At 36.1% G+C, this 129,660-nt stretch overlaps 12 protein-coding genes and 5 pseudogenes across 12 annotated transcripts; 10 read left to right on the top strand and 7 right to left on the bottom strand.

Moving 5' to 3' along the window:
- The first annotated feature begins 7,881 nt into the window (after positions 1-7,881).
- Positions 7,882-9,403, top strand: LOC116107284 (protein DMR6-LIKE OXYGENASE 2-like). The gene is made up of 3 exons (XM_031393572.1): positions 7,882-8,452; positions 8,543-8,870; positions 8,951-9,403. Exons 1-3 carry the CDS (start codon positions 8,013-8,015, stop codon positions 9,203-9,205), a joined length of 1,023 nt encoding a protein of 340 aa, XP_031249432.1. The 5' UTR covers positions 7,882-8,012; the 3' UTR covers positions 9,206-9,403.
- Positions 9,404-9,966: 563 nt separating this feature from the next.
- Positions 9,967-11,519, bottom strand: LOC116107283 (protein DMR6-LIKE OXYGENASE 1-like). The gene is made up of 3 exons (XM_031393571.1): positions 11,035-11,519; positions 10,629-10,956; positions 9,967-10,545 (listed from the first exon to the last, which is right to left on the bottom strand). The coding sequence occupies exons 1-3, from the start codon at positions 11,496-11,498 to the stop codon at positions 10,285-10,287; spliced, it is 1,053 nt and encodes a 350-aa protein (XP_031249431.1). The 5' UTR covers positions 11,499-11,519; the 3' UTR covers positions 9,967-10,284.
- Positions 11,520-12,623: 1,104 nt separating this feature from the next.
- LOC116107282 lies at positions 12,624-14,718 on the top strand (annotated as a pseudogene).
- A 14,703-nt stretch (positions 14,719-29,421) lies between these two features.
- On the top strand, positions 29,422-31,253 carry LOC116107358 (annotated as a pseudogene).
- A 12,679-nt stretch (positions 31,254-43,932) lies between these two features.
- LOC116107357 (probable 2-oxoglutarate-dependent dioxygenase At5g05600) lies at positions 43,933-45,516 on the top strand. Its single transcript, XM_031393642.1, has 3 exons — positions 43,933-44,414; positions 44,694-45,021; positions 45,106-45,516. The coding sequence occupies exons 1-3, from the start codon at positions 43,951-43,953 to the stop codon at positions 45,400-45,402; spliced, it is 1,089 nt and encodes a 362-aa protein (XP_031249502.1). The 5' UTR covers positions 43,933-43,950; the 3' UTR covers positions 45,403-45,516.
- Positions 45,517-52,575: 7,059 nt separating this feature from the next.
- Positions 52,576-59,384, top strand: LOC116107318 (putative B3 domain-containing protein Os03g0621600). The gene is made up of 9 exons (XM_031393598.1): positions 52,576-52,739; positions 54,044-54,506; positions 54,599-54,673; positions 54,757-54,956; positions 55,047-55,312; positions 56,692-56,833; positions 57,920-58,547; positions 58,620-58,828; positions 58,924-59,384. The coding sequence occupies exons 1-9, from the start codon at positions 52,680-52,682 to the stop codon at positions 59,197-59,199; spliced, it is 2,319 nt and encodes a 772-aa protein (XP_031249458.1). The 5' UTR covers positions 52,576-52,679; the 3' UTR covers positions 59,200-59,384.
- Positions 59,385-61,064: 1,680 nt separating this feature from the next.
- Positions 61,065-63,031, top strand: LOC116107316 (B3 domain-containing transcription factor VRN1-like). The gene is made up of 3 exons (XM_031393597.1): positions 61,065-61,200; positions 62,070-62,675; positions 62,780-63,031. Exons 1-3 carry the CDS (start codon positions 61,117-61,119, stop codon positions 63,029-63,031), a joined length of 942 nt encoding a protein of 313 aa, XP_031249457.1. The 5' UTR covers positions 61,065-61,116.
- A 5,457-nt stretch (positions 63,032-68,488) lies between these two features.
- Positions 68,489-69,575, top strand: LOC116107315 (B3 domain-containing transcription factor VRN1-like). The gene is made up of 3 exons (XM_031393596.1): positions 68,489-68,602; positions 68,726-69,241; positions 69,333-69,575. The coding sequence occupies exons 1-3, from the start codon at positions 68,489-68,491 to the stop codon at positions 69,573-69,575; spliced, it is 873 nt and encodes a 290-aa protein (XP_031249456.1).
- Positions 69,576-70,668: 1,093 nt separating this feature from the next.
- On the top strand, positions 70,669-74,226 carry LOC116107314 (B3 domain-containing transcription factor VRN1-like). Its single transcript, XM_031393595.1, has 3 exons — positions 70,669-70,757; positions 72,969-73,394; positions 73,959-74,226. Exons 1-3 carry the CDS (start codon positions 70,669-70,671, stop codon positions 74,224-74,226), a joined length of 783 nt encoding a protein of 260 aa, XP_031249455.1.
- A 7,131-nt stretch (positions 74,227-81,357) lies between these two features.
- On the bottom strand, positions 81,358-84,893 carry LOC116107313 (annotated as a pseudogene).
- Positions 84,894-86,875: 1,982 nt separating this feature from the next.
- LOC116107312 (serine carboxypeptidase-like 18) lies at positions 86,876-90,817 on the bottom strand. The gene is made up of 14 exons (XM_031393594.1): positions 90,663-90,817; positions 90,279-90,415; positions 89,419-89,495; positions 89,189-89,311; positions 89,006-89,108; positions 88,883-88,920; positions 88,691-88,792; positions 88,494-88,580; positions 88,248-88,403; positions 88,088-88,159; positions 87,754-87,872; positions 87,444-87,557; positions 87,278-87,332; positions 86,876-87,140 (listed from the first exon to the last, which is right to left on the bottom strand). Exons 1-14 carry the CDS (start codon positions 90,815-90,817, stop codon positions 87,057-87,059), a joined length of 1,422 nt encoding a protein of 473 aa, XP_031249454.1. The 3' UTR covers positions 86,876-87,056.
- A 6,591-nt stretch (positions 90,818-97,408) lies between these two features.
- On the top strand, positions 97,409-97,984 carry LOC116107272. Its single transcript, XM_031393568.1, has one exon. The coding sequence runs from the start codon at positions 97,478-97,480 to the stop codon at positions 97,940-97,942; it is 465 nt and encodes a 154-aa protein (XP_031249428.1). The 5' UTR covers positions 97,409-97,477; the 3' UTR covers positions 97,943-97,984.
- A 5,441-nt stretch (positions 97,985-103,425) lies between these two features.
- LOC116107311 (transcription termination factor MTERF9, chloroplastic) lies at positions 103,426-104,583 on the bottom strand. Its single transcript, XM_031393593.1, has one exon. The coding sequence runs from the start codon at positions 104,581-104,583 to the stop codon at positions 103,426-103,428; it is 1,158 nt and encodes a 385-aa protein (XP_031249453.1).
- Positions 104,584-106,566: 1,983 nt separating this feature from the next.
- LOC116107334 (DEAD-box ATP-dependent RNA helicase 10) lies at positions 106,567-111,357 on the bottom strand. The gene is made up of 13 exons (XM_031393610.1): positions 111,051-111,357; positions 110,817-110,958; positions 110,641-110,710; positions 110,093-110,155; positions 109,739-109,813; positions 109,043-109,162; positions 108,581-108,622; positions 108,386-108,460; positions 107,580-107,726; positions 107,326-107,463; positions 107,071-107,182; positions 106,902-106,990; positions 106,567-106,740 (listed from the first exon to the last, which is right to left on the bottom strand). The coding sequence occupies exons 1-13, from the start codon at positions 111,184-111,186 to the stop codon at positions 106,627-106,629; spliced, it is 1,323 nt and encodes a 440-aa protein (XP_031249470.1). The 5' UTR covers positions 111,187-111,357; the 3' UTR covers positions 106,567-106,626.
- Positions 111,358-111,490: 133 nt separating this feature from the next.
- LOC116107292 (proteasome subunit alpha type-2-A) lies at positions 111,491-117,412 on the top strand. Its single transcript, XM_031393580.1, has 12 exons — positions 111,491-111,642; positions 111,754-111,812; positions 111,905-111,981; positions 112,100-112,164; positions 112,370-112,416; positions 113,157-113,232; positions 113,513-113,580; positions 113,901-113,970; positions 114,415-114,500; positions 114,957-115,019; positions 116,797-116,862; positions 117,061-117,412. Exons 2-12 carry the CDS (start codon positions 111,772-111,774, stop codon positions 117,107-117,109), a joined length of 708 nt encoding a protein of 235 aa, XP_031249440.1. The 5' UTR covers positions 111,491-111,642; positions 111,754-111,771; the 3' UTR covers positions 117,110-117,412.
- Positions 117,401-120,309, bottom strand: LOC116107310 (annotated as a pseudogene).
- A 1,083-nt stretch (positions 120,310-121,392) lies between these two features.
- LOC116107309 lies at positions 121,393-124,229 on the bottom strand (annotated as a pseudogene).
- Between the last annotated feature and the right edge of the window lie 5,431 nt (positions 124,230-129,660).

The raw sequence follows: 129,660 nt of genomic DNA, 5'->3' as shown, positions 1-129,660 counted from the left end.
GAATTCTTTCTCAAGGAAATGTGCATTTCTACTGATTGAAATTCTTTGATAAGTAGGAAGTAAAAATATATCCTAAACTTTCTTTAGGATATCCTATAAATCGACCTTTTTCAGATCTACATCCACTTGTCTGTTTTAATAATCTTAACAAGCTGGACAACCCCAGACCTTTAAATAGTTAAGACTAGGTGGTTGCCATACCACACTTCATTGTGTTTTCTGGACTGATTAGATGGTGCTCTATTTAAAATGCATGCTATTTGTAAGGCACCCCCACAAGTAAATCGGTAAGTCCTAAAAGTCTCATCGATCGCACCATATCCAATAAAGTACGATTTCTCCTTTCAGTACACCATGTGTTGTGGTGTAAAAGGAGGAGTTAATTGTGATTAATCCCATTTTCTTTTAGAATCTCGAATTCGTACTCAAGTATTCACCTCCACGATCTGATCGTAGAATTTTAATACTCTTTCCAGTTTGTTTCTCTACTTCATTCTTGAATTCTTTCCCTTTTCAAAAGATTCTGATTTGTATTTCATTAAATACAAATACCCGTACCTTGAATAATCATCAGTAAAGGTAATGAAGTAGTGAAAACCTCCTCTGGCCATTCATTAAATGATCCACTAACATCTGTATGTATTAATTCTAATAATTCTTTGGCCCTTTCCCCTTTACTTTTAGGTGATGTTGGTCATTTTTCCTTGAAGACAAGATTCACAGGTCGGATAAGGTTCTGAACCCAATGAACTTAAAAGTCCACTTCTCCTAACTGGTTTATTCTTCTGTCTCCTATATGACCTAATCTATGATGCCAAGTAATTTAGGATAATTCATTTCGAGTTCGTTTATTAGTAATGGAATTCTTATGCTATGCCCATTTAATTCTATACACTACAAACCATTTGTATTGATAGCTTTGCCAACAAGTTTATTTCCAAAATAAACTAAACATTCATTTCTTTTGAACTGTAATCTGTAACCATATTTACATAATATAGAAACAGAAATTAATTTCTAGTGGCTTTAGCAAATACAGGACATTGTACAAATCCAAAATGTGTCCTGATGAAGCCTTAAACTGCATGTTCCATGCTTCGGCAGCAACATTTGTTCCATTTGCCATTCTTAACATGACTTGATCTTTTGCTAGAGCAGAACTATTCTGCAGATCCTGCAAACAAACACAAATGTGTGAAGTAGCAGCTGAATCTAATATCCAGGTTGAATTATTTGAACTAACATTTATTCAAATTCAATGACATAGCATTGGGACATACCTCCCAGTCTTCACAATGCGAAGAGCTTTAGCCTTCTTAAGACTTTCTAGATAAGAGGACAATTCCTCTTCCAGTGCCCACTTTCTTTACACCAAAAGCATGGCCCTTTTCATTAAATTTATTGGCTTAGGAGAGCAGCCTTGTTCTTAAATCCTTTCCCTTGGGTTTTGTTCCCATTTCTTTTGGGATTTCATTGGCTTTTCTTCTTTGTCTTACTGGAAGAAGCCATACTTACAATCTCCTGCCTTTTGCCTTTCTTTCCTGATCATAAAACTGTTGAATCTCATTCAACAAATCAGGAAGTTTCCTCTCAATCCTATTGAGATGATATTATTGATGAAGGGTGTAAAACTTGGAGGTAGAGATTGGAAACCAAATCCTCCTGAGGGTATCCGGCATTTCAATTCTCATGGCATGTAATTGCCCCAGATGTTAATCATTTTCATGACATGTTCTTCTGGTGACACGCCTTCTTTCAACTTCATTCCAAATAAAGTTGAACTTAATTCATATTGCCTTATCCTCGAATTCTCACGATACAACTCTTGTAACGCGAGGTAAATTTCATTAGCATTTTTCATCTTTTCACACTTTCTCTGAAGCTCGTCACTCATCGATGCCAACATATAGAGCGAGCTTTAAGTTCATCTTCCTTCCATTTTTTATATTCATTATGCTCATCAGAAGGAGCATCAGAAGGAGAGGTTCAGGCAGGGGTGTTTCTAAAACATAGGCTACGTTTTCTGAATTCAATATTATTTTAGTTTCCTCAACCAATCTTTGAAATTACTACGGCCAACTAACTTGTTCTTATCATCCAGGATTTTCAACAGTAGATTATTCATCTTTCACTATTTTATATCTTATGAGAGATGCTGCAAGAAAATTAAAAACAAATTATGAGTGTTTTGTTATATATATCTTTTATTAAGCTAATCTAATTAGCTCCCACTATTTATCAATCCTATACTTCCCCGGATAAAGATTCGGAAATTTTGCTGGATTAAATTTTCTAATGGGGAATCAAATTCTTATCAATTTCATAAACCTCACATAGAAATCTGGTCTATTAAATTCAATAGTAGGAAACTATTTCCTTTTATATCACCATATAAGCTATGATTCATTTTCTTGCCTCTAGTTTCAGATACCTCCATAATAGAAATCTTGGTACCCTACACTAGTTAAATCCGACCCTTATGCTTTCTAAAATAGAATTCCTATTATACCCTCACATAATAGAAATCTTGGGTACAATGTGAATTTTTATCCAAGAACTAAGACAATCAATTCTAAGTCATAAATTAGCATCCCTCACATAATAAAATCTTGGGATCTCTAAGTTTAGGCAAAGAATTAATTGACTCATATGGAAGGCATAGACTTAATATTTTAATTAGGGAAGATTTAAAGTTTAGGTTTTAATTTTAGGTTAATGTTTTATATCTACCCTATACATATCCATAATATGTATCAACTAAATATAAAACAAAACCTCCAAACTACAAACCTAAAAGTAAATGTCATGCCATAAAATTAAGTTTCAACACTTCATATAATATTAAAACTTAACTATATACAATGGCATAATTATATGCATAAACATACAGACATATTGCATGCTTCAATATAGCATTACATGTTATGAAACATGACAAAATGCATTATGTTGATATAACACACATGTTATCTCATATATTTTATTTCAACATTGCCCATCATAAAGCAATTAAAAACAATTTATTAAACTTTAGGGTATAATGTAACATTTACATAAATAAGCAATTATTCAACCCTTATCTTATAAGACACGGCATTGAATCTATCAACACATAAGCTAACAATTAAACATGCTTATCTTATAAGACACATGTCATATTAATATACATTAATCTAATTAATCTTATCAAACACATAATTAACAATTAATTGTGTTCACACTACTTTTCCATATTTTTGGCACAAAGACAATTTTACCCTTAACTCTTTAAACAAATTATCTTAATACCCTTTATGTCCATTAATCACTATTTAACAAACACATATAACATAACAAATATGCCAATCAAGATCAAACAACCTTTTTGCACCTTACTAAAAATATGCAACTATTTCTCATATGAACAAAAACATCTCCATGTATCCATGAACATTTTAATCACTATTAAAACATTCATTTGAATTGTCTAAACAAGTATGCTCATTAATCAACAATTAATTAACAAACTTGTCATGGCCAAAATGTCACATAATCAAAATCATGTGAACAACATCAATTTTCATCAAAATTGACATAGTAGCATCCATACAATGTCCTAACCTCAAGATCTTATTCTTCAAGCCATAAATATTGAACAAGCAACATTTTAACCCAAAACTCATTTGGCCAACTTCAATCAAACACTAAAATTTGCATTAATATTGATTTTTGTGCCATAACCTTCATGTTCTCAAACAAAAGTCTAAGAATTAATTGAAATAAAAAAAAATTTCAAACACTAAGTCATGGCCGAATTTTGCTAGTCCACTAAAATGATTAAAAACATTTTTATGGCATATTAAGCATACATATGCATGATCTACAATTCTTACAAAGCAAGTTATCACAAAACTTCACAAATCAAATTTTGAAAAATTACAACTCACTTCATCATATGAACATGAATTTTTGGCCAAGTTTAGACAATAAGGATCATCCTGGCTCTGATACCATTTGAAAGATGGATCATGAAGAATCAAGCATATCATGCTATAAACAGTAGTCATAGTTTAAAAAAAAATTCAATCAAATTAAATAAGTAAGGTAGAACATGTTACCTTAAGTCCTTGCAACCTTGGAGACTCTTATTTCAAAAGAAATTACAAAAGAGTATCCACACCAAGGGAGAAGAGATTTGACCAAGAGGGAGATTTAGGTTCTAAGAGATTTTTTTTTTTTACCCAAAAATTGATATACATTTTCTTTATATAGAATCCTTGTAAACATTCAATAATTGTTTTGGACTTCCTTACACATTCCATAATTGTTATGAAGTTGTTAAACTTCTTTAATGATAACATTGGATTAACATTTAATCACAATTAACAATTTAACTCTTAAATTGTTTACATAACATTTAACCCTTAATTTGTTTGCAATTACACCCCTTGTAAATCCAATTTAATATAAAGAAAATGATTAATATAATACTTTATTACCTTTGGTAGGTGCTAGCCAACCTTGGTAATCAACTCTCTTTGGCTATTTCTTCATTCTCCTTAGTTTTTTAGTGTGACCCTCTAGGTTTACTGTGGCCTAGCCGTGGCCCATATCACAGACTATTTCGATTTGTTTTGTCATAACTCTTTATGAACAAAACTCCCACTGATTATGGTAGGCATCTAGCAATGCTCCATCCCCCTAAGTCACAATGAAGATATACTCCACGAACCTTTTACAATCATACATGTTGTATATCAAATCCTTCCGTTTTCTAATCCTAATTAAGAATGGATTCATGGATGTCAAAATCCTTATCTTAATTTTAATTCAATACTATGGAACGTGTCACCATGAAACAACCTTTCATGAAACATTTTATATACCCCGGCCGGAGATTTCCCTTTTCCAATGTATCTTGACATTTGTCTAGGACTTGATATCAATCTATACCAAGTCAACGGATCCCATCTTGACTATCACTTGTCCTCACACATAAACAACACATGGCCAAATCGGCTTATTAACACATGGCATGATTAGCCTCATGTTATACATCATATGAACCATATGCGTTTATGCAGAATCCAACCGTGATATCTCAGGTCTAGATTAAAAATACCCTAGTATATCTTATGAAAAATCATTGACTACATTTTAATGTCCATGTGATTATCATAAATGGCCATATTCAATAAACAGTTCACTAACCTATCCATGCTAATGCCCTAGGTATAACTTTTATAATCACCACACCAATACCATCACATGATATTCTACGGAGCATTCACATCCTACTATGTATATTATTGCCCAATTAATATTACCTATGTAGGGAATACTTTGATGATTTTGATCTTCTAAAGATTTGTATCATCCGGACATTTCACATGTAATACATATATATAAATGAAGCAATAAACCACATGTGAAATAAGAACACTTTCTTTTATTGATAAGATAAAATGTATATACAAACTATATACATTCACATATATATACAAAACATAATGCCTTGGAACCGATGACACATTGGTTCCTAGGGCATACACTAACAGCCACTGCATGGGATATCATTTTGTCGTGCTGATAAGTGGCTTGGGTGGTAAGTCGTTGCTCCTCACGAAGTAACTCCCCAAAACGATATCCAAAGATGGCACAAGATTGCGATTCATCAAATTAGAGCGAGTGGCTTCAAATTCAGTTGTAACTTCATTAAAAATTGATCTCGCTTGCTTTGCGCATGACTTTCCTGACATCTAGAGATAATCTTCTGGTACCTTGGCATAATAATGTCAGTAAATTCTCCCCAGAATTATTAAATCCAGAAAAATAATCCTAATGGAGAGATCACCCTGAGTATAACTAGCAATCTCGTACTCTAATTGAGACGTCGAGCATATTGTCTTGATTATGACTCTTTTTAAGTATTCCCACGTAGATTTTGCAGTCTTATATGACCTTAGATTAAGAACAATAATAGGATCCACTGATCCTAAAATCCATGTCATCACCCGAGCATCTTTGGTTTGCCACTGAGCTAGTTTAGAAACATCTTAGGAGCCTTATCACTCCTATCCATTGACCCCCATAACTCTTTCCCCATAACAAATAAACGAAATTGAAATTCCCAGGCAGAATAGTTCTTACCCATGAATTTCACTGCAATAAAATCAGAAGACATGATAGCCGAATTAAACACTAACAAAAAATAGCCAATAACCAGCCCAAGAATAATCCCAAACAGTATCAACCAAACAATTTCAGAAAAACAAACTAGAACGATACCTGGCCAAAAACTTCAACAATCGATACCCAAAAATATTGAATCCCCAAACCACCCCAGAAGAGATCGACCACCACCAAGGAACCACCACAAACTGCCGACAAACGCAACACACCACCAGAAACTGTCGACAACCTCAAAACCAAAGATGTGCCACCAAGAAAGCACACCCAGAATGCGTCGAAAAACTCCAAGAAGCACTCAGACAGTGACAAAAATACCAAGAAGTCCCAAAAACAACGCCAATAGCACCCAAGAGGAAGCCCAACATGACCAAGAACACCGAGAAGAAAAAAAAACAGAAAACCCATACAAGAAAGGTTTGTAACTTAGGAGCCTAGCTCTGATACCATGTCAATTGGATTCAATGTCCTCTTAGTGAGGATTTCTTCTCATTATATAGGCACAAATGTGCAATATACAAGGCTAAAATCAAGCCTGAATTACAGCCGAAAATCTGCCTAAATTACAGCCGAAAATCTGCCTAAATTACAGCCATGAAATCTGTTTATACCAAAACTATACATATTCTGACTAAATAAGGAAGTGTATATATGTACAACTGGTGAAAACCATTAAGGAAAGCGTATCATGGTGACAATTGGTAATTCTGATTCATTTAGAAAGATGATATCCAAGTTCGAGTCAAGAGGAACCTGCTCTCAGCCTCACAATGTGAGGTGAGTAAGAAATAAATTCAAGACTCACCTAATGGGGTGGTTAGAATAATATGTGATCATTGTAACTCTCGGAACCCATTAGAAGACTATTTAAGGTGGGTAGATCAATTCTCTGTATCTATAGAAGACAGTCAAAACTGCTTCTTTGATTGTTGTCCAGATAGGTGTTTTTTATCTCTTACTTCACTGTAATGGACATTTAAGTATTGCTTAGATCAACACAATTAGCCTATTATGGAATAGCTTTTGTCTGAAATTGAGGTGAAGCTCAACGTGTCTTTAAGTATGAGTAATGCTATGCTTACTTACCATCTTACTAACCATCTTATTATCCTTTGAAAATATAACGCATAGTAAAGGTACTATGTGTAATTTTAACAAAGGTAGTAAATCGATTAGTAAAACTCGTGAGTAAGCATAGTATTTCTGCTTTAAGTATATGAGTTTAATATAGCTTAACCTTTCAGCGCAAGTACGATGGTTGTCCTGGGCCCGACCTGTAACTGGGGACGTGGCTCTAAAACTATGCCCTGGCCCGTGCCCATGCCCGCAAACAGCAGGTAATGCTCTGCTTTTATGGATTAGGCCGGTGCAATTGTCATCTCTAACAATTAACCTAGTATGGAATTGCTTTTGTCTGAATTTGGGGTGAAGTTCAATGTGTCTTTTAAGTATATGAGTTTAATGTAGCTTAACCTTTCAGTGCAAGTGCTTTCCCAGGCTGTCTCTTTCCCTCACCTTCCATTAAAGTCTACATCAAACTAATAATATGGCATAATGCTCAATGGGCCCTTGGAGAAGAGTGTCAACGTGTCATCTCTTTATTCTCTGTCCCACAAATTTGTCCAGACTCTCACAAGAAATAGAAATGGCAGCATCATCAACACCTGCTGGCATTGAAAAATCAAGATTTCTTACGGAAATTTCCAAACTAACCCACCTAACTGTCAATTTTTAATCACCTTAAATGGTCCCGGTTCAATGTATTTTAAGTTGATACAAAGATCATCAAACACAGCCAATAGTTTCTTTTACCATCCATCACAGTGTCTACAGATTCTCCAACCATGGCTGAAGTTGATCCAGCCTTCATTCAACCAACCGAATTCCGACCAAAAGTCAAAGTCATTGAAGCCGATGAAATCCCGGTAATTGACCTGTCCGGTAACACCAATGATATTGTCTTGGAGATTGGCCAAGCGTGCAAGAAGTGGGGATTTTTTCAAGTCATCAATCATGGAGTGCCTTCGGAATTGCGCAAAAGAATGGAAAGGGTGGGCAAAGAATTCTTTGATCAACCAATGGAGGACAAGAAGCTGGTGAAGAGAGATGAAGTGAATCCTATGGGATACTATGATAGTGAACATACCAAAAATGTTAGGGACTGGAAGGAGGTGTTTGATTTATTGGTGAAAGATCCTTCCTTTGTGCCGGCTTCTCATGAGCCTGATGATGAAGAACTAAGGAAGTTGACAAACCAATGGCCGGAGTACCCTTCTGAATTTAGGTAAAACAACTCATCTTTCAAAGTACAAAACTGTTTTCTTGTTGCAAGAAATGAATTAAGAAATCTATTTTGCTTTCATTGTATTGGCAGGGACACATGCAAGGAATATGCAGGAGAGGTTGAAAAACTGGCTTACAAATTGTTGGAATTTATCTCCCTCAGCTTAGGCTTGCCTGCAAATTGTATGCATGGCTATTTTAAAGATCAAATCAGCTTTATGCGGCTTAATTACTATCCTCCTTGCCCTTCGCCTGATCTAGCTCTAGGTGTTGGTCCACACAAGGATGGAGGTGCATTAACTGTTCTTTCTCAGGATGATGTTGGTGGGCTTCAAATTAAGAGGAAATCAGATGGAGAGTGGATTCCTGTCAGACCAATCCCAGATGCCTTTATTATTAATCTTGGTGATGCTACTCAGGTACTTTTCATTAATTTTTCGAAGTTTTCATTTAAAGTCTAGTTGTTAAGGCTACATTGTGAGTGGTGATCTTTTTGCAGGTTTGGAGCAATGATATATATGAAAGTCCAGAGCACAGGGTGGTGGTGAACTCTACAAAGGGAAGGATATCTATTCCTTTCTTCTTCTTCCCTGCCCATTATGTTATGTTGAAGCCTTTTGAGGAGCTTGTAAATGAGCAAAATCCTGCCAGATACAGAGAATTCAACTGGGGCAAGTTTTTTGCTACTAGAAATCGCAGTGATTACAAGAAGCGAGATGTGGAAAACATTCAGATTCGCCATTTCCGGATTTAGGAGTAATCATGGCCAAGTGAGTTTGGCTAAATTTACTATCATAACTTGTATTAGCTTCATGTATATAATGCTTGCATATTGTTAATAAAATATATGCTTCTTAATCTGAGTAAGAGTTAAGAAGAATGTGATGAGTGGAGGCCTCATCTCCGTCATCTTTAGTCTTTACCTAGTAACATTGACACTGTTTAAAAACTTCTCACTTTTCACTGTCTTTCTTTCTTTAATTTCTGGTAAGAAAATTGACTCCCAGGATATGTAGAGGCAGAGATGCCACGAAGTTACTAAGGACAGAAATTGATAAAAAGTTGGATCATATTTTCCATGGATTGAACTTGAATTAGCCAAAAACCGCTAGCCTTTCGCGGCAACATTTCAAGAGAAGATGCCGGAGTTAGGCCTAACTCCTCACCCAACAAGGGTTTATTGAATGGGAGGATTACCCCCGTTGGTCAAACTCAATTCATCTGGCTGACTTTGATACCACTTGTTGGAGTTGGGTCCAACTCCTCACCTAACAAAGCCTTATTGAATGAGAGGATTATCCCCTCTTATAAACCAGATGACTTGAGCGTGCTTAGTCGATGTGTGATCTCCAACAGAAGATTTTATTTTTGTTACAAGCTTGCATCTAAACCAGTTACCATGTTAGGACTGCACAAAGTGCTAGCTAGGAAGAAGCTATGCTAGCAAGAAGGTTATCAGGACAACCCTAGCGAGAAGAAAGATCATCAAAGCAAAACTTGGTTCAAATACTTTCAATCTTTTTCCTTATATTTTTCTTGTTTATATCAACAGCCACACATAATGTAAAATCTTCATCTATAATAAATTTCTGAGACTAGAAAGAAATAGTCCATCTGGCACCTAAGGGCATACAAATCCAAGATTAAACAGGATAAATGGTCTGTACTCAGAGTAGGACAAGAAATATCCTTTATTTTGTTACACATGTAACATTACTACAATACTTGTATGCTCTTCTCCTCATGTATATCTACGCATGGCATCTGAAGGCCACAAATTATTTTTATTTTGCCAAGGATAGAGCTGCTTTTTAAGTTCTTTGACCATTCTGGTCACTCTGGAACTCTGAAGTGATGAACTTGGATGTTTTCCACATCAAGCTTCTTGAAATTACTTTGCATTCTGGTAGCTATAAACTTTCCCCAGTTGTATGCCCGATACTTGGCTGGATTTTTCTCGTTTATCAGCTCATCCAGGGGCTTTACCATGGTGTAATGCGCTGGATTGAAGAAGAATGCAATAGAAAACCTTTCCTTCTCTGTGTTAACTACTACTCTATGCTCCACACTCTCATAAATCTCATTGCTCCAAGCCTGCATGTTCAAACCTTTCCATTAATCACCAAATTCTGTATAATACTGATTCTTAATGCTGAACTTGTAAAAACCTTTTGTACCTGGAGAATGTCACCAACATTTATGATATAAGCATCCGGGGTGGGCTTCACACGAGTCCATTCTCCATCAGACTTGCGTTTCACTTCAAGTCCTCCAACATCATCCTGAGCCAGGATGGTCAGGGCACCAGAGTCCTTGTGTCGTCCAACTCCCAGAGCCAAATGAGGAACCGGGCAAGGAGGATAATGATTGAGTCTGATGACACCGGTTTGGTCTCTGTAAAAGTTACAGAAACTGTTTGCTGGCAAGCCGAGGCTCAGGGCAATAAGTTCCATCAATTTGTAAGCTAGTTTCTCTAAGTCTTTTGCATATTCTTCACAGGCCTCTCTGGTTCAGAATGTTCATCAAATATAACTAAAGAAAACAACATATACAAAATCTTTGTAGAGTTTGAAAAATAATTACCTAAATTCTGGAGGGTACTCAGGCAACCGATTAAACCACTCCACGACTTCCTTGTCATCAGGCTCAGAGGAAGCTGAGACTAACGTTGGATTCTGCACGCCGTAATCAAACAATTCTTTCCAGTCTCTAACGTTCTTGGTGTGTTCAGTATCATAGTAGCCCAAGGCGTTTGCTTCATCTCTCCTAACCTTCCTCTTCTCCTCCAACGGTTGAGCGAAAAACTTTCTTGATGCATTCTCAATCTTGTGGCGTTTCTCCAGGGGCACTCCATGGTTGATCACCTGGAAGAAACCCCAGTTCTTGCATGCATTGCGTATCTCCAAAACAAGGCCATCAATGTTGTGGTTATCAGGAGAGTTCAAAACTGATAGGTCAATTAAGGGTATGCCTTGGGCTTCAGGAACTGAAAGGTTAGGTCTGTGTTCCAGGGCTTGGATGAAAGATTGATCAACTTCTCCCGGCATGGTTTATAACTTTTATCTCCTGATAAATGAAATGACATTGATTGGAGATTTTGTGTATGGTGTCTTTTATAATGTAGAAGAGTTGGGCATGTAGGCTTTGAATGTGGACAAGTTTTAGAGTAATATTAGGAGGTAAATGTGGTACTGTTGGTGATGAAGTGTGTAGCAAAATTTGTTTTAGATAATTGTGACGCCAGTGCTTGCACTTGCATGGTTTGAAGTATTTTTTGTCAAATTTCGGATTCAACAAGGTATGTATTGTCAGTTCGGACTCAACAATCTCAATCTGTTTGTGCTGATGAAGGGGACGATGAGCCTGAATTTGGAAGTTATTTCCGGGACTTGCAGGTGTTAGACCGGGCTAGTGTTGACATTTTCTTGCATGGATTACTTGCCCCTGATTTCGGGATAAATCTGGGGTTGGAAATTGAGACTTACACGTATCTCAACTAATTTTTTACGGCCCTGAAGTGAATAATCGGGTAAATCCCCTCAGTGGTAACCTTTATTAGTGTCTAGAGGGACAGCTTACATATATCTCAACTAATCTCCTAAAGCTCTGAAATAAACGATCGAATAAATCCCTTCAATGATCATTATTATTAGTGTCTAGGAGGACTCGAACTCAAGAATTTATATTGTATATTTTTGTTTTTTTACCATCAGATCAGCCAGTAATGGTTCTATCTATACAAATGTTTCTAAATCATTCCCTCATCCTGTCCAATGAATTATTAAGATTCGTTTTCAATAGAATCTTGTGCATTAATTCCAGATTACCTTATTTGATAATTGTATTCTTAATTAATTTAAGGACACTGCTTTGGATAAAGACCAATTACTGCTGACCACCCAAGAGTGGTTGACGATGATATCTTAATCTTAGTAAATTTTTTTTGTCAAAATTAAACAGCTGATTATTCTTTATTTAATACTGCAATCATGCAAGCGCATACGTCACTTAATCACTTGATCTTCAATGGTGAACAGAAGCCCGGCCACCTGTTATGTAAAGACAAGTTTCTCTGTGATCAAGGTAAACGATAAGAGTAATCCTCCTTAATTTTCAAGATAAAATTTGGCCACTACCTACCACCTGCCCCAATAAGGTGTCCAGGTTCATTCCCGGTCTCTCTGACCAGAAATAAATAACGATCATTTATCACTATCAGAAGTCACAAGCCATCCGTTGCAGTCCGTGAACAAGCCACAAATCAATCACCATGGGAGAAGTTGATCCAGCTTTCATTCAAGCCCCTGAACACAGGCCTAAACTCTCAGTTATTGAAGCTCAAGGCATACCCTTGATTGATCTCTCAGTGTTGAACTCTTCTGACGACACCATTAATGACGATGCTCTTGTTGCGGAGATAGGCGATGCATGCAAGAAGTGGGGTTTCTTCCAGGTGATCAACCATGGAGTGCCCCTGGAAAAGCGCCAGAGAATAGAGGAAGCAGCCAGGAAATTTTTCGCCCAGCCCCTGGAGGAGAAGAGGAAAGTTCGGAGAGATGAGAAGCAGGTGATGGGGTACTATGATTCTGAGCTTACTAAGAATGTAAGAGATTGGAAAGAAGTGTTTGATTTAACTGTACAGGATCCAACCTTCATCCCAGCTTCGCCTGACCCTGATGATGAAGAAATAGATGAGTGGCATAATCAGTGGCCTGAGTATCCTCCCGAATTAAGGTAGTATTTATTTGCAAGTTTGTGAATTTTCTTTTTTGTTAGAAGTTGAATTTGTTTGGTATCTTCAATTTGCTTGGTTATGGTTGACATGATCACCTCCTTTCAGTTAGTTTTTAAAAGTGAGTTTAAAAAAAATCCATTTATCATTGTATAAGAGTCACGAATTTGCAGGGGGTAATGAGTTTGGATCTTGGCCTTACTCTTTGCGCCTTAGGCGAGTATTAAAAAGAGCGAACGACTTTTTTCCACAAAAGAAAGTATCAAGATACCAATTTTTTACTCAAAATTTATATTCTTTTAATACTTAAAATACATTTTACATTCTCAATTGATGTTCGGTGAGCTACCAGGAGATAGTGTGAGAGGGGTTCCGCAGAGTAGAGGCCGATGGATCGAATGGTAATGACTGATTGAATATTCATTGTCTGAAATCAACCGAAAATCAGCTAAGAATAGAGAAATTAGGTTTTGGGAGTAAGAGGAGTTTTATAAGGAGGAGATCGGAGTTCAAATGGTGGTGACGGAGATAACTTTTGCTACCACAATCGGTCATAATTGGCTTTGGGTAGTAATAGAATATAAACTTTGGGTGAAAAAGTGTTATTTTAAAACTTTTTAGGTGGAAAAGTGTCCTTAAGGCAAACCTGGGTGGGAAAAAGTCTTATGTATTAGTCACTTCATTTATGTGATCTAATAATGTTGTTTCGCCAGGAAGGCATTTGAAGAATATGTTAAAGAGACTGAGAAGCTAGCTTTCAAGCTGATGACTTTGATTGCTTTGAGTCTGGGGTTGCCTGGAAATAGATTCCAGGGCTTCTTCAAAGATCAAACCAGCCGCATTAGACTCAATCACTACCCGCCTTGCCCCGCCCCTCATCTAGCTCTTGGCGTTGGTCGACACAAGGACAGCGGGGCCTTAATAATCCTCGCTCAAGATGATGTTGGAGGACTTGAAGTGAAGAGAAAATCCGACGGCGAGTGGATTCGTGTCAAGCCCACCCCGGATGCTTATATCATAAACGTTGGTGATATAATTCAGGTTAAAACTACTTCTAATCAACTCAAACATAGATTAAATGTAAATACGCTTTGTTGAATTATGTAATCTGACAATGTGCTTGTGCAGGTGTGGAGCAATGAAGCTTATGAGAGCGTGGAGCACAGGGTAATGGTGAACTCAGAGAGGGAAAGATTTTCGATTCAATGTCTTAAACCCTGCACATTACACCAACGTGAAGCCCTTGGATGAGCTGATAAATGAGTTGAATCCTGCCAAATATAGAGCATACAATTGGGGAAAGTTTTTTGCAACTAGAAAGCTGAGTAATTTCAAAAAGCTCAACGTTGAGAACATTCAAATCGCTCATTTCAAGATACAGGTGATCAAACAAGCTAGAGGGAGGTCTCACTATCAATTAGGTTGATTTCTGTGCATGATTCCCAGCTGTAGATATAGCGAAATGTGCTCCAATAATGTCATATGTGAATGGCAATAATGGATTTGATGGAAATATCTTTCTGGATTTTTCTAATTAAATTATGAATGGCCCATCTACCATTTGAGCTATTCAAGACATTATGGAACAGCTACTCACATTATTTGCAAGAGTTAACTACATTCTGCCCTCCAAGTTTAATGAAAAAACTTTTTTTCTCTCCAATTTTGGGAAGCAAATCCCCCGGCGTTTCTAAGTTTGGTTTTGTCTCTTTTTTTTTTTTTTTTTTTTTTTTTTTTTTTTTTTTTTTTTTTTTTTTTTTTTTTTTGTGGCTAAGTAAGTAAATTGTATTAAAAAAGAAGAATTTACAAAGGCCTACAAAAAAGGGGGCTAACCTACATCAGGACATTCTCACGTAGGGTGCAAAAAAATAAACAAATGTCTAAGCTTAACGCTACAAAATTCTCTTGGGAGCCTATTTAGACCAACATGGGAGATAAAGCCCAAGAGAAAGAATCTAGCTAAGAAATCAACAACAAAACACCACCCTTAGGACAATCCCCTGGTTTTGGCTCCAAAAAACACATACAATGAGATACAAAGAAGACTCAAAGCAAAGAAAACAAAGAGAGTGAAGATACACTGCGGCAACGTCTTCACAATAACAACGGGCAAGTCAATAAGTCTCTCATTGAAAGAACAACATCTCACCCAATCACATGGTCATCAATAACGCCGGGAGTGGAATGAGTGTCTTTGAAGATGGTTCTAGGAAGTCCCCATGTATTAGCCAACTTCCTATTTTTATAGGAAGATTTAATATTGCTAAGGTCCATGGCTTTGTCTCTCACCATACTTTTGACAGTATTGATAATAGTGCGAGAATCCTTGGACTCTCCCCCAAAGATCCCACAATTTCGCTCCCTCCAAATTAGACCTGGCAAAATGGGTTGACACCCGTGGGTATGAGTAAAGGTTTTATAACCCGTCTTCATTCGACCCGTATCCGACCCTACCTGTTTTCAAAACGGTTAGGCCGAGTTCACCCGTGGGTACTCGTATTTAAAAAAAATTAAAAAAAAATTATTTTGAAAAAAAATGTAAATTAAAAATAATTATAGGATTAAATTAATGAATTATAGGGTTTCAAATTTCAATTAATCGAAACTTTCAAAAAGGAAAAAATAAATAAATTGAACTCTCTCATCTCACAACTCAAAGAGCCGCCACACACCACAACTCTCAAAGTATATCGCCATCACACCACGCACCAGACGCATGCCGGAGACAATTGCCGCTCTCTCATTGGTCATCTCTGTCACTCTCTAGTCCTTACACCTGTTGAGAGTAGCGCAAAAACAGTGTAAAGAAAATGGAAACTACAAAAAGCTAAAAATGGAATGACGCATTGTTGTATTTCTTTTCTGCATATTTTTGTATACAGTGCATGCAGATATTTATAGATAAAACAGATAAAAAAATAACAATAGCTGGCAAACATATAATAGATAAAGGAATAATAACAGCTGGCAAATATATAACAAATTGGACTTAACAAACGCAATAGAATGGCCTCATCGTCTTCACGTGACTACTGTGTTTTTATCAGGTGGAACCGAGGCTATTGTAGGTCCAATTGCATCCTCTAATCTGAACATCCCCCCGCAAGATGAAGAGTATATATTCAGTACTCCCATCTTGGACAAGAGTCGCGTGAGTGTTGGAGCATGCAGGGGCTTGGTAAAGAGATCAGCCAACTGCTCAGAAGAAGAAACGTGGGCAGTGGCAACATTCCCAGCCAGGACGTTGTCACGAACAAGATGGCAGTCCAACTCGATGTGCTTGGTGCGCTCGTGGAACACGGGGTTGGCAGCGATATGTATCGCGACTAAGTTGTCACAATATAAGGTGGCTGGATCAAAAATGGTAACACAAAGGTCTTTGAGAAAAAACCGAAGCCATGTGATTTCACACACGACAACCGCTATGGCCTTATATTTCGACTCGGCTGAGGATCATGAAACTGTGTTCTGCTTTTTCGATTTCCAGGCAATAAGAGACTTGCCAATAAACACACAAAAACCAGTTGTTGATCTCCTAGTGTCAAGACAATTTGCCCAGTTTGCATCAGAGTAGGTAGTGAGTTTCAATGAGGAGGTGGTAGGAAAAAATAAACCTTGGCCTGGGGTCCCTTTAAGATACCGAAGAACTTTGAGAAGGGCATTATAATGGGGTACTCGTGGGGTATCCAAGAACTGACTTAGAAGATTGACACTGTAACTGAGGTCAGGCTGTGTATTGGTCAAGTATAGGAGCTCGCCAACCAATTTTCGATACTGAGTAGGATCGTGAAACACCTCACCTTGGTCTTTCTGGAGTTTGATATTCAGTTCCATTGGCAAAGGGGAAGTTCGGGCAGCAAGTAAACCAGTCTCAGAAAGTATATCCAGGGTGTACTTGCGCTGACAAATTTGTATTCCATCCTTTGAGCGAGCTATTTCCATACCAAGAAAATATTTGAGTGAGCCCAGGTTCTTGATTCTGAATTTGGTGGACAAAAATTTCTTGACCTCATCGGTGGAAGTCTGATCTGAACTCATGACAATAATGTCATCTATGTAGACCAATAGAGCTGTGAAAGAAGAAGCCGTGTGTTTGATGAACAAACTATAGTCTGACTTAGACTGCACAAGGCCAAACTCAGCCAGCGAAGATGAAAGTTTTGTGTTCCACTGTCGTGATATCTGTCGAAGACCATAAATGATTTTTTTCAATTTACAGACTTGATTCTCTTTTGAGGAAGCTAGACCAGGAGGAAGTCGCATGTATAATTCTTCATCAAGGTCTCCATATAGAAATGCGTTATTAATGTCCAACTGCTGCAAATCCCATCCTTTTATGGCAGCTACAGCAAGTAAAGTGCGAATGGAAATCATCTTTGTAACAGGAGAAAAAGTGTCGTGAAAATCTGTTCCTTCACGTTGAGTGAAGGCCTTCGCCACCAAGCATGCTTTAGCACGTTCAACAGATCCGTCAGCTTTTAATTTGTAGCAAAAAATCCATTTGCAATCAATCGGTTTCTTGCCAGGAGGTAACTCAACGATGGATCATGTTTCATTAGTCTCTAAAGCAGTGAGTTCCTGCTCCATCGCCTCACACCAGATAGGGTCTTTGAGAGCTTGAATGTGTGACTTGGGTTTGGTATGGATAGAGATGGAAGTGGTAAATGCTCTAAATTTGTAACGAAAAATCCATTTGCAATCAATCGGTTTCTTGCCAGGAGGTAACTCAACGATGGACCAAGTTTCATTAGTCTCTAAAGCAGTGAGTTCCTGCTTCATCGCCTCACATTAGATAGGGTCTTTGAGAGCTTGAAGTATGGATGGAGATGGAAGTGGTAAATACTTTAAATGATAGAGATAAAAACTTGTAAGATATGACAGATGATAAAGGATATGGATTATGCAAACCTGTGCGAGACGGAGATCCAGTGGCTTCCAACTTGGAGTTCGACGTCAATGGAGACAATAATTTGAATGTGTAGTTAAAGATTTAGCTGAGAGCAAATTAAAGGAGAAGGTTGGCACACATAGCACATGCTTGAGAACGATATGATCAGAGAGATGAATATCACCCATATGTGTGGCCAATGTGGTGGTGCCATTTGGAAGTTTGATGGTGTGGGAAACAAAAGACACGTTATGCGTGAAAAAATGGGGGCTACAGATCATGTGATCTGTAGCTCCAGTATCAATTATCCAAGAGGAAAATGATTTTGTGAAAGTTTGTGATGTGTGTGTGAAATGGCAGGAATGAATACCAGAGACGGGTGAAATTTTGGTGGTTGAGGAATTGGAACATGCATGGTTTGTTGCAGAGGTAACTATTGGAGACTGAGAGGATTGGAGCAAGGCGATGAGCTGGTTGTACTGCTTTTGAGTAATAGATAGTCTATTGCCGATTCGTTCATGTTCAAGTGAAGATTGATTAGCGTAGGATTTAGATCTAGAGTTGTTTCTGTGACCTAGAGGAAAGCCATTCAGCTTGTAGCATTTATCTTTGGTATGGCTTGGTATGTTGTAGTGTGTGCATACGAGAAGATTGGGGTTGGCTTTGAAGCATCGTTCCGGTGAATGGCCTGAAATGTTGCAGTGGGAACAGAGTAATCGATCCTTGCGGGAGGAAGAATGACTTTGTTGGTTAGGTCCTTTTGTCGCCATTGCAATCAGAGCAGAAGGGGAGTGAAGTTGGCGTCGTCTTTCTTCCTGTTGGACAAGAGATAGAACACGATTCAGTGCTGGAAGAGGATCATAGAGGAGTATTTGGGTGCGAATAGCATCAAAGGTGTCATGTAATCCCATAATGAATTGCATAACCCTACTTCTGTGATTATATTCCATCAGGGTCTTGACTACGCCACATGAACATGCCGGCATTGGTTCATAAATCTCCAGTTCATCCCAGAAACTTTTCAATCGGTTGTAGTATTGGCTAACCGAATCATCATCCTGTGTAAGTGTCGAGATGGACTTGGTGAGTTGAAAAATTCTTGGAGCATTTTGAATCGAGAATCGCTCGCAAAGATCATTCCAAACATCCTCAGCAGTTTCGGCATGAGCAATGCTTTATCTATGTTCTAAGGCAACCGAATGTTGAATCCAAGCTATCACCATATCATTACATCGTTCCCAAGGTGCATACAAGGGATCTGCAGTTTTTGAGGGTTTAGGGATGGAGCCATCCACAAAACCCATTTTGTTTTTGATATTGAGAGCATGACGCATTGTTCTTGCCCAGACCACATAATTTTTAGTTGTAAGCAAATCTAGAACCAATAGAGAAGACGCGCCTTCACCAGGTTGGACAAAATAGGGGCTGGCAGGATTTTGTGGGTTGGTTTGGGAATTGGAAGGCATTGTGGGATCGTTGGTTTAAGAGCCGAAAGGTGTATCTGTCATAGCTCTGATACCATGTTGAGAGTAGCGCAAAAACAGTGTAAAGAAAATGGAAATTGCAAAAAGCTAAAAATGGAATGACGCATTATTGTATTTCTTTTCTGCATATTTTTGTATATAGTGCATGCAGATATTTATAGATAAAACAGACAAAAGAATAACAATAGCTGACAAACATATAACAGATAAAGGAATAATAACAGCGGGCAAATATATAACAAATTGGACTCAACAAATGCAACAAAATGGCCTCATCGTCTTCACGTGACTGCTGCGTTTTTATCAGGTGGAATCGAGGCTATTGTAAGTCCAATTGCATCCTCTAATCTTAACAACACCAGCTGCCATTGCTCTGATATCTCATCTCTATCACTCGATCTCGACTCACTCCCAACTCCAAGCGCACGACACCCTACAGCCAGCGCGCGACACCCAGCGTTGCCAGCGACGTAGCGACCAACATACAACCATTGCACGACTCAGCATTCAGCAACAACCAACATGTGTGTTTTTTAGTTTTTGTTTTAAAAGGAATGAATATTCTGAAGTTATGAAATGTTGAGATTTTTGTTTGTGGTTTGAAATATTGAGAAGTTGACTTGTTCTGTTGGTTGGGAGAAATGTTGAAATGTTGAGATTGAGAAGTGTTGAAATGTTTTGTTTTCCATTTATGATAGATGTTTATGGTTATGGTATATGGATCATACAATCATTTATGACAGTCGTGCTACATTGCGGATGGATTTGGAGGAATTGATTGATTTGCTTGGCTGGTGGTTTTTTTGGCATTTTTGGTTATTTGTTTTGGTCTGTTGCCACTGGTGTTGTTGGCTTGGGTCTATGGCTTGGTTTGGGGATGGCCACAGATGGAGGTGTTAGAGGGTTTGGCTGGGGCAATGGAGGCTTGGTGTTTTTTGGCTTTGCTTTGGCTTGTGAGTGTTGTGCTACTGGTTAGGGATTAGGTGTTGGTTTTTTTTGTTTATTGTTTTTTGGTTTGGTTTGCTGCTGGTTTATGTGTGTCTTTGCCCCTTTGGTTGATTTTTTTTTATGGGGATTGTATGCTGCTACTAGCTTGGTTGTCTGTTGTGCTGCAAATATGCTAAATTGTGTAGGTCAGCTGCTGATTCTTGTTCTATTGGCTTTGATGTTGTTGATTATGAGGTTGGCCTTGGGGTTTTTCTTCTTTTATTAGCGGGTTGGAGTAGGATTGGCAGCAAAGTGCTCAATAAATATCAAAGCTCACTTAAACCATATAATGCAAAATCTTTGTTATGCACTTGGACTTGGTTATATGAATATGAATGTAAAGGTAACATGTTGACTCAATATTTGATATTTCATATGTTTTATTACTTTCATTTATTAATATTTATAGTTGTTAATTGTAGATGATGATGAGATGGATCATGAGCTTCATGTGCCATTAACATTAACTAATGTGAGGAATGTGGAATCAAGAGACTCCACTCACACTGCCATCGGTCCATTGTGTTCGTGAAATCAACATTCAACATGAGCTGACTAATAATATTTTTAGTTGAAACAAATCCAAGTTAATATTATGTTTTTGTATTTGGAATATTGTGTTTGTATTTCTGTTTATGTGTTAGTGTTTATGACTTTATGTATTTGTTTTCTATATGCTTGTTGGTGAGAAATTAATTTGGTTGTGCACTTTTGGTGAATTGAATTGAATATGAAGTATTTGATCTTGGGGGTGTAACTGCAAAAAATTAAAATTGTATAAATTTTGGGGGTGTAACTGCAAACATTAAAAATTGGAGAGAGAATATATGGGTACCCGCGGGTTGACCCATACTCGTATAAGGTAGGGCACGGGTCCATTATTTTGGACTCGTATAAAATCAGTCCTTTTTGGCCTGTACCTGTTTTACCTGGCCCGTACCCACCCGTTTTGCCAGCTATACTGTAAACCCAATACACTGTAGCCCCTAGACAAAGCTTACCCAAGGTGACCTTTAGACTCTTACCTTTCCATTTCCTAGTCAAATGGGGGATGTAATCATGCCAAAGTCTAAGCACATAGTCAATTGAGGGCAGCAACCATAAGGATCTTACTCCAAATAGATTTAGAAAAGGGGCAATAAAAAAATAGGTGGTCAAGAGATTCCATACCCGAGTTACAAAAACAACAATGAGCATTAGTAATAACACCATACCTTATCAACTTGTCATTTGTAGGCAATCTCTTCTTAATAGCCATCCATAAGATCATAGACTACCTTGGAATAGCCACGCCAATCAACTTTTGCTCTTCTTCCTCTAATCTGCTCCCAAGCCGATTTGCTAGAGAAACCCCCCAAAGGTGAAGGTTGCCAACAAAGCTTGTCCTCAACACTAGAAGGTGTGAAATTCATGGAGTTTCTCATGTCAATAAGTGCCAAGAGTTTGCTCTTCTTCCTCTAATTGGCCACTTCCAATTACACCCATCAGTCACAACACTTACCTTAGCATCCTTAGCAATCCCTGTATCATAAATAATCCTATCCCCATAGGTGCAAACAAGGGGGCCCATCAATCAAAACACTCACCTTTGTTAGTGAAATGTAACTTTTGTTTTTAGAAAATAATATATTATCAATGTGAAATTACAAAAGTAGAGATATTTAAAATAATTTTTTCCATTTTTAAACTAAATTTAAATTCAAGTTCTTAAATAAAAATATTAAAAAATTAAAACTTGGATCAAGAGTGGCCGGCCAACCGCCAGTGGTGGTGGTCTGTTGCAACTTCCAGTGCTTGTCAAGAAACAATCAATTGTAACTGTTGTGAGGTGGCAATTGATTCTTGCCCACGTGGAAGTCAAAATAACACTTGGGCAGTCAAAGTTAATATGCTAAAAGCTAAGGGGCAATCCTGTCATATCCAGGTTTCAATAAATCTAATTCAAATTAGGTTTTGCTCATTTTCATTTCCTTTCAACTTTCTCTCTTGGTTAACAGAGAGAGAAAGGTTGTTACGAATTGCTGGATGTGCTGGAAATATGAGGAGCGTTGATGGAATCAACGGTCGTCGTAGGCCTTAGCTGGTTTATTCTTTCTGTTACCCTTTCTGTATAAATCTGTCCCTAATACTTTGGTTATTGTGTGTGATGTATGAGAGGTAAGGAGATTTGGGTTATTGCAGAGGGGTTTTGTGCACTATGTAAAGGGTGAGCGTATACCTCTGTAAGGTTCTCTATTCTCATAGTAAAATCTGCTTATTGCCCTGAAGAGTGGATGTAGGTAATCTGTAAAGATTACCGAACCACTATAAATCATTGTGCCTTTTATTTTTCAGTTGATTATCTGTTTATTCTTGTGATTTATCTTTTTTTTGGATGTTGTCTTGTTTGGCTCGTTTTTCGTTTTTGGTCTCTTTATTGCAACAAGTGGTATCAGAGCTAGGTTCTTATTATAGTACCTAGGGTCTTTTTCTAGGTTAAGAGATCTTTTGCGAATCTAAAGCATCTAGGCTTAGATCTGGTTCTCAGTTTACAGCTACAATTTTAGGGTTTCAATTTAGTCTCGGGTAATTGGGGTTGTTTTACTCTGGGCATCTGCGAGGGGTAAGGAACCTGGAAAATGTCTAAGTTTGAGGTGGAGAAATTCACAAGGGATAATGATTATGGATTGTGGAAGATGAAAATGAGGGCTATCTTAGTTAAGGATGGTTTGGCTGATACTTTAGAAGGTGAGGATAGTTTACCAGACTCCCTGTCTGAGAAGGAGAAGAAAAACCTTTTAGATAAAGCCTACAGTTCCTTAATTCTAGGTTTAGGGGATAAGGTCTTAAGGGAAGTAAAGAAAATGACCACACCAGCTGAAATTTGGGAAAAACTAGACTCTCTATACCTGTGAAAGTCCTCTCCTAATAGGTTAGTTTTAAAACAGAAACTGTTCAGTTTCAAAATGGATGAAAGCAAAATATTAGGAGAAAACATGAATGACTTTATGAAACTTGTACAGGATCTAGAAGGGCTTAGTGTTAAGGTTGAGGATGAAGATCAGGCAATGATCCTTATAAATTCACTCCCAAAAATCTTTTCTAATTTTGTGGACACCCTTAAGTATGGCAGACAAACCCTTAAATTAGATGAAGTAGTGGTAGCAATTACTACTAAGGATGCTGAATTTAAAAAGGCAGTTAAACTAGATGGTGAGGGGTTTTATGTAAGAGGAAGACCTGATAGGAAAGGCCACAAGAAGGCGAATTTCAAGGGTAGATCAAAGTCTAAGTCTAAGTTCACTAGGAAATGTTTTTACTGTCATAAGGAAGGTCATTTTAAGAGGGACTGTCCTGATAAGAAGAAAAAGTCAGGGGAAAAGGATGCTAGTGGAAGTGTAGATATAACTTCTGATGGTTATGAGAGTTCTGATGTGTTAGTAGTTTCTGAAAATGAAACTGACGTTGAATAGGTACTTGATTCTGGTTGTTCCTTCCACATGACTCCAAATAGGAGTTTTCTGTCAAACTTTAAGAAACTAGAGTCTGGAAAGGTGTTGATGGGAAATAATGCAGTTTGTAGAGTCTTAGGAATAGGAGATGTAAGGCTGAATTTGCATGATGGAAGCTCGAAATGGCTCACTGATGTTAGATACATACCAGAGCTAAAAAGAAACTTAGTTTCTCTCGGAAGTCTAGATTCTATTGGCTATAGTTATAAAGCTCAAGGTGGAGTCCTTAAAGTAACTAAAGGGTCCTTAGTTGTTATGAAGGGTGAGATGAGGATTGGGTTGTATATTCTAAATGGTTCAACCATCACTGGAACAACAGTAGTATCCTTATCTCAGAAGTCTAATAAGACAACTTTATGGCATAGGAGATTAGGGCATATTAGTGAAAAAGGGTTGGTTGAGCTGAGTAAGCAAATGGCTCTAGGAGGAGATAAAGTGGAGAAGTTGGCTTTCTGTGATCACTGCATTTATGGGAAGATGAACAAAATCAGATTTAGTGTGGGAAATCACTGTTCTAAGGCTATTTTAGACTATATCCATTCAGATGTATGGGGACCAACTAAATATCCATCCTTGGGAGGTTGTAGATGCTTCATTAGCATAATAGATGACTATTCTAGGAGGGTCTGGGTTTATTTCTTGAAAACTAAGGGAGAGGCCTTTAGGAAATTCAGAGATTGGAAAGTCATGATTGAAAACCAAATTGGGAAGAAAATTAGGAAACTTAGAACTGATAATGGTTTAGAATTCATAAATGAAGAGTTTGACAATCTGTGTAGGGAAAGTGGAATTCTAAGGCATAGGATAGTAAGGCACACACCCCAGCAAAATGGTTTAGCAGAAAGGATGAATAGGACCATTCTAGAAAAGGTTAGAAGCCTATTATCCTGTTCCAAGTTACCCACCAAGTTCTGGGCAGAGGCTGCCCACACTGCAGTTTACCTTATTAACAGAATACCCTCATCTGCCATTAGTTTAAGAACACCCATGGAAAATGGTTTGGGCATCCTGCAAACTATAGTAACATTAGGGTTTTTGGCTGCACTATTTTTGTTCATGAAAAAACAGATAAGTTACAACCTAGGGCTATTAAGTGTATTTTCTTAGGATATCCTGATGGCATTAAGGGTTATAAATGCTGGGATATTGGAGGGAAAAAGTGTATCATTAGCAGAAATGTCAAGTTTAATGAAGATGAGTTGGGTGGTTTGAGTCAGGAAGAGAGTAACAATGCAGATAGGACAGAGGTGTTCAATCTGGATCTAGGTGGAGATTGCCAAAGTCTGAACAATCCTATTTCAGACTCTGTTTCAGATTCCCATACCCAGGAGGAAGAACTTAGCTTAGGTGAAAATGGTGATAATGATGATGATGGTCTTGACTTACAAAATTATCAACTAGCTAGAGATAGGGAAAGAAGGGAAATTAGACCACCTAAGAGGTACTCACATGCTGACATGGTGGCATTTGCTCTTCAAATTGTTGAAGAGATTGATGATGAGCCTAAGATTGTTAAGGAAGCTATGATTAGTAAAGATTCTAGGAAATGGAAACTTGCCATGCAAGAAGAATATGAGTCTCTAATTAAAAATCAGACCTGGATACTAGTTAACAAACCTGAAGGCAGTAGGGTGATTAAGTGTAAATGGGTTTTCAAAAAGAAAGAGGGTATACTAGGGGTAGAAGCACCTAGGTTTAAAGCTAGGTTGGTAGCCAAAGGTTTCACGCAGGTTGAAGGAGTTGATTATAATGAAATTTTCTCACCAGTAGTGAGACATACCATTATCAGAATTCTCTTAGCTTTAGTAGCCCAGTTTGATTTAGAATTGGAGTAATTAGACATCAAAACTGCTTTCTTGAATGGTGATTTAGAAGAAAAAATCCTGATGGAGCAGCCTGAGTTGTTTGAAAAAGGGACTACAAACCAAGTTTGTTTGTTGAAAAAATCACTATATGGATTAAAACAGTCACCTAGGCAGTGGTACAGAAAATTTGATTGTTTTATGGTGAATGCGGGGTTTATTCGAAGTAGCTTTGATGGCTGCTTTTTATTTTAAATGTTTGTATGGTGAGTGCTACATTTACTTGGCTTTGTATGTGGATGATATGCTTGTAGCTTGTAAAGATCTTTTTGAAATTGCTAGGTTTAAGGAAGAGATGAGTAGACAATTTGAAATGAAAGACTTAGGGCAAGCTAAGAAAATCCTAGGAATGAATATTGAAAGGGATAGAAAAAATGGAAAACTGATCCTGTCACAAAAAGAATATGCTGGAAAAGTTATCAGGAAGTTTAACATGAGTAATGCCAAACCTGTCAAAACACCCTTAGGACAACACTTTAAACTCAGTTCAGTTCAATGCCCGAAAACAGAAGAAGAGAGGAAGGAAATGGATTGCATCCCGTATGCAAATGCAATAGGGAGCTTGATGTATTTGATGGTGTGTACTAGACCTGATTTAGCCTTCGCAGTTAGTTCTGTAAGTAGGTTTATGAGTAATCCTGGAAAGAATCATTGGGAAGCTGTTAAATGGGTGCTTAGGTATGTGAGGGGTACAATGACTACTGGTATTGTTTACAGTAGGGGACAAAATCAGGGTAACATCATTGTAGGATATGTGGATGCTGATTATGTAGGAAATGTTGACAATAGGAAGTCCATGACTGGTTTCTATTTTCTTTTATGGAATAATCTGGTTTCTTGGAAAGCTAATTTGCAGGCAATTGTCACTTTGTCAACTATGAAAGCAGAATACGTTGCCATTACAGAGGCTATCAAAGAAGCAATGTGGCTCAAGGGAATGCTTGAGGAAATGGGTTTGAACCAGCAGCAGGTTCCAATCAAGAGTGACAACCAAAGTGCAATTTTCTTGTGCAAAAATCAAGTGTTTCATGAGAGATCGAAACACATTGATGTCAGGTTGCATTTTATAAGGATTTTGATTGAAGATAAAGCCATCAAGGTGGAGAAAGTTCCTGGTTGTGAAAACCCAGCAAACATGTTCACCAAGTCTGTTGTTTTGGACAAGTTAAGGTTCTTTAAGAGCCTTCTACACATTGAAGAAAACTAGAAGGAATTCCAGGGCAGTAAGTGAAGGCAATGATCAAGTGCCAAGGTGGAGATTTGTTGTGAGGTGGCAATTGATTCTTGCCCACGTGGAAGTCAAAATAACACTTGGGCAGTCAAAGTTAATATGCTAAAAGCTAAGGGGCAATCCTGTCATATCCAGGTTTCAATAAACCTAATTCAAATTAGGTTTTGTTCATTTTCGTTTCCTTTCAACTTTCTCTCTTGGTTAACAGAGAGAGAAAGGTTGTTACGAATTGCTGGATGCACTGGAAATTTGATGAGCGTTGATGGAATCAACGATCGTGGTAGGCCTTAGCTGGTTTATTCTTTCTGTTACCCTTTCTGTATAAATCTGTCCCTAATACTTTGGTTATTGTGTGTGATGTATGAGAGGTGAGGAGATTTGGGTTATTGCAGATGGGTTTTGTGCACTGTGTAAAGGGTGAGCGTATACCTCTGTAAGGTTCTCTATTCTCATAGTAAAATCTGCTTATTGCCCTGAAGAGTGGATGTAGGTAATCTGTAAAGATTACCGAACCACTATAAATCATTGTGCCTTTTATTTTTCAGTTGATTATCTGTTTATTCTTGTGATTTATCTTTTTTTTGGATGTTGTCTTGTTTGGCTCGTTTTTCGTTTCTGGTCTCTTTATTGCAACAGTAACTTTATCAACAACCGAAGCCGAGTTCATATATGCAACTTCTTGTGCTTGTCAAGCTATTTGGTTTAGGAAAATTCTTGAAGAGCTGCATTTCAAGCAAAAGGGAGCCACCGCAATTTGTTGTGACAATAGTTCAACAATAAAGCTCTCCAAAAATCATGTTCTACATGGAAGAAGTAAACATGTAGATGTGAAGTTTCACTTCTTAAGGGGTCTCACGAAGGAAGGAGCTATTGATCTTGTCTGTTCTCTTATCTATTGCAGAAATGAAGATCAATTTTTTTTTTTTTTTTTTTAAATAATTGAGGTATGTGAGCACAATTAATAGTTGAGCCCATCTAATCCCGAGGGCCACAAAACACCCTACAAGCTCAATGGTAGGTACCTCTCTTGCATCTCAAAACAAAACCTCTACGTTTAGCTAACCTAAATGGCTAAAGGGGTTGTCATCCAACCACAAGGGGAAAGGAGAAGATCAAGTTGAAGATATTTTTACCAAAACCCTCAAGTTGCCTACATTTCATAAGCAAAGGAGTTTGCTTGGCGTTTGCACCTGATTAGTTCTTATTAAACTAAATGTTAGTAAAACTTTCAGTTTAAGGGAGGATTGTTGAACGAGTCAAAAATATTTGTTATTTGGTTTTTAATTGTCCTAGTTTTGGAGATTAGTTGTGTCTACGTAGCTTGTAGTTGCCTAAGTGGATAAGAGTAGTGGTAAAAAAGTTTGATTTTTTTTTTTTTTTTTTTTTTAATAACTAGTGGTATTGTTTGGGTTAATTTACGCGCATCTCAACTAATCCCTTGGGGCCTTGGAACTACTGGCCGTTTTTCTTTTTTAATAATTGACGATGTCCAGGCCAGCGTACGCATACCTCAACTAATCCCCTGGACCTTGAAACTACTGATTGGATAAGAGCGTCAGCTTATGCGTACCTCAACTAATCCTTTAAGACCTTGGAACTATCGGCCGAGTAAGAGTTTTAGTGGCTATCCCTATTAGTAATTAAGGAGGAAATCGAACTCAGGACCTCTTGAACAATACACCCAAGAATCCTTATTAAACCACTCGATCACCGGGGGTAGATGTTTGGTGGTTTGTTGCTATTTCTTTGGTTATTCCCGTTTGTGTATTGCCTATATAAAGGCTATAGAATAATGAAAATGAATATACAGCAAATTACTATTCACAGCAGCAGCTACTTCAGATTGTCTTCCTTGTTTTTGTTAGTTGTATTGTTCTTTATTCTGCAATTTTGTAACACTAGGAACCTGACGATGATATCTTAATCTTAATAATTTTTTTTTTTTTTTGCCAAAATTAAACAACTGATTGTTCTTTATTTTTATGACTGCAATTATGTAAGCGCTTACGTCACGTAAGCACTTGATCTTCAATAGTGAACAGAAGCCCGGCCACATGTTATGCAAAGGCAACAACAAATTTCAATTGTTTCTTTATAATCAGGGTAAACGATAAGAGTAATCCTTATATGGAAAATAATACAGCCACTGACAATAATGTATCGAATAACGTGATAAAATCCTGATCGTTGATTAATTTTAACTTAATATTAATCAATAGTTAAGATTTTGTTATGTCCACAAATTCAGTGCACTAACATCGATGATTATAGCATTACTCATCCTCGTACTTCACTAGATAAAATTTGGCCACTATCACCTGCCCCAATAATGGGACCAGGTTCATTCCCATTCTCACACCACAAATAAATAAGGATCATTTATCATCATCACCAATCACGAGCCACTAATCAATCGCCATGGGAGAAGTTGATCCAGCTTTCGTTCAAGCCCCTGAACACAGGCCTAAACTCTCAGTTATTGAAGCTCAAGGCATACCCTTGATTGATCTCTCAGTGTTGAGCTCTCCTGACGACACCTTTGACGATGCTCTTGTTGCGGAGATAGGCGATGCATGCAAGAAGTGGGGTTTCTTCCAGGTGACAATCATGGAGTGCCCCTGAAAAAGCGCAGAGGATAGAGGAAGCAGCCAGGAAATTTTTCGCTCAGCCCTTGGAGGAGAAGAGGAAAGTTCGGAGAGATGAGAAGAGGGTGGTGGGGTACTATGATACTGAGCATACTAAGAAGTAAGAGATTGGAAAGAAGTGTTGATTTAACTGTCACGGATCCAACCTTCATCCCAGCTCGCTTGACCCTGATGATGAAGAAATAGTGAGTGGCATAATCAGTGGCCTGAGTATCCTCCCGAATTAAGGTAATATTTATTTGCAAATTTGCAAATTTTGTTTTTAAAAGTTGAATTTGTCTCATCTATTCAAGTTGTGGTTATGGTTGGACACTTACCTCCTTCCAACTAGTTTTCAGAACTGAGTTAAAAAAAATCCATTCATTGTAGTATAAGAGGCACGCATTTGCAGGCGGTAATGGGTTTGGATCTCAGCCTTGTTCCATGGCTATCAAGCTGCGACAGTGGCTGGACACCCTCTTCCTTTAAACTAGGTTAGGAGCGAGTTCTACCCAATCTAAGCTAAGTATTAGTTACTCATTTATCTGATCTAATGATGTTGTTTCGCCAGGGAGGCATGTGAAGAATATGCTAAAGAGATGGAGAAGTTAGCTTTCAAGTTGATGACTCTGATGCTTTGAGTCTGGGGTTGCCTGGAAATAGATTCCAGGGCTTCTTCAAAGATCAAACAATTCATTAGACTCAATCACTACCCACCTTGCCCCCCAACCTCGCTCTTGGCGTTGGTCGACACAAGGACGCCGGGGCTTAACAATCCTCGCTCAAGATAATGTTGGAGGACTTGAAGTAAGAGAAAATCTGACGGCGAGTGGATTCGTGTCAAGCCCACCCCGGATGCTTATATCATAAACGTTGGTGACATGATTACGGTTGCAACTTCCAATAACTCAAACATAGATAAATGAATACGCTTTGTTGAATTATGTAATCTGACAATGTGCTTGTGCAGGTGTGGAGCAATGAAGCTTATGAGAGCGTGGAGCACAGGGTAATGGTGAACTCAGAGAGGGAAAGGTTTTCGATTCCATATTTCTTGAACCCTGCACATTACACCATTGTGAAGCCCTTGGATGAGCTGACAAATGAGCTGAATCCTGCCAAATATAGAGCATACAATTGGGGAAAGTTTTTCACAACTAGAAAGCTCAGTAATTTCAAGAAGCTTAGCGTTGAGAACATCCAAATCTCTCATTTCAAGATACAGGAGCTATCAAACAAGCTAGAGGGAGGTCTCACTATCAATTAGGTTGCTTTCTGTGCATGATTCCCAGCTGTAGATATAGCAGAAATGAGGCTCTGTAAACATGGTTTCAGCCTAGTGCTACAATAATGTTATATGTAAATGGCAATAATGGGATTTGATGGAAATTATCTTTCTGGATTTTTCTAAGATTAAATTATGAATGGCCCATTCTTTAATGTGTATACTTGACTTACGAATAATAATAATCAAACTCTCTAGTGAAAGAGGGCTTTAGCCTTTTCTTGCAAATTGATTCTTTTTTTCATCACGATGGATAAAGTCGGCTCGAGCGCTTTCTTCTCTGTTCGAGCTGTTTCCAGAGGAAATAGATCTCTGTACGCTTATCAAAGTATACTCCTTTTTCTGCCATTTGAGGCTAAATTCAGGACATGATGGAACAACTACTCACATTATTTGCGAAGAGTTAATTACATTATGCCGTAGAAGTTTAATGAAATGTAACTTTATGAGTGGTAATAAACATATTTTGAATAAATGGGTTGGCATTCAAGAATAGTAACAATATCAAAACATATTAAACTAAATTTAAATTCAAGTTTTTAAATAAAAATATTAAAATATTAAAAACTGGATCAAGAGTGGCCGGCCAACCACCATCGGCAGTGGTCTGCTGCAACTTCCTGTGCTTCTCAAGAAACAACCAATTGTCACTTTATCAACAACTGAAGCAAAGTTCATATTTGCAACTTCCTGTGCTTGTCAAGCTATTTGGATTAGGAAAATTCTTGAAAAGCTACATTTCAAGCAAAAGGGAGCCACTGCAATTTATTGTGACAATAGTTCAGTAATAAAGCTTTCCAAAAATCATGTTCTACATGGAAGAAGTAAGCATATGTGAAATTTCACTTCTTAAGGGATCTCAAGAAGGAAGGAGTTATTGATCTTGTCTATTCTCTTGTCATTGCAAAAGTGAAGATCAATTCTTTTTTTTTTTTAATAACTGAGGTATGCGGGCACAATTGCCAACCGAGTCTGCCTAATCCTCAGGGCCATAGAACACCCGACAAGCCCAATAAACCAAGGTAATTACACAAAATATAGTAGGTGCCTCTCTTACGACTCGAACATAAGACCCTTAGGTATAGCTAACCCTAGTAGCTAAAGGGCTTGCCATCCGGTCACAATGGGAGAGGTGAAAGATCAAGCTGCTGATATTTTTACCAAACCCCTCAAGTTGCCTACATTTCATAAGCTAAAGGTGTTGTTTGGTGTTTGCACCCTAAATAGTTCTTATTAAACTGAATGTTGGTAAAACTTTCAATTTAAAGGAGGAAGTGTTGAATGAGTCAAAATTATTTGTTATTTGGTTCTTAAATGTCCTAGTGGATAAGAGTAGTGGTAAAAAAGTTTGATTTTTTTTTTTTTGACCGAGAGTGTTTGGGACAGCTTACACGTACCTCAACTAATTATTGGGACTCTAGAACAACTGGCCGGGTAAGAGCTTCAGTGGCTATTAGCAATCGAGGAGGGAATCAAACTCAGGACCTCTTGAGTAATACATTCAAGAGTCCCTATTGAACCATTCGACCATCCAGTGGTAGTTGTTTAATGGTTTGTTGTTATTCTTTGGTTATTCCAGTTGGTGTTTTGCTTGTATAAAAAACTATTGAATAATGAAAAGAAATATACAACGGATTACTGTTCATAGCAACATCTACTTCATATTATCTTCTTTGTTTTCATTAGTTGTATTGTTTTTTCTTCTACAATTTTGTGACACTAGGAACCTGACGATGATATCTTAATCTTACTAAATTATTTTGTTATGCCTAAAAAATCAGGGTTGACGTTAGCCTACAAGCAAGCACTAATCAGAGTTCAGGAAGGCTTTGCGTCGCCCAGTAGCTACCATGTCGCTCCATGACAGAAGGAATATGGCTATCATCAACTTGGCAGATTCAAGTTTTGTCTATGAGTGATTGAGGGCCGCACACCTGTCCAAGCCCCAGATAATTTGAGGATATTTCCTAAGTTATCAGCCAATGGGAGACAAGGAAGGACTTGCACGGTACATACCTACTTGCAGATTTGTAATCATTACTTTGAATTCCTCTACTATAAATAGAGGACTCCCCTTCTCATTTTTGGGATTCTGACATTGAACCCGCTTTCTGATTGTAATGTTTATTTTCAGAGATTGACTTGATATTCTCTTTGAATACTTAGTTGTTGTACCTCTGCTTGATTTTCGTTATACACAACCTCTTGTAATCTCTCATATATAAAAGAAACAGTGGACGTAGGATTTGCTTTAGGCATTTGAACCACTTTAAAAATCATCTCTCATTTATTGTTCAGTCTTTGTATCTGATCATAATCATTCACGTGTAATTTCTAAGAACAGCTTAACACTTTGCACGTGCGAGTCATTGGTGTCATAATCATGCATCAGCAGTTTGGTTCTAGAAGCAGGGCTGATTTCATCTTCGCTCTTCATTCATAATCTCTGATCAATTAGTTCTACTTGTGAACAAATGGCTCGTGGTCTTGAAACCAAGCGAACTAGTACCAACAACGAGGAAATCCCCTAGGCATAGGATGTTAATTCCCCTGAAGTACCTCTAACTCCCTAAGGTGCCGTGGAGGACATTCCCTTGACCTTTTAGCTCGATCCAGCTGTGTTGAGTTACCTGAAGAGGTTCAGTAATGCTCTCCAAATAGTTAGCTGAAGGCTAGATCGTTTGGAACAGGTTGCGCCACCGAATTTTGATGAGGCAGTTCCACCTCCAAAAACGCTTGTAGGTCACGCTAAAGCGTGGAAACGGGCAAAAGCTCATACCATGTGCATACGACACATAGAAATAAGGGAAAGCAGGTGGCTAACAATAGGCCAAAATGCTCAAAAGGGCTAGTGAATACTGGTCATGAAACAAGTAGAATACTTGTAGCTTTGCAACTTGGCGGTATGTCACACCATGCCGTCTCACGCCACATTGCATGGGCACCCCCATAAGAGTGTGTAGCATGGAGATTCGCATTATCATTGGAATGACGGTTCTGACCATCACCATAAGGGAAATACCCACCAGACAAGGGTCGATTCTAACCACCGTGAAGGCCTGAATAACTCCCCCAGCCATTCAGTGTCTTCACATGGCTCCAACCATCATGTGTTAAGGTATGCCAGAGGCTCTGGCCGAGGTGAGGAAGAGTTCGATCTGCGATCTTTCCTTAATCACAATCATGGGGAGCGAACCTACATTGCGGAAAGTGATCCTCAGGTGGTTCTACTTCCTTAGCTTGAGGAGTTACATCGAGCTCTAGATTAGCTTAGAGCTCATCAGAATGAGCGAGGGTAGGTCGCTGAGGCGTCTCCCTTTTCTTTGGCAGTTTTGACTGCTCCTTTCCCGTCGAGATTTAGAAAACCCGACATGTGAGCATTTGATAGGAATTTTGATCTACAGGATCATCTCTATGAGTTTAACGACCTCATGGAACTTTACCAAGTTTCCAACTTGGTGAAATTTTACTACTTAGCAGTGACTCTAACTACCCATGCTAAACATTGGTTTAGATAGCTTCTGCCAAGATCTATCAACTTATGGCAGTAGATGAGTTCGTTATTTTTGAGATACTTCCAGGCTAATAGGAAGTTCTCAATGCTGTTGAGCTATCTGAGCAACATACTGCAAGAGAGGAATGAATTCATCTAGTCCTATATCGACAGGTTCCACAAGGAGCTTTATAAGGTGGCTAATATACCTGAAGATTCGGTTCGATCTCTTATTATTGCGGGAGTCCGCCCGCAAACCGACCTGTGGAAGAAACTACAATCTGAGGATGATATTTCCCTCACCTGCTTCTACAACTTCACTGAGAAATATCTCAGAATTGAAAATTTAGTGACTATCTTGAATCGCCATGACCCCGGTCCTTTGACCAGCGCTCCCAGTCGGAGGGAGGAACACCGGGGAGAGAGTAGTAGAAGGTTTGATCACAAATGGGCTAATGACGATTAGAGAAAGGGAAAGAAACAACGGTTTAAGCCCAAGAAATCTTATACCCAAGTTCCTTGTCGCGATCGTGACAAGAATCAGTACACTCTATTGAATGTATCGGTATCAGCTATTCTGGATAAATCGGAAGAAGCTAATCTGCTCAGAGAGCCAGAGCCCATGAAAAATTCCTCTTTAATAAGAAACAACAAAAAGTATTGTCGTTAACATCGAGACAATGGGCATCATACCGATGAATGCTGAGCTCTTAAGCAGGCCATTGAAGACCTCATTAAAAAGGGGCACTTTAAGGAGTCTGTTGATGGTCCAACTCCTATTCAGCAGAAGGATCAAGAGGAAGATGGGAAGAAGCATCGTGGTCGCAAGGGCCTCCATCTAGTCAGAATTATATTTGGAAGGCCACACCTCGCGGAGAATTCTCGAGGTGCTCAAGAGAAGTACGCTTGGAAAGCTCGCTATGACCCTGTAAGTGTGTTAAACACGACGCAGCAACCTGCTAAGGTGTGTAGAGAGAAGGAGATTACCTTCTCAAAGAAAGATGTGGTACGATTGCATCACCCTCATAGGGATGTGCTCGTCGTTGCAGCTAAAATAGGTTGGTGCGAAGTCCATATAATGTTGGTGGATAATGGGAGTGTCGTGAACATCCTATTTCAGCGAACATTCAAGGAAATGCAATTGGAAGAGGCAGATTTGAAGCCTGCCTCTATCCTCCTCTATGGCTTTACAGGGGATAATCTGATTCCCAAGGGAATGATTGCACTTCTTGTCACTTTGGATGAGACCCACTAAGTGACCGAGATGACAAAATTTCTAGTGGTAGACTGTCCGTCCACTTTCAATGGCATATTAGGATGACCTCTACTTCGGAACTTCAAAGTTGTCACCTTTATCTATCATCTGAAGATGAAATTTTCCACGCTGATGGGGTGTAGGGAGGTCAAAGGGTCTCAACGTGAATCTCACGACTACTATGTAAGAATAGTGCAGATGACATACAAAGGAAAAGGGAAGCCAGTGGGCGTTCCTGAGCAGGCTATGGTGATCAACAAGATCAAACCATAGCCAGGTCCAGTGGAAGATAGTATAGATCCTCATGTTCAAGAGGAGTATTCCCACAGTGGGCCTGTTGAGACTCTATCTGAGGTATTAGTCGACCAGAATGAGCTGACTCGTGCATTGAGAATCGAAAGCAATCTCAACCCTCAGCTCGCTACTGATTTAACGAGCTTCCTCAGACAGAATATAGATGTTTTTGCATGGACTCATGCTAACATGGTCGGGATCAGCCCGGATGTAATATGTCACGCACTTAACATTGATGGTGAGATCAGGCTAGTTCGCCAGAAGAGAAGAGCCATGGACTCAAAGTGTAATAATACTCTTAAGGTTAAGGTAGATAAGCTCCTCTCAATCGGGTTCATTCGGGAGCCTCATTACCCAAGTTATGTCAATCCTGTTTTGGTGAAAAAACCCAACGGCAAGTGGCAAACCTATGTTGATTTTAGAAATTTCAACAAAGCTTGTTCGAAGGATAGTTTCTCTTTGCCTAGAATCGATTTGTTCATTGATACCACTTCTGGGCATGAGCTGTTAAGCTTCATTGATGCCTATTTGGGGTATAATCAGGTCCTGATGTACACGCTCAATGAGAATCATACCTTATTTATCACAGATCGAAAACTGTATTGCTATAAAGTCATGCCATTCGGTCTGAAAAACGCTGGGGCGACCTACCGACGTTTTGTTAACCATATGTTTTCCGAGCAAATCAGGAAATCAATAGAGGTCAATGTTGATGGCATGCCAGTCAAGTCGCATGTCACTTCAGATCATATAGCTAACCTCGCGAAAATGTTTGATATACTCCGGAGGTACATAATGAAACTTAATCCTCTTAAGTATTCATTCAGAGTATCCTCAAGGAAATTTCTAGGGTATATGGTTAACCATCGGGGAATTAAAGTCAACCCTAAGAAGATTCAAGCTCTCCTAGATATGAAAAGTCTTGCCAATCGAAAGAAAGTTCAGAGTTTGAATGGGAGAATAGCGACTCTCAGTCGCTTTATATCGAGAGCAACAGATCGTTGTTTTCCGTTCTTTAATGTACTCAGAGCCAACAAGAGATTTGAATGGACTCCAAAGTGTGAGCAAGCCTTCCAGAGCATAAAAGAGCATCTCGGAAAGCCACCTCTTCTTTCCAAGCTCCTCCCAAAGGAAATCTTATTTCTCTACCTGTCTGTCTCTTAGTATGCAGTCAGCGCAACTCTTATTTGGGAGAGGGCAGAATTCAGTGGCTAGTGTATTACACAAGCAAATCACTGTTGGATGCCGAGACTCGATATCCAGAGATGGAATGATTAGTGTATACCCTGCTGATCTCTTCTAGGAAATTTTATACCTTATTTCCATGCCCACACCATCCATGTATTAACCAACTACCCTCTTAGGTAGGTCCTTCAGAAGCCAGAGGCTTCGGGAAAGTTGTTTAAATGGCTATGAAACTAAGTTAATTTGATCTGCATTATAGATCGAAGACAACAATTAAAGGGTAGGCTATTGCTGACTTTATTTCGGAATTCTCTCATCAGCAAGATTGAGAATCCGAGCAGCTAGCTAATGGAGTCTTTACATTGATGGGTCTTCGAATAGGAGAAGAGCCAGAGCTGGTCTTCTACTCATTAGCCTTAAAGGAACTCACATTTATGGAGCCCTTAGGTTTGGATTCAAAGCTACGAATAATAAGGCCGAATATGAAGCGTTATTTGCTAGTCTACGAATAGCAAGAGAAATGGGATAAGATATGACCAACAGTAATAGCGACTCCTAACTAGTTATTAATCAAATTATGGGAGGGTATCAAGCCAAAGAAGAGAATATGATTAGTTACTTGAAGAAAGCTAAGGCCACACTCAAACCTTTCAAGCATTATACAATTAGGCAAATCCCCAGGATAGTAATTCTTTCGCGAATGCTTTGGCAAAGATAGCCTAATCGTTGGACTCCGATGCTCTAGATAGTATTCCAATCAAGTACATCGAAGCTTCCAGCATCAATTCACTTGATCAAGTCGTAGCTTCAACTGAGTCTGTTTCCTAAATGACTCTGATTATTCAGTATCTCTGAGATGTGATTTTTCCCAACAGCAAGACTAAGGCAAGACTCCTTCGAACTAGAGCTGCTCGTTACACTTTCATTGGAGATCAGTTGTATAAGCAAGGGTTTAGCACTAACCTCCTTTGATGTGTAATGGATGATGAAGTAGACTATATCATGAGAGAGGTACATGAAAGGATCTATGGTAGTCACACTGCTGCACGATCTCTTGCCAATAAAATTATCTGTTAAGGATATTATTGGCCCATACTTCATGAAGATGCCTTCAACTTTGTAAAGAAATATGATAAGTGCCAGAGAGTCGCGAACATCTCGTGAGCCCTTTCCCACTAGTTAAAGACAATGACCAATCCTTGGCCATTCTTTATGTGAGGAATTGATCTCATCGGACCCATGCCAACTGGTAAAGGGCGTTAAATATGCAGTTGTCACAGTGGATTATTTCACTAAGTGGGTCAAAGCAGAGCCTTTAGCGGCGATCACTACCAAAAAGCTCAAAAGACTTTGTCTTCAAGAATATAGTGTGTTGCTATGGGATTCTTCATACACTCACCTTTGATAATAGGAAACCATTCGATAATGAGGAATTCAAGCAGTTTTGAGAAGAGTTGGGGATTCATAAGACATTCGCCTCGGTGGCAAGACATTAGACTAATGGTCAAGTTGAAGCTATCAACAAGACTATTAAACACACATTGAAGGACAAACTTGGTACAACCAAGGGCAATTGGGCTGATGATCTCCTAGAAGTTCTATGGGCATATAGAACGACTTCGAGAACCTCTACTTCAGAAACACCCTTCTCACTGGCATATGGTTGTGAAGCAATGATTCACATAGAAGTGAGAACTGGTTCACTTCGGAGAGAATTTTACAATGAAATAGATAATGAAGCACTCTTACGTGCAAGTTTAGACTTAGTTGAAGAACATCGTGATAAGGCTCGGTTAAGGATGGCTTCCTACCAACAACGGGCAAAAAGATTTTTCAACTCTAAAGTCAGAAGAAAAGACTTATAGGTTGGCGACCTGGTGTTAAAAAAAGCCCTTTTCGGTACGAGAGAACCAAGTGCGAGGGTATTGGGACCTAACTGGGAAGGCCTATATCGTGTCACTAAGGTGATACAACATGGAACGTATCACCTCAAAAGGCTTAATGGTTCTAAAGTACCGCGAGCTTAGAATGTTAGGCATCTCCGCCCCTATTATCAGTAATTCTGATATTCCAATTCTTCTCAAAGAATTACTTGTGCTGTAATCTCAAGTTTTTAATAATCTTGTTATTTATAATGTTTTACAAGTTTTATGATCTGATATGCTATATTTGTTTTGTGAAGTATTTAGGCTATAAAAATGCTATCACAATTGGTTAAAAATTCCTTTTGATATATTTCAAAAATGTGTACAAAGGACGACTAGGAGCTATATTAGAAAAAAGAATAAGCATAAAAGACTTTATTCTAAGAAGAAGAGAGGACGATCATTGGTCTTGATCATCGGGATCCCTGGCTCTAGCCTTTTTGACCTCTGGGTCGTCTGTTGATCTTCAAGGACTTCTGCTTCCTATTGATCATCCTTTGGGGCAGGCTTTTGTTCTTCATGCTCATCGGCCTCGACCATAGAAGCAAAAGCAACTTAGTATTCCTCGGGTAGGTCAGAGATATCCATGTTAGGATTGTTCGGCAGCAAGCTATAAATAGCTTGCAGCGCCCAGTGAGCAACCTTCCTCTCCATTTCGAGGTTCTGTTGCTTCATTTGCTCGGTCAGCGAAGTGATTAACCCATAAGCTAGCTCAAGGTCTGTCTGCAGTGCCTTCTTCTCTTTCTTTGAATTTTCCCATAGCTTAGCTCGAGTCTTTTCTGTTGTTTTTTTGAGCTCTAAATTTGCTTACAGCTCCTTTTCTCTTTGGCCCAACTCTTGAGTGAGCCTCTCTATTATTCATTGGAGCTTTTTGTTATCGCTATCTTTCTTCTCGAGCTTGATCTTTTGGAAGTTTGCTACTCGCATAGCAGAATTCTTTTCAGTCAGATATACATTCACCTGAATATGGGTAGCATTTGCTTCTTCATATGAAGCCATAAGATCTTGCTTCAGTTTGGCAATTTTCTCTTTCATGTTGTGGAGTTTGCTAGTAGAGTTCATTTTCATCTTATGGCCACATTCAGGGCAAGCAAAGACTGCATGGAAAGGAATAAAGAGTTATTTTTTTCTTAAAAGGCTAAAAGATCAACTTTTATGAAAGAATTCTTAAAGAGAGCAAGTCATTTTATCTGACTTTGCATTTTAAGTGTAGTGGCAACGAAGTCAGTTGGTCGAGAAGCCACGAACTTGTCAAAGGATGTGGCAAGTTGACATTCTAGTAGAGTGTAAACCACCGACCGTAAATGGTTTGGTAGTTGCCTTAAAAGATCCAACACCGACGGATCAAGTCTTGTCGCGGCAAGGACCCCTTCAATCTGTTACTAGCCTGCCTGTTGCTCTCCTGCTTTCCATTGAGTGGTCGTGGTCGTTCCCTCTTTCCGTTGAGAGCTCCCAAGAGCAATCAAGGGTCTGGGAGCATCCCTCGAGGTTGTCCTGACAGAGAAAAGTTGATAGGGATGTAGCTTATCTGGTAGTATCCCAAAACCTTTTGGCTCAGATTCGGTTTCCTCTTCGGTAGGTATTGTCTTTCACTTCTTTGACTTTTGGCCCGTGGTTTTCTTCCTCGGCAGGCGAGCTGTGGTAGGCTGGGGGGCTTTTTCCCTTCACTTGGCGGTTTATTACCTCTCGGCACCAATTTGTATCCCTTTTGTAGGGATATCGCTGGAGGTCGCTCTAGTTGGTTCAGTTAGATTAATCCTAGGGAATGCGAACCCCCCAAGCTTCTTCGTCGTCTTCGTGGCCTTCGGTGGCATAGTTGTTGTATGGCATAAAGATGCGTCAGCCAAAAAAAAAATAGTCTTCTTTTGTTAATAAAGACTTAAAGTTTTTCTGTGTAAGAAATACTTACAAGTTGGACCTTCTAAAGATGTGTCAGGGGTGAAAAACCTGTACTTCCAAAGGTAAGCAGTAGTCACAAGCAGCCTTGCGTCGTGACTCTGGTCGGGCAATCGACCAAATGCTTCAATGAGGCTACGATCAACTAGTGCTGATAGTCTGATCATTTTGTTTCCTACAAGAAAGCAAAGCGTTCGTTAGCCTAATTTATTAAAGAATAGTCAAAGTTAAAAGATGAGTGATTTGGGAATTAGAAGGAAAACTTACTCGGCTCTTTAAAATTACAAACTCCATCATACTCAAAGAAAAAATACTTTGTTTCATAAGCCCCAACATTGATGTGGTAACCAAATATGCCTCCCTCAATCATTGATCACTTGGAAAGGCAGTACGAATCTTTATCTTTACTCTTCTTGAAGTAATAGGCGCAGCCAAGTTCCTCTTCTATTGGCTTGCTGAGATTGTGTTCGCTAAATGCGATATACATAGCGACCGCTATCATATATGCATTTGGCGTCAACTGGAATGGCGCGATCTTGAAATGGTTGAGAATCAACCTGATGTAGGGGTGAAGGGGTATCCTCACTCTACATTTGAAGACCGCTTCCGAGATCGTGACCAATCCCTCGGGAGGATCTTGAGAAGTGTGTGACCTGTGTTGGAACATGTTTACATTGATTGCATATTGGTCAATTGCTTTTTGAATTTCATCCTTCGAAATTGTCGATCATATCACCTTTTCGGGACCCGTTGAGGTGCCCGGTGGTTGTGAACTTCCTTTTCCGGCTATTTTCGCTTTAGGGACGTCCATCACTCTTAGAGTCTGTAAAGGGGCGACATGTAGGTGTGACTCAAACTCTGCATAAGTTACCTTGTACGGCGACTCAAAACAGTAAAATAACCTTGGTTTCTCTTCCGTAACCGCTAAAACCCTAAAAACTCTTAAGGAGGTTTTTCTAAAGATTTATGCCCTAGGTTTCGACTCTTAAAAGTGTTTCTTTTCAAACACTACCCAAGAATGTTCATCATCTAAGCCTACTAGAGGCTCACACCCCTCATTACTGTAAAAACTAAGTTTTTGACAGGAATGAAAAGAGAAAAAGAGAAGAAATTTCTTTACCTCTTGATTGCTAGGAACAGATGTCATGTTGTAGCATTGAGTGCGCATCAACTAGGAAGAGGATGAACTAATCTCTTGAGTGCAAAAATGTTGTTCTTCTCTCTAAAAGTTTGAGTTTTGTGGAAAAACTCGGAATGGGCTTTGGGTTTTATAGGGTGGAAGACGACGCTTAGTTTCTTTTATAAGTTACGTTTGGGCAGGAACACATTTCCAACCATTGATTATGACCACGTGTCATTAATCTGCGTGAAGAGTAACCTTTACCCTTCTTGAAGATCAATAAGCATTTCTCTTTATTGAAATTGTCAAACGCCGACGTGATTATCTCTTCCACATTAAATGCGCCCTCATCCTCATTTAATGCTTCAAAAGGGAATGTCATTTCAGCATGACCTGCATTTAATGCTCATGACTTACACTTATTATGCAGAGACACGTCTGTTAGATAAAGCTTATTTTATTGACCAAGACAATTGTCAAGCGCAATGAATAACATCTGAGGAGGTCGTTCGAATAAGACATCTTTTCCACATGTCAAATTCGAACACCAAGCAAAATGATTCTTAATTTTTGACAACAAATTTTCTAAGTGTTTCAAGTCGTGAATGACCGGTAGCACACGAAACACATTTTCATAGCACTGATCATGATCTGGATCAGGTCGCTGGACCTTTGTGAAACGATCACGTTAGGTTGCTTGTGTAGTTCTCAAAGACCCATGTCACGATCTACACTCAGTTCACTGGTCGAGCCAAACTATCAGCCTCATGTCGTTTGTAACAGTATGGCTCGAGACAAATCAGGTTGTGGCATAATCATAAATTTTCAAGATTCAATCTTTGAACCTTAAGAACTGGGGAGCTTCTGTTATGCCTAAAAAATCAAGGCTGGTGTTAGCCTACATCAACAAGCACCAATCAAAATTCAAGAAGACTTTGTGCCACCCAAGAGCTGTCATGTCACTCCATGACAGAAGGAATATGGCTGTCATCAACTTGACAGATTCAGGTTTTGTCTATAAGTGATTGAGGGCCGCACACCTGTCCAAGCCCTAGATAATTTGAGGATATTTCCTAAGTTATCAGCCAATGGGAGGCAAGGAAAGACTTGCACGACACCTACCTACTTGCAGATTTGTAATCATTACCTTGAATTCATCTACTATAAATAGAGGATTCGCCCTCTCATTTTCGGGATTCTGATACTGAACCCGCTCTCTGATTGTAATCTTTATTTTCAGAGTAAAGATAAACAGTGGACGTAGGATTCACTTTAGGCATCCGAACCACTTTAAAAATCATATCTCTCATTTATTGTTCAGTTTTTGTATCTGATCATAATCATTCATGTGTAATTTCTGAAAATAGTTTAGCACTTTGTACGTGCGAGTCTTGGTGCCATAATCACTCATCAACATATTTTGTCAAAATTAAACAACTGTTCTGATTATTCTTTATTTTTACTACTGCAATTATGCAAGCGCATACGTCACTTAAGCACTTGATCTTCAATAGTGAATAGAAGCCCGGCCGCATGTTATGTAAAGGCAACAACACCTTTCAATTGTTTCTTTGTAATCAGGGTAAACAGTAAGTGTCTGCTCCTAACTTTCCAAAATAAAATTTGGCCACTATCACCTGCCCCAATAACGACCAGGTTCATTCCCATTCTCACACAACAAATAAATAAGGGTATAAATAAGGATCATTTATCACTATCACTAGTCACAAGCCACTAATCAATCGCCATGGGAGAAGTTGATCCAGCTTTCATTCAAGCCCCTGAACACAGGCCTAAACTCTCAGTTATTGAAGCTCAAGGCATACCCTTGATTGATCTCTCAGTGTTGAACTCTCCTGACGACACCATTAATGACGATGCTCTTGTTGCGGAGATAGGTGATGCATGCAAGAAGTGGGGTTTCTTCCAGGTGATCAACCATGGAGTGCCCCTGGAAAAGCGCCAGAGAATAGAGGAAGCAGCCAGGAAATTTTTCGCTCAGCCCTTGGAGGAGAAGAGGAAAGTTCGGAGAGATGAGGAGAAGGTGTTGGGGTACTATGATACTGAGCATACTAAGAATGTAAGAGATTGGAAAGAAGTGTTTGATTTAACTGTACAGGATCCAACCTTCATCCCAGCTTCGCTTGACCCTGATGATGAAGAAATAGATGAGTGGCATAATCAGTGGCCTGAGTATCCTCCCGAATTAAGGTAATATTTATCTGCAAATTTGTGAAATATATATATATTTTTTTTGAAGTTGATTTTGTCTCATCTATTCAAGTTGCTTGGTTATGGTTGGACACTTACCTGCTTCCAACTAGTTTTCAGAAGTGAGTCACGCATTTGCAGGCGGTAATGGGTTTGGATCTCAGCCTTGTTCCATGTCTCTCAAGTTGCTGACAGTGGCTGGACACCCTCTTCCTTTAAACTAGGTTTTAGGAGCGAGTTTTACTTCATTTATCTGATCTAATGATGTTGTTTCGCCAGGGAGGCATGTGAAGAATATGCTAAAGAGATGGAGAAGCTAGCTTTCAAGTTGATGACTCTGATTGCTTTGAGTCTGGGGTTGCCTGGAAATAGATTCCAGGGCTTCTTCAAAGATCAAACTTCCTTCATTAGACTCAATCACTACCCGCCTTGCCCCGCCCCTAACCTCGCTCTTGGCCTTGGTCGACACACGGACGCCGGGGCCTTAACAATCCTCGCTCAAGATAATGTTGGAGGACTTGAAGTGAAGAGAAAATCAGACGGCGAGTGGATTCGTGTCAAGCCCACCCCGGATGCTTATATCATAAACGTTGGTGACATAATTCAGGTTGCAACTTCTAGTCAACTCAAACATAGATTAAATGTAAATACGCTTTGTTGAATTATGTAATCTGACAATGTGCTTGTGCAGGTGTGGAGCAATGAAGCTTATGAGAGCGTGGAGCACAGGGTAATGGCGAACTCAGAGAGGGAAAGGTTTTCGATTCCATATTTCTTGATCCCTGCACATTACACCGTTGTGAAGCCCTTGGATGAGCTGACAAATGAGCTGAATCCTGCCAAGTATAGAGCATACAATTGGGGAAAGTTTTTCACAACTAGAAAGCTCAGTAATTTCAAGAAGCTTAGCGTTGAGAACATCCAAATCTCTCATTTCAAGATACAGGAGTTATCAAACAAGCTAGAGGGAGGTCTCACTATTACTTAGGTTGTTTTCTGTGCATGATTCCAGGCTGTAAATATGGTTTCAGCCTAGTGCTCCAAGCCTCCAATAATGTTATATATGAATGGCAATAATGGGATTTGATGGAAATTATCTTTCTTGGTTTTTCTACTATTAAATTATGAATGGCCCATCTACCATTTGAGGCCAAATTCAAGATACGATTAACTACTACTCACGTTATTTTTCACCTCTCTCTGTTCGTTGGATGACAAACTCTTTAGCTATTAAGGTTAACTATACATTTGAGTCACGAGAGAGACAATTACCGGAACAATATTGCCAAATATAACTTTACAAGTGGTAAAAAAACATATTTTTAATAAATGGGTTTGTGGTTTTAGTCAAATAACTAACCACTTTAACATTCAAGAATGGTAACAATATCAAAACGATGAACTATTTGGCTAAAATTTCCAATCGATTGACCAAATTAAAATGTTCGCGTTTAATCAAAATACCTTTTTAACTTCATCAACTATTACATTTAATTGAAATAAATGTCATTTGAGTTTAAGGTAACATTGTTAATTTCCTGAAATTGAGATTGAGGGTTCAAGTTTTCCTACCAAAATTATGGTGGCATTTGATAAACCCATTTATTATTAACATTTATACTTCATTTAATTTGATGAATTCTTGGAGATGGGTTTTCTGGGTTTGACAATCACATTAATGGTCTTTTTTCAATGACTAATAACCATAGCCTATTTTTTTAGTATATGCAATCATTTCCAAACCAAACATATTATTTAAGTCTTAGTTTGAGATTGCGGTAGTTTGTTCCATAATCACTTATGGGTCTACCTTTATAAATAATCAACTTTACAAATAATGTATTCGGGTGTTTGTTTGTTTTAAATTTTAAAATCACTTTTGTTTTTAGAAGATAATAATATATTATCAATTGAAAATTTTTAGAAATAAAACGTTTTTAAATACTTTCAAATGTTAAAAGTGGTAAAAGCACTAACTTTTTTTTTTTTTTTTTTTTTTTTTTTAATCTAAAGTGTCTAAGTCAACTTACATACATCTAGACTAATTATCGATAAAGACTCTGTTTGACCCTCAACTCGACTAATCCTCGATAGAGACTAGTGCAGCAATCCACTGTCATGACCCCTAATTAAATTTTGGGAGCGCCACAATCCCCCACTTAAATTTTGGGAGCCAGGGGATTCGAACCTGAGATGATGCACCTTAACTATACATCTCAACGCTTGTCCTACCACTTGAACTACCCAACCTTTGGGTAAAAGCAATAAATGCTTGAAGCTGAAAATTTTAAGCACTCTAAAAGAGCCAAGCCCACAAACCTCAATGTGTTATTGCATCAAACAATAATAATAATAATAAAGAGTAAACGATATGTTCCCACTCGAGATTTAGTGAAATGGTAAGTTGATACCTCTGGTTTCATTTATTCCAGACTCTTACCCTTAAAGTAACACCGTTTGCTAAAATGGTCATATACATTGTAGTGTGGCGCATGTTAGCACGATAAAGTGCATTGGTGCTTTCTTTGGTAGGAGATAGGCTCACGTTAGTAGCATCTAAGCTGACGGTTTTTGGCTTTCTTCAGCCGATTCTAAAGTCCAAAATCACTTCTGAGACCATTATTGGACTCCCCATAACCTCCTCTATAAAATCCATACCTTCACTTGCCGACCTCACTCACTGTTTTTGAGTCTCCAACCACCTCCATTCTTGCCACCTTGTGAGATTGAGTTACTTCTCAAGCTTTTTCCAATTGATTTGGGCACCAACTTCTCTGCCGTCAGCTAATTGTTGTGATGTGTCTTTTAGCCATTTGTGACTCCCCAATCACCAGAAATCGAAGCCCAACTTAGTGTCCATAACCTGCTCGATTAAAGTCCTCACCCAGCTATTGCCTAGAAGCCAACCCCATCACCACCAAATTAACAGTGTTACTTTAAGGGTAGGAATCTAGAATAAATGAAGTCAGGGGTATCAACTTGCCATTTTGCTATGCCTCGGGTGGGAAGATGTTGTTTACACTAATAATAAATCATGTTCTACATCGTTACCGAATAAGATTCTAAGTTCTTTTATAAGTGCATTATCATTTTTAGACTTTAATTTAAATGACATGCAAAAAATGATATATATAAGAAGAAATTAAAGGTCACATGATAAAAAGATGAATATAAATTATAATATGATTCTTCAAGACACTAGGCCATGCAGCCATCTTCAAGATCATCTTTAGACTTTAATCACCAAAATCCTGACAGCTTGAATTTTTTTCTTGTTCACTTGATTATTATTATTATTATTTTTTTTTTACCGGAAGTGTTCAGACCAGTTTACAAGCATCTCAACTAATCCTTTGAGACCTTGGAAATATCGATCGAGTAAAAACTCTAATAGCTACCCCTATTAGCAACCAAGGAGAGATTCAAACTCATAACCTTTTGAGTAATACATCTAAAAGTCTTTATTGAACCACTCGATCATCTAAATGTAGTTATTTGATTATTATTCTCCTTCTTTCTTTTCAAAATATTATCATTATTTTACTTTTAGTGCAATAATATTAATATGTGTAATGGGTAACATAGTTTCTCAAAATTATAATTAGAAAAATATCAAATTATTGACTTTAACACAAATTTTATTACTTATCATAACAAAAATATTAGAAAACAGATATAGAAAAATATTTTATGAATTGAAAATATTTTTATTATATAAATCTTCTCAACCACTTCCTACCTATAAATAGCTGGCTGGTCTTGGAGTACTTGTTATGAAAATTAAAATGTGAAAAAAAAAATACTNGTAAAAGCACTAATTTTTTTTTTAATCTAAGGTGTCTAGGTCAACTTACATACATCTCGACTAATTATTGATAAAAACTCCGTTTTGACCCTCAACTCCACTAATCCTCGATAGAGACTTGTTATGACTATTTCGTACGTTAGCAAGTGCACTAATCAACAAGTAATAGAGTGATGAAAAAAAAGTGTCGAATCCCACGAGGATTAAATGCTAAACAAACAAATAAATTGACTAATCTTAATTGTTATTTGAGATAATGAAATTGATGATGTGAATTTAAAATAAAAACAAGAATTGCTAGAAATTAAAACAATTAAATAACAAAGACAAATATCTTTATATGATAAAAATGTTAAGGGTTTCGATTCTGCCTAAACCAATGTTGACAGACATGCTATAAAAATTAGATTCAAGAAATTTATTGACCTAAAAATGGCTAAATCCCTCAATTTAACACAATTGTGAAATTCATTAACGTAGGTTCTGCTCCCGCTTAAAACCTAAACTGACCACATAAACCTCATAAGACTCCCAAGTATCCTACTCAATCTATGATCTAGGCTATTTTAATGACCTAAAGTGATTTCACCGCCCGGTTTATCATCACATCAAAAAAACAATTGAACACAATGAAACCCTAATCAAAAGATTTCTAATCAAACTTCACCGCTTGGTTCATCATTCAATAAGAGCCTTAAATAATTAAAGAAACATCATATCCAAAAGCATTAAGCAAATCACACATATTCTTGTAGAACAATAAATTCCTGAATGCTTTAATAAAATTGAAAATCAAGTCAACATGGTTTGGTAGAATCTACCCCTTAACAATAACAATCTACTCCATAATCAAAGTGATAACAATCAACATCAGTTTTGAACTCATCATCATAACAATTCCAAACTGATGCATAAAAATAGAGTAAGAGAAAACAAAAACTGAAATCTTGAAGAATTGATCTCTAGAAAAGTATTGCGCCAACTTCTCTCGAATGAATGTGCTCGCCTCTTTCCTTTGATCTCCTCCTCCTCTTTGATGTCTTTTTTTTTTTTTCAAAACCCTAGCCTCCTCTCCTATGGCTAAGGACCTCTCTTTTTGGTATTAAAGTCATGAGGGTATTATGGTAAAAAGCCACACTTAAATTAAAAATACATGATAACAAATCTACTTGTCTTTCATGCACTAACATATATTTTGGCTCAATTTTTAACCATTTTCTAAGCTGAAATGGATCACGATCAAAACACAAAAGTTGTAGCTCTGTGTCTTATCTTTCTAATCGTTCAAGAATTATCCCAATATGGGGTCTAGAGCTCACGTTATGGCAAAAAAACTGATGCATGTTCAAAGACGTTTTTCTTCAGTTCGCAACGAGTTGTTCACAACTTCAAGTCAAGTTTTCATCATCTTTCAGTCAGAATAAGGAATAAACCCAAACATGAAAGTTGTAGTTCTGCTTCTTAACCTTTCATAGCTTCTAAATTCAGGTCATTCCGAGTTGAATATCTCAAGTTATGTAATTTATGCTTAACACCGTCATTTATGCTCAAAATCATCATTTATGCTTGCAAAGTAAAATTAGTTATGTAGCAATTATAACCCAAACTATATGAGAAGTATCTCATATCCTATTGAAATTCAATACAAAATCACCATGAAAAATAGGATTATCAAGACTAGTGTAGCAACCCACCGTCATAACCCCCAATTAAATTTTGGGAGCACCACAATCCCCCACTTAAATTTTGGGAGTCAAGGGATTCAAACCTGAGATGATGTACCTTAACTATACATCTCAACGATTGTCCTACCACTTGAATTACCCAAGGGTGGGGTAAAAGCAATAAATGTTTGAAGCTGAAAATTTTAAGCACTCTAAAAGAGCCAGCCCCACAAATCTCAATGTGTTATTGCATCAAACAATAATAATAATAATAATAAAGAGTAAACGATATGTTCCCACTCGAGATTTAGCGAAATGACAAGTTGATATCTCTGGTTTCATTTATTTCAGACTCTTACCCTTAAATTAACACCGTTTGCTAAAATGGTTATATACATTGTAGCGTGGCGCACGTTAGCATGCTAAAGTGCATCAGTGCTTTCTTTGGCAGGAGATATGCTCACATTAGTAGCATCCAAGCTAACGGTTTTTGGCTTTCTTTGGCCGATTTCGAAGTCCAAAATCACTTTTGAGACCATTGTTAGACTCCCCACAATCTCCTCTATAAAACTCATACCTTCACTTGCCGACTTCACTCACCGTTTCTGAGTCTCCGACCACCTCCATTCTTGCCACCTTGTGAGATTGAGTTACTTTTCAAGCTTTTTCCAATCCATTTGGGTAACCTCTCTAGACTTCACCACCAACTTCTCTGCCATCAGCTAATTGTTGTGATGTGTCTTTTGGCCATTGGTGACTCCCTAATCACCAGAAATCGAAGCCCAACTTAGTGCCCATAACCTGCTCGATTAAAGTCCTCACCCAGCTACTGCCTAGAAGCCAATCCTATAACCACCAAATTAACAGTGTTACTTTAAGGGTATGAATCTAGAATAAATGAAGTAAAGGGTATCAACTTGCCATTTTGCTATGCCACAGGTGGGAAGATGTTGTTTACACTAATAATAAATCATGTTCTACATCGTTACCGAATAAGATTCTAAGTTATTTTATCCGTCCATTATTACTTTTAGACTTTAATTTAAATGACATGCAAAAAATGATATATATAAGAAGAAATTAAAGGCCACATAATAAAAAGATGAATATAAATTATAATATGATTCTTCAAGACACTAGGCCATGCAGCCATCTTCAAGATCATCTATAGACTTTAATCACCAAAATCCTGACAGCTTGAACTTTTTTCTTGTTCACTTGATTATTATTAATATTATTATTTTTTTATGACGGGAAATGTTCAAGCCAGTTTATGAGTACCTCAACTAATTCTTCGAGGCCCTGAAAATATCGATTGAATAAGAACTCTAATGACTACTCCTATTAGCAATCAAAGAGAAATTCGAATTTATGGCATTTTGAGTAATACACCTGAAAGTCCTTATTGAACCACTTGATCATCCAAAGGTAATTACTTGATTATTATTCTACTTCTTTCTTTTCAAATTATTATCATTATTTTACCTTTAGTGCAATAATATTAATATGTATAATGGGTATAACATAGTTTCTCAAAATTATAATTAGAAAAAAATCAAATTATTGACTTTAACACAAATTTTATTATTTATCATAACAAAAATATTAGAAAGCAGATATAGAAAAATATTTTATGAATTGAAAATATTTTTATTATATAAATCTTCTCAACCACTTCCTACCTATAAATAGCCGGCTGGTCTTGGAGTACTTGTTATGAAAATTAAAATGTAAAAAAAATAAATAAATAAATAAAATCAACATTATTTATTAACATGGTCCTCCAATCACCCCAATTGGACACGTGTCATATAGATTCGTCCTCAAATAAATGGAATAAAAGAGTCCCTAATTGAGAATTGATGCTTTATGTCTTTTGACTCAGTCGTTCTACTCTTCTTTTGACTCACCTCAACTCTTCTCTCTTAAGTCTCTTCCTTAAAAGAAATTAAAAAAAGAAAAAAAAAGACAATTTTCAATTACTTATTTATATACTTAAATAAAAAAAGAAATAAATTTAATTCATTTTTAATCCAAAAATATTTTTAATTTCGATTTCAATTTGTGATGTGAATTCCAACTGAGAAATTTTATCATTTTTTTTTTATGATCAGGGTGTCTAACCAAGTTCACGCATATCTTAATTAATTTTATGGGATTATAAAATTATCGGTCGAATAAGAGTTCTAGTGATCATCTCTATTAACAACTGATGAGAAGTTCAAACTCAGGAGCTCTTGAGTAATACATCTAACGGTTCTTATCGAGCTACTCAACCATCAAAGGGTTGGTTAGTCACACCCAAAGGAAAACTTAACCATTATCAAAGTAAATCGATAAGTATAAATAATAAACCCTCACAAAATATAGTTGAAATGAAGATTAGGTAAATGTAGTTGAAATAAAACAAATAATTTATTAATTAAGAAATATAATTGAAAAATAAATAATTACTCAAAATTAAATAAATAAAAAGTTTGATTAGAGGAAAGGCATAACAAAGCACTGAGTGGTGGGGCAAAATGATAAAAAAGAGAGGCTGAGTGGGGCATCCGAGTTGCCAGCCGAGTTGATTCAGGGTGTGGGGAGTGAGTCAGACGAGTGCGTTGAACTGGTTTGGCATTAACTTTTTAGGTCAAGTTGGGTTTTTTAAGGTTTAAAAGCACACAGTTTGACTTGAAAATGAAGGAGAAGACAACAAAGAGAGACTGAGGAAGAAGAAGAAGAGGAGAAGAAGAATTAGATCTGAAAACTCATATACTTAAACGTCATATCTTCTTCTGATTGTTTTCACAAATGCCACGCCCTTCTTTTCACAAGCTTATTCTCTCCTCCACCATTAGAGACAGGAAGCTGGTAAACCATGTTTCTTGTTTGTTTGCTTGTTTAATCTTGTTATTTTGAGAAAATTTGGCTAAAGAATATTAAAGGGTAATTGAATTCTGGTCTTTTGTGTGTTTTTTTGTTTCTAGGTAAGTTTTGTTTTGTTTGGTTGATTTCATTTTGGAGCTTAATATATATGTCTTTGAGGTAAAGTTGAAAGCTTTTAACCCAGATAAGAAATTGATCAAGTAAAAATTAGAACTTTTATTAGTTGGGGAGATTGAGTAGAGAAAACGTTTATGAGATTCTGGAAGAATCCAGAAGTTTGTTTTTTGGGTTTTAAGAGTAATTAAATTAAGCTTGTTAAGATGGTTGTGTAAGGGGTGGTTGATTGTATAGTTTTAAGAACCTAAAGACTAGAATAAACATGGAGGAAATGTAGAGAGTTAATTGAACAATTTGATAGCTTGCTTTTGTAAGGGATGGGTTTGGTAAGAACCAGCAGTTTGTTTGGTTGGCTGATAAAGTGGGTAAAGGAGAAGAGGGTATTTTTAAGTTTTTTTTTTTTTTGTTTTTTGTTTTTAGTTTTAATAGGTCTATATGAGTTTGATAAGGAGTGAGAAATCAGATTGATTAGTGGAGAAACTGGGAAATGAGGAAGAAAAGAACTTTAAAGGTCTTTTGGATGTTGAGTTCTTAAGCACCTTGATCATAATCTGCACTGGGATTGTTCCGGAAAATGTGGAAAGTGAATTTAAGATAACTATGTAGTAATGAATCTTTATGCTCTTTTGTTTTTGTTTTTTTGTTTTTTTTGTCCCCTTTGCATATTAGAGAAAATCTATCTCGGCAAATTTTTCCCTAAAAAGCTTATTATTTATATTTGCAGAAATGGTCCATAGATCTGAATTTGTTGATCCTCTCATTTTACCATGGAAGTATCGTTTCTAATAGTTAGTTTCAACCATGAGTTCAACTGTTTAAATCCTCTTGAGGTCACTTACTTGGTAGAATGCTAACTTGGGTAATTCTACCAAGGGTCTAAAAGTAGACCCAACTTGGTAAACACGTAGGAAAGGTCAAGACATTTTTAGGTATTATAAGAAAAAATTGTATTTGCTTGTGATAACCTACCTGCTTCAAGTTTGCATATGTATTTCTAAAAATTAAGTAACAGGATGGACATATATGTCGTGAAAATATCCAATTGATATCTCAGACCAGTATTTTCATCACAATATATGAATCTTCATCTGCAATTTATATCATGGGCATGTCATTCCCTGATTATGATACTTCGAGATAAATACAGTCTAACTTTATTTGGGTACCTGCAGAGGATTCCAGAAAACTTTGTCAAGAAGTTCAAAGATGAGCTTTCCGTAGCTGCTACTCTTATGGTTCCTAATGGTAATGTTTCGCGTGTAGGATTAAAAAGAGTTGACAACAAAATTTGGTTTAATGATGGCTGGCAAGAATTTATGGATCGTTATGCTATCCGTATTGGGTACTTTTTGGTCTTCAGATATGAAGGGCATTCATCATTCAACGTTCACATATATAATTTGCCTTCTTCTGAGATTAATTATCATTCAAATCCTTACAGTAGAACCGAAGTGCTCTATCATAGCAAACAATACCGTATATTTGAAGAAATGGAAGATGATGACTTGGAATTTGTAGATCATTCAACACTGAACAAAACTTTCAATCCACCGGCACTTCAGAATTTGCTCACTAGTTCCAAATACAATAACAGCATACATTATGCTGGTGAAGCAAACCTACATAGATCAAAAGGTTCTGGCATTTCGTAAGCTGAAAATAAGTTTATGAGTGATTTAAGTATTCTGTTTAATACTGTTGATCTTAAGAAATTTATTTAAATGCAGTGACATTGTATTCGCCAGATGGAGAATTAGAAAGGCTTAAAAAAGCTGGGAGAAAAAAGCGGAAGATCGATCCTAGTAAGATCTTTCAACATAGATTTTTGTGTAATGGTGTTGTGTCATAATGATTCAAATTTCTCATCAGAACCATCAAAGTGCAGATAATCAGGATTCATCGGTTCAATATGAACATGAAGGAGAAATGCGCTTTAGATTTTATGAAAGTGCTTCGGCAAGAAAGAGAACAGCTACAGCTGAAGAAAGAGAAAGGGCAATAAATGCTGCCAAATCTTTTGAGCCAACCAATCCTTTCTGCAGGGTCGTCCTGCGACCGTCTTACTTATATAGGGGGTGTATTATGGTCGGCTATTAAATTTCACATGCTATACATGTCTTTCCAATTGCACATCATAATATTTCTTAAATTGTGATTACTTTCTTGCTTGTGCAGTATCTGCCGTCCTGCTTTGCTGAAAAACATCTAAACGGGATTTCAGGATTCATTAAGTTACAGATGTCCGATGGGAAGCAGTGGCCTGTTCGATGTCTATATAAAGGAGGCAGAGCTAAGTTCAGTCAAGGTTGGTATGAATTTACCTTGGAGAATAATTTGGGGGAAGGAGATGTTTGTATCTTTGAGGTGCTTAGGGTGAGGGATTTTGTGCTGAAAGTAACTGTATTTCGCATCATGGAAAGTACAGGATATGTGAATCGACTGCCACAATAAGTTTCTCTGAATTGAACCCCTTTTGACAGTGGATGTTTCTGTCCTTGTTTTGAAGCCCTGTCAAGTAACCTGTCTTTTTCAAGTGATATGTTTCTGATCCGTCTTAATGTGTCCATAAATTTGTGTGTACAACTTACTGGAACTTTTACTAGTCTAGGGATTTCTATACAAAAGTTTTCTTGGCTCCATTTGTGTTTGTATATAGACTGTTCAATTAAGTTGACAATCAGCTGGACTGGAACAAAGGATCTTAATCCCAGTATGATTCATATCTTGTCAAGTTTGAAGTTTCCATTTATCACTTGTGTTCTATCTAGTTTCATGAAGGGGTCATTGGCCTGCATGCTCGCGACAATGATGTTGTTTTACAGTATGCACGAATCTGAAAGCTCTGTTTGTTGATCAAGTTTGATGTAAATTTTTTGTGTGTGGAACATGTAGCTTTGTCCAAACATTAAATCCTTGGAGGATTGAAGACTGAAATATATGAATGTACTTCCAGGGTAAAATTATCCATTACCAAATCTGCTAAGACTATCAGGGCACAGAACTCAGAAGTAATGAAACCTCATTTATGTTGTGCAGGACAGATGGAAGTGAAATACACAATTACAAATGTTCATGAGGGGTGTTCAAAACGGTTAACTGAATTTGTGAATCGAACCAGTTTTTTGGTTCAGGAATTTTTCTGAACAGAAACCGAATTGGTTAAGGGGAAAACCGGTTTTTCGGTTAACGAATTAGTAAAAGCTGGTTAACTAGTATTTAATATTTAATATTTTATTTAATTTATTTATAATAAATTGGTTTATAATTAATCGGTTCCTATATTCTCGTAAACCGGAAGTTGAACTGAAAAATCGGTTTTTGTATTTCTTTGAACCGAAACCGTTCGGTTATCGGTTCGGTTTGATTTCTGCATTTTTTTTAACACCCCTAATGTTCATAGAGATTGAATGGAGATCAGATTAGGATTTTTAATTTGTATAATTGTAAAATAAGGAAAAACATGGTTTCAGGATTATGATGAAATTTGTTATCCAGATATTGCGAAAAACATAATGTAAAACTGAAACATATCCAAATATTCTTTCAAATTTTAAACATGATAAACTTAACCTTATAAATTCTTATTTTCACTTCACAGAATAATGTTTCAAATGTAAGATTAACTTTTAACTACCAACTACAAGCATTTCATTTTAAAAGTGATTGCTAAATATTTTCTAGTTTCAAAACACATTTTTACTGATTTTTTACTATTGGTCACCAAAAAGAACTCATAATGAGCCTAGGAACTCTCAATTATCAGAGAGTATTTGTACCAAAGTAACCTGCCCCAGAGTTTTCCTGCATAGTAATCATCGAAAATGGTTCTTGATGATGGTGAGCAAACAACTTCCAGGGTAACTAAAATATTGTCACATTCCATGGAGCCATATTTGCAGGACAAAAAGTCTTGCATATTTCACAAGTTAATTGTGGCCTCCATTATCCAGGACAGGAAGCTTGTAAGTTTTTCACTTTCTTGTTTCTACTCATTCATTAACTCTTTCTATTTTGTTTGGTTGCTGAGAAAATTGAGTAAAAAAAAAAAAAAAAAAAAAAACAAGTTTTAGGGGGTCTATGCTTTTTTTTTGTACAAAAATGGCTTTGAGCATGCACTTTATTTCTTGAAGTTTAAAGGACTTGAAACTTGGAACTTTTTCTGGGTAATCTTAGAAGATTGAGAATGTCCATTTGGTTGAACCTTAATTTGTGTTTTCACTATACTTCTTAAACTTTAAAGGCCTTCAGCTTGAGCTTTGGATTAAGTGATCTTTTTTATGTAGCTAATATACTTTATATCCTTTTAGGTCCGACTTCTCTCTTCCAATAATTTATTTCATTATGTCACAAAAAATTCCTTGAACCCAAACTCCAAATGAGGCCCCTGCAAAATATTTTTACTCCAATTTTAGGGCACCCTTTTATTTTCTTTCTTTATCTTTTGCCTTCAATGATGCTTTTCTCTGTTCTTTACGTTCTTCATTTCTTTCTTTTAATTTGTCCTTATAAGATTGTCTTTCCTTTTCTGTACATTTTTCATTTTGGCCTTGATGTTTATATGGGATTATATTGTTCTACCTTGCGTTGGAAATCTTAAATGGTATCCGGAATAATTTGAAATTGGCCTGCAGTTTTGCTGGTCTTCTGAAATCTGGTTCTTTAAAATCCCAGAATATGGTTGAAGATATGAAGATTGCACAGGGCCTGCAGTTTATCAATTTCGTGACACAATGTTTCCTTTGTCCTGGAAACTACACAGCTAATTTACAAGAAACCTTTGTAATTCCTAATTTCACCTCAACAATGGTCACATTTGCTATTCGGGAAATAACTTTTCCATGCATTGTCATGGTTGTAATATTTTGCACTTCATCAAATGTTGCTTTACTGTTTTTCAGTTTGTCACATTATTAGGATGGCTATCTCATTCTACATAATCTTTTGTTGCAAATTCATCTTCGAACTAGATATTGAGATTGTTCATGATAAATTGATTTCATGGAGATTCATTAATTGATTTTTTTTTTTTTTTTTCACTTCACTGGCAGAGGATTCCTGATAGGCTCATTCAGAAATTTGGAGATGAACTTTCTTCTATCGGAAAACTCACAATTCCCAGCGGTCGTGCCTGGTTAGTAGAATTAAGAAAAGATAATCACAAGTTGTGGTTTGATAACGGTTGGCATGAATTCATAGAAGATTGCCCCGTTCATGTTGGATATCTTTTGGTCTTCAAATATCAAAGGAATTCGAATTTCAATGTGCATATATTTGATTTAGCAACTTCTGAGATAAAGTATCCATTGGACACTTGTAGTCGCTTGGAAGAACCTAGTCATGTCAAGCAATGTCCCCTTGAGGAACATATAGAAGATATCAACTCTGTTGAAATATTGGCTTCAAGCCCTTCGTGCCCAACTCCTAGTTCTTCAATAAACAAGGCTTTTTATGAAAGCATATGCTACAGCTGGAATAACAACTCTAAATTTGGGATTAGTTCAGAGAACTTGCATCCAGTAGAAAAAGTGTGTCATTTGGAAGCAACGTCTCACTCTACTCGAGATGTAGGAACACAGCTCAATTATAGTGAGCTGACTGCTGTAGATGAAGTTGATTTGCATTTCGGTGGTGTAACAGGAGGACAACTCACTAGATCCGGACAAAGAACTGACCCCTGTAAGCTCTGTGAACTTAGGCACCTTATTTATATGCATTCTCATTGGTTTCATTATCTCTAATGTGTCGAAAGTGTACATGAGTCATTAGGCAAACAAAAAGTGGAAGCAGAGTTGCATGACAGAAAACTTTCTTTGAAAGCATCTATGAAGAATTGGAGAGCTGTAACCACTGTAAAAAAGTGGAAAACAGTTTGTGCAGCTGAATTGTTCAAGTCTGATCATCCTTTTTTCAGGGTTACCTTGCGACAATATAACACACGTAAAGGTTTTGTATATTTGGTGAGGCTTTTGATCTGAATTCCTTAAAAACACAAATTTTCAGTTCAGTTTAGTATTCTGTGTTTTAATAAGAGAAAATATTTTTGTTTTTGCAGCATGTTCCAGCCACATTTGCTCGAAAGTATCTAAATGGTTTCAGAGGACATATCACACTTCTGGATTCAGATTGCAACCGCCAGTGGCTTGTCCAATCTCGTTCTAAGGATCGTAGAGTTGATTTGTACAAGGGTTGGTCTATATATGTAAGGGATAATAATTTGGAAGAAGGTGATGTATGTGTCTTTGAACTGATTAGGACAAAGGATGTTGCTCTAAAAGTCACCATATTTCGAGCTCTCGAACACACAGAATCTATCAGTAGGCCAAACTAGAACAATTACTAATCAGATGTTTGGTTGAGGTGAACAAAATTCAAGAAACAACATTTTCATGTGAAATTTTGCTGTGCATTGTGTCTCCTTTGGTTATGGTTATGTGCAATAAAGAAAATCTGATGTCTTAAGTTCTTAACCTGATTTCATCCCGGGTTCGCTGTATCAATGTCACTCTGCACATGTTAACTGAACTTTTCTGGTATTCCATGTTTTAATGCAAGATAGTCCGTATACTTTTTTTTAACTTGGTGAATGATACAAGCTTTGTTACTAAACTAAGACTTCATTGAGTTCCTAATTCTGAAAATTTGATAACCATATTGACAACAACTAATAAAAGTTAAAAAGTGTTGTATGTTTTAGATATTGGGATTCGCATTGGACCGTGTTGGTGCTTGATTTTGATACTAACGACTCGCACGTGCAAAGTGTTAAGTAGTTCTTAGAAATTATACGTGAATAAATATGATAATATGATGCAAAGATTGAACAATTAATAAAAGATGATTTTTAAATTGGTTTGGATGCTTAACACAAGTCCTACGTCCACTATTCTTTTATATATGAGAGATTACAAGAGATCGCAAATAGCAAACAGTAAGCAAATGTACAATGACTGATTATTTAGATAGAATATCAAGTTAGTCTCGTTCTCGCAGGTTATCTTTGCTCTGAAGATATAGATTACAATCAAAGTATGAGTTTTTTGTATCAGAATCCCCAAAAATGAGAAGGGGAGTGCTTTATTTATAGTAGAGGAATTCAAGGTAATGATTATAAATTTGCAAGTGGGTAGGTGTGATGCAAGTCCTTCCTTGCCTCCCATTAGCCGATAATTTAGGATATATCCTTAAGTTACTCGAGGCTTGGACAAGTTTGCGGCTCCCATTCACTTATAGACAAAACCTAAATCTGTCAAGTTGGTGACAGCTATATTCTCTTTGTCTTGGGGTGACGTGGCAACCTCTGGATGGCGCAAAGCCTTCCTGAACTCTGATTGGAGCTAGCTGATGTAGGTTTACATCAGCCTTGATTTTTTAGACATAACAGATAGAAAAATGTTTTATCAACCGCATGGAATGATAAAAGTAAATATTATCAGTAAACCTTTGATGGATTGAAGTCTATAAGATATGAATGTACTTCCAGGGGAAGATTAGCCATTACCGAAACTATTAAGACTTCCAGGGTCAAACCAAATTAATAATGTAAGAAGTAATGAAACCTCATTTATGTGCAAGATGGTTGGAAGGAAAGTAAGAATTACAAATGTTCATAGTGTGTGATTGGAGATCAAATTATGAGTTTTGATTTTTGTGATTGTATAATAAGCAAAAACATGGTTTCAGGTTCATAGTAGTGTTGGTAGTGATAGAATTTGAGGTAGATCTGACTCTTCACCCAATAAAGTCTTATTAGGAGAAAGTTGTTTACTTAAAAAAAATACCATGATAGATTTTGAGGAGTCAAGGCCTTTTTAAAAACCTGGCTCTAACTCTTCACTCGTTGGTCAAACACTTCGCTCAACTGAACCTGGTTCTGATACTATGATAAAATTTAAAGTGAGTTTGACTCCTCACCTAATAAGATCTTGTTGGGTGAGAGGATTACCACTTTTTATAAACAATAGGCTTAAGCGTGCCTAGTCGGTGTGGGATTCCAACATAGGAAGATCTGTATTACTGGTTTCTTAACATTGATATATTTGAATTAAACTTATGTGTTAAGAAACCCTAAAAAATTGACAAACATAAAAAAAGAAAGTGTATAAAATAAAAAATAAATATAGAATTTAATTCTTCTAGAGGGTTATGTTTATATGAGCCGACCAAGCAAACAAATACTGTGAGGCATAATAAAAGTGAAAATCTGAACGCTAAACAATTGGCTTGTTCCAGGAGATCACAGCCAGTCATGTCCAATGCTTTTGAATTGGAAGAGACGCCCTCCCATTTTTTCAAGGTCATCCTCTCCTCTACCCTGGAAGATAAGAAGCTGGTAATTCTGATTCACAGAACTTTCTAATCTTCCTTGTTTAACAGAGATTTTTTGGCTAAAAATATGATCTGGGGTCTAATTTTTGTTGTTGTTTTGGTTAATTTTGTGCTTCTGGGACTTACAAAGTTTATGTCGACTCTCTAGAATTGGTGTTGGTTGATGTTGCAGTCGTCTATTTTGTGATCTGTTTGAACAAGTAAAACAACATTCTTTAATGCTTTGGTTTCATAAAGATTTGTCTTCTTGTGAGCTTTTGGTACCAAAAAAGTTCACTTTTTAATGTACCCTTTAAGGAATAGGTCAAGATTTTTACTTTCTTGAGTTCCACCTTTGATTGTAATTGTTAGATTGCCATCACTAGAGAGAATTGCTTCAATGTTAACAATGAAAAATATTTCATATGAAATCTCTGTGCGGACTAGCTGCACCTGGATAGAACGACCCCATGAAGCTTTACAGTTCCCTGGGACTGGCTTTGGGCTTTTCCTGCGCAGCTTAGGTGGAAGGTGAAGAAAGCCTCTTTCCGGGGGGGCCCGAGCCATCAGCAAGATACCACTCTGGAAGAGCTAGAATTCTAACCTTGTGGTGTGGTTCCTCTACGCCTAAGACACGAGAATATCGAACCATGAACGAAGAAAGGCATGGGAGAAAAGCATATATTGGCGTGGTTTTGTTGCCTACATTTGCTTCACAACTGACAACCAACTCTTTTTAGTAGCATATCTATTCAGTCTCAGCTGATTGCCAAACACTTTGATTGTTTACAAAACTAAAATTTTGAACTGCAATTTCAGGGAAGAATTTCTTGAATTGCTAAGAATTTCGCTTGTTTTCTAATTGATCCTCTAGCTTTATTTGTGTTACCGCAGATGATTCCAGGAAAGTTTGCCAGGAAATTTTGGAGTGAACTTTCTGGTGTTGCTAAACTGAGAGTTTCCAGTGGCCTTGTTTGGCAAGTGGGGTTGACTAAATATGCGAGAAAAATTTGGTTCAAGGATGGTTGGCACAACTTTGCAGAAACCAATTCAATCAAAATTGGGTATTTTGTGGTCTTTAAATATGTGAAAAATTCAACATTCGATGTTCTTATATTTGATACAACTGCTTGCGAGATTCAGTATCCAAATAACCGTGGAGAACCAGGAAATAAAAAGCAGAAAATGAGCCATAAAGCAAGGCCGTCTGAAGCTTCAGTTTGGAGCTCTAAGTTTAAGCAAGGCCATGAGCCACCACCAAGAAAGAAGAGTAAAATGGAAGAGGAGGTGATGCAGAGAAATGAGTCAATGCATGACGGGAATGAACACGACTTTATGAATTTACTTGAACACATGGGAATCTTTTTGACTGAAAAATGTAGAGCTTATGTTTCAGCCGAAGAAAGAAAGAGAGCAATCAACATTGCCAGATTGCTTAAGCCAAAAAATCCTGCATTCATGACTATCTTGCAGTCAAGTTACCTTTATACACAAAGGCTGGTAAGATTTTAAAACAATTCTGATAGCAGAACTGCTCTTTCATTAATTTTAGCCTTCAATATACAGCTTAGTTGTAATTCTCATTGCTTTTTTTATTTTTGCAGTATGTGCCAAGCAAATTTGCTAACAAGTATTTGACTAGAGATGTCAAATTTGTCAAACTACAACTTCCGAATGGATCAGAGTGCATGATAAAAATCTGTTGGAGACTTTTTGGGGGTTTCAATTTAACAAGAGGGTGGGCAGAAATTGCAAAGACCCTGAATTTGGAGAAAGGAGATATCTGTATCTTTGAGCTAATCAAGAGGGAGGACTTTCTACTAAATGTTTCAGTATTTTATGCAACTAAAGAGTAAAAACAAGTGATTAGGTGGTATGCTGCATTGCAAATTATTATGGATTATAAATTTTGATTTTTCGGGTTTTTGTTACGTATTATAATATGTTTAAACCAACCCTTGGGTGGTCAGACAGTCAATTGAGACTCTTGGGTATATTACTCAAGAGGTTTTGAGTTCGATTCTCCTCGGTTGCTAGTAAGGGTGGTCACTAAAGGATTACCTGATCGTTAGCTTCAAGGTCTTGGGTATAATCATTAGGTAGTTATGACACTCATACATGATTCTGTCATATGTAAAGCATAGAAGTAGCACATGATATGGGCTTGAAACTCTATTATGTGGTGGAGGGAGTTCCCCATTTAAAGCACTTCCTGCAGGCTGCTTAGAAAGAAATATTAAATGACTCAAAAATCTTAGCTTTGAGTTCTGGACTCAAAATTTTCTGATATAATAATGTTATAACAAGAGTTGACACAGTGCAGGGAATGAAAAACCATTGAGATGAAAATTCTATGAAAAACCATTGAGATGAAAATTTAGTACAATATTGGAACAAGGACAAATTCAACCAAGGGAGAAAATTAATGGTATGCTTGGGAGTTTTTTTCCGTGGTTTTGGGGGGTTTTTAATTAGATTAGTTTTGAGGTGTTCTAAAACCATTATTTGCTAGATTTTTTATGCACTGGTTTTGACTAATTCAAAAACCCCCCAGAACTAGTGGAGTGTATTTTTGAGATGTTTATAAAACCCTCCAAATTGAGGTGTTTTGGTTGGTTTTAAAATTTTATTCCACAAATATCCTATCCACTACAAAACTATCACAATTATATCCAAAAATCATTATTGCCAATAAAAAACGCACAAAACAAAGGAAAGAGAAAAAGACTTGACTTCTTTTCATTCGATTGTTCGTTTTTCAACTTCTTCAATTCTCTCAATAAGGTCTGTTTCTCTCTTGTTTTTTGTTTGGGTTTAATGGCATATCTGTCATGCTTAAATAAGTGAATGATCCTTCGTTTTTTTGGTAGAATCATTAAGGTTTTTATTTATTTATTTATTTTATTATTGGGATATTTTTATAGGCATATATGTAAATTTATCATTTAAAAAAAACTATTAAAATTGTTAAAAAATAAACTTCCAATCGCAGGTTAGGTATTTTAAAAACTGCAACTAAAACCTTCTTAAAAACCGTTACGGTGGTTTACCTTTATAACCTCTACCATGAAACCCTCAACAGAACCTGAGAAATCAAAGAAAGATTAATAAAATGGATACATTCCAATTTCATTGATTATTTAGAATGTGAAACATGGCTTCACAAATATTACAAGGACCATCATCGCCATTTCTAAACGTGATCATTAGCACATTCTTCTGGGTAAAACTGAACTGCTTCGATTTCTTCGTTATGAATAATACGCATATTTTGCATATGATAAGCTCCTAGCATAGAAGTTGATGGATCGGACAATAATGCTACACAGAAATATCCTTCATTAAATTGAATGTGCACAAACCTGCTATGTATTACGTAGTCTGCTCCTTGGAAATGGAAGGTCAATGATAGAAAATCTCTAAAATTTCGTCTGTACATATAACAAAAGTGGAACTGACTGTAAATGGATGATAGTGGTCGGTATTCTCACAAGATTATAAGAATCATAGTGTTGACTAAATGCTGTAGTCACCAATTTAAAAATATTGAGCCCATTGGTGGCACTTGTGGTGAGTGTGGTAAATGGAGATCCTGAATCTATGAAGAAACCGTAACCAAGTGTAGCGTCGAAGGCAACTGGTGGTAAATGTAAGCGAAAATTTCCAACACTTATATCTAGAAGATCAAGATAATAAAAGTTTCTGCCTTCATAACTAAAATAGTACGTTGTTCGAATGTTTCTTCGAGGTATATGAACATCATACCCAACCCAAGCCTGAGTATCTGAGGATGAACATCGAATGGAAAATATTCATCATAAGGAACAATATAATAAGAGAAAAAATCACCAATAAATCCATATCTGGTTGATTACTGAAGAAGCAATTTACGTTGTCATTCAAGCAGCTGAAGAGAACATTAAATTGTCGTGTATTACCACTGTTTTCGCTATATAAAAGATGAAATGATTCAAAGGAGACACAACCTTTTGTTGGCCCAGAAGTACCTGCTCCACCACCATATGTAGTACTATACACGCAAAAGCCATTAACACATTGGAAAGGGCTGTATTCTTCATCGTAGTTACAACGAGGGTGAACATTACACGATAAAGTTTCTGGTAAGAAGAGGAAGCTTTTAAATCGTATATGGGATAAGTTTGTTGGAAACAGTTTCTGCAAGGTTCACATTGTGTCCAAATTAGGTGACTGCTGCCAGTGTCCACCACTAAATACACAGATTGAATTGGGTTTCCGATCATCATCTGCGCAATATAGTAGTAATGTTGACGGTCTAGAGCAGTCAAATGCCTGTCGTCGTCACCAAATGTTGCATTTTGATCAGTAAAACGCAATTTCCATAGTTTAGCTTTGGCCAGGGTGATATTAACCCTTCTTTCAACTCTTTCCTGTGAGTAAGGTTAGGTTGATATATAGGGGACTCACGAGAGTATATTGGGATCAGCTCAATGCTGAATCCTGAAGATTTTGAAGCTGCAAAACTAAGTCTAGAAATTCTAGCTAGACTTAGAAATACTGCAGTTGGAAGTCTTAAGGAATTAATACTCCCAACCAAGTACTTATAGAATTGGTCACAACAACCTTATATCTAACTTATAAGTATAAAACAGAAATTAACATCTATATCATCTGTAATTTTTTAACTACTAATGCAGAGGATTCCAGAAATGTTTGTGAAAAGGTTGGGAGACGAACTTTCTACTGTTGCTTCCTAATAGCCCCGTTTGGCAGGGTTTTAGTAGATCGCGTAGCAGAAAACATATATTCGAGATAAATAACATAAGATTAAAATCACACCACACAAAGAGACACGATATTTACATGGTTCGGCATAACCTACCTATATTCACGGATGAAAGGAATTCATTATAGTTTCATGAACACGATATACAAGAGTACACAATACCATAAACCGGATACAATCAACAGGGTGGAAATAATCCTAGTTTCTAACCACGCTCAACCCAGTACCTAGAGTGGAAACAATCACATCTAAGACATTCTACCTGTGGTGTTTAATAACTCTTACAAAAAACACCATGTGTTCTCACATTCTTTTATAAATTTGAATTGATTTTCATCTCTATATTTATAAGTATTGTATGAGATATTCTTTTCCTAATAGGATTCATATTCCAATACCTAATAAGACTCCTAAATTATATTCCTATTTACAATTGTATAATTTATTAAATAGTTTTTTTCCTAAGGATAAACAATTTCACATGGGAACAGATAGGAAAGGGAGCCACAATATCTCAACAATGGGGTTGGTAAGAGATGGAAGGAAGATTTGGTTCCAGGATGGTTGTTGGAAATCTGAATCTGCTCTGTTACCATGTTGAAAATTAGAGAAGTAAAAAAACATTAAAATAAAGAATAGCACAATAACAACAACACAAAGACAAACAATATTTTACGTGGTTCAGCATAACTTGCATACATTCACAGATAAGAGGGTTTTCACTATAATAATATGAATACAATATAAGTGTTTCATCACACCATCAACCTAGTTTACTTAGGTAGACATTCTATTCCTATGGTGTTTAATACCCCAGTAGTATTTTTCCGATACCCTGTGGTACCCTTACATCAAAACCTCTTATATCCTCACATTCTCTCTTTCTTTACTTCCCTCTCTCATAATCTTGAATTGGTTTTAATTCTCCTATTTATAGGTAAAATATGATATTCTTATTCTGCTTGGATTCATATTTCTATTTCGAACAGATCACCTCTAATTTAAATCATTATCCTATTTTAACTTAGATAGAGTTCTAAACCAATTCTTCTTTCCTAATACATCTCACAATAGAAAAGGAAAATAGTTATTCTCATTTACAAATTCCTAAACTAGAAATTTGCCTAAAACTTAAATTCTTTTTTTTCCTTGTTTGTCTTTTCTTCTTGGTTGCATTTTCTTTTTTGATTGCCTTTTCTTCATCAATTACCAAAAGTGTTCACACTCTAACAATGGTTGGCAGGCCTTCATAGAATACATTAAATCCATGCTGGATACTTCTTGATCTTTACATATGAAAAGAGTTCGACCTTTCAGGTTCTTATTTTTGATATGACAGCCTGTGAAATTTACTGTCCGTATAATAGTGAAGAATCACAAGCAGAACTCAGTACACCAGGATGAAATTGAAGGTAGACCACAAGGCAATTTGGAGAAAATTTAAGCCAGAAGACAAGTAGTGTCAAATGGTAGAAAAAAATGAATCAAAAGATGAGGAAGTGTGATTTTTTTGCTTTACTTGGGGGAAATGAGGATCCGTTTTAGTAGAAATCAGAAATTCTTTCAAAAGAAGAAAGAGAGCACTCGACATCGCCAGATTGCTAAAGCCTGAAAATCCTTCTTTCATGGTTATCATTGAAAATCCTTCTTTCATGGTTATCATAAGATCCTGAAAATCCTTCTTTCATGGTTATCATAAGATCGCGTTACACACAAAAGAATATCGTATGATGGGGTGTTAAATATAATCTGCTTGGTCGTTTGATATTCCCCTCAAAAGTTGCTACTGTTTCTGAGTGAACTTTGGTCTTCCAATGTTGATAATGCTACTCCGATTACCGTGCAGTAACTTTTAAATGGGATTGAATTCCAATTAATAAAGACTTTTTTTCATCCAAATAATGGTTTAATGATATTTTTTTACCAATAGATTTCTAAAATATTATTTTACTATCCAAATTTATATTCTATTTCTGATTCTGGCATCTTTGTGATCTCACACCACTACCATTCTCTTTTTCGATCATCACTCACCAAAACTCCTCAAACTTTATTCCCGTCGACCCCATAAATCATCGACAATCAAGTGATTAGGATTTGCATAACCAACCCTCCCAAGTTAAATTCTGATTAATCTAAACTATCAAAAGACTCATCAGCCTCCCCTCTTCAAGAGCCTTAACAGTCTGGATCAAGTTTGCTCTTTGTTTGTTACCGAAATATAAATTTGGATAGTAAAATGATATTTTAAAAGTATATGGGTGGAAAAGTGTTATTAAGCCATAATTTGGGTGGGGAAAAAAAATGGATAACTCTTATTTGAACCAACCACCTTGGGCTACTTATCACATTTGTAATTTCTCTTGGAACATTGAAAAGTTAGTGCATGGAATGGGAAGTGGCATTAATTATCAAATTTTGGAAGATCAAAATTCACTCAAAATAAGTTACAACGTTGATTGAGGGGACTATCAACCGACCTAGCTGTTGAAAAGCTTCTCCAGCATATATAAAGTCACAACAGATTCACCCCTGGTAACTTCACAAAATGGCAAGGGATTGCAGAAGGAAAGTACAACCCTGTAAATCAAAGTCTTTGGCGGAGACATCACCACATTTCTTCAAGGTTATCCTTCCCTCTACACTTGAAGAGAAGAAACTGGTAATTATAATTAGTTTTATGAAGAAATCTTGGTGGTTCTGTATGCCTTTGTTTCACAACCAACCTCTTTTAATTTCATCGATATTAGGCCACATCATGGTAACCTTTTCTTTGTGACTGCAGGGGATTCCAGAAAGGTTTGCCAAAATGTTTGGGGATGAACTTTCTTCTGTGGCGATGCTCACCATTCCTGATGGACATGTTTGGCCAGTGGGATTGACAAGAGAAGGGAGTAAATTTTGGTTCCAGGATGGTTGGAATGATTTTGTACAGAATAATTCAATCTGTGCTGGATACTTCTTGGTTTTCAAATATGCAAAGAAACCAATTTTCCAGGTTTTAATTTTTGACATGACAGCTTGTGAGATTCACTATCCATATAATGCACCTGCCCAGATCTCAGCCCTCCAGGATGGAATACAAAATAAGCCAGAAAGCAAGAAGAGCAAAATAGAAGACATGCCACAGAAAGGTGATGAGTTTTTGCATTTATTTGAAGAAAGTGGAATCTACATTACTGGAAAACATAAACTTCTTTCAAAAGAAGAGAAAGAAAAAGCCATCAACATTGCTAGATTCTTTAAACCAAAACATCCCGCATTTATGGTTTTCTTGCGAGCTCCTAAAATTATTCATCCGGTGAGCTTCTGATCTTGAAGTTTCTTCAATAGCCTTTGAAACATTCTTGCTTAGTAATTCAAAAACTGTTATTTTTTGGCTTGATTTGCAGACTGTGCCTGCTAAATTTGTCAACAAGTACTATAGAGAAAATGCTAAGTTCATCAAATTACAGTCTTCTGATGGAAGAGAGTGGCTTCTCAACAACACAGGGATATATCGTGGACAACTTCGTTTAGGAAATGGCTGGGCTAGGTTTTCAAATGAGATGAATTTGAAGGCAGGAGATATCTGTGTGTTTGAGCTTATGAGGGAGAAGGACTTTGTTCTGAAAGCTTCAATTTTTAAGATTTGAAATTGTGATGTGTATCATTTTCTGAAAAGAATAACTAAAAATGGGGATGATAGAGTTCTTGGAAAATAATTAAAAAGTTTGTAATATTTTTATCATTTTATGTACTCTAGTGGCTGAGATATCAGTTTTATCTTCCCAAAGTAGGATTTTTGCTCTCTCGATTACAGAGAAACTAGTAGAGGCAATTGATCCCAATAAGACCTTGTTGAATGGGAGGATTACCCTCTCTTATAAACCAGTAGACTTAAGCGTATTTAGTTAGTGTGGGACTCCAACACATTCCTTTACGGTCAAGCCCATATGTTAGATCATGCTGCTCATATGTTGAGGTGGGTCTAACTTCTAACCTAATAAGGTCTTGTTGAATAAAAGGATTATCCCCTCTTATAAACCAATAGGTTTGAGCGTGCCTAATCTACGTGGGATTCCAACAACAGTGTCAGTCTGTCAAAACAGTAACCAGGTTGTATTGTTTTATGTCTAGCAACTTTTTAAATGGCTCTTCTTAGCAGGAGAGCTGACCTAGCATGCAAACTGAAGGGCAGAGACACCCTCACATTTCTTCAAAGTGATTCTCCCTTCCACCCTTCAAGACAAGAAGCTGGTAAATTATCTCAACTTTTATTCTTTCTTTGCTCTGCAGTTTGGTTAGAAAGAGAAAAAGGTAGAATCTTCAGTCTTACTAACACTTTTGGGGAATTTATGGTCTTGGAAGTTTCTTAGCAGACAAACTGAACATATTAGCACTTTTGTTTTGGTGTTGCATGCAAGAACCCACAAACAAATGATGCTGCATTTATCTTGAAATGCTTAGGACAATGCCCTGTTGTTCTGTCCTGTACCTCAAATCCCAGTTTTTTTGTTTTCTTTAGTTTTTGGGATTAGATAGTAAATGATTTTGCATGTTCCATTATAATATCTAGCTAGAGTGCTAAACTTTTCAATGTGTGTATCGTTTCCCTGTGAATCAGTGTAAATTTCTAGTTGGTGATTAATTGCATGAGCTTGTGAAACTATGAAAAAATATACCTAATGTGTTTAGACGCAAGTCTTCTGGTTACTGCCTAAAATGTATCCAACTTTACTTGAATAAATGCCGAAGATTCCAGTGAATTTCTTGAGGAAATTTGGGAATGAACTTTCTGATGTTGTTACACTGAAAGTTCTGAATGGTCGTGTTTGGTGAGTAAGGTTGATAAGAGATGAGAGCAGGACTTTTTTACATGATGATTGGCATAACTTTGTTCAATATCATTCAGTCTCTTCTGGATACTTTCTCGGTTTTCAAATATGACAAGATTTCAATTTTTTGTGTTCTAATGTCTGTTTGATATGTCTGCTTGTGAGATTGACTATCCATTTAATGGTTAAGAACCAACCTTTGACTGAAGGAAATCAGTACTTCAGGATGATGAAATTGATACTGAGGACTCTGTTGAGGTAAGGGACTTCATTCCTCCAAATCCCCCTTTTAGCTCTTAGAGGAACAAAGTTTTTAATGAATGTCCAAGGAATTGCTCGTCTAGAAAAATGTCCACTCCACCAACGGAGAATCAGGCTAAGTCCCCTTTTGGATCAGCTTTGGGAAACAATAGGAGTCAGAAATGTGCTACTACCCTTAAAAAAAAAAAAAAAAAAAAAAATTGCTGGAAACTTTTCCCCTTTTTTTTCCGTGAATGGTTTATTGTTTCTGGTTCCAACTGTAGTTCATTGCTTGTAAAAGGCTAGGCTAGCATTATTCTTAGTTTTTTAGTGTCCCTTGGGGTAGATAAAAGATGGAAAATGGATCTTCTTTCATGATGGCTGGCATGGCATGACTTAGTTGAATATCATTCAATTGGGGTCGATACTTATCGGTTTTCAAATACAGAAAAGTTTCAAATTTTCCAGTTGTTATATAAGTTTTCTGCTTGTAAGATTAGCTCTCCATATGATATTGAAGTACCAGAAAACTGGGAAAAGGCCAAGAACTTGGTTTACCATGATGAGATTGAACTTTTCAATGAATCTGTTGTGATAGGGGGTTTCACTACCCCAAAACTCCCTTGTTTCCTTTTTGAAAAACTAGAGTTTTTGATGAATCTCTGAGTATAGGGTTTTCCAGCCAAATGTATACTCACACATTATCACAGAATCTGGATAAGTCCTTTTAAGAAGGCTCAGAATGTGATTGGAAGATGGTTTCTGAATCTCAGTGTACTTCGGTGCTAGAAAAAGGTTTGTTTATGCAGAATGGTTTCAAAAGAGCTAGAAAAACCTTTCAGGCATAATAATCTCTCAAGTGATGTATAGCTTTTTTCTTTTTTTCTTTTTTTCTTTTTTTAAACCAGACATAGACATTGTGAAATCCTAAAAGCAATAAAAATGCACCTTAATTCTACAAACAGAACAGCAAAACATCAGAGACAACGTGAAGATCCACACAGTAGAAGTCAATATGCAGTAAACCACATTTCAGCAAAATTCTGAGGTGAGCCCTGGATAGATTTTGTCCCATCAAAGCTCTTTAAGCAGCTTTCTTTAATCTGCACAAAGGAAACCTAAAGTCTAAGTCTATACCTCTTTTTTTTTTTTTTTTTTCTTTTAATAGGTATATATTTTTTATAGATTAATTAGTATATAAACCGAGATATATATATAGTGTTTTTATATAGAATAAAGAGTAGCGTAATCACAGTTGGAAAACCCTAGTTCTCCCAACCGTTGCATGTTATAAACTCTAAACCTAAACGTATATATTTGAAGTGTGGCAATAATTTTCAACTCTGTTAAGTAACTGAACGATGCCTTGTACTGGAAGGAAAGCAAATCCCATTACACCAAATTCTTTGGGGGAGCCACCGTTACACTTTTTCAAGGTTATCCTTCCCAATACCCTGGCAGAGAAGAAGCTGGTAATTCACAGAAACTCAATTTTCTTATTCTTTGCTCCCCCTAGGTTATTTTTTCTGCTGATTAGTTGTCATATAAATATGCTCATCTCCGTTTGTCTATATTATATGGTTTTTCTTTTAGAAACTAAGTTGTAAATTTAGGCCAAGAAGTTTCCATCTCCATTAGGGTGGAATTCAGCATGTGGGTGTGAAGAGTTCTGCTTCACAGTCAACCTCTTTTAATTTCATCATTATTAAGCTTCTTGTAATTAAATTCACTTTGTTTCCCTTGTTTATAGTATTTAATAACATCTATTACCAAAATCTGATTTATGTTACATTGGTTTGGTCATGTGTTTTAATTGCAGAATCACATTATTGGTTGTATGATTGTTACAGGGGTTTGTCTTCTTGTTTTGTCATGAAAGCACATAGTTGATAAATTTTCACTCAATTTTTATATCTATCATCTAACATCTTCTGTATTACTGCACGGAATTCCTGAAAACCTTGTCAATAGGTTTGCAGATGAACTTTCTGCAGTTGCAAAGCTCAGTATTCCTAATGGTCATGTTTGGCAAGTGACAATTGATGGGAAAAATATTTGGTTTCAGGACGGTTGGCACGACTTTGTTCAATCTTATTCAGTCAGTACTGGATACTTTTTGGTTTTCAAATATGCAAAGAATTCAACTTTTCAGGTTCTTATTTTTTATAAGACTGCTTGCGAGATTCAATATCCATATAATGCTGAAGAAGCAGTAAATGATGTGGAGAACTCAAAATTTAGGCCACCAAGCAAGAAGTTTAAAATAGAAGAAATGGGAATCTACATTGCTGGAAAAAATGGACTTCTTTCAATAAAACAAAGAAAGAGAGCAATTGATATCGCCAGATTGTTCAAGCCAAGGAACCCCTTCGTTCATGTTTATCTTCCGAGAGCATGGTGTAAGCGAATATATGGTAAGCTTTTAAATAAAATTGTGAGTTAACCACTTTTCCCACCCAAATAATGGTTTAATGACATTTTCCAATCTATAGACTTTTGAAATACAATATTACTACCCAAATTTATATTTTGGCGACGAACAGAGAGCAAACTTGGTCCAGACTATTAGGGCTTTTAAAAATGGGAGACCGATGAGTCTTTTGGTGGTGGAAGATTGAATTTTAGTGGTTGGGATTGATCGAAATTTGACTTAGGAGAGGTGACTATGCAAACTCTAATCGCTTGATTGGCGGGGTCGACCGGAGTAGAGTTTGAAGAGTTTTAGTGAGTGATGATCGATGAAGAAAATGGTGGTGGTGTAGGATCGCAACGATCTCGGAATCGGAAACGAAATATAAATTTGGATAGTAAAGTGATATTTTAGAAGTCTGTAGGTGAGAAAGTGTCATTAAGCTATTATTTGGGTGAGAAAAAGTTATTTACTCATAAAAATGTGGTTGTGAATCCTCTCATATAGCCTTTGCTTATCTTCTTAAATGCAATTCCTTTTTGCTTGTGCAGTATGCATGTGCCGATCAAATTTGTTAACAAGTACATAAGTAGCAAAGCCAGATTTATCACATTACAAATTTCTAATGAAAAAGAGTGGCTTGTCCGAATCAAGAAGTTCAATACCGGAGGTTTTCGTATAACAAAAGGATGGGCTAGGTTTCTGAAAGACAATGATTTGAAGGGAGGAGATATCTGTATCTTTGAGCTGATGATAAGAAAGAAAGACTACCTTACTCTGAAAGTTTTAGTATATCATGCAGCTATGAAGTTAACATGATTAAAATGTTGTGAGTTGATAAGTTGCGTTAGCTATTGCTTTCTCTTTCCAGTTTTTGCTACCAATATGATTTGTGTAAAGAGTAAACAACTTTTTCCCACCTAAGGTTTGCCTTAATGACACTTTTCCACCCAAAAAGTTTCAAAATACCACTTTCTCACCCAATGTTTATATTCTATTAATACCCAAAATACATTTCACTTTCTCAGCCGATGTTCGGCGAGTTACCAGGAGTTAGGGTAAGAGGGTTTTTGTAGAGTGGAGATCAATGGATCAAATGGTGGTGACCGATTGAATATTCACCACTGGAATCAGCCAGAAAACAGCTGAGAACGGAAAACTCAAGCTTTGTGATGGCCGGAAATAAGCGAGAAATCAAGTGCTGAAGCGAGAGGTGTTTTGTTGAGAGGAGATCGGAGGCTCAAATGGTGGTGACAAAGAGAATTTTTGCCCCAGAATCGGCTGAAATCGGTTTTGTTTAGTAACAAAATATTAACTTTGGGTGAGAAAGTGATATTTTGAAACTTTTTGGGTGGAAAAGTATCATTGAGCAAAACTCTTGTGTAAAACACTTCAATGCTCAAATTCATTCATAATATTCTAGGATATTGCAGATACCAGACATAGGGCCCCCGCGTTGCGCGGGTATGTTTATTCAATGTTTTTGAAATAGATTGTAAACAAATTTATTCTAACAAAATAAACTAATTAGATTAAGACATATTAATTGTTAAATTATACAAATTTTATATATAAACAAAGTTGCGTTAAGATAAAATTAATAATTGTACCTGTATAATTATTAATATCAATTATAGGTAGATGTCATTAAATCATTCATCCAACTTGAGAAGATCCCCTAAATATTATATGGTCTAATTATATTTTCAGGATCATCACCTTGTACAATTGATATTATTTTTGCAAATATGTCTTTGATACTCGATGTCAGTATTTTGTAGTGAATCATGTATGATATTTAAAATCACCTGAATATTATCAAGATCAACTATTTATACTTAAAATTTATACTAACTTTCCGCAATTTTTGTAATTTATATTCATTTTCAAGTTGCGTTGCGCGGGTATGTTTATTATTATTTTTTTACTTATTATTGTTTTTTTTTTTTTTTTTTTGTCTTTTAAATATATATTTTCTATATTAAAGTTCATTTTATATTGAATTGATAATTAAAAAAATCAATAAATAAAATATCCACAAATTGAACTCAAAGCCTATATCATCATGGTTCTTCTCAAATATATCACCATTTAAAATCTGCAACCAAAATTTAAAACTTTGTCAAGAAAAGCAAAAAAATTTGCAGTATAACCTACTGGGTATTATTGATAAGTTTATAAATCAATCAAAGAAAGAGAAACCTTGTTGAAAAATATGAACTTTTAAGCAAGAGACTTGCAGAGCCAAAGGAAAAAACTGATTTTGATTGTTGAGAAGAGAAAATGAATTATTTTTATTATTATTATTTTAGAAATTAAAAAAAAAAAATTAAGAATGTTGAGAAGAGAACTCACATAGAAAGCAACAACAACTCCAACAGTATAATCTGAAGGCAACTTAATTGAAGTATTGAAGAAGTCATGAAGATAAAGGTCATGTGACACATATCTATTTGCTGCAATTAGAATTGACCATCACCTGTAACAAAAAAAAATTTAATGAAAGCATCATAAAGAAAGATGATAATTGTAAAACCCACAAAACCCACAAATCAAACAAAAAAATCAATCCAAAAATCAACAAAAAGAGATCGAACAAATACAATTAAAACTACATATCAATATTTGTTTTCCTTTGTCATCGCTAAAATTGAATTGTTTTTATGTGTATGATGATAAAACAAATGGTTCGGCAACAGGACTATAACTATCCTAACTCATCATGTAATATATCAAATTAAAGCCCTATCTTTCTAGTTTCCAAAGATTCAAACTGCTCATCAATTGGATTTTTATTGAGTAAGTTATGACTAATTTACTACTAACTGTTCAATGCAAATCAAGAAATAGGAGAAACCGAAATGTATGTGATAATAAAAGGAATGGCTTGATAGTGGGACTACAGTTATCCAAATTAAGCGTGTAATATATCAAATTAAATCCCTATTTTTCTAGTTTCTAAAGATTCAAACCTCTCATTAATTGGATTTTTATTGAGAAAGTTATTGTCAATTTACTATTGACTGTTCAGCGGAAACTGAAATATGTGTGATGATAAAAGGAATTGTTTGATAGTGGGGCTATAGTTATCCAAATTAAGTTTATAATATATCAATTTAAAGCCCTGTCTGTCTAGTTTCTAAAGATTCAAACCTCTCATCAATTTGAGTTTTATTGAGCAAGTTATGGTCAATTTACTATTGACTGTTCAGTGGAAACCGAAATGTGTGTGATGATAAAAGTAATTGTTCGATAGTGGGGCTACAGTTATTCAAATTAAGTGTATAATATATCAAATTAAAGCCCTGTCTATCTAGTTTCTAAAGATTCAAACCTCTCATCAATTGGAGTTTTATTGAGCAAGTTATGGTCAATTTACTATTAATTGTTTAGTGGAAACCTAAATGTGTGTAATGATAAAAAGAATGGTTCGACAGTGAGGCTATAAAATGAATGGTTTACTAAAGCTACATGGTTCAGCATCAAACATCAGTTGATATTTGTTAAATAAATGAAATTAGTTATATTCAGCAACAACCTCTTTTCATGATATATGTATGCAACATAAAAATATATCAACAAAAAAAGATAGAACAATTACAATTAAAACAACATATCAATATTTGTTTTCCTTTAAGGATAATAATAATAGTTTGGAATATTATAAATGATTTACTAAAGCTACATGGTTCGACAACAAACATCAGTTGATATTTGTGATACAAATAAAATTTATTATATTCAGCAACAACCTGTTTTCGATATATGTATGTAACATAAAAAAAATATCTACAAAAAAAGATAGAACAAATATAACTAAAACTGCATATCAATATTTGTTTTCCTTTGTAATCACTAAAATTGAATTGGTTTTATGTATGTGATAATAAAATGAATGAGTCGGCTGCAAGACTATATGTATTCAAATTCATCGTATAATATATCCAATTAAAGCTCTATCTTTCTAGTTTCCAAAAATTCAAACCGCTTATCAATTGGATATTTATTGAGTTAGTTATGACCGATTTACTACTAATTGTTAAGTGGAAATCGAGAAACAAGGGAAGCCGAAATGTGTGTCATGATAAAAGGAATGGTTCGGAAGTAGGGCTGAATTTATCCAAATTAAGTATATAATATATCAAATTAAAGAGCTATTGGTCTAGTTTCTAAATATTCAAACCTCTCATCAATTGGAATTTTATTAAGTAAGTTATGGTCAATTTACTACTGACTGTTCAATGGAAACTGAAAGGTATGATGATAAAAGGAATGGTTCGACAGTGAGGCTACAATTATCCAAATTAAGCATATAATATACCAAATTAAATCCATGTATGTCTAGTTTCTAAAGATTTAAACTTCTTATCAATTGGAGTTTTATTGAGCAAGTTATGGTCAATTTACTACTGACTGTTCAATGGAAACTAAAATGTGTGTGATGATAAAAGGAATGGTTCGGCAGTGGGGTTACAATAATCCAAATTAAGTGTATAATAAATCAAATTAAATCCCTATCTGTCTAGTTTTCAAAGATTTAAACCGCTCATCAATTGGATTTTTATTGAGCAAGTTATGGCTAATTTACTACTGACTGTTTAGTGAAAATTAAGAAACAGGGGAAACCGAAATGCATGCGGGGATAAAAGGAATGGTTTGGCAGTTGGGCTACAGTTATCAAAATTAGGAGTATAATATATCAATTTAAATCCCTGTCTATCTAGTTTCTAAATATGCAAACCTCTCATCAATTAGATTTTTATTGAGCAAGTTATGATTAATTTACTAAAGATTGTTCAGTGGAAGCCGAAATGTGTGTGATGATGAAAGGAATGGTTTGACAGTGGGGCTACAATTATCCAAATTAAGCATATAATATATAAAATTAAAGCCCCGTCTGTCTAGTTTTGAAAAATTCAATCGTCCCATCAATTGGATTTTTATTGAGCAAGTTATGGTCAATTTACTACTAATTGTTCAATGGAAACCGAAATGTGTATAATGATAAAATGAATGGTTTACTTGACCCAAATTTAAGGGATTGTCATATTAGCACTGATAAGAAATATTTCAAATAACACCTATTAATTGGAAAATAGAATCAGTCAAAATTAATTAATTTAACATATATACTCGCACATTAGTAGGACATAAATAATTAATCATGCATATAACAAATTAAAATACACGAATGTTTTTACAGAAAACATATTTAATACAAATGAACTGTTTCTACTAATATAGATATGACACATACAGTTCGGTTGACAATAGGATCATCTTCGATTTGATCTTAGTAAAGTACATGAACATTTCCTTGAAAACAAACATAACAAATTTAATCGATCTTTATGTTAAGATTGTTAAGAAACAATTATTCATTCGTATAACAACTGTTACTTGAAAACAAAATCAACAAAAGTTAATTAATCTTCATATTAAAATTGTTAAGGAATACACTTACCGTTCGGCAGGATTAATTCAATTAATCATTCAAATAGATTGACCGAACAAAAACAATCATTCAACCAAATAATAACCGTTAAAATAGTTAGAATATATACTTATACTTCAAAAAAAAGAATCAAAATAACAACTCATTCGACAATGTCAATAGAACATCATTCCTTTGTTCCATGCCAATTCATGAATATTTGACCTGTTAACAACAACAAAAATATAAATAAATAAAAAATCATCCAGTATATCTAGTTTCTAAATATACAAACCTCTCATCAATTTGATTTTTATTGAACAAGTTATGATCAATTTACTACTGATTGTTTAATGGAAGCCAAAATATGTGTGATGATGAAAGGAATTTACCCAGAACCGCCGTAATTTACATACTAATGGGACATAATAGTTTTCTATTTGAGTCAATTTCCAAAAGAAAAGTGTAAATTAGAGTTGATTATTGAAATTTTTGTTAATGAATTGTTATATTTGTTCGTATGATAAAGCATAAAATTCATGAAAGCCAGGTTCTGTTGATTCTTGTTGAACTTGGTGAAGCATTTATATTTTTTTGATAAGAGATGGTATAGAGAAAACTAGCACGAGTGGTCAACTAAAACTCTTGAGTAATTTAGTGTATTACTCAAGAGTAGGGATGTTGCAAAAGAACTGGTTAGAATCAAAACTGGTGGATACTCAGGGTTCCAATTCTTGTTCCTACCCGAAACCGATCCTCACAAGGTAGGTTTTGGTGCTAGAAATCAGGAACTAGGTACACAAGGTAGGAACCGATTTGGAACCAGGACTGAAACAATAAATAATTAAACAATGAGGGGTCATTATAAAACATAATTTTGAAGAAAAAATAGTAAGCATGAAGATGAATCACCAAAACAACACCACCACCAAAGAAGAAAAAGAACAAAATCAAAATCATTCCAAAAGAGACACCATTTTCGTCTCACCTGGATTTCATATTCAACCACACCCTCAAGAATTTTCAAGGGTATGTTATTCAATTCGAGCTATAGAGAAAGGCTGAATTAGACAGAGGATCAAATAGGCAACTGAATTTCAGTTTAAAAAAGGGGAACAAATCTCACTAGAATGAGGTTCGGTTCAAATCGAGTGGAAAAGAGCGGTTTAGTGGCTTTTGGGAGTCCATTGCATCAAGAGTATGGAGATTGATTGGGCCCAATGACCTTTTTAGCAAACCAGGAATATATCGAACAAAGAAGTATCTAAGTTGCTCATTGTTTCAAGCTTGGCAAGGGGGAGGGGAGTACGGACCACTCCATTCGAAGTGTCTCAAAAGGCTGTTGCACCACGCAGCAAAGCGAACCACTAGAACTGCAGTCACAATTACAGGTCTTCACTATTCTTTGTGTTGGCTAGCGCGTGGAGCTCTCTGTATTTATCATCAATTTCAATTTATTTATTTTTGCATCAAATTTGTGTGCCCATTTGGTGATCAGCTACAGATCTTGGAAATGGTTTCTGGGTGTTTTGGTTTATGGTTTTTGATTGGTTGTTGCGGGTTTTGTTCTTAACAATGCTATAGTTACCGAAAAACATATACCGAATTCATGCATCAACAGATGTAGTACCATCCTCTTTTCTTAAAAAAAATTTTATAATTAATGGACAGTCATGATGGTGTCACGTCTATCGATGCATGAATTCGATATATGTTTTTTGGTAACTGTATATTTCATCTAACATGTTCCAATAGATATTATGACGAGATGATGGATATTGCATTTGCATGAGAAGACTTTACCGATCAGTGGCTAAAAGCAAATAATAAAGATTGTAAGAAAGGTACTTGTCATATTTGAACAATACCATATTTGTGCAATTACTTGGTCTATTGATCTTGTAAAGAATTTCGTAACCCTGAGGATTAGATAAACTTCAATGTGGGTCTGGATACCTTAGATGCCTAGAAAAGATTAAAAAAAAAAAAAAAAAAAAATTAAGGGTTTAGTGTATGACTATTACTCATTTGCTTCATGTCGCAATTTAAGCAGATTAATGAGTGAGTCATGCCAATGTTGAATTATCTATCACTGACTTCCACCGTCGAATTGTTCAAATGTAAGTTCAAATTTTATACTAGAACCAGAAAATACTTCAAAATTCACACTGCTTAATAACATTGCAAGGCCTCAAAAATCATATTGCATATATGAGCAGGAGTAAATGAAGCAGGCTTGATGGAATCTATACTTAATCCCACTTTAGAACTTTAAAAAAGAGGGGGGGAAAAAAACCTCCTATGAATTTGGCTCATGATACAAAGAATATTATTATCCCGTAAACAGATAACTGACGCAAATGATATTCCCTCTAGCACGACTAAATCCCAGTCCAGGATTTGCAATTCATCTTAAACAAGCTCTAGTCTTTTTGCAGCCATCTGCCTCCCATTTCATCTCCAAGGAAGAAAAACTAAGGGCTCAAGTACCAGGCAAAAGGATATAGATCCAAATTTTAGCCACTGACTACAATCTCGTGAATCATATCACTGACATTTCCATCCTTGGATCTCACTGCTAGTTTCATTGCAATGTCCTTTGGACCATCGACTCCAAATTGCAACCGCACGAGCACCTTTACGTTGCCAATGAAAACATCAGATAATAGACGTGTGTGACCTTGAGTTGTTTGGTACAACCTCCGTGTCTTGGAGAACACCAACAAAGAAAAAGGAAAGTAGCATGATATCAGCTTCATGGAAATCAGAGCAACAGATGATAGATATGTAAAATTCATTATTAAATGGAAATGGATTCTTGCATTTTATGTGATGGCAACACGATATAATGAAGGGAGCAAATATCTATCACCCCAATCTCTTTTATCAAAAAGACTAAGGGTTCACTTTTTTTTGGGCCAAACTCTAATAAAATGAGCTTCAAAATGATTCCTTAACTAATATCCTGTAAGTAGATATTTGTAAGAATAAACTGACCTCACCAGGCTGCATGCCAAGAAGGCTGATGACAGCACTATTAGCTTCAGTCAGGCTTTCCCTTGGACCAAGGCCATACTCATCGACTCGCTCAAAATCTGGACCCATGCTTTCCCATGCATTCCTGAAATTGGAGACAAGCACTTTCATCATTTAATCAGAAGGTCCTCCAATTGGTATTCATCTTCCACACCATCATCCTCTGCCTCACCAGTGCTCGGATCAACCTGGTCACATCACCCAAATATTTAATAAACGAAAGCTTTTAAAATATTTTGTTTGCTTGATAGTTAATACCTAGCAGTATGACTCTTTTCGAACATTGTTTTAAAGTTGTAGGTGATTTTACCTTTGAGACCATAATGGTAACACTATAGTCATCGTGCTAGTACAATCTAGCATGCAAGACTGAATATGAGATTCTTCAAAGAAAGCAAAAGTCACTAATTGGTAAAATACCTATAACCAAATTTCATTTTATGACATGTAATCAATGAGCCCAAATGAAAAGGACGACACCTGTAAATAACAATGTTCTGATTAACTCTAAAGAAGCTTCTCCAGAAAAAAAAAATGCTGTGAGAGTATACGCAACACTTCTTCAGGGATAAGGATAGAACTTTCACCTCTTTAACAATAAATCTGATGGAACTCCCTATCAATCTTACTCAACCATGCAACACAATATGCAAAAATGGCAAAAAAAATAAAAATAAAGAACAATGTAATTTTGAATCAATTCAGTATTGTATTAATGGAATGGAAATAACAATCACTAGGACAATTAGCAAGTACAATGAACAAGGAAAGTAACAGATAGTCCTAGCAATTCGAGGAGTTGGGGGCCTCCTTTGATGATTCTTAATAATCTCTGTATCTTCCTAAACTCACACCTCTCTTTTATACTTATCCTTTAACTGAATTATTCCCCTCACTAACCAATTGATTCTTCACACACCAATAACCCCTAACCAACCTCCACTAACACACATGCACTCCGACTCCTTTTTACCCTTATGCCCTTTATATTGGTACACCTTCTTAATGAGAGGTCTATACAACAACACCACCCCCCCCCCCCCCCCCCCCCCCCCCCCCCCCCCCCTTCTTGAAGAGCCACCTTGTCCTCAAGGTGGAATTGAGGGAACTAAAGCTTGATGGTGTCGTACGCCTCCCGTGTGGCTTCAAAAGGGGCTAGATCTTTCCATTTAATAAGGACTTGTTAAGAGTTATCCACTAATGTGTGGATTGCCAATATTGATTCCGGTTGCACCAGTAGCTCCATGTCTTTGGTGAGAAAGGATGGAAAGGGTTGGATGGGAACTGTGCTGTGCAAGCTACGCTTAAGCTGTGATACATGAAAGACGGGGTGGATCTTGGCAGTTGGTGGTCGCTCCAGTTTATAGGTGACCTATCCAATCTTCTCTAAAATGGGAAATGGTCCATAAAAGCATGGGCTTAGCTTCTCATCGAGTTTAGTGGCCAAAGATTTAAATCGGTATGGTTGGAGCTTTAAAAATACTTGGTCCCCTAGCTGAAAAGTGACATCCCGACGGTGTACATCAACATATGTCTTCATGTGGTCCTAGGCGATAGTTAAATAATGTTTTAGTTTAGCCAAAATAGAGTTACGTTTTGCCATTTGCTGGTTCACTTCTTTTACCAAGGATGGACAGTTGGTGAAACGGAGAAGAGTGGGTGGATCCCTGCCATAAAGTGCTTTGAATGGTGTCATTTTGGTGGAATTGTGGTATGTAGAGTTATACCAAAATTCTGCCCAAGCCAACCACCATGGCCACTATTTAGGTTGATTACTACAAAAGCATCATAGATAAGCTTCCAAACAACGGTTGACGACCTCCATTTGGTCGTTAGTTTGAGGGTGATATGTTGAACTGAATTTCAGCTTGGTGCCAGCTACCTTAAACAATTCTTGCCAAAATTGACTAATAAACACCTTATCTCGATCAAATACAATTGACTTTGGGAAGCCATGAAATTTCACAATTTCAGAAATAAAGAGAGCAGCCACATCCTTCGCCGTGTAGGGGTGACACAAGGGAATAAAGTGATTGTATTTAGTTAATATGTCCACTACCACCATGATAGTTCCTGACCTTTGGCTTTGGGTAACCCCCCCCTATAAAATCCATACTAATATCCTCAAACACCTACGTGGGAATAAGTAAAGGTTGGAGTAGCCCTGCTAGTTTAAAGGCTGATTGTTTATTCAATTGACAAATAGAGCACTTCTGCACATACTCTTGAACATCCTTCTTAATTCCCTCCTAAAACACTAGGTTTGTCACCCTCTTAATATTGTTCTGAAAAAACCAGAGTGTCCACCTCCTAGACTGTAGTGAAATTCATCTAACAACTTAGGAATAAACTTAGAGGATTTCGGTAATACCAACCAGTTTTTGTAGAGGAGATAGCCACAGCGAAAGATATAGTTTGGTCGACTATTGGGATCAAATAGCAAGTCTTGGATGATAGTTTGGAGCTTTGCATCCTATTGTGTTTCAGCCGCAAGATCATCAAATTCTGAGAAGGTCACAACAGACATAGTAGCCAACTAAGTGTCTTCTCTTCTGGATAGGGCATCGGCCACCTGATTAGAGCTGTCTGGTTGGTAGACCTGGCAAAATGGGTTCAGACCCGCGAGTCGACCCTAAACCCAAGGAAAAAATATAGGCTACGGGTCCTTAACATTTGACCTGTTTTGTTTCTATCCGTACCTGGCTCGACCCGATTTGTTAATGGGTTAGATGGGTTTACCCGTGGGTGCCTGCGGGTACTAGTTTTTTTTTTTAAATCGCTTTTCACTTTTTAAGTTTTCATTCATCCTAGATTCCCAAATCGTGAAACCCAAATCCCTAACCTTTCTCTCAAACTCAGTCTCTCATCTCATCAACCTTTCCTTAAACTCAATCTCTCATCACTCATAAGCCTTCTCTTATCCTAAATCGTGACTAAAAAGGGTACTCCACTGTCGCCAGTGCTGCTTCCCATGTCTCCACTGTCCACTCTCCTGACTCCACTTCTCATCAGCCATCGTTTGCACTCTGCAATCTCCACCGTCGTCGCATCAAGGTATGTGTATCAGTATCGCTCTCGTATTTTACTCGTTTGAATCTGATCATGATTTGTGCTAGTTCATAAGAAATGGTGATGGTTTTGTTATTTCCATGATTCTTTTTTAGATGTATGTCTCTAATCTCCTGGATCTTTGTATTAGCCGTTCATAACTTGATGTTTGATCTGATTACACCACATCATAAATAATAGTGTTCATTTCATGCTGATGGTCTTCATTAAAGACGATTTTGTTCAACATTAGCTTTAGATTGTGTCTCTCTTCTATGTTTCTCTGTTTATCGAAATCCAAAAGAGCAAAATTGATGCTCTGTAGTTTGTAGGTTGTATCCTCAGGCAAATAATGCCTAGAACAGCTAGCTCTCCCGGAGAGGCCATTTATTTTGTGTATTTTACTATACTTAAGAGTAAAGGAATTGTTTTAAATTATTGTTATTGTATGCTATTATTCTCTTGAGAATTGAGTTAGAATATTGAAAGATGATGTCTGCTACTGCTAGTTTAAACTCCATAATAATAATTAAACTCCATGAGAGGTCTTTGGATCATATCTGACAGTGGCATTGGAAAGTGATAATGTCATGGTTTGTAATATATTTGTTCAATCCAAGACTATGCTTTTGATTATAATTAAATTTTGAATGATAATGTCTAATGTCTAATGTCTAATGTATAACTTTTCTTTCATAACATTAACATATTATATATATATATATTCTCGTCCCTGGCCCGTCCCCGAATTCGGGGACCAATCTTCAGCCCAAGCCTGACCCAAACCTCGAATAATTCGGGGAAACTCTATTCCTTTTGGGACTGATCCCCGCAGGGGCGAGTATTATGCCCATCCCTACATGGGACACTATTCCTAATAAGACTCAAAAGTCAAATCCCATAGCCTAATAGGAACTTTATTTTAATTCCTAATACAATTATAATACTATTCTTAATTGTATTCCTAAACGAAAACAATTCTAGATAAACACAAATTAATTAGAAAAACTCATATCTTAATCCAACTCTAATTTGGATTGAATTTGGCTTCACAATCTCAACACTAAGACACCTGGACTTTACACTTTTGCATCTTCATTGCTTTTGGTTAACTCTTCCCCTCAAACCAAACTCAGAACACTTGGACTTGCCTGTAAGATTCTTGACTTGGTTTATAGAAGCTTTGATTCTGCAGTAATTCAGGAACTTTTGCAAAGGAGCATTAGTTCCTTTCATCAATGCAGTACACCAATGTTTTCTATAGCTTTGCAGTAGCCATTACAAAAAAAAAAAAAAAAAAAAAAAAAAAAAAAAAAAACTGAAGCATCCAGCTGAACAATACTAAGAAGAACTAATTGAAGGGACTCTTTACAATAGTGGAGTAGATTAGCCTTTTTTTTTTTTTTTTTTTTGCTTCTGAAGCATAATAAATATCTCGTAATTTTGAATGATATTTTTTTGCAATTTTATCTCTAATGAAAGGGAAATTAAAGTAGTTTTGATCCTGTTTATGTTTTGTTTTGAAAACATAAAAAAGATCTTTGATTTTGTTTTAAGAAAAATTGAAAATGCATTCATTGTAAATTTTATCTCTAGGTAAATGAATTGGTGTCTGCATATGTGTGTGGGGGTGGCTGAATTGGTTTCTGCATATACTTGTGTGAATTGGTGTCTGTATATGGTGTCTATGTGGGAGATAATAACAATTTTATCCTTGAGGTTTAGTATAAGTAACACTTTAATCTTGTAAAAAAATTTAGTCATGTTTTGGTGAATGTGAATAACAATTTGGTCTCAGATGTTTTCTAATGGTAAGGACCAAAATATTACTGAGAAGGACTAAAAAGGTTCTACAAAACTCAAGTGTTAAGCCAAACCTCTGGTGAAAATTGTTTTTTTCCTATCATACGTGTGTGAATTGGTGTCTGTATATGGTTAATGAACATGGGATGATATGATAAGTGACATAAATAATTATATCAAACTGGTTTCTGATTAGCAATTACAATAAACACCACGCAACATAAATAGTAGTGGTCACACTTATTTCTAAAATCTCTTAACATTATTTCCACTTGCGCTTAGTGAATACTGAATATTATTATGAACCTTCTGGTAATCTGAGCATAATCTAGAGAGGATACCAATGTATCCACCTCCGAAACATCTCATAACCTTCTCTGCGATAATATTCTAGAGCTGGATGACCTGCACCCTATACCAAATAAGACAACTCATGTAAGACTTGTTTCTTTAATATACATCTATAAAATATTCCAAGAAATTGGTGCTAATCTTACAATCATATACAAGATTGTATCTGTATATAGTATATGATTGTATCTTACTTGCCTTGACAGTGGCGTAAGTCAAACGATATCCATGTTCTGAATATTTTTGTGTGTATCTACATTGAAAAAACATCATAAATCAGAGAGGAAGATTCTTTTAAAAGTAATATATATTCAACCAAAGAGAAAGTACGTCGATCGTTAACAGAATGTTAGAGATTGCCCACCCTGCAACTTGGCCGTCAACGAACCATGGGCGCCAGTCATTTACAATGGTCAAGTTAAGCGACTTTATCCATTGTTCGGTACCCAGAAGGGGAACAACCATGTCATGATCTCCGCTGAGGGAAAACAACTTATATAGTTAATGAATTGCTTCAAGTGTGTGTACCTACTTTGAGAAAACACACATATAGTTGATCACCAAACAGTGCTCATCATAGGGCACAGATGTGAGTTTGTTCAGATCAGTTAATATATATATTAGTGAAGTAGTAATATTTTAATGTTGATCAGTTACTCAGTATTGAGAATTACCATTCTATGAGAACTTGCAAGCCGTATCGACTGAGATACCGATTAATATCAACCACGCTCAAGATATCCTTGGTGTATGATATGCTCTTGTTGCATCGCTGCCAATCTGATACAAATCCCTGTTGCCATCATAAAGGAAAATCCTGGTGTTATATTTTTAATTTGCACCCTCTAGCTTCCTCTGCTGAATTTGAGCTCTTTATCCATATTCCTTGATTTTAACAATTCTTGACATAAAGAGTTATTGGTCTGAATTTTACAAAAAGAAAAACAGAGCAAATGTCCACATTTAAGAATTTCTTGATCATTACAATTGCATGTTTTAATCACTAACCTTTCTAATGTGTAAAGCATCTTGGACTTGAGCATCATTTGCCCACATGTAGGAAAGCGCATAATTAAAGTTCTGAAAAAAAGGGATCGAATTAATATGGGCGTATGTAAGAGGATTTGTATGTTCTTATATGATTAATCAGGGTTAAGGGTTGGTTTACCCGACACCATAGTTCAGGGATTCTTGGAGGTGAAAGGATGAAACTTGTAGAATTTTCTTGTAGAGACCTGTGAGGCATTTCTGCTTGGTTCATATGTGGAGATGCATATGTACACTTTGGTTCCAGGATATCACTCCGATTTATGTCTTTGATGCACTTCAGATTTCAAAAAAATAAAATAAAACAATTTAGTCCTTGGAAGTTTGAAGTAAATTTTTTGAATGCGATTAACTATAAATATCTCACGTTTTTGTAAGTTTGAAGAGCAGCTACACATCTCGTATTGGAGACGTCTACAACATGATAATTTCCCTTGCAGCTTGTTTTGAGTTCCTACAGGAAGACATCAGACACTTTGAAATGAGAAACTATAAATTAAAACGAATTTAATGCTGTAAATATTGTGAAATATACATAGGATTATTTATCAATTAATTAAGCACCTGATAGAGTTCATCTGATATGAGTGCCATACGATGAGCAAATATTATTTTTGAATTCTCATCAATAATAGAATCTGTATGTGGGCTCCCCATAATATATCCCTACACTCATTCAGAATACGTTACGCGGATCTGCTATAATTAAATTTCAAGAAGAGTAATATATACAAAGTCTTATTATTAATAACATACTTTGAGATTCATACGTAGATTGGTATCAGGTCCATTTTCTGCATAATAAATCAAAGTAATTAAAGAAGGGATCTATAGGTTTCCATCAATGCACATATCGTTTCTGAATAAGAGTTAACTGACCGTCTATTATCTTTTTGGTGATTTGGGGAACTACCATGCCTGAATAAGAATCACCACCAATGTATAGCTCAACTTGGAGATACTGTGGGTGTTTAAGTAACCACTGCAATATAATTTTCGAAAGAAATTCAAAGCACATTCATCAAAATAATTTATAAGGGTTTATTTAATTAATTAACTCACCTTTTTAAGAAACTGATAGGATTGCTCAGCTGATTTAGAGTCTGAGGTGGGCCAGCCTTCTGGGGTTCTAGCATAAGAGAAACCTGTGCCTACAGGTGCATCTAGAAAGATAATGCTGGCTGTCTGGAGAAATAATTATCATCTTTTAGAGATCTTCTATATTCATATACATTAATGTTTACACAAAAATAAGTAAAATTTGTTTGTGTGTACACCAGTAGGCTCAGTACCTTAGTCCATGCATATGGATAATCCTTAAGTCTTGGTAAGCCACCCGTATAGTTGTGGATATCAAACTCCAATGGACCTGCACAAATTGTTGATGAAGGGGTTAATATATTTTCTCATATCATCTTTTTACAATTCTAGTAGTTTTTCTCTTTTGTTATGATAGTTTAATTTTCATTCGCGTAAGAGTAGAGTTTATTTTTGTTATATTTATTTTCTGACATTCGAGGTTACAGATTGGTTTAATTTATGTAAATGAGCGGTATTTGATTTCTTGATCAATAATACTCATTTCTATACCCTTTAATCTTCTTTTGTAACTTTTCTTTGGATAAATATTTAGGGTGTGTTTGGCTACCTTTTTCTACTCATATTCCCAATCCTATTCTCCAAATATTGTTTGGCACATTATTCCAGAAATATTACTATATTTTTTTAATTACTTTTAGACTCTTTAAGTTTATTAATTTCATTAAATACCCCCATAAAAAAGTTTAAAAATTAACAAAACACCCCCATCAACCCATATTTGCCAGATTCCGACAACCACCGTCGGTGGTAGCCAAAATATATACAATGGCCTACACCACGACCAAAACTGGCTGGCAGTTCACCGATTTGACAGCCATAACGAAAAAAGAAAAAATCCTGAAATTATATATATATATATATATTGAAACAGATATCCGAAAGTCCGCCTGTATCTAAAATTTGGACAAGTTTCATGCCGACAAGAAACTACTACAAGGTTCTTGTGAAAGACTGTTTCCCATTGTGGTATTCAAAATGATTAGATACCCCTTTATGCATGACTAACTATTGCTATGGAAACAAAGTGTTACTTAAAGATGAGACAGAATACCAATTTCATAGATGAGTCCATAGAAGGAAGAACAGCCAGGGCCCCCTGACAGCCAAAGAATTAGAGGATCCTCTTCAATGTCACCTTGCGACTCGATGAAGTAGTAGAATAACTCGGAGTCTCCTACACTTTCGTACCTATTCAGCATTACACCCATATATTAAAAATCAAATTTCACTCCCGAGATTGAGAGGGCTTTAGTGTAATTTCACGTTTTCTTTTTTTTAACTTAAAAACAATTCATTAAACTCTATATATATACATATATACATACACAAAAAAACAAAGTCAACAACAAAAATAACAAATCAAATTGTTTACTGCATATGGTCATCAATGATATGCTCGTAAGCAAAAGGGAAGAAAAAACTTAAAACAGCTTACCCTGTTTCGAGCTTGAATGGAAGTTGACCCTCATAGCCTGGAAGATATTTAACAATTGAGCTGGAGAAGACGGTCGATGCCGACAGTTTAAGCAGAAGAATCAGAATAAAATATATCCATCTCAACCTCGGAGGACTAATAAAACGGAGATGCATATTGTTCATGCAGCTGTTTCTTCACCAAAAGATTTGTTAATAATAGGAATGAAGCGGAGTAGCTTTCGTGCGACTTAGATATTTCATTGCTTCTTCCATCGCTGACAACCGTCAGAATTGAGGGACCATTGCTCATAACTGTCGTATTTAAAATGTTTATGTTGTGTGGTAAATCCAATGAGCATAAATTTCCGAAACTAACACCAGCACCCCTGAATCTATACTACTGGAATGATGCAGATACAAATTCACGTTGGTAGGTTTGAATGGTAGATGAAAGGAGGATCTTGTAGTTGAAGGCCTCCCCAGATTGTCTCTGTGTTCTAATTGGGTGGCGATACATGACAAATTGTACTAATAAAAAAGGACTATACGTTTTTCACATGCTAATTTCAAATGCAATATCTAGCCTATTTTCAATGCTTCTGAATACGTTTATTCAGAACCTAAAAGTCTTGCAGAAGTATTGATGGTATCAAACTGTCATATAAGTAGAAAACTTGTAGAAGAATCTAATTGAAGGGACTCTTTACAATTCTGGAGTAACATTAGCCTTTTTTTTTTTTTCGCTTCTGAAGCATAATAAATATCTCATATAATTTGAATGATATTTTTTGCAATTTTATCACTAATGAAGGGGAAATTAAACTAGTGTTTGGTATTGTATGTAGTGTTTTTTTTTTTTTGAAAACATAAAAAGATTTGTTAACCACTCGTTAGAGGGACCATTGCTCATAACTCTCGCATTTAAAGTTTGGGTTATTTGGTAAATCCAGTGAGCATAAATTAATGCCATGTGCCCAATGGATTTGCTATTGCTCAACCCTTAGATCTACACCATGTGTCAGCCTATCTTGAACTAATCTCATTTACAAGTTTAGTGCTGTTTTCAAGTTAAACATTATCCATAAATTAAAGGCCTACAATAAGTTAGACTTCACTTACAAGTTTGTTGCTGTAACATCACATATCTAATATGATTTTTCATCGGCATAGGGGGTTAACCTTGCACATGGTTAATCTTATTTACAAGTTTAGTACTGTTTTCAAGTTAAACACTATCCACAAATTAAAGGCCTACAACAAGTTAGACTTCACTTACAAGTTTGCTACTGTAGTATCATATATCTAATCTGATTTTTCAGCCGAATGGGGGATTAACCTTGCACACGGCTTTGCTGACAACGAGATTCATGCCACGTGTCTTTACTCAAAACCAGGATCTGACGATTGAGCCTACCTCATGTGTCGCTCCGATAGTACATGACTTCTCTAACAAGTCTACCAAATATAAGCACGGGTGTTCAAATTTAAGTATGGGAGAGGCTGGCTCAAATTCAGATTATAGGGGATTATGCGTGTAATTCACCCCATAACAACCACTCCCAACCATTGTCAGACGGTGTATAAAAGAGAGACTCTACCTCCATTTGGGGGGTTAATTTAGATAGAGAGCAGGAAACACACTTAAAAAGAGTTTAACTTCACATTTACGTGCTTTCCTTTGTAATCACTCTATATGTAAAGCAAATAAAAACCAATAACATAGCAGTGGATGTAGGCTTGATTCATACTCGTCAAACCACTTTAAAAATCGCTTCATTATCAAGTCCATTAGATCATCTTAAACTATAATAATACAGTTGTTTATGAAATAATTGTTAGTCAACAATTGATAAGTGACTAATAATTTGAACTTTCATTTAGATATTAAGTAAGTTTTACTCATAAACTATAACAACTAATTATAAATAATAGTCTTTAAATTTTCATATTTAACTACTTTAATCAATAATAAATATAAAAAATTAAGAATTAAATGTTTTGGGGATAAAACTTTAAGTGAAATTAAGTTTTTAAATATATTTCATCTTTCATATTTTGAAGTGTATATTTTTATTAAGTGATTAATAATTGTTAACCTATCATTCTTAGTAATAATATCTTAAATGAGAATATATATTTATTTTTCTTTTCTTTTTAACTAATTTGATATTTTACTCCCTTAAATAAGTTTAGAGATGAGCCATTATTTGTGACTACATGATAACGTGTCATCAAATTGTTTGTGCTCGGCTTTGGTATAGTATCATCTTTGAATTTTATTTAACATCTCTACCAAACTTTCATTAATGGCTATTTCTTTAAATGTTTTTTTTTTTTTTTAAATCAACTGAAAAAATAAATAATTAATTAGTATGCAAAGTTAAATTCGAGTAGAAGTCAATAAAATAAAATATAAAAAATATTTAAATACTAATTTGAACTCATATCTAAATATTAAATAAGTTAACACTAAAATTAATCTTAAATTATAACAAGTTATGATTAATTATCCATAGTAAATATAAAAAATGTTATGTTTTTTATAGTTTGGATATAAAAATTAAATTTACTTAATTAAAATTTTAATTAAACATTTAATATAATTTAAAAGTTTTTTAATAAATATAATTATGTTCAGTGTCACATCGTAAAACATAAGTGTGTATCAAAATGTAGAGTCGTTAAGTGTTTTTAGATTTTTCTTCCAAATCCATTAAGTGTCAAACTTTGAACATTAGTTAAGGTTTCTTCTCACCGACAGAATTTAGTAACTCTAAAACCCCTAAGTTTCTGAAACTAACACTAGTACCCCTAAATCTGATTTATATTTGATTCTTTTTCGAAAAAAAAAAAACAACCAACATCAAAACCAATGAACCATATACTACTTTCTCCTCTCCATAGTCACATTGAGGGTTATGTTGTTAGTTTCTTAAACCTCGGGAGATTGACAGTAAAACATAGAGGTGGCAAAAAATACCCTGCAAATTTATCGAGCAATGGATTGAAAGGAGGATAATGCACTGTTGACATGAAGTTGTACTTGTTAAAATGACTTTCCAGTTTCCACATTCTTTACTGATGGAATTTTGCAGATACAAACTCACGTTGGTAGGTTTGAATGGTAGAGCTCTCAATAAATGAGCGGTGGATCTTGAAGTTGAAGGCCTCCCTGTCTTTTCTAATTGGGTGGCGATACAGGATAAATTGTACTAATAAAAAATGACCATACGTTTTTCATACGCTAAATTCAAATGCAGTATCTAACCTATTTTCAATGCTTTTGAATACGTTTATTCTGAACCTAAAAGTCTTGCAGAAATATTGATAGTATCAAACTGTCATATAAGTAGAAAACTTGTAGAAGAAACTAATTGAGGGGACTCTTTAGATGTCTGCATATGCGTGTGTGCACATGTCGGTGGGTAGCTGTCCGACAACACTTTGAGGCTGGATTGGGCCTCCTTCAGAGCTTCCAAGGCCGAATGTAGCCTTTATAGGCCTTGTCGGTTTTGTGAACTTGGAAGGCCTCTTATAGTTGCTATGAGGCCTCCACGGAAATCGTTAGCACAAGTTTGGTGGCAACTGTGGGAGGGAAGGGTAAAAATGTAATTTACTAACTTAACAAAACTTTTTCAACGAAATAGGAGCTAAGCTCCTGTTTTCAATACTTGTGGGTGCTCAACAGTGGCGGATTTACTTAATGACGAGTGGAGACCATGGCTCCCACTCAAACTTTAAAAAACTTTAGATTGTATAAATATTTATATTTAGTTGCATTTTATCCCTTATAAGACTTTGACATTTTGCCCTCACAAGAGTTTGACATTTTGCCCACTATATAACTTTGACATTTTGGGAAAAGAAAAGCTTTTTTGGTTTTTGAACTCTTACAGTACCAGAACAAAACACACGCTGAAACCTCTCTTTCCCTTTTTCTCTTCCATTTTTCTCTTTGGAAAAAATTTTTTTGTTTATTTTTTGCCCCCATCGAGTGAAATTCCTAGATCCGCCACTGGTGCTCAAGGCAGTAATTGAAATAATATGGGTAAAATAGCTATTTCAATGGTTAGCTTTGTTAGAATCATAAATTAAAGAGTAATACTACACTTACAACACAATCTCACAAACTTTCTCTCACAATCTCGACATGATAGCTTGCAATTAATCAGTTCGCAAATAGGTTCTGCCTATTCACTATGAATTCTGCTTGCCTAATTACGAGGTGATACGTCGAGGTTGTGAGAAAAAATTTATAAGATTGGATTGTGAGCCGATCTTTATTGTAAATCAAATAAACAAAGATTAACGTACATTGGGATTAATATTGATAGTGGGAAATAGATAGGGGGTCAAAGTAATTCAGCTAATTTTTTTTTTTTTTTTTTAACTTGCATTTATAATCACGAGCAAGCAGATTCCTTGATTTGGAAAACAGGAAAAGAGAACTATGATGAATTATTAAGAGAAGTTTCTGGTGAATTTCAATGAAGTTTGTGACAGTTTTCCAAATTGCAGAAAGGCTTTCTACCTTTCTTATACTATTGTCTAACTTTGAGGGGTTAGTAGTATGTCATAAAATTTGGTCATTTTATACAAAGGATGTTTATGCAAATCCATATATATATAAAGAAGAGTTAAAATGGACTTCTGCTACTGGCATACAACATATCTTCTTCAAAATAACAGGGCCTATCTTCATCAATTCTCCCAATCTTTCCAAGTCCAACACTTGTGTAACATCTTTTCACCGCCCCATAATTCTCCATTTTCTGTTGTCTCAACTCTTCTTCCCTCGCATTCAAATCCATCTCAGTCCCCATTTTTTTAGACATCGCTGCTAGAAATTCTCTAAACTTTTCATTGTTCCTCGACTTTGAATAATTGACACTAAAACTTCTGGGCAAACGAGAGACTTGTGCAGTGGGGCAGCCCACCACGCCGCCATAACCTACCTTACTAGCGCAATCCTCCATGCTCTTGACATAAAAGTCTCTAGCCTTGTGTAAAATCTTTCTTGGTTTTTCTATGCAGTGCCTCAACTTGCTTCGCATTTCGGCTTTGCTTTTCATGTTTGCACCTGCAATATTTTGTTGCAAGAGAATGCTATTAATACCCAAATACGGAAAAGAGAAGAAACAAGAGCTTGTTCTAATGTTTGAATTTCCCAGTCTTGTTAGAATACTGGGAAGTCATTTATATATGTTGGTCAATAATGACATTAGAAACAATTTTATCAATTGAACATTAATTTCTACATGCTACCATTTTTACTTTCAAAAACTAAATTATATACTTGTATTTTTATTCCTCTGTAATTATGACAAATATTTTAAAAATATTTATGATGACCTCCCTCGAGATTTCTTCAATACTAAAACTACCCCCTCTACCATAAGGAATTATTTTTTTGAATTTAAATTCGTCTTCAATAGGAAAATGGATACAATATCGCAACAATTATTTAGAGAAACCCTAAAGGATTGGCCTGACAGTTATAAAGGTTTATTCCATTGACTTCCTAGGTTCGCATCACTTTGGGGTCACTTACCATATTTATGGCGTATTTGGAACATTGGGTTTGTACAGTGTTCAATAGGTTTTAAGGATTAGTTGGAGTATGCACATAGTCCGAACACTCCAGTCATAATAAAAAGAAAAAAAAGGAAAAAAATTAGAGATAATAACCTATTCTTAACATGGTCATTCTCTCTCAAGCACAGCGGATAGTATTCAAATAAATGAATTTATTAAAAAGGGTAGACGACTATTTTGGCTAAACATGTCTTGTTACTCCCAATATATACTATATACCTGGTGAGCATAATAATTATATAAGAGTTGTAAGCGGAAGTTTCGGATGAACATAAAAAAGAACTGGGAAAATCCAGACACAGTGGGTGAGTAACAAATTTCACCACTTCTAATTAAGTTTCCACATAAATATCTAGAAAGGATTTCAAAATCTGACACAGGAAAAAGCAAATGTCTATGCATAAAGTCGACTAATTTTTTTTTTTTTAATCAGGGTGTTCGGGTCAGTTTACGCGTACTTTAGCTAATTTTTCGAGACTTTGAATTATCGACCGAGTAAGAGTTTCAATGATTACTCCTATTAACAACCGATCTTTTGGATGATATTGGAACTTATGTAATCATTACCTCTCAAATAATTTTATGATGATGACCTAAGTAAATGGAATAAAATAGTCAGCTTAATGAGAGTATTAGATAATCATTTATACATCCTATATTATCTATATGTTTATTCAATAAGGTATGTCGTAAAAGAGAAGATTTTTGTATACACGAGATCTGATTTAATTGTATCGGCACACAAATTAGATCATAGACAGCATGGACTGCCCACATCCTAAACTTTTCGCAGCTTAATTACCAGAAACCCTTTTCTTTGTTTTTGACCATCTGATTATCAAAATTGACGGCGATCTTAAGACAAGAAACAGTCAATGCCTAATTCAAAAGGGTAATTTGACATCTAATGGTTAAATTATTCAATAAGCGTTTGTTCCCTCACATTATTTTTCAACTTTGGCCTGCTAACTAATGTCCTATTCATTTAATTATGTATTTTATTTGAAGCTTTCACTTGTCTTTTTCCCATTTGAAAAAGTCTGCACTGCGTTGCCGATCTTTTCAAACTATTTTGAAGCTACTTCCAAGAAATAAATCCTAAACAATAAAGCTAAAGCCCCCATTTATATATATGTGTGTCTACTCCCTTCGTCTCAAAACATGCAATCTTCTTCCTTCTTATTCACATTCTATCAATTTCTTCGCCATTAACGAGCTTTAAAGACATAAGCTGCAAAAATGAGAAGCAAAGCGAACAAGCGAAGCAAGTTCATGCTAGTAATCTTAGCGCCCGTTAAAATTCTTTCAAGAGCTAGAGATTTTTACGTCAAGGGCATGCAGGATTGCAATGGCAGGATAGTTAATTACGATGGCACGGTAGTCTGCCCCACAGCACAAGTTGTGCACTTGTCTAAGAGTTTGAGTGTCAACTCTTCCAAGCCGATTGATGATGTAGAATTCAGGGAGCTTTTACGAGCAGCGTCAAGAAAGAACATGCAGTTGAATCTGTATGGGCGTGCAGAGAGGACGAAGCAGAGTGGTGGGATGGGGAGGAGTTACAGTGTTAGTATGGGGAAGATGGGGAGAATTGATGAGGAAGGGCCATGTTCATTTGAGGAAGATGGTTCAAACTCAAAGGCAGATGTGTTGTATCCAAGAAGTAGAAGTTATGCTGTTAACAGAAGGAACTTCGTTCCCCATTAAAGTGGGAATAACTGGTGGATGTATTGGGAATGTTCCTTTTATTTTTTTTCTCACTTTTTTGTTTCATTCTGATTCAGTAAGTATGAAACTGTAACATAGATTTAAGGGTCATTTCCTTTACTAGATGCTATATTTTCCATTGTTCTTTAGTTAACCGCACTAAAAAATGTAATGAATATTATCCCGTTAGTTGAGAAGAATTTTCTCGATGAAAATATTTAATAAGTTTTTCTTTCAAGAATAGTACATGTTCTACTGAGTACTGAAGTCATTCGAGCAAATAGTTTGGTACTATATGCATATATGAGATCTAAACTATTAGATTTCCTCAAAAAGTTGATAAACTAAATTAAATTTTCTTAGGAAAATAGTTGTAGACCAATAAAAGAGGCCCTCCCTGCCGTCCGGCACATAAAGAGCGGATAGACAAAGTAATAGGATCTTGGAGTTTGAAGCTACATAAAAAGACGAGATACAATAACAATTAGATAAAAGGCATTGTTTTAAAGCCTGGTTCGGACCGGTCCAACCGGGAACCAATAGCGTTTCCAGTCCGAATTTCCATTTTTCACTATTCACAAAATCTCTAATTTGATTATCAGGGAAGAAGGAACTACCAAGTGCCAAGGTTAGAAGGCTTTTGTAAAGTAGAGGTTAGTGGTTAAAGGGGTGCCGTCGGATTAAAGTTTCGATGCTTGAAAATTCAACCCAATGTGCAAGTCACGACCAACAAACGGGAGGCTACCAAGTGTGGGGGTTAGAAGGTTTTTATAGAGTGGAGGCCGATAGTTTAGGTGGTGGTGTTTGATTGAATTTTAGATGCTGGAATCAGCCGACGGCGGTCTACCAAGTTCTAGGTTTAGGGAGGTTTTATAGATTGAAGGACGATGGTTCAGGTGGTGGTATCGAATTGAATTTTGGCCGCCAAAATCAACTAGAATTTGGCCGAAAAAGTCAAAACTCAAACAGATCGCAAGTGTATATTTACTAGATTTCAAACTTGTGGGGATAATGTATTTTTCAAGGATGTGTTTGCAAGATTTTAAACTTTTTGGATCATCAGTTATACCACCAATTTAACTGGTTGGACCGGTCAACCCGAGACCCGATGGCATTAACAAGTCCCTTAATGGGTCGGGTTTTAAAACAATGGATAAAGGATGATAGTAGCCAGGATAAAGGACCTCAAAAATGTTAAATAAAGCATGGAAATTTTCCTTCAAAATTGAAAAAAGAAGGGTGCGTTTGGCTCCCTATTTTTATCCATATTCCCAATCCTATTCTCCAAATAATGTTTGGCACACTATTCCAGAAATATTACCCTATTTTTTTAATTACTTTTAGACCCCATAAGGTTATTAATTTCACTAAATGCCCCCTGATTTTCTTTTTAAAAATTAACAAAAACCCCCCCATCAACCCAACTTGTCAGATTCCGGCAACCACCGCCGGTGATAGCCGGAATCTGTATAACGGCCTAAATTCCGACCATAAATGGCCGGAATTACACCGATCTGGCCTTTTCCGGCCAGATCTGTGGTGGATCTGGTCGGAAAAGGCCAGATCTGGTTGTCAACGACGACCATAACAGGCCATAGATCTGGCCTTTTCCGGCCAGATCCGTAGTGGATCTGACCGGAAAAGGCCATAATGATGCGTTATGGCACAGATTCGATCGGTCTGTGTCGTAACGAAATTTTCCAGCCAGATTCCGGCGGTGGCGGCCGGAATCTGACACTGCAGGTGGTGGGGGTGTTTTTGTCATTTTATATAGTAGGGTCTTTAATTAAATTAGTAAACCTAAGGGCTTTTTCATAAATTTTTCAAATTTACCTCGTAATACTCCCCTATCCAACAATCCAATACTATCCTCAAAATCCTATCCAAAATACTATACCAAACGCACCCGAAATGGTTCTAATCACAACATTGATCTCAGGGAGTTATTTATAATAATAATAATTAAAAAAAAAAAAAATCAAAATACTGCCAGAGATGAGCATCCATTAAAAAAATAGAAGGGTTAACAAGTTATTTGATGTAGGCCCCAAAGCATGGTGTTGTTCACTCTTCAAAGTTTGCAACTAACAGCAAAGCACCTGTTGACAAAGGCCTAGCAGATAGACATCCTGGACAACCCCAACATATCCACATTTGTGCTAGAGCTGTTGTTCAACATTAACCTTAGATGACAGATATGTTCACTTCTCATAGAGGCATACATATTTGCAACTACTTGCTCATTTGACAGTGGGGTTACAGTTATCCAAATTAAACATATAATATATAAAATTAAAGCATCATCTGTCTAGTTTCGAAAGATTCAATCCTCCCATCAATTAGATTTTTATTGAACAAGTTACGGTCAATTTACTACTAATTGTTCAGTGGAAACCGAAATATGTATGATGATAAAATGAATGGTTTACTTGACCCAAATTTAAGGGATTGTTATATCAGGACTGATAAAAAATATTTCAAATAACACCTATTAATTGGAAAACGGAATCAGTCAAAATTAATTAATTTAACATATATACTCACACATCAGCATGACATAAACAATTAAAAATTCATATAACAAATTAAAATACACGAATGTTTTTACAGAAAACATATTCAACACAAATAAACTGTTTCTATTAATATAGATATGACACATACTCACAGTTCGGTTGACAATAGGATCATCCTTGATTTGATCTTAGTAAAGTACATGAGCATTTCCTTGAAAACAAACATAACAAATTTAATTGATATTTATGTTAAGATTGTTAAAGAACAATTATTCATTCGTATAACAACTGTTACTTGAAAACGAAATCAACAAAAATTAATTAATTCTTATATTAAAATTGTTAAGGAATACACTTACCGTTCGGCAAAACTAATACAATTAATCATTCAAATAGATTGATCGAACAAAACCAATCATTCAACCAAATAATAACCTTTAAAATAGTTAGAAGATATACTTACACTTCTAAAAAACGAATCAAAATAACAATTCATTTGACAATGTCAATCGAATATCATTCCTTTATTTCATATCAATTCATGAATATTTGACCTGTAAACAACAACAAAAACAAAAATAAATAAAAAATCATCGATTAACAAAATCACAAAGAACAAACGTAGTATTGACACAAACTAACATGACATATAAACAATGAACAAAAGACCAGACGTATTATTGACACCAACTAGCATATTGCGATAATACACAAATGAACATACGCCCCTTTTATAACCCCTTATTTAGATCTTTCGAATGCCAACATAATTAAATACATATTGAATACGAAAAAAGGTTTGCAATGTCAATACAATGCACCTATGTAATTATTAATAAACATGTTTGCTTTTACTACCAATGCAATACATCTCTCTAATCCAATCTTTATGTCTATTTATTTAGACTTTGAAATACCAATGTAGCAATTAATATTGTTTACATCATCACCAATAAAATTCAATCACATGACAATCACAACTTCAATGTGTCATTATGGTTAGACCTTTAGAATGTCAATGAGTGCACCTATATAATTAGTATTATTATTAATTATTAATACAACCAATACAATATACCTATGTAATCCAATATTTATCTCTATTTATTTAGACTTTGGAATACCAAGGCAACAATTAATATTGTCTAGATCATCACCAATAAAGTTTAACTACATGGAAATCACAAATCCAAGGTGTCATTATGGTAAGACCTTTAGAATGCTAATATAATACACCTGTATTATTATTATTATTATTATTATTATTATTATTATTATTATTATTATTATTACATATTCTATTTTTTTAATTAATTAATAATTATAGATGAAGCAATAAATATCAATCCAAGGTGTCAAGATAGAGATATCTGATTGGCTTGTCAATCCAATGTGTCAAAATGGAATAATTCTAAAGCTTCCAAAATGTGCCACATGGTGAACAACCTGCATGGGTATATATAACATTACAAATTTCTTTCAACCCCCTACATTTAAAATTTCGCTAAAACATCACAGCCATATAAAACTTTAATTTGTAGCAAAATCACCCTTACCCACCCCAAGCCACTGTTGGTAACCAGCCACCACTGTCAGCCGCCACCAACAGTCGACGAAATGGTGCACGACTAGCTGTATATGGCTGACTCTGCGCTGGCAAAGATGGAAATGGCCATGGATCACAAATCCATCGCCAAAAAATAACTAGATATATGGTCATTTCATGGCCAAAGATCTGGTCTTTTCACGACCACATATTTGGACATGAAATGGCCATAGAAACTCCAGATCTGGCTGTTTTCGGCCATGGATTTGTGATCCATGGCCGGAAAAGGTCTTACCGATGCATGATCGACCATATCCAACCGGTCGTGCACCATTACAGCAACTGCCTAACGCCGGTAGTGGTCTTGGGTGGCAGGAAGTATTTTGTTAACTTTTAAACTTTTTTGTGACTGGGGTGTTATTGCTAATTTCTTAAATGTAAGGGTGCTGGGTAATTGTTATTTGGTAGACATTTGAGAGCAATTGTGTCCAAAATTGTTTTTAATTAAAGGCAAAATTGGTAGAAAAATCATATTACCCCGGTAGTAATGTTTTAATCCCAAGGGTGGGGGAGGGTATCAGATTACCCCCCACATTACCAATAGTAAACACTATTTACAATAAAAGATTCCCGTAATATTTTATTACTTGCAAACCAAACACTGGAATCTTGCAAAATAAATAAAAATTACCCCCGTTATCTTATATACCCTCGATCCAAATGCCCCCGTAATAATATGTAACAGAAGACAACCACTCCTAGGTGGTCGGATGAGATGATAGAGAGTTTTGGGTGTATTATTAAAGAGAGTTTATCTAATTGTTAACTTTAGGGCCCCTCGATTGCTAATAGAGATGACCATTAAAGGGTTTACCCGGTTATTAATCTCATGGTCTCGATAGATTAATCGAAATGTCATTATATTGAATGCATTTACTATACTACCAATCATGGTGTTCCATATTATAAATTTTTTGTTTATTATCAGAATAATTTTTTTGTTAATTATCAACCACGATAATCCAATATATTATAAGTTCTTAAATTCTATATTATCAGGACATTATTTGTTAATTATCTATCATATTATAATTTGTTAATGAAATAGTTTTCAAATTGAACATCATTGATATTCCCAACAATTTTATCAAAGCTCAAATTAATCTCATATGACTTCAAATTTGATGATTCATTCTGATGTGAATTTGATTGACACCAATTGTTATTTGGACTCCAATTAGCACCTCATAAATACAAAATTCTGTCAAATTAAATGAATATGAACTTTTCTAAATCAGACTCTCATTCCAACAGACCAGAATTGATCCCTAAGACCATTAGTATGCAAAATGCTCTTTCATGGTTCTTTGTGAAACCAATAAAATTGATTCAATACAATCAAAATAAAAATTGTAACATTTTCAGAATGGAAATCCTTTGCGCACAATCATCTTAGAGTCTACTGCCAATCTCTTGGCACATTTTGCATTTCTAAAAACCTCCATCAACTCATAAGCAACTTCTTGTGGGTGACAATTAACATAAACTTTCAAGAACCTTTTTTCTTTCATTCTTAAAGATCTCAATATTGTTGCCTGCCCCTTCATCTCCGGAGACAAACCCATGTCTTGAATCTTCCCAGCAAGAACAAGTCTAGGTTTCAATACAGCTTCAAGATTCACATACAACAAAAATGGATGCTGAAGCACTACACTTGCAGGGAACTTCAATGTTCCCACAACGAAAGTCATGTTCCTCTGAACCTTATCGATTGACAATGTTATTACTAGTGGAGACCTTCCGAAAAGACGCAAAATTTCATCCTCTAAGAAACCAAACTTCTGAAAGTTTGATATCTTTTCTTGGATGGTTTCAGTTCTTGAAATGGCAATGAGAGTAACCACATATTTATACATCTTGGACGTTTTTGAAACACCGCTTCTGTTTATATAATCAATCTTTTGATCATTCAACGAACTACGAGGGATCAATGTGGGTCGCGAAACGAGCATAGGGATCAAGTCTTTTGTACTCAACCCCATTTGTTCATACAAAGCAATGGCGGGCTTAATACTATTGTGAAAATCATAAGTCAAGAGTGAAGGGTTCCTAACAATGGCTTTACAAAACACAGTTTTTGAACCAAAAAACTTGGTGAAGTAATCAAGCCGCTCATCAAAGCAATGGTTAAGACGACAACTGAGGAACCGCGGGCGACAATTAATGATCTTGAAAAGGTCAGAAGATTTTATCCCTAACCCACTTAGTAAATTGAGCTTGGATTGAAGCTGAATAACATCAGTATTGCGAAGTGAAGGCCTCCTCGAGAAAATCTTGGATATATCATCATCATTACAACCCCATTTCTTTAAAACTTCTACAGAGTTATTTGGGGAGAAATTTGGTTGGAGCTGTGGTGTTTCAGGTTCAGCTAGGCATTTCGTCGAACAGGTAGCAATCTTTATGGTGAGATGGAATAAAGAATTTCTGTTTGTGGCTTTTTTTGACGAGAACAAGTGGTATTGTGAGGTGGTTAAGCAGTAGCGCAGTTTGAGAAATGTATGGGGTTTTGGTTCCATGTGGATGTTGCAAATTGAGTTGAAGTTATGGAATAAGTGAGGTGAGGCTGAGGTTTTAATTATGCAACAAGCCACTGCCCTGGTCATTCGACTGGTCTGGGCTTCTTTATGTTAAAGAAATGATTCAAATGACTCAGTATATGTAGGAAAATTTTAAGGGAGAATCACAGGTTTCCACCCAAGGTTTGCCGTAATTACATTGTCCCACACATAAACTTTGAAAAAAACAATTTCGCACCCATCGTCAATCTCCATAGTTATTTTCTGCCACAATGGCCAAGAAGGTATATATACTTTAAGTGCTCATTTCTACTTTGATTTGATGGTGATTTGTGATTGTCTGAATTGTGATTTGGATTTTTTTATGGACTGACTTTGGAACCTAATATTGCGCCAATCAGGGCCGTCTCTAGAACATTTGTGACTCTAGACAGGAGTTACTTTGGGGCCCTCTAATAATATAAGCATATATTAAAAAAATTATTTCATTATTTCATTATTTTATTTTATTTTTTTGCCTTTTGAGATGAAAAATCACTAGGAGAGGTGGGCAGCAATCGGCAGGCTAACAAGGTTAGGTTAGTGGGGGGTTTTGGAGAGTAGATGTTGGAGAAGTGATGGATGGTGAAATGGGTGATTTCCAATACCAAGATTGATAAGAAAGGGCTTGAGAAGTCACGGCCCAAAAGGTATCAATGGCCCGCGATTGGCAGAGTAAACAGATAAGGTATGATAGGGGTTTTGGTGAGAGGGCTGAGGGGAGAAAGATGGTGGTGTCGGCGAAGGCCAACAATGTCGAGTACATGCCAAAAAGGTTGGAAATGGCTGTAGTGTGGTGGAGTTGGGTTGCGAGATTCATCAAAAATTAGTCAAATCGAGAGCTATTAAGGTTGGGAAATGATAAAATGATGATTTCGGTTGATTTTGATGAGAAAATCGACCAGAACCAAAATTGACCGAAACCAATTCTAAACCACTGGCGGTAGAAGAGGGCTGGAGATGATTTATGTGAATGTCAAATTTTGGGATTGAATTGGGGGTGAGTAATTTGAGATATGTAAATGACTATTTTAGTCTTCCATTGTTAAAAGAGATTCAATGTGTTAATTTAGGGGTATAAACTAGAATATATAAAACTAGAGGTACAAACTTGCTATTTTGTTAAACTTTGGGTGAGAATATTGTAAAAAGTTTATAAAAAATTTGGGCTTTTTTGGCTTTTTTTTTTGGGGCCCCTTGGCTTGGATAAGAAATTATAAACTCTTTTGATTTTTGTAAGATATTAAAAAAAAAAAATTTATAAAAAATTTGGGCCCCCATTTTTTTGGGGCCCTAGGCAGGCGCCTCACCTGCCTACCCGTTAAGCCGGCCCTGGCGCCAATTTGGGGTTAAAAAAGGGTTCAAAGATGGAGAGTTAGAGAGAACGATTGAGGAAAATGAAAGTAAGGGATCAATGTTTAAACCAATATTACATTTGTCAAAGCCCAAGAAGATACTGGAATTGCTTAATGAGATTTAGGTTCCTAAAACAAAGATTGTTGTGCGTGATTTTTCCATCAAGCTCGGTGAGTTATGAGGTATTAGATCGACCTAGAATCAGTTTAACTCTACCGACTATCTAACCTAGCATAAGCTCGTTGATATATAGTTTGACCAAGCACAAGCTAGTCGCAAACAATCCGAATGATCGTTCAATCAATTCCCAGATAACTTCAGATACCAGATATTATAGGAATGACCAGATTAATAGCAATCTCTGCGCAATCATAACACCAAATCACGAGAATATCAGAGTTGCAGTTCAAATCAATTGTAATCCCTTCATTTTCGCTCTTTCTTTTATACAAACCTTGTATATAAACCCCCTCAAATGATGAAAAAGGGGTTAGAAATTTTCCATCGAACTCTTATTATAATCTCTCATAGCAAATACAAAAACAGTGGACATAGGCATAAGAGGCTACCTCGCCGAANTCTGTTGTATACAAAATTTGAATCACATTCTCATGAGATAGAGATACACATGCAAAGGGACACTAATTCTTATCTCCTCTTATTCCTAGACAGTTTCTTGTTGATTCCTAGAGTTCTTTCAACATCGTCGTCATCATCTCCTCCACCCCTTCCTCTCTTCTTGCCTCCAGATTCTTTGATTTTCTACAGAAGATTGATTAAAAATGAATAACCACATCAACCATCATACCGATACAGATATAAGAAAACAAAAATTGGACAATTTAATGACAGCCCATTTTTATTTGGCGAACAATTAACAATGCCCATTTTGAAAAAAAAGGCAAACGAGAACAATTTAATACCATGATGGTTAATCTTTTGGCTTCCATGACACGCTCCAACAATAGCAGGACTTCCTCTTCTTCAGCAGGAAACTCAGGCAACTTTTTGCCTGAAACAAGGTAAAATCTTAGTCTGTTGGAAACTCTCACTATTAATGCCTCTAAGCAAAGGAAAGAATGTAGAACCTACCAATAAGCTTCTCTATCTGCATATACCATTCCAATTCGTACTGATTCACTAGTGAGATTGCAACACCAGATCGTCCTGCACGAGCAGTTCTTCCCACTCTATGGATGTAATCCTGAAACAAAATTGATATCAGCAAACAAGGCTATGAAAAATGAAGCAAAAAATTACCATATAAAACATTCAAAACAAAAATCATCAGACCAATATATATAGAAACCCTCTACTTGTCACATCAGTGCAGATAGGAGACCTGACCTTAGAGTTTGTTGGTATATCATAATTGATAACCATGTCGACAGATGGAATATCAAGCCCTCTACTTGCCACATCAGTACAAAGAAGAATATTGCACTCTCCAGCCTTAAACTTATTCAAGGCACCAAGTCTCTTTGACTGTCACATTTATTCAATTGACAAACTAAGAAAAGTATTTATAAAAAGCAAGTGACTATAAAATAAATAAAGGCAACAAAAGCTGATTCAAACATAAGTCACTTAGATTAATATACCTGGCTCATCTGACCACTAATTGGGATGGCTCTTTGACCAAGATTTCTAAGCATCAAAGCTAAAAAGCGAGTTGCATCACATGTTCGAGTAAAAACCATCGTTGAAGATCCTGGCATCTCAGTCAGGATATATACAAGATAGCATTCCTGCAAGTACAGGTAAATGGAAGTAAATGCAAGGTAGACATCAAAATCAGCAACATAGAAAAGCATATGATGAATAAGAGCAGATCCTGTCTTCTGATTAATGAAAATATATTTGCCAACTTTCCATAAGAATTCTTAACATACATATTTGAATATGTTAAAAAATATCATGAACTCTATTTTCTTACACAACTGCAATGGTAAGTGACAAGTAAAGTTCAAAGCTTTTATGGTTTCCATAGCTCACATGCAAACCATTATAGAAAAAAAGGTCACCCCTTCATAAATTTGAACCTCAAAAACAGTAGTCCTTAAGAGTTTTCTCCAAGGTCATGGCTTAAAATATCAGAATTGAGATAACGTTGCAACTTCTGTCAAAAAAATCTCAAATCTTTTCAATAGTGAAATGTATTCAAAGAGGATTTCCAAAATGAAGATTAGCATATATATTCCATTCATTGGGGTTAGAAAGATTGAAATACTATTTCATTAAGTGCAGTTTGAGTTAGATTTCATATTAAAAACCTTGAGAGGCAAAACAAACTTCAATGAGTTAACATTTGCAGTTATTAGCATCTGTAATGGTCTGTACTCAATTTTCGCCTCACTCTGAATTTAACATATTTTTTATCAAGCATAATGCAAAGGAGAGGACAAACCTTGTACTTAGCAGGAATAAAGCGGTACTGCTGCTTCAGTGTGTCAACAGTGGAATATTTAGATGCTGCTTCAATCTGAATAAATAAGAAGAGACAGCTGTTAAATATCAAGAAAAAGAATTATCAAGCATGAATAAACTATTTCAGGTAAAAAATATTATATGATATGATGTGCCAGCGTAATGTAATTATTACCTTTACAGGATTCTTCAAACAAGCTCTCTGGAGCTTTCTCACCTGCAACATCAACAGAACAAATTAATAAAACATGAGTGTTATAGCATCAACTGCAACTTTGAACACGAGCTAAAAATGATCTTGGTTTTCAGTTGATTAAAGTTTTGTAATTAGAGTTGCCAATTGGATCGTTTTGGTTTAGGAACATAAATCTCATTAAGCAAAGAAAAGATATAGATATGTATGTAACCCAGTATCTTCTTGGGCTTTGACAAATGGAATATTGGTTTAAACATTGATCCCTTACTTTCATTTTCCTCAATCTTTCTTTCTAACTCTCCATCTTTGAACCTTTTTTTACCCCAAATCTTGGCGCAATATTAGGTTCCAAAGTCAGTCCATAAAAAATCCAAGTCATAATTCAATCAATCACAAATCACCACCAATCAAAGTAGAAATGAGCACTTAAAGTATATATACCTTCTTGGTCATCGTGGCAGAAAATAAATATGTTCTCCGTGAGTGAGGAATAACATTCAAAATTTCATCAAGTGATTTTTCAAATTCTTCATTTAGCAGCCTGTCTGCCTCATCTAGGACCTGCTCAACATGCACACAAAACACATCATTCATAAGATATGTGGTCATATTGAAAGCAAACGGACTGTGGCCAAATAGACGATTAGTCAGGTCAAAATAACATAAAGTCGTGCATGCTCATTAAAAATATGCGTCTGACATTTTTTATGCATCCACAGCACACAGATATAGCCAATATTATTTGTACACCATATGCATTGTCAGTCTTCTTCTCTTTTTGTTCTAATAAAAATAGGAGTATCTATCGTCTCACTTATTCTAACACAACCTCACCTTGGTAATTTCCACTTTAAAATGTAAGTCCAAAACTATTTACAATCAGTAAAGCATGAAATCACAAATACAACTGAGAAAATCCAAAAAAAAAAAAAAAAAGAAAAAAAAAAAAAAAAAAAAAAAAGCCATCCAGTGTGAGATAAGTTACTTTGACATTTCAGTGCCCCACAGATCTAATCACTTTGCCTTACTATTTATGGAAAAGTTTAAAGCCCCAAGGGAATTGTTCCCAGTTCTAAAAACTAATTCCTTGATAAGCAATACGATTAATATATACATACACACTTAAGAAAATCATACCAAATATTTCAATGTGGCCAGCGAAAAACCTTTGGTGTTTGTTAGATGATCCATAAGGCGTCCAGGTGTAGCAACCTACCAAAAAGAAAAATGGAATAAACTATTAAATCAATGAACTAAAGATAAAGATCCATCAACTTTTTCACACTTTACTGAATTATGTAACGCCTACCAAACAATGCATTTAGATTTACATACATAACTGATTTTGATACCAACATCTAAAATATAAGAGCATAAGCAAAAGATTCAAACAAAATCTAATCACCTACATTAATGCCCTAGAGCAACATTTATGAAAATCTAAGAAATTATTAAGAAAACTGTAATCATATGAGTGAAAGGAACACGCACAACAATATGTGGCCGCTTTCCGAGGGCAAGGGTCTGTTGCATCATGTCCACCCCTCCAACAAGCTGCAAAAAATTAATGAAAGGTGCGTCGATAACAAAATCAATCGGTAAAAAAAAAAAAAAAAAAAAAAAAAAAAAAAAAAAAAAAAAAAAAAAAAAAAAAATGCATGGCGAACAAGAAACTTCATATCCTGAAAACCACGCAGCATCAAATGTAAGTCATGAAACAAGTTCAATGCTACTACTTTAAATAACTCTATCAATATAGCACTGCAATTCACAGTATAAACTCACAAAATACTTAAAGCAGACGTTTGGAGAAGATTGCCAAAATTAAAATGTAATTTCCCAATTAAAGATAACATAATACACAGATAACTATTCACATCAACACAAACACTGAATGTTTCAAACCAAGATCTATTGGGTACAAGATTAAATTTTTATACACAATATAGTAGTGGTGATCAGTATTTAGAAACCAATGCATTAAGCCTACCAATGTATGCAACACCCAGAAAACGAACGAATGCAATCAGAAACCTTACCACTGCACATCTAAGGCTAATTCCAGATCCTAAAGCTTCAAACTGCTCAGCTATCTGAATTGCAAGTTCCCTGCAAATGATAAAAAGTAGATTACTTAACCTACGCTCACTAGTAAATTAAACGAGATACAAAGTTTCATTTTTCTCTCATTCAAATTAATGAACAGGGTTCTAACCTCGTTGGAGAGAGCACACAAGCGAAAAAAGCAGGAACTGTGCGCTGGGTCTCGGCAATATCTAGAAGTGCTTGTAATATGGGAAGCGCAAACGCTCCAGTTTTACCAGAACCGGTTTGCGCAAGCCCAATCAAATCTTTACCTGCAATTAAAATAAATTACTAACTTGGCAAAATAAAAATTATTAACTTGGCTCAAAGGGAGAATATCGAGATAGAGTGAAGCGAAGAGAACCTTCAAGAGCATGAGGTATAGCTTCAGCTTGAATCTTAGAAGGGCTTTTCCACCCTAAATTATCGCACGCTTCCACCAGTTCATCGCGCAATCCTAATTCTTTAAAGCTCTTTACTTCCTCAATCTCTTCCGCCATTATTAATCAATTAAGATAACAGATACACTTCTACTGTACTGCTGCCGCTGCTGCGGTGGCGCGTGTATTAGAATCGCGTTAATTGAATGGGGTTTCGTTTTGCCGCGTGCTCCGGAGTCTGCCGTCTGAGTTGAGGTTTATGATTAGGGCTTTAGTGAAAGGAGAAGCTTTATGGTGTTGAGCAATAACGCCATCGTTTCGTCTTTCAATGGTATATAAAAATAAGTAGGGGTATTTTTGTCCTTACACGCTATTTTAAGACATTTTTAGAAGAATTATCAAAACTGGCTAATTTTTATCAACCCCAAGAATTTGTCTATTTACTAAGAACCTTAGTCTATCCCCTTGTTCAAGAAACTTGAAACTTGAAAGACTAAAAGCAGAAGAACAAAGCAAACTCACTCTCTGACTCTCTCTCTCTCTCTCTCTCGTAAAACCCAGATTTTGATCTCAAAGGTGAAGAGCGATCCCTGCTCAAAGCGCTGCCCTTTCAGTTTCTTATTGACTTCATTTACTTATACTGAAACACAGAATCGCGTATAATTTTTATTACATTTTTTTTTACAGGTTCTTTTGATTTGAAATATGGGTGACAGTCAGTATTCTTTTTCTCTAACAACTTTCAGGTCTGGACTGACTTACATTTGCTTAAAGTTTAAAATTTTAATATAAAGTTATTTAATTTACAGTGGTTTGTGTTTTTGTTGTGATCTTGCAGTCCTTCTGGGAAGCTTGTTCAGATTGAGCATGCGCTAACGGCTGTTGGATCCGGCCAAACGTCTTTAGGAATTAAAGGTAAAAAAAAAAAAAAATTGTGCTCACAAAGAGATTCAATTGTTAGTTATTGGTAATTGGTGATTTTGGGAAATTTCTATTGTTTGAATGTTTTTGGCTGATGGGTTTGTGGTTGCAGCTGCTAATGGAGTTGTCATCGCGACTGAGAAGAAACTACCATCTATTTTGGTTGATGAAACCTCAGTGAGTATTTTATTTTATCATAAAATTATTATGCTAAAGGGCTGCGGAGGAATGATATTGTGATTATGAGTAACATATAATGTTCCACATATTTATGGTGCTGACACCGTAATGTTGCTTATATACTTCCAATGCTGAAATGGTAGACAAGAGAGTTTTTTGGTTTATAGTTCATATTTTGATTTATGTATTTGTTTGATTGCAGGTTCAAAAGATTCAGACGCTAACTCCAAACATTGGAGTCGTTTACAGGTGTTTTTTCTTCAGCATGTTCAGATGTTTAATAAGTTCTTATATTAACAATAGTATTGTGTGTTTTCTTTTCTATTAAGAGTGCTGTTTGCTTATAGAACTATAGTTTCTGTTGTGTTTTTCATTTTACTCTCAGCATTCATTGCAAAATATATTTGTTACGTGATGGTCTATTACTCAATTGATTCCTTCCATAAGTTATTTCCATCATTCTTGAATTTATCACAGAAGGTCCTGATTCTTTTTGTTTGCTATGGGGTGTATGATTCGGTAATCTTCATTTGGCTGGGAAAAGCCTCTCACATCTTAGTCTTTGGTTTTTGGGTTGATCACCTTTTGTAATAGGCTCTGGCATTAGAGGGAGGAGTGGGTGAATGTTATTTTTTTTGTTTTGATGGTTACAGAGAGTGAGTGTATTCCTCAGTGGGATTAATTTGCAATGTGTACTGTGAGGAGAAGTTCCAAACTTGGTTTAAACCATAGATTCCAGATTTTACTGTTTAAGATTTTGCTTTTTTATTGCTCTCCATACTCAAATGGAGCAGAAAGGTTTGCTAATCCAATTTTAGTGAAGAAAACTAGACTTCATATACCTCAAACGACTTGAAGTCTTCAGTTTTCAGAAAACAAATTGACCTGTTGTTATTGTTATTTCTGTGTCATTGAATAGGCTGTTCTTTTTTCTATTTTCCTCTTTATGCAATTTATCTTATTAATTTTATCTTTTATTACTTATGCAGTGGCATGGGTCCAGATTTTCGAGTTCTAGTTCGAAAAAGTAGGAAGCAGGCAGAGCAATATCACCGCCTATATAAAGTAACACTCTACTTTGTTTTTCTTACCGCCATTGCTTGAGCAAATCTTCCATTGATCCTTTTTGTCCTTACTCTTTTTAAGTTTGGGATCCTTTTTGTCCTTACTCTTTTTAAGTTTGGATACACATACATCTTCTATCTTTTGTAGTTAATATTTTTTTTCTCTGATAACTTTGTTAATGTAGTAAGATCTCTCTTCAATCTCTTCATAGAATCGACTCATTACTGACTGTAGCTCTATTCTGCGATCACTCTTAACTTAAATTTGTTCTAATTCACAGGAGCCAATCCCTGTTACACAGCTTGTTAGGGAGACCGCTGCTGTTATGCAGGAGTTCACTCAGTCAGGGTAACAATAAGCTCTTTATTACATGATATTGTTTACTTCAGCTGATCATTGTATTTCAAAGAATGAGAGACCTAGACATGTTGTAAACCTGTTGCTGATGCTTCTTTATAAGCTGGAATTCATTTCTCAAAGATAGAGAAAAACAAGATGATCTGGTTCTTTCAGCATATAGTTTATGGGAATTTTTATCTGAAACTGAATTTTGTAAATTAGCAGTGATACACATTGGCAGATGCCTTTGTGTATTAAATCTCTAAAGCTTTGACCACAAATGACATTTTTTGTTTCTCAATACTGATATATTTGTTTCCTCCTACCAGTGGTGTTCGGCCCTTCGGAGTTTCACTGTTGGTTGCAGGGTTTGATGACAAAGGTCCACAATTATATCAGGTAGTTTAGGCTCCGTTTGGTTCACTATTTTGATGCTTTTTAGAATAGTATTTTGGAAAAAGTAAAGTCTGAGTTGAGTTAGGTTATCTTTATGAGAAAGGTAATTATTAATGTTTTGAGTTGAATAAAGTAGAATTGGATTTTGAGAATATTGAAACAAATGCATTTTTGGGTTTTTAGGATAGGATAGTGGAATAGGATAGGGTAAAAATAGTGAACCAAAGGGGTCCTTAGTTTTCCTGATCGTAAGCACATATTTGTTGTCCATGGAAGCCCCTCCGTGACATTTAAGACATACACACTTCAAAGGATTTCTCTTTCTAGTTTCACAATCCACCATCTTTTTTCACCTAAGGAATCACTGATGCATGAATCTTTTTGTGTTTTGGGTGTGTAATAGTGTATGGGATCTTTCAAATTTTAAATATGTGCATTTTGGTCTAGGTGGACCCATCAGGTTCATACTTCTCTTGGAAAGCTTCAGCAATGGGGAAAAATGTTTCTAATGCAAAGACATTTCTTGAGAAGAGGTGAGTGTAATTCTCAATACTGTTGGCTGGATCCTTCTCTAGTAGATATTTCATTTGACCCATTTGTAAAGTGAAATGTGGTTGTTCAAATAATGAATTATTACCTTAATTTTTTGTGATTGTGAGGCGTGCTATCTTTTTCTGTGTGTATATTTCTATTTGGAAGTTAAATCCTGTACCATTCTGATGACCTGTATGCATATCTGTTGCTGTTTATGCATTGCTTGAATGGCTGGCCCATAAGAATCATGGAGCCACCCTTAGTGGTACACTAAATTTTATTTTCCCCATGATTTATGTTAGCAAACTTGATTGCTTATACCTCATTGTACATCCAATTGCATTTTCCATCGAAAATGGAACATAACTACCAAAATTGTAATAGTTCTTAGAAGTGAAATAGTTCTAAGTGGATACTTGACATTGCTCTTAATTGTTTCTGGTATGTGCTTATAGGTATACAGAGGATATGGAGCTCGATGATGCTGTGCACACAGCAATTTTGACCCTGAAGGAAGGGTAAGAATCTAACTCTTGGGTCTTTGCATTAAATGGAAAAACTTCTTAGCAATAGCTATAATAGTCTACTTTCATGAATGGAAATCTCACAGGATCATTGCAACCATATGATTTTTTTTCATTAATGTCCTTATGTCAATATTCAACTCAACATATGCTTAATCATTGTGATAGAGGATTTAGCTTAGATACTACTAGTTGGAAATTTAAGTGGTTAATCGTCTCTTCATTGATGTTTCTGAGTAGCTGGAAGCTTGGTCCATAACTCTTATTACATATTATTTAAAAAGATGTGCCTTTGAGGAAGGTCTTCTTATTTGGTGGTTTGCATGTTTGTGCAATGCAATATTTTGAGAATGTGGATTGGCTTTTCCTTCTTAATTGTTAAAATAGCTCTCATTTTCCTACATATCTTACAGGTTTNTTGAGTTGAATAAAGTAGAATTGGATTTTGAGAATATTGAAACAAATGCATTTTTGGGTTTTTAGGATAGGATAGTGGAATAGGATAGGGTAAAAATAGTGAACCAAAGGGGTCCTTAGTTTTCCTGATCGAAAGCACATATTTGTTGTCCATGGAAGCCCCTCCGTGACATTTAAGACATGCACACTTCAAAGGATTTCTCTTTCTAGTTTCACAATCCACCATCTTTTTTCACCTAAGGAATCACTGATGCATGAATCTTTTTGTGTTTTGGGTGTGTAATAGTGTATGGGATCTTTCAAATTTTAAATATGTGCATTTTGGTCTAGGTGGACCCATCAGGTTCATACTTCTCTTGGAAAGCTTCAGCAATGGGGAAAAATGTTTCTAATGCAAAGACATTTCTTGAGAAGAGGTGAGTGTAATTCTCAATACTGTTGGCTGGATCCTTCTCTAGTAGATATTTCATTTGACCCATTTGTAAAGTGAAATGTGGTTGTTCAAATAATGAATTATTACCTTAATTTTTTGTGATTGTGAGGCGTGCTATCTTTTTCTGTGTGTATATTTCTATTTGGAAGTTAAATCCTGTACCATTCTGATGACCTGTATGCATATCTGTTGCTGTTTATGCATTGCTTGAATGGCTGGCCCATAAGAATCATGGAGCCACCCTTAGTGGTACACTAAATTTTATTTTCCCCATGATTTATGTTAGCAAACTTGATTGCTTATACCTCATTGTACATCCAATTGCATTTTCCATCGAAAATGGAACATAACTACCAAAATTGTAATAGTTCTTAGAAGTGAAATAGTTCTAAGTGGATACTTGACATTGCTCTTAATTGTTTCTGGTATGTGCTTATAGGTATACAGAGGATATGGAGCTCGATGATGCTGTGCACACAGCAATTTTGACCCTGAAGGAAGGGTAAGAATCTAACTCTTGGGTCTTTGCATTAAATGGAAAAACTTCTTAGCAATAGCTATAATAGTCTACTTTCATGAATGGAAATCTCACAGGATCATTGCAACCATATGATTTTTTTTCATTAATGTCCTTATGTCAATATTCAACTCAACATATGCTTAATCATTGTGATAGAGGATTTAGCTTAGATACTACTAGTTGGAAATTTAAGTGGTTAATCGTCTCTTCATTGATGTTTCTGAGTAGCTGGAAGCTTGGTCCATAACTCTTATTACATATTATTTAAAAAGATGTGCCTTTGAGGAAGGTCTTCTTATTTGGTGGTTTGCATGTTTGTGCAATGCAATATTTTGAGAATGTGGATTGGCTTTTCCTTCTTAATTGTTAAAATAGCTCTCATTTTCCTACATATCTTACAGGTTTGAAGGGCAAATTTCTAGCAAAAACATTGAGATCGGCATAATTGGTGCTGACAAAAAATTCAGGCAAGTTTCATTTTTTTTATCTCCCTGTATGACAAGTGATTGTTTGTATAGTGGTATATTTTTTTACTTTATTTTTTTTAAACTTCATTTTATTTATGTTTTCCAGCCCATTCCATGCTTTCAGTTTATTTTTCTGGTTTGAACGAAGCATGTCTTCAGTCTCACCTAAGTTTTCTTATTGTGCTTATCTTTTTGCAGAGTACTTACTCCAGCTGAAATTGATGATTACTTGGCCGAAGTGGAGTAAATTGCATTTCATTTTATTGAAGATAGCATGAGCACTGTTCTATGATCTTTCAAGATTTAGCTGTTGTGAGAGATTGAATTCGTTAAAGCAAAGTGCTGAGGAAGCACAAACTATAAAATCCAGTGTGACTGAGCAGTTATGGAACTTTTTGTAATCAGAGTGAATGTGTTGGCTAAAAGCATTTGATATGTGTTTTTTTTTCCTTTTGCACCCAACACTTTTAACTTCTTTGTCCTAGCTAAACCATGGTTTGAACCTCTCAAGTACTTATAAATGTCGAAACATGCTTCTGACTTTGATTTCTTATGATAATGTGGTTGACTGGTGGTTCTTAGAGTCAACACATTTGAGTTCTCTTGCTTATAAAAATGAATTTGGATATGATTGAGAGCTCGACAACGTATATATATAGCCACATCACCAATAATCAGAACAAGAACACTCACCACCGCTAAAATGGTGAAATCGATAAGGGTCTCTCAGTATGATTCTTCTTCTAATGATTTTGCTAGTATACTTGAAAACAGAATGGCAATCACTACAGACCCTGAGGTTCTTGAAAATTCTAACGGTTGAACCTTCAGGAGTATTCATCAAGCCAAATGCAAGGGCAAGTCTCTCACTGTGGTTCCAAAGGTTTTGCTCCTTTTGCTCTTCATCTATATCTTGCAATGCCTGGCTTGTATCAGGAATATACCCTGCTTCTTTAATAATCTTTCTAAGTTCTTCCAACTTTGCATATATCTGCCCATTCTGTGTATGTGATTGGTCTCCCATCCCAAATGAACTCACTCTATCTTTCAACTTAACCCAACTGCAAGCAGGCTTCTTTTTTATTAATGTTTGATCCCATTTGCCTCCTGACATTAGCTACATCCTCCCATCTTCCTGTGGTTGCGCAGACATTGAATAAAGAACGTAATTCGATCGTCAGATGGGTCCAACTCAAATAGATGTTCTGCAGCTTTCCTTGCAAGCTCCAGATTGCCATGAATTTTACCTGAAGTAACAAGCTTCGCCACACAAGGTCATTAGTGGGACTGGCATTTATAAGAAAGTTTCAGCCTCTGTAAGCCTTCCTCGGTCCAAGAAGATCAACAACACATACACAATGCTTATTCCTGCTGGCACACCGAATTCTCTAGTCATTGCAGAGTAGTTTCAAGACCTTCCTGACTAGACCTCCATGACTAACATGCAGAGAGAAGAGAGACAAATGTAACATGGTCGGGTTTCACATGTTTCAGCATTTCATGAAAGTTTCTTCGCTTTCTGGAAATACCATGTCTGGCAAAAGCTGATATCAATATGTTCCATGATAACCGAGACCGATTATTGGTTCAGGAACTATTCTTAACACATCATCCATTTCACCACACTTGCCCCTACATATCCATTGCAGCATTAAATGAAAGGATCTGAGTCAAATCTAAGTTTAATTGCCAAACTATGAAGCTGGTGACCTTCTCTAATATGGCCAATTTTGCAGTAGCAGCAAGGCCTTCAGAGAAAACTGAACTGATCTAATTCTATCCCGTGTGTCTATCTTCATGATAAGTTTTAAAATCTCCTCTCCATGGCATGACGAGCGTTTGCAGCAATCAAGGCATTCCATGAGACTGAATTCTTGTTAGATTCCATCAAAGATGTAGTTACTTGAATTGAGATCACGCACTTGGCATACATTGTGATAAGGGAGTTTTGAACTATTTATGATTCAAGTCCCATTAGAACTATAGTCGTGGATAGACATCCCATGCTTTAGTAGATCCTGAGGAGTCAAACAAGCACCAAGAACATTTGCAATTGTAATGTAGTTCATAGGGTTCCCTTCTTCTTTCATTAATTTATAGGCTTCAACTGCTGCATTTGGTTCTTCATTTTCAGCATAACCACCATGAGTGCCTTCAACTCACAGGTCATGCTGAGGCATCATCTGGATACCCAATTTGCCTCAACCATCATACCAGACTTAGCATACTGCTGACCAATGCATTGCCAACAATCAAAATCTCATGTAGCCCATACGAGTTACCAGAGCATGAACAACTTGCTTGAAAAGCAACTCAGGATCTGAACAGGCAGCCAATGCACTGTAAAAGTCACATAGTTGTGTATTTTTTGCTTCTGGAGCATATTAGAGAAAAACTTCCAAGGCTTGTAAGCACTTCCCATCCTGAACATAGCAAGCAATCAATGAATTCCATGAGATCAAATCCCTCTCTGGCATTTCTCGAAATAAAAACTCTGCATCTTTACATCTCAGCCTCAGAATACATAGAGAGCAGAGTGTTGCTACACAAACATTTGAATCCAGACCCAACTTAACTACTAGACCATGAATTCCCCTGCCCACTTTCAAATTAGCCAAGAACCACAGACAGATAACAAACTTGACAGTGTAGTAGAATTTATTCCGCATGAATATAACGCATCGAATAAAAACATCGTAGTGCTTTCTCACAAAGGCCACCACGAACATATACAGAAATCATTGAATTCCATGATATCGTGTCCGTTTTTAGCATGCTCTGAAAGATATTACGAGCCTCTTTCACACTCCCAAAATTACCAAAATGATATCAGAGGTGTGACACAGAAAGAGCATCTCTAATCCAAACTTTTAACATCTCCAAGAACTTGATAACCCAACAAATCTTTTTTCAATCCACAAGAAGTAATCACTGTGGACAGCGTTCTCATTGCAACTCACACCTTACATTATGGGCCTATAATACTCATAACTTCCATCACATTCCCACATTCCAAATATGCAGCCATCAATGAAGTCCAAGAAACTACATTCCTATTCGGCATTTCCTCAAAGAACTCTCTAGCATCAGCAACAAACCTATATGCCCCATAAAAATGCAAAAGCGAAGTACCAACAAAAACATCAACACTAAACAACTTTGACACTAAACAATGCCTTGACTCCTTGACAACCATAATCCCTGACCTGTCACAAGCGTTACAAACTCGCAACAAAAACTCCACTTGGCCTAACACCAAAGCTAACATTTCCCTAAACAAACTAAAGACTTGATAAAAACCTCAATCTAACAAGCCCTGATCAAGTTATTCCAAGAGGCATCATTCTCTCGCTCATTTTATCAAACACGTAACGAGCAATGTCTATATAACCAAACCGAGTACATATTAATCAAAGTATTGTTATAAAACACGCTAAGATTGGCCATCCGTGGATGCAAAGCGCGTGCAAGGCTTTGCCAGTGGACTCTCTAGTGATTTGGGAAAAACCCTTCTGATAAAAGCATGAAATTTCAGGGGTCGGGTGGTTCGAGAAGGAAAAAAAAGCCATGGCTTGAGGTGTGATTGTTGTTGTTTTCTTGTTTTGTTTTATTCGGCATGTGTGAAAGTTGCTGTGGAAATGGTTGTGGGTTCAAGTGGGTTTGAATTTGGCGGGAACCAATGTGTCCTGGTGAGCTTTGAGTTTGAAACGGAGAGTTTGCTATAAGACCTAGCCAGCTTTAGTTATTGTTATGGCAACCTCAGTTATCATCACTTGTAAAAATCTTGCGTTAACTTAATATATATGTTATCTTCAAGGAATCGAGCTTATTCCTGTTCCATTCCTTGACAAAGTCTGAGAAATATTTGCGTGCAGAATTGGATGAAGATCAGAAAAGAACAATTTCTTTTCTTCTTTAACCAGGTAGCAAACTCATTGTTTTTAGAGAAGAATCCTCGTTGGTCAGCTCTTGGATTTCATGTTTCTGAAAAAAAAATAAATAAATAATAATAGGTCCATAAATAACAAGAAATTAGGATACAAAGCACCGATTAAATTAAAGAAATATCAGCCCAACACACATGCCCCTTCTGCTCAATGGAAAAAGAAAATATACAAAACTGACCATCCACTGGGCTTTCAACTAAACTAATGCACTATTTTTGCCCAAAATCAATGAATTTTTTCAGTTTCAATTACAAACATCATTTATAAGAGAAGGGAGGAGGAGGGTTCTGGTATAGAAAATTTGGAAATAAATTCTCTTTTAAACCTTGGATTTCTGAGTAGCTGGAAGTTTGGTCCCAACTCTTATTACATATTATTGAAAAGCTATGCCTTTGAGGAAGGTCTTGTATTTTGTGGCTTCGCATGTTTGTGCAATGAATATTTGAAATCTGAATTGACTTTTCCTTTTAATTGTTAAATAGCTCTCATTTTCTCTACATATTTTAAGGTTTGAGGGCGAATTTCTGGCAAAAACATTGAGATTGGCATAATTGATGCTGACAAAAAATTCAGGCAAGTTTCATTAAATGGTGAAATTGATAGGGTCTTCAGTAGATGCTTTCCTAATGATTTTGCTAATATACTTGAAAACAGAATGGCAATCACTACAGACCCTGAGGTTCTTGAAAATTCAACAGTTGAACCTTCAGGAGTACTCATCAGAAATGCAAGAGCAAGTCTCTCACTGTGGTTCCAAAGGTTTTGCTCCTTTTGCTCTCCATCTATATCTTGCAATGCGGCTGTATCAGGAACATACCCTGCTTCTTTAATATCTTTCTAGTTCTTCAACTTTGCATATATCTGCCCATTCTGTGTATGTGATTGGTCTCCCATCCCAAATGAACTCACTCCATCTTTCACTTAACCTATCTGCAAGCAGGCTTCTTTTTTATATTGTTTGATCCATTTGCGCCTGACATTCTCTAAATCCTTCCATCTTCCTGTGGTTGCACAGACATTTGAATAAAGAATGTAATTCGAGTAGTCAGATGGGTCCAACTTGGATAGATGTTCTGCAGCTTTCCTTGCAAGCTCCAGATGCCATGAATTTTAAATGAAGATAACAAGCTTCACACAAGGTCAGTGGGACTGGCATTTTTTGATGAAAGTTTCAGCCTCTGTAAGCCTTCCGATAGTCCAAGAAGATCAAAGACACATACACAATGCTCTAATCCAGCTGGCACACCGAATTCTCTAGTCATTGCAGTTTGTATTCAAGACCTTCTCCGCTAGACCTCATACGAAATGCAGAGAGAGAGAGACAAATGTAACATGGTTGGGTTTCACATGTTTCAGCATTTCATGAAAGTTTTCTTTCACTTTCTGGAAATACCATGTCTGGCAAAAGCTGATATCAATATGTTCCATGATAACCGAGACCGATTTATTGGTTCAGGAACTATTCTTAACACATCATCCATTTCACCACACTTGCCATAATATCCATTGCAGCATTTGTAATGAAAGGATATGAGTCAAATCCAAGTTTAATTGCCCAACTATAAGCTGTTGACCTTCCTCTAATTGGCCAATTTTGCAGTAGCAGCAAGGCCTTCAGAGAAACTGATCTAATTCTACTCCAGTGTATCTCATCTTCTTCATGATAAGTTTTAAATCCCCTCCCATGGCCGATGAGAATTTGCAGCAAACAGGGCATTCCATGAGACTGAATTCTTGTTAGTAATCCATCAAAGATGTAGTTAATTGATTTGAGATCCCGCATGGCATACATTGTGATAAGGGAATCTGCCCATATTATTTGATTCATTCCCATTAGAACTATATGTCCGTGGATAGACATCCCATGCTTAGTAGATCTGAGGAGTCAAACAAGCACCGAGAACATTTGTAATGTTAATGTAGTTCATAGGTCTCCCTCTTCTTTCATAATTTTAAGCTTCAACTGCTGCATTTGGTTTCTCATTTCCAGCATAACCACCAATAAGTGCATTCCAACTCACAGTGTCGCGTGAGGCATCATCTGGAATGCCATTTGCCTCAGCATCAAACCGACTTAGCAACATGCTGACCAATGCATTGCCAACAATCAAATTCATGTAGCCCATACGAGTTACCAGAGCATGAACAATCTTGCCTTGAACAGCAAACTCAGGATCTGAACAGGCAGCCAATGCACTTGTGAAAGTCACCAGTTGTGTATTTTTTGCTTCTGGAGCATATTGAGAAAACTTCAAGGCTTGAAGCGCTTCCCATCCTGAACATAGCAAGCAATCAATGAATTCCATGAGAACAAATCCTCTCTGGCATTTCTAAATACAAACTCTGCATCTTTAGATCTTCCAGCCTCAGAATACATAGAGAGCAGAGTGTTGCATACACAACATTTGAATCCAGACCCAACTTAACTACTAGACCATGAATCCCCTGCCCACTTCAAATTATCCCAGAACACAGACAGATAACAAAACTGACAGTGTAGTAGAATTTATTTCCCCATGAATACAGCGCATCGAATAAAAACATCGCAGTGCTTTCTCACACAGGCCACCACGAACGTATACAGAAATCATTGAATTCCATGATACCATGTCCCGTTTATGCATGCTTTGAAAGATATTACCGCCTCTTTACACTCCCAAAATTACCAAACATGGATAAGAGAGTTTGGCACATAAAGAGTATTCTCTAATCCAAACTTTATAACATCTCCGAGAACTGATACCACATAAATCATTTTCTATCATCCACAAGAAGTAATCACAGTGGACAATGTGTTCTCATCGCATCTCACACACTTCACAATTCATGTGCCTATATATACTCATAACTTCCATCACATTCCCACATTCCAATATGCAGCCATCAATGAAGTCCAAGAAACTACATTCCTATTTGGCATTTCTCAAAGACTCTCCTAGCATCAGCAACAAACCTATATGCCCATAAAAATGCAAAAGCGAAGTACCAACAAAACATCACACAATAAACCAACTTTGACACTTGAACAATTACTTGAACTCCTTGACTAACCATAATCCCTGACCTGTCGCAAGCCGTTACCAAACTAGCAACAAAAACCCCTCTGGCATAACACCAAAAACTCTAACATTCCCTAAACAAACTAAACGATCTTTAAAACCTCCATCTAACAAGCCCTGAAATAAGTTATTCAAGAGGCATATTTCTCTCGCTCATTTTATCAAACACGTAACGAGCAAAGCTATATAACAACTTGAGTACATATTAATCAAAGTATGTTATAAAACACCTAAGATGGCCATGCCCTGAATGAAAGCGCGTGCAAGGCTTTGCCAGTGGACGCTTTAGTGATTGGGAAAAACCCTCTGATAAAGCATGAAATTTCAGGGTTCGGGTGGTTTGAGAGGGAAACAAAGCCATGGCTTGAGTGTGATTCTTGTTGTTCTTCTTGTTGCTTTATGGGCATGATTTGAAAGTTGCTGTTGCAAGGTTCGTGGGTTCAAATGGGTTTGAATTTGCGGGAACCAATGTATGCTGGCGAGCTTTGAGTTTGAAAATGGAGAGTTTATTGAAGACATAGCAGCTTTAATTCTTGCTATGGCAACCTCAGTTATCAGCAATTGTAAAAATCTGCGTTAAATTATATATCATCTTATCCCCATTGTGCAGATGTTCCAAATTTTTTTTTTTTTTTTTTGTTTTTTTCAAATCTTCACACCTGAACTTTCGGAAGTTTATAAAGTACTGGCCTTATTTACCCTAATTAAATATAATATAAATGTTTGTTACATGATGCCTGGATTTACCATCAACAACGGATTTGAAACAGTAAAGCTCATCTCCCGAAGGTGCCAAATCTGGCCACTGAATTAAGACGAGATACACAGAAATAAGAAGAAACAGGGATCTAAGCACTGCTCATCTATCTTAGCATTAATTTGAATCAGAAACTCATTCTAGATTGATTCTCGAATAGTTATCTAGAGAGGAAACTGAAACTGAAACACATAGAAACTATTAACATTCATTCCAAAAAAAAACACGCAAATCAGGTACACAAAGAGAAAGTACACTAAGCAAGCTAGGACAAAATACAGCCATTCTTCTATTCTATTACTTGAATTTCCAGTTATGGGCTGACCGGGTGCACTTGAAATGCCTCATAGTATTGGGAATCGAGCTGTTCTTGTTCCAGACCTTGACAAGTCTGAGAAATATTCCCGTGCAGACTCGGATGAAAGATCAGAAAAGAACAATTTCTTTTCTTCTTTTAACCAGGTAGCAAAATCATTATTTTTAGAGAAGTAATCCTCGTTGGTCAGCTGTTGGATTTCATGTTTTGAAGGGAAAAAAAAAAAAGGTCCATAAATATCAAGAAATTAGGACACAGAGCACGGATTAAATTAAAGTAATATCAGCCCAAAAAACAGCCATCCTTTCTGCTCAATGGAAAAGAAAATATACAAAACTCACCCTTATCCACTAGACTTTCAACTAAACAATAACTATGTTTGTTCCAAAATCAATTGAATTTTTTCAATTTCAATCACAAGCATCATTTTAGAAGAAGAAGGTTATGCTATAGAAAATCAGGATGCTTAACTTATCATATTTGGAAATAATTTCTCTTTTAAGTCTGTTGATTATTTCCCATAAACCTTTTATATTTATACAAAACATAACAACATAATCAAGTTTGAGAATAATAGAACTTACAGAGTGGTGATTGCCTTGATGTTATCTCGTGCTTGTCCCTGACTTCTTTTCTGAGACAAAGTGTCATGTCAATACAGCATAACTATTAGAAAGGTTCTACTCTCAGCATTAAAAGCACTAAAAAACAATAATGATACTTCAGAAAATGGATCATAAAAACAAATAGGGGTTCCACACAGGAGCAATAAAATCATCACTCATAGAACACAACCCATAATAAGACAGTAACCAAAAATACAATGAATTACTTCTATATCTATCATAAACTCCAGTTGCTTGTAAAGTAACATCATCATTGGTCAAAACATTGTTAAGCAGATGATTCATCCCTGCTTTTCTAAGGAGAAGAGATAAAAATATGCATCTTTTCAGCTTCAGATAATAAATCTACAATTTTACATATTATTCTCAAACCAATAACTCACTTTTTACATTCGAGCCAATAAATCATAAATATGTCAAGCATCTGACCTCCCAACACAAAATAAAACCTTGGTGGAAATATTACACAACATTGGCGACCAGTCTACACCTTGACACCAGTAAGTAATAATCTAGACCCAAAAGATCAAACGAGTAGCTAAAGCCCATTAACAATAATAAGCTCTAACAGACAAGCTAATAACAATAGATACAAATCAAACCCACTAAACCCAAGGAACTGCTAGTAGCTTAGAACCAAATCACACTACTCAAAACATACTGAATCGAGACTAACATAACAAAATAGAGAAACAGAACTGAACCCAGTTCAAACTTCATCTTAACTGGAGAAAGCATGAACAAAGTATCAAAGTTGGTAAGAAGAGCAATAATCAACCCACATGCAAATGAATAAATAATAAATAAAAGTTTAAAATCAAACCGTACCCAGTTCAAAAATTAACTAGACAGTAATAAATAATTTAAAGCACAATTTTGAAACAAATAAAAAGAATAATACCTTTATCAGAACGATGTTTGCGATGTTTCTTCTCCTTTCCCTTGTCTTTTTATCGCTTCTATGTCTCTTGCTTCTTCTTTCATCTGTTACATTTACCATAAGAAAATATACAAACAACTATCATAAATAAATAAAGAGGGTGTGAATTGAGAAAATTGAAACCTTCAGATTCAGAAGAGGAGCTTCTCTTCCTGCTTCGTCTTCTCCTTCGACTTTCCTTCGCTTCCCATTTTCCTCTTCCTCTCTGACGATTTTAGACACTGTAATGGGAAGTGCTGCGAGAGCCTTAATCCGCTGTCAATATCTGTGAAACGACTTGTCGTTTCTCGATTCGATATGTACGACATAGTCCTCTTATCTTTTCTTTTTTAAAACCTTACATACCAGACATTATTTTTATGTGTTTTTGAAAAAAAAAAAGTGAATTTATCTACATAATTCCTTAAAAAAAAAAAAAAACTTTGAATTGAGAAAACCTTCCATCTCTTCATTTAAACTCTATGAAGTTAAAATATTTTAATTTCCTAACTTATTAATATAAGAAATTTTACATAATTAACACAGACTAAATAGATATAATATTAATCAAAATCCCGTTACGAATAACAATTAATCTGGTTCAGAGGACTTCACCAAGACTCAAATTTATGGTGATGGATAGTTAGTCGATTGTTGTAATAATGAACTGAATTTAAAATATCAATATTAACATGTCTTATATCGTATATTTTCAGTTTTAAGGGTATCAATGAAAAATTATCATAATTCTATTATTAAGTATATAGTGTTACTTAATATTGTAATAGAAAAATATAATAGATTTTAATGTTAAAATAACTTTAAATAAATATAATTAGTCGGAAAATATTCATAACAAAAATATTTTTTAGCGAATATGTATCATTAATAAATCCATCTAGTCCCAACTCATTTATCAAGTTTCAGTTTTACCCCTAATACGGTTATCTTAACGATCTTTTCCCGTCTTTCCTGAGCTTTGTCATAAAACCCCCCAAACTCTTTGCCTACAACTCACTTCTACTCTCTCTGCGAAAATCTCAAGAACTTATTCAACAAACAAAGACCAAAGAAATGTTTTAATTCAGTGAATAAAGGTAATTTTGGTTCTGTTAATCTCGTTTCTTTTCTCTTCAGAACCCCAAAAAAGTAACAAACGAGGAGCAGAAGATTGAAACTCATCCAGTCTTTTCAGTCTTTCTGCAAACTCACAAGGCGCTTCTTTGGGGCCAAATCCTGGCCTAGAGTATGACCATACAGAGACTCGTGTCCTGAGCGAGAAGATTGGAGGTCAATGATGTCCAAGCTTTATTGTGAGCAGAAAGATGTCTCTGCGGCTCTCTTGCGCCTATTTTTCACGACTGTTTCATCAGGGTATATCGATGCTTTTGCTGCTTCTTTTCTTCATTCTTGCTTCATTTGACCTTATCTCAAATGTGTTTTTTTCATTTCCTGTACTTCTCTTGATCTTGTGTGTTTTGTTGCAATGTGATTCTGTTAGTAAATTTGCTTTACTTAGCATTAATTTAATTGTTTAGGTTTTCAATCTCTTAAGTTCTTGATATTCTGTGGATTTTCTTGGATTATTGGTGCCTTTTTGTTTATCTGTCCTCCTAATGACTGTTTGATTCAATCTTGGTATGATGTTTGTTTTGGCTTAGATTGTAAGTTGTGAATTTAGTACTTGATGTGGTTTATTGCACTTCTTCTTTCATTTTGTGGTGTGTGATTGTAATATAAGTTTGATCCCATATGGTAATTATAAGTTTTTGGTATGCCTTGGTTTGTGATCAGTTGATTCTACACTTTGTAGCTTGCTAGCGAGCTTTTAGATAAGGAAATTGTTCTTAATTTGAGGGGTTTTCTGAACCAGGGCTGTGATGCTTCATTGTTCTTGGATGACAGCATGGCAATACGAACCATTCCATTGAGAGGCGGGCGGTCCCCATGCACCCTGAAAGGTTTTGAACAATTGATCTGATTAGGCAGAGCTTGAAAGGGCTTGTCCAGGGTGGTTTCTTGTGCTGACACGCTAGCACTTGCACAAGAGATGGCATTATTCTGGTATAATTCAATGCTCAGCTCTTACTTTGTGATTTGATAAGTTTTCAGGCCACGGATTTTGGTATAGTTAAGTTTAGGTTTGCATAATTGCCTTCTGCATGGTTTTGTGTAGAGAAGAAATTAGATAATCTACGTGCTGGTCTTCTTGCTAGAACTGACTGAACCAAGTTATCATGGCTAGATTGTGTTTTGAAATTCATTTCTTCTTCACAATCATAAATATATAACTGATCAAATGTGGTAATATTTATTCTCTATATTTCAGCTCCCTGATGTTTTGGTTTGTATCTAAAAATCACAGCAAGGTGGTCATACTATCCAGTGTTTACAGGCAGGAGAGACAGTAGTGAATCATACTTTCAGGAAGCTATGGATGAGATCCCAAAACCATGGCAATCTTTCCCGGACACTTCACCTGTTCTCTCATCAGAGGCTTCAATGAAAGAAACAGTCAGTCTTTTAGGTACACACCCTCTTTTAAGTTTTCATTATCTCGTCTGTCATTAAACGTCATTGCTTGAAGTAAATTTTTTACTTTGCTATTGCTATCTGTAGGGGCCCACAACATCGGAAAAATTAGCTGTCAGTTCATTCAAGACCGCCTCTACAAACTTTACGGGACAGGTCAACCGATCGAACTATTGCTGCCGATTTTCTGAATGAACTGGACTGAATGCCAGGCCAACCACGGCAGCAGCAGCTAATGATTCTGCAATTTCACCGGCTCAGATTTTGACCACACTATTTCGGAGCTTGCTGAGAGGGAGAGGACTACTCTTTGCTGATCAGCAATTGATGGCTGATGAGAAAACTGCAACCCATGTAAAGTATTACGCTAGGAGATGGAACATCTCAGAATTGACTTTGCAGGGCCATGGTTAAGATGTCAAACCTTGGAGTCCTGTCAGGATCTCAAGGTCAGGTCAGGATTAAGTGTTCCTTGCCTGCTGAATATTCCTGGTAGTTTCAGAACCTCACCACCATAACTCTTAGAGATTCTTTTCATTATTTCATCAGCTGAAATTATTGTTAGTTCTGCTTTATGTTGAACCTGACAGGCTCATTTGCACACAAAAATAAGAGGATTTGGGATTGAGCTCTGTTTGTTGG

This window comes from Pistacia vera, unplaced genomic scaffold (genome assembly GCF_008641045.1).
Source record: "Pistacia vera cultivar Batoury unplaced genomic scaffold, PisVer_v2 Contig531, whole genome shotgun sequence".
Taxonomy (NCBI): Eukaryota; Viridiplantae; Streptophyta; class Magnoliopsida; order Sapindales; family Anacardiaceae; genus Pistacia; species Pistacia vera.
This window is presented reverse-complemented; position numbering and strand designations above follow the sequence as displayed.

What these genes read in the sequence shown, in the direction of transcription:
- LOC116107284 (XM_031393572.1), top strand. Translation starts at nt 8,013, where the DNA reads ATGGCTGAAGTTGATCCAGCCTTCATTCAACCAACCGAATTCCGACCA. An exon ending in GAGTACCCTTCTGAATTTAG is followed by an intron (nt 8,453 to 8,542) that starts GTAAAACAACTC and finishes TTGTATTGGCAG; the next exon opens with GGACACATGCAAGGAATATG. An exon ending in ATCTTGGTGATGCTACTCAG is followed by an intron (nt 8,871 to 8,950) that starts GTACTTTTCATT and finishes ATCTTTTTGCAG; the next exon opens with GTTTGGAGCAATGATATATA.
- LOC116107283 (XM_031393571.1), bottom strand. Translation starts at nt 11,498, where the DNA reads ATGCCGGGAGAAGTTGATCAATCTTTCATCCAAGCCCTGGAACACAGA. An exon ending in GAGTACCCTCCAGAATTTAG is followed by an intron (nt 10,957 to 11,034) that starts GTAATTATTTTT and finishes ATTCTGAACCAG; the next exon opens with AGAGGCCTGTGAAGAATATG. An exon ending in ATGTTGGTGACATTCTCCAG is followed by an intron (nt 10,546 to 10,628) that starts GTACAAAAGGTT and finishes TTGAACATGCAG; the next exon opens with GCTTGGAGCAATGAGATTTA.
- LOC116107357 (XM_031393642.1), top strand. Translation starts at nt 43,951, where the DNA reads ATGGGAGAAGTTGATCCAGCTTTCATTCAAGCCCCTGAACACAGGCCT. An exon ending in GAGTATCCTCCCGAATTAAG is followed by an intron (nt 44,415 to 44,693) that starts GTAATATTTATC and finishes TTGTTTCGCCAG; the next exon opens with GGAGGCATGTGAAGAATATG. An exon ending in ACGTTGGTGACATAATTCAG is followed by an intron (nt 45,022 to 45,105) that starts GTTGCAACTTCT and finishes GTGCTTGTGCAG; the next exon opens with GTGTGGAGCAATGAAGCTTA.
- LOC116107318 (XM_031393598.1), top strand. Translation starts at nt 52,680, where the DNA reads ATGCCACGCCCTTCTTTTCACAAGCTTATTCTCTCCTCCACCATTAGA. An exon ending in AAAGCGGAAGATCGATCCTA is followed by an intron (nt 54,674 to 54,756) that starts GTAAGATCTTTC and finishes ATCAAAGTGCAG; the next exon opens with ATAATCAGGATTCATCGGTT. An exon ending in ACAGGATATGTGAATCGACT is followed by an intron (nt 55,313 to 56,691) that starts GCCACAATAAGT and finishes GTAATCATCGAA; the next exon opens with AATGGTTCTTGATGATGGTG.
- LOC116107316 (XM_031393597.1), top strand. Translation starts at nt 61,117, where the DNA reads ATGTCCAATGCTTTTGAATTGGAAGAGACGCCCTCCCATTTTTTCAAG. An exon ending in CCCTGGAAGATAAGAAGCTG is followed by an intron (nt 61,201 to 62,069) that starts GTAATTCTGATT and finishes GTGTTACCGCAG; the next exon opens with ATGATTCCAGGAAAGTTTGC. An exon ending in ACCTTTATACACAAAGGCTG is followed by an intron (nt 62,676 to 62,779) that starts GTAAGATTTTAA and finishes TTATTTTTGCAG; the next exon opens with TATGTGCCAAGCAAATTTGC.
- LOC116107315 (XM_031393596.1), top strand. Translation starts at nt 68,489, where the DNA reads ATGGCAAGGGATTGCAGAAGGAAAGTACAACCCTGTAAATCAAAGTCT. An exon ending in CACTTGAAGAGAAGAAACTG is followed by an intron (nt 68,603 to 68,725) that starts GTAATTATAATT and finishes TTGTGACTGCAG; the next exon opens with GGGATTCCAGAAAGGTTTGC. An exon ending in CTCCTAAAATTATTCATCCG is followed by an intron (nt 69,242 to 69,332) that starts GTGAGCTTCTGA and finishes CTTGATTTGCAG; the next exon opens with ACTGTGCCTGCTAAATTTGT.
- LOC116107314 (XM_031393595.1), top strand. Translation starts at nt 70,669, where the DNA reads ATGCCGAAGATTCCAGTGAATTTCTTGAGGAAATTTGGGAATGAACTT. An exon ending in GTTCTGAATGGTCGTGTTTG is followed by an intron (nt 70,758 to 72,968) that starts GTGAGTAAGGTT and finishes CCTTGTCAATAG; the next exon opens with GTTTGCAGATGAACTTTCTG. An exon ending in GTTTATCTTCCGAGAGCATG is followed by an intron (nt 73,395 to 73,958) that starts GTGTAAGCGAAT and finishes TTGCTTGTGCAG; the next exon opens with TATGCATGTGCCGATCAAAT.
- LOC116107312 (XM_031393594.1), bottom strand. Translation starts at nt 90,817, where the DNA reads ATGCATCTCCGTTTTATTAGTCCTCCGAGGTTGAGATGGATATATTTT. An exon ending in TGGACTCATCTATGAAATTG is followed by an intron (nt 89,496 to 90,278) that starts GTATTCTGTCTC and finishes CAATTTGTGCAG; the next exon opens with GTCCATTGGAGTTTGATATC. An exon ending in ATCCATATGCATGGACTAAG is followed by an intron (nt 89,312 to 89,418) that starts GTACTGAGCCTA and finishes TTATTTCTCCAG; the next exon opens with ACAGCCAGCATTATCTTTCT.
- LOC116107272 (XM_031393568.1), top strand. Translation starts at nt 97,478, where the DNA reads ATGAGAAGCAAAGCGAACAAGCGAAGCAAGTTCATGCTAGTAATCTTA.
- LOC116107311 (XM_031393593.1), bottom strand. Translation starts at nt 104,583, where the DNA reads ATGGAACCAAAACCCCATACATTTCTCAAACTGCGCTACTGCTTAACC.
- LOC116107334 (XM_031393610.1), bottom strand. Translation starts at nt 111,186, where the DNA reads ATGGCGGAAGAGATTGAGGAAGTAAAGAGCTTTAAAGAATTAGGATTG. An exon ending in TTAGCCTTAGATGTGCAGTG is followed by an intron (nt 110,156 to 110,640) that starts GTAAGGTTTCTG and finishes AATTTTTTGCAG; the next exon opens with CTTGTTGGAGGGGTGGACAT. An exon ending in TTAGTGGTCAGATGAGCCAG is followed by an intron (nt 107,464 to 107,579) that starts GTATATTAATCT and finishes TAAATGTGACAG; the next exon opens with TCAAAGAGACTTGGTGCCTT.
- LOC116107292 (XM_031393580.1), top strand. Translation starts at nt 111,772, where the DNA reads ATGGGTGACAGTCAGTATTCTTTTTCTCTAACAACTTTCAG. An exon ending in AATATCACCGCCTATATAAA is followed by an intron (nt 113,233 to 113,512) that starts GTAACACTCTAC and finishes TCTAATTCACAG; the next exon opens with GAGCCAATCCCTGTTACACA. An exon ending in CAGGAGTTCACTCAGTCAGG is followed by an intron (nt 113,581 to 113,900) that starts GTAACAATAAGC and finishes TCCTCCTACCAG; the next exon opens with TGGTGTTCGGCCCTTCGGAG.